General features: G+C 32.1%; 6 protein-coding genes and 1 long non-coding RNA gene across 9 annotated transcripts; all 7 read right to left on the bottom strand.

Annotated features, from left to right (window-relative positions):
- Positions 1-3,642: 3,642 nt before the first annotated feature.
- Positions 3,643-7,776, bottom strand: LOC143045336 (uncharacterized). The gene is made up of 3 exons (XM_076217776.1): positions 7,677-7,776; positions 5,911-6,157; positions 3,643-4,005 (listed from the first exon to the last, which is right to left on the bottom strand). Exons 2-3 carry the CDS (start codon positions 6,152-6,154, stop codon positions 3,818-3,820), a joined length of 432 nt encoding a protein of 143 aa, XP_076073891.1. The 5' UTR covers positions 6,155-6,157; positions 7,677-7,776; the 3' UTR covers positions 3,643-3,817.
- Positions 7,777-12,691: 4,915 nt separating this feature from the next.
- Positions 12,692-45,833, bottom strand: LOC143045335 (3'-5' exoribonuclease HELZ2-like). Of its 2 annotated transcripts, XM_076217774.1 has the most exons (29): positions 45,714-45,833; positions 44,082-44,210; positions 43,283-43,310; positions 42,729-42,929; positions 42,129-42,287; positions 41,476-41,631; positions 40,866-40,905; positions 40,020-40,231; positions 39,513-39,561; positions 38,117-38,617; positions 37,032-37,559; positions 34,746-36,074; positions 33,532-33,847; positions 32,795-33,005; positions 32,020-32,127; positions 30,486-31,009; positions 29,484-29,957; positions 28,751-28,942; positions 26,043-26,841; positions 25,575-25,656; positions 21,382-25,000; positions 20,683-20,768; positions 19,634-19,891; positions 18,768-19,138; positions 18,046-18,258; positions 17,270-17,476; positions 16,719-16,875; positions 15,680-15,847; positions 12,692-14,922 (listed from the first exon to the last, which is right to left on the bottom strand). In XM_076217774.1, exons 2-29 carry the CDS (start codon positions 44,195-44,197, stop codon positions 14,816-14,818), a joined length of 11,211 nt encoding a protein of 3,736 aa, XP_076073889.1. In that variant the 5' UTR covers positions 44,198-44,210; positions 45,714-45,833; the 3' UTR covers positions 12,692-14,815. The 2 variants fall into 2 exon arrangements, with proteins under 2 accessions (XP_076073889.1, XP_076073890.1); XM_076217775.1 differs by lacking the exon at positions 43,283-43,310.
- Positions 45,834-55,129: 9,296 nt separating this feature from the next.
- LOC143045334 (uncharacterized) lies at positions 55,130-60,556 on the bottom strand. Its single transcript, XM_076217772.1, has 5 exons — positions 60,391-60,556; positions 59,227-59,496; positions 57,356-57,415; positions 56,942-57,011; positions 55,130-55,744 (listed from the first exon to the last, which is right to left on the bottom strand). The coding sequence occupies exons 2-5, from the start codon at positions 59,456-59,458 to the stop codon at positions 55,201-55,203; spliced, it is 906 nt and encodes a 301-aa protein (XP_076073887.1). The 5' UTR covers positions 59,459-59,496; positions 60,391-60,556; the 3' UTR covers positions 55,130-55,200.
- Positions 60,557-70,471: 9,915 nt separating this feature from the next.
- Positions 70,472-81,526, bottom strand: LOC143045333 (uncharacterized). Of its 2 annotated transcripts, none has more exons than XM_076217770.1 (8): positions 81,409-81,526; positions 78,720-78,986; positions 77,768-77,913; positions 76,604-76,757; positions 75,440-75,697; positions 74,750-74,794; positions 73,957-74,032; positions 70,472-71,826 (listed from the first exon to the last, which is right to left on the bottom strand). In XM_076217770.1, exons 1-8 carry the CDS (start codon positions 81,512-81,514, stop codon positions 70,827-70,829), a joined length of 2,052 nt encoding a protein of 683 aa, XP_076073885.1. In that variant the 5' UTR covers positions 81,515-81,526; the 3' UTR covers positions 70,472-70,826. The 2 variants fall into 2 exon arrangements, with proteins under 2 accessions (XP_076073885.1, XP_076073886.1); XM_076217771.1 differs by having other exon boundaries at positions 70,472-71,817.
- A 6,295-nt stretch (positions 81,527-87,821) lies between these two features.
- LOC143046984 (uncharacterized) lies at positions 87,822-98,967 on the bottom strand. The gene is made up of 5 exons (XR_012969343.1): positions 98,853-98,967; positions 96,559-96,824; positions 94,152-94,297; positions 90,101-90,248; positions 87,822-88,065 (listed from the first exon to the last, which is right to left on the bottom strand). It is a non-coding gene; the product is annotated as an uncharacterized LOC143046984 (long non-coding RNA).
- Positions 98,968-105,879: 6,912 nt separating this feature from the next.
- On the bottom strand, positions 105,880-118,053 carry LOC143045331 (uncharacterized). Its single transcript, XM_076217769.1, has 8 exons — positions 117,934-118,053; positions 115,241-115,504; positions 114,555-114,700; positions 111,465-111,618; positions 110,658-110,867; positions 110,016-110,129; positions 109,509-109,575; positions 105,880-107,065 (listed from the first exon to the last, which is right to left on the bottom strand). Exons 1-8 carry the CDS (start codon positions 118,001-118,003, stop codon positions 106,144-106,146), a joined length of 1,947 nt encoding a protein of 648 aa, XP_076073884.1. The 5' UTR covers positions 118,004-118,053; the 3' UTR covers positions 105,880-106,143.
- Positions 118,054-121,085: 3,032 nt separating this feature from the next.
- Positions 121,086-131,981, bottom strand: LOC143045330 (uncharacterized). The gene is made up of 6 exons (XM_076217768.1): positions 131,538-131,981; positions 128,046-128,516; positions 126,570-126,608; positions 126,027-126,065; positions 123,586-123,655; positions 121,086-121,476 (listed from the first exon to the last, which is right to left on the bottom strand). Exons 1-6 carry the CDS (start codon positions 131,914-131,916, stop codon positions 121,140-121,142), a joined length of 1,335 nt encoding a protein of 444 aa, XP_076073883.1. The 5' UTR covers positions 131,917-131,981; the 3' UTR covers positions 121,086-121,139.
- Between the last annotated feature and the right edge of the window lie 12,198 nt (positions 131,982-144,179).

Below are 144,179 nucleotides of genomic sequence, written 5' to 3'. Positions count from 1 at the left end.
GAATAGACTTATTAAGAAGGGATATAATTACGATACTGTTGTCAAGTCATTAAAGATTGCATATTTTGGCGTTAATATTGAGTCATTGATAAGGTCTTTGCATCGGAACTAAACACATTTATTCTAAAAACAGTTGTTGGCATGACACGGGTTATGTTCTTCTCATATATGTTATGATGGTATGATACTAAACCCCTAACGGGAAGGATTGTGCCTGATGTTCATATGATGAAATCATAATCTTTCAGTCAGTTTAGTTGAAGTCTGGAGCTGGCATGTCAGTTAACTGCTAGTAGTCTGTTGTTATTTATGTATTATTGTCATTTTGTTTATTTTCTTTGGTTACATCTTCTGACATCAGACTCGGATTTCTCTTGAACTGAATTTTAATGTGCGTATTGTTATGCGTTTACTTTACTACATTGGTTAGAGGTATAGGGGGAGGGTTGAGATCTCACAAACATGTTTAACCCCGCCGCATTTTTGCGCCTGTCCCAAGTCAGGAGCCTCTGGCCTTTGTTAGTCTTGTATTATTTTAATTTTAGTTTCTTGTGTACAATTTGGAAATTAGTATGGCGTTCATTATCACTGGACTAGTACATATTTGTTTAGGGGCCAGCTGAAGGACGCCTCCGGGTGCGGGAATTTCTCGCTACATTGAAGACCTGTTGGTGACCCTCTGCTGTTGTTTTTTATTTGGGCGGGTTGTTGTCTCTTTGACACATTCCCCATTTCCATTCTCAATTTTATTAGTATAAGTAAATAGAAATCTATGAAATTTAAACACAAGGTTTATGAACACAAAAGGAAGGTTTGGATTGATTTTGGGAGTTTTGGTCTCAACAGTTCAGGAATTAGGGGCCAAAAAGGGGCCCAAATAAGCATTTACTTGGTTTTCACACCCTAACTTTAGTATAAGTAAATAGAAATCTATAGGATTAAGGGCCCAAAGGGTCCAAAATTAAACTTTCTTTGAATTCATCAAAAATTGAATAATTGGGGTTCTTTGATATGCCAATTCTAACTGTGTATGTAGATTCTTAATTTTTGGTCCCGTTTTCAAATTGGTCTGTATTAAGGTCCAAAGGGTCCAAAATTAAACTTAGTTTGATTTTAACAAAAATTGAATTCTTGGGGTTATTTGATATGCTGAATCTAAACATGTACTTAGATTTTTGATTATGGGCCCAGTTTTCAAGTTGGTCCAAATCGGGGTCCAAATTTAACTTTGTTTGATTTCAACAAAAATTGAATTCTTGGGGTTCTTTGATATGCTGAATCTAAACATGTACTAAGATTTTTTATTATGGGCCCAGTTTTCAAGTTGGTCCAAATCGGGGTCCAAATTTAACTTTGTTTGATTTCAACAAAAATTGAATTCTTGGGGTTCTTTGATATGCTGAATCTAAACATATACTAAATTTTTTTATTATGGGCCCAGTTTTTAAGTTGGTCCAAAATTAACTTTTGTTTGACTCAACAAAAATTGAATCCTTAGGGTTCTTTGATATGCTGAATCTAACCATGTATTAAGATTTTTGCTTATGGGACCAGTTTTCAAGTTGGTCCAAATCATGGTCCGAAATTAAACTTTGTTTGAAATCAACAAAAATTGAATCCTTGGGGTTCTTTGATATGCCGAATCTAAACATGTATTTAGATTTTTGATTATAGGCCCAGTTTTCAAGTTGGTTCAAATCGGGGTCCAAAATCAAACTTTGTTTGATACCAACAAAAATTGAATATATAGGGTTCTTTGATATATGCTGAATCTAACCATGTATTCAGATTTTTTATATTTGGGCCCGTTTATCAAATTGACCCACATTGAGGTCTAAAGGGTCCAAAATTGAACTTTTATTTGATTTCATCAAAAATTGAATTCTTGGGGTTCTTTGATATGCTGAATCTAACCATGTATTCAGATTTTTGATATTTGGGTCCGTTTATCAAATTGACCCACATTGAGGTCTAAAGGGTCCAAAATTGAACTTTTATTTGATTTCATCAAAAATTGAATTCTTGGGGTTCTTTGATATGCTGAATCTAACCATGTATTCAGATTTCTGATATTGGACCATAATAGGTAAATGTCCAATTTTAAAGTTTTTAAGTTTAAGTTCTTAGACCACATTCATTCTGTGTCAGAAACCTATGGTGTGTCAACTATTTAATCACAATCCAAATTCAGAGCTGTATCAAGCTTGAATGTTGTGTCCATACTTTCCCCAACTGTTCAGGGTTTGACTTCTGCGGTCGAAAAAGCTGTGCCCTGTGGAGCATCTGGTTGTGTTTTGGTCCGTTTTCCTAATACTGTATGCAATGGGTCTACTATATTTGGTGTATTGAATGATTGTAAGGTATACATGTCACCTGTGCTTGACACCATTTTCATAGTTCAGTGATTAAAGTTAAGTTTTTGTGTTTTGGTCAGTTAATCCCATACTGTACGCAATAGGTCAACTGTATTTTGTGTATGGAAATATTTTACTGGCATCTTTTATTTGACCTTGACCTCATTAAAATGTTCATTGCTCAATGTAAAATATGTCTTTTGGTCTGTTTTTCGTATACCACTGATATTATCAATAGGTCAACTATATTTGGTGTATGGAATGCTTGTAAGGTGTATATGATCGTATATGTCTGTCTGACAATTATCATCTGACCATGACCTCATTTTCATAGTTCATTGGTCAATCTTAAGTTTTCCTGGTTTATTTTGATTCTTCGATGCTATTTGCAAATGATCAACTATATTTGAAGCATGTAATGATTGTAAGGTGTACATGTCTGTTGAGCAGGGTTCATTTGACCTTGGCCTCATTTTCATGGTCATTGATCAATTTTAAGTTTCCCTGGTTAAGTTTGTTTGGTTGATGTACAATATGACAAATATATTTAAAGCATATGTTTGGTGTATGGAATGATTGTAAGGTGTACATGTATTTCAAGTTTTGGTTTAGCTGACCTTGACTTCATTTTCTTGGATCATGTTAAATTGATGTATAAGTAAAGCTTTATATTTAAGACTATCAACATATCAATAGTTTGTAAAGAAGGCGAGACATATCAGCATGTGCACTCTTGTATATATATTGCTTATTTCTTGACAAATTTCAATGAGATTTTATTCAGTCTTGAATTTTTTGGATTCTTTTATATGCTGAATCAAACCATGTCTATAAATTTTGGGTTTTGAACCTTGTTTTTAAATTGGTCCACATTGTAGTCTTAAGTGTCCAAAATTAACCTTTGTTCGATTTCAACAAAATATGAATTAAACATTGAAATTTAGAGTTTTTGATTTTCAGCCCGGTATCAAATTGGTCAACAATAAGATCCAAAGGGTCCAAAATTAAATTCAGTTTTTTTTTTTATAAATCTGAATTCATAGGGTTCTTTGATATGCTGTATATAATCATGTATTCAGATTTTGGATATAGAAATCATAACTGGTAAATGTTTAATTTCAAATTGTTCAGTTCTTAGACGTCATTCATTCTGTGCCAGTAACCTATATTGTGTCAAATATTTATTTACAATCCAAACTCTGAGGTGTAGTAGTGTCCATACCTACCCCATCTGATCAGGGTTCAACCTCTTTGGTTGTATCAAGCTGCACCAGCAGAGTAATAAATCTTTAAAAGTCAATTTTATTTAGAAAACTTATACATAACATAAAAAAATATAATTATTAACCAATTTAAAAAAAAAATGTTTACAGATCAATTGTGATTACAACACTTTGATGTGGTACAATTATTATGCATTGCAAATTTAAGAAAACTTCATCATTATATTTGTACATTATATTCTACTTCTTTGTTGAATCTGGACCTTCTTCAGTTTCAAAAACTGACGGAAATGTTTTCTTCAACAATCTGTATGAATACTGTAGTCCATAGTATGAAACGACAGCAAATCCACTTAAACTACAGGCCAGCACGGTTGTAACACACAATACTCCTCCAAGTACTACAGTGCTGATCACCAAAACTGTCCCTGAAACATACAAGTTAAGTTAAAAAAAGTTAACATAAACAACAACAATATTAACATAATGTTACACAATTTTATATATATATATACAGAAAGAGTGTTCCAGTATTTTACTACAAATTCATCTCCCTTGTATCTTTTTTAAATAAAAACTCGCTTGGTGAATTTTATTATTTTTTCTCTGATGAAAAAGGCCATTTGGAAAACTATTGAGCAAGAATCAGCCAATTGTCAGAGTCAATTTTCTATATAATAAGATAAAAAGTGTGCCAAACAAAACAAAATTTTAATATATTTTATAGTAATAACAAGATAACATAAGTTTAGTATGACATCCATTATCACTGAACTAGTTCACATTTTTATTTAAGGGCAAGCTGAAGCACACCTCTGGGTGCATGATTTTGTCTCTGTGTTGACATCAAGGCCGTAACTAGGCATCTTATTTTAGTGAGGCAAAATAATTGAGCCGAGCGAAGCGAGGCTAATTTATTTTTTTGGAGAGTATGAAATGAATGGTGCAAAATCCTGCATTCTAGGCATTTTTAGAGAGTTTGATAATGTTTTGAATTTGGACACTTTTTATATAAATTTTTCATATTTTAAGACTTTTACTAACACCAAATTTTTAACAACTTTATTTAAATTTATATGTAAGATAATCATCCAAATATCACTGATTTGAGTCTGCTGTCAGAATATAGAACATACATCGATTCAGTAGAGTTTTCAAAATTTTTCTATGGACGGTTTAATCAAATCGTTTCAGAATCATAATTTGGTCTGCTGATATCCTTATCGCGATGAACATGGAGCATGAAAAGACCGCACAATCTCTCGCCACTCATGCCTGCTATTTTCCAAGTTTTCAGTTGTTCCAGCACATCATCATCAACACAATGATCAATGTCTTCTTCCAATTCCTTCTCCATCAGCAATTCGGTAGTAGCATCGGTAGTAACAGTTTTGTTTGCAAAAGGGAATTAAGCTTTCCTGTAAGCACCATCATACGTGGTATTTTAGTTCCAGAATCTATAAATTTAGGGCTTTGGGTTTGGGGGTGTCCGATTCCGAAACCCCGAATATAAAGAAATGAAATTCCATAGTCCCGAATAAGTAAAGACTCCTGTGTTAAAGGTTCTTTGATTCCTCAATAATATCAAATTGGAATATGGGATATTCTTTCAACTTTTAAGGTTAAAGAAACATGGATAAAAACTAATCCATGCATTCATGTTTCATATTATTTATATTTCATTTATCTGTAAAGAGAAAGTTTAAAGTTCGTGAAATGAATACGCAGACAGGATTTGCCCCCTTGCGATGCCCAGTACTTGATTTGTCAAAAGTTGGTGAAACGGAGAAATGAATACGCAGACAGGACTGCCCCCTTCCGAAGACCAGTACTTTATTTGTCAGTCTACTTATCGTTTTTTGATTGTTCTAATGAAGTTATATGCAATACTCATACTCTGTTCACAAAAAAAACTAGTTTACTAGAATTATACCTTCTTTACCTTCCCTTTTCTGCAAAAGCCTGTTTTTAACTAAAGATCCATGATGATTATCGTTACTAGGTTAATGTAATCGAGAAACATCACCCGTTGAGATGCTGAATTATATACAGGAAGAATAGGTTAAAAGGAATGATGACAAGTTATAGAAATTAAGGTTGAGACAGAACAACAAATGACTATTATATTTATATATATGTATATGTATTTAAAAAAATAATCATTGTCGAAATTTTAGTGAGGCAATTGCCTCACTTGCCTCAAGGGTAGTTACGGCCTTGGACATGTTGAAGACCCATTGGTGGCCTTCTGCTGTTGTCTGCTCTTTTGAAAATTAGACCATTCTGCATCCAAACAATCTATAAATTCATATACATGTGAAAATGTTTCTCACCTTCAAAAAATACAAAGCTTATAACACCAAAGATAATGGTACCAAGCAAGAAGGTCAGAAAACAGATGACTGGGATACAGCATGTTGCTATGGTCAATGCTATGAACAAAGTATAAACTGGATGTTCTGTAGCAAATTCCTTAGCACGTCCATAGTTTTCTTCAACATCCAGTTTATCATTGATAACTTTAAGTTGTGTCATAATCCACCCATCTTCTTTTTCTAATGTTGATTCACCTCCCATTTCCTACAAATTATGTAAAATATGATTGGTGTATTCATTTCTATTTTCAAAATATATATGAAAACAGTGGGGTACTGAAAGTCTCAGCTGCTCATCTCCTCAACAAAAGTACCCACCAGTGAGTGACCCAACAGGTACTTCTACATTCATTTAAAATCAATGGAATTCTTTTTAAACAGGTACGTAATGTACAATTTTACTCACAACATAAGAAACTATTCCTTTACTGCTTACCTATCCCTTAATTGAGTTTGTTAAATTTGATAGTGATAAAAATGATAAAATATTATGCAACTAGCTACTTTTTGCAAAAAATGGCACATTTTTTCTAAAAGAAGCAGTAGTATTGTTTTTTATAAGTTAGAAGCCTTGAAAATTGTCAATTTTTTTTCTAAGGCTTAATTGTATTCTCAATTTATGACTAATCATCTTTTGGAAAAAGTAATATTTCATTTACATGAACATGCATATATATATGTGCCATTTTAAAAAGTGTGCATAGGCAGATCCATGGGGCCCTGCCCCACCCTTTTGTGGGAAAAAATTGGTTGATGATAAAGGGAATCATTGAAGTATGAATGGAGAGTGCAACCCCCCCTTTTTTTAGGTCAGTCAGTGGGCCCCCTTATGAAAAGTGGATATTAGAAAAATATTGTTTTTTTTTACATTAGATATATATCACTCAGCAATTGTGGATCCTAAGAGGCCCCCCCCCTTTTTTTTTACCATCAATGCATTTGAATGGAGACATTTGTGGTTGAAAGTTGGAACCCACCCCTTTTATCCTGGGTTGGGAACCCTCCTTTTGAAAATGGTTGGATTCACCCCTGCTCAGTCATTTCATGGATATTTACTCCTTTGAGGAACTGTTTCCCTTTAATTGGATTATTTCCAACCTGTTTATTACAAACCCCAAAATATGTGCTGGACCTAGGTATAAAAGTTAATAAGGCAGCAACCATTTGGCAAAAAACAATCTATTTTTTTGGCGACAAGTCAAAAACAATTTTTTTGTTTCAATTTTAGTATTACATATAATGGCATTCATTGCATTTGAGGGTGAAACAAACATTTTTTTTCTCAGGGTCAAAAACAAATTATTTTTTTCTCCAAAAACTGGAAACAAACTTTTTTTTCCAAAAAAATCCATAGCCCACCAAAAAAAGGTGTACTTGAATATGTCCATGTTCATGATGTTGTACATTTTGTTGTCCTTGATTTGTGACAGTGTCAAGTTGTGTACTGTTACTAAAAACCACAGGCACTTGTTTCTATTCATGGGAAGGTCGAATATCCATATAAATGGATAGTCGACCTTCCCATGGATAGAAAAGTGCCTGTGAAAAAAAAGTGCAACCCACAGACGGGATAGTTACTGATTGTTACTAATCTATTGACAAGTTGAAGACAATGTCAACCCATGATATTTAGTGAAATTTAACAGTGAAGCTTTTACTATTAAGGACATAAAGCACAGTGTACTGTATACATATGTCTCTGAGTAGACCGATATTCTACTTACGATTTCGTTTCACATCTTTCTTATTTCTTCCTGCTTGAGATAGCTTGGGTTATCGCCCGTTAAGTTGGTGACTATTGAAGTAAGGTACTTGAAGGGTTATAAATTAATTTTATTTTGTTACAAGTCGGTAAATATTTAAAAAAAAATGTTTAAACACATCAATATTTACAGTGTCAATAATATTATGTCATCCTGTATCAATATTCTAACGCGCACTTGTCCTATTCGAAAAGGGTGAAAAAAGGGGTGCCCGTGGATAACACCTTACATGATCTTTTAGGGATCACAGCATGACTTTAAAGCCAGTTAGTTATTCTACCATTTGATTTTTAGGGGAGTGGGGTGGGGAATGGGCTAGGATAAGAATTTCTTACCTGCATATATTTTAAGCTTTAAATTCTTTCCTGTCTTTTTTATTTTTCACTCTTTTCAGTTATGACTGTTTTTTATTTGTTTATCCTGCCTTTTATTTAAAAAGTGTCTCGATCAGTCTGTTTTTTTTTAACTCAAAACTCCTGTACGTACGTCCTTTTTTTTTTTTTTTTTTTTTCCCTAGCTCCCAAATAAAAATCAAATGATAGATCCCTTAATTAAATATCTGATGATTTTTTCCCCAATAGATATATAGTCCAAAATTAAATTATGTTGTTGTCTTGAAAGATCTTGAAAGGCAATTTTATTTTTTGCTTTGACGCCACTGCCGGACTCACTCACTCTGCGACGCAAGCCCTCATAATTATTTTGACTACAATAGATACATGCGGCAGTGGTATAGGTATCAAATCATATAGTCTGGATCTACTTACAGACTAAAGAAACATATGGGAAGGGGTTGAAAACTATGAAAACAAAATATAGACTATTAGAATAGAGTCTATAATGTCATTAATAGGCTGACCTTCTATCAAAAAAAAAAATAATTAAGGATTTATCAAGTTTGCAAAAAATAAGAAAACTGTGGTAAATTAGAGCAGAATGACATATAAAACATTTAAAGAATACATAAATGTCCATTGTGAAAACCTCGTCCCCGAGGCATAGACCCTCATACCCAAACGAAAAGCAAATAAACAACACACAACTTTTTGCGAATATTTCGATTATTCAACATTCTTTTTCGTGTGCTATAGTTGAAGTGAAAGTTGTAGACAAATTCATAATTAAAAAAATGTTATTGCAGTGGCGGATCCAGGGGGGGGGGGGGGGGGGGGTTCTCGTGTCTCCATGAATGGGATCTAATAATAGTTCTGATGGTACTGTTTGTAGTTTTCAACCATTGAATGATTGGTATGTGTTGTGTACAAGTTATCATTTTGTACAAAAAAATTGTACAAATTATAATTTGTATTTTGACTTTGTACAAATTGTAATTTGTACAAAAAGTGCCTGTACACATTATAATTTGTACAAAATAAGGCTAAATTTCACTTATAACTTGTACAATTTTTTAGATAGAATAAGTTTCAAATTAATTGATAAAAAATCATTTCCATTTTAATTACGAATCAATATGAGACACACTGATAACTCTATTTACAATACTATACAAAAATATGCAATGCTCTTATTTGTTGGAGCAGGTGAGCGAACCATGACACCTTGAATTACACAATACATTCTGCTTTTTGCATTTATAATTCGAATTGTTACAACCGCCTTTACATTTGCAAGAGAGATTACCCTGTCCACCAGTTTTTAAACAAAAATTCATAGCTTCCCTTAGGGAAAGTTTAAATCTGGAATTTGTGTAACGGACAAAGTAGAGTCACTGATTGATTCTAGTTAGTTTCTGCTTGAGACTCCTGATAAATTACCAGCTATTGTCCTTACACCATAGCCTAAATTTCCTACTTCCACACCAAAGAGAAGAAAAATGTCAAGTAATTTATAAGCAACTTTAGCAGCTCTCTTAGATTTCAGAGCTCTAAGCATGCTTTTGGTAAGATGATCTTGATAGTGCATTATCCAATTAAATTCATGATCGGGGGCAGATTGCAGGTGACAAAGTCAACATTTACAGTTGAAGTCAGCAGAAATTATAGGTTTAACAACAAGTTTTGATATGTCAGTACGTTTTCGTTTCAAGATACATTGTTCACAGTTGGTGGTAAATATGCGTATTGCTCCCCGGCTAATGATCTGTGAAACAGTTAAGTTTATATGGTCTTCTGTTTTGTGACCTTATGTTCTTTAAATAATACTTGTACACCCTTATTAACTATGATCATATAGTTACGATTTTAGGTTGATGTGCGGCCATATTGACATATTGGCAAAAAAAACACATGATAAAAAGATTGTGTTTGATTTGAATGGTATTTCTATATCATGTGAGGATGAGGTTAAACTACTTGGAGTTACGATTGATTTTAAATTAAACTTTAATTTACACATTTCAAATATTTGTAAAAAGACTGCAAGGCAATTTAAAAATGTTTTGAAAAGAATTGGGAAACATCTAAACAAACTGAGTAAGCTTACAATTTACTACTCTTTTATTATGTCAAACTTTAGTTATTGCCCTTTGACTTGGCATTTCTGTGGGGAACAAAATACCAGGAAAATAGAAAAAATACAAGAAAGAGCGCTTCGATTTATTTATGAAGACCATCAGAGCTCATACGAAACACTCCTGCAGATTTCGAACCTTCCATCATTAAAAACTCGTAGAATGCGCTCAATTGCCTTGGAGACCTTTAAAATAATTAATAAAAAATGCCCTTTATTTATTCAAGATTTAGTTGTAATAAAAAATAGTTCATATAATTTCAGGTATGTAAACACTGCTGAGGTACCTAGACCTAGAACCTCCAGTTATGGTAAAAGATCCTTTAGATTTGAGGCAGCACAAGTATGGAACTCACTTCCTAATGAGGCTGGACTCATGACTTCTTTTGACCAGTTTAGGAATTATATAAATTCCTGGTGTGGGGGTCAAAAATGTTACTGCAGTTCATGTCGTTTCCACCCAGTGCTGTCTCAAAGCTGAAATTTCTTTCTTTCTTTTTATAATGGCCTTTTGCTCTGCTTTTTATGCATTTCTTTTTTTAATATATCTGCCATTAAATGCTAGTGCTTATATTTATTTATTTATTGTTTTTATGCTTTTAGTCTGTTATATTTTATGATCCCAAGTGATTTGCTGATTCCCCCGTTTCAATGCACATAGAGGTGCTTGCCACATGAACTTTGACTCTGGAGACTCACAAAGTTGCTTTCATTATATTGCATGTTTTTTTAGTTTTATTTGGTAGTATTTGCATGATGCTGCATGTTTTTTATGTGATAGTCGGTTAAAGAGCTCACCAGAGCTCATGTTTTCTCTGTTATTGTGTAGATATATGCCGACTCTAAATAAAATTTACTTACTTACTTACTTGACAGTAATCTTCTGTATGTAATACTGCATAGTATAATTTGATACATCGTCATGAACATGCACGAAAGATTTGATACTGGAAGTTAATCAACCAACAATCAATCAATTAAAATTCCAGGATTTGGTATACATGTAAATTTTTATTTTTTATTATTATTGTACAAGTTATAAGTGAAATTAAGCCTTATTTTGTACAAATTGTAATTTGTACAAGCACTTTTTGTACAAATTATAATTTGTACAAAGTCAAAATACAAATTATAATTTGTACAAAATGATAACTTGTACACAACATATGCATACTTATTCTAAATCTGGCGTCAAAAACCTTGATGTTGTTACACATTATTTTACCTCCATGACAAAGCAATTTGCTCAATTCTGGGCAACGATGGCGGTGTTAGCTAACCTCTTAAAAGCTTAATACTTCAGAAGGTAGAAGACTTGATCCTTCACACTTTGTATATAGATTCCTCATGAAGTTTTTCGTCTGTCATATGTTCATTGTCTTTGACCTCACTTTCACGGTTCAGTGACTGCTTGAAAAAAAGTTAAGATTTTTAGTATTCTTAATTTCTCTTCTTGAGAGTAATAGGATAACTATATTTGGTATGTGCATGCCTTGCAAGGTCCTCATGCCCGTCAGACAGATTTCACTCGACCTCGACCTTATTTCATGGATCAGTAAACAAGGTTAAGTTCGATTTTATAAGCAAAAGGTGTACTATATTTGGTGTATGGAATTATTTTAAGGTGTACAGGTCTAACTGGCAGGTGTCATCTGACCTTGACCTCATTTTCATGGTTCAGTGGTTAGTCAGTTTGTGTTTTGGTCTGTTTTTCTAACACTGTAAGCAAAAGGTCAACTATATTTGGTGTTCATGGAAATATTAAACGATGTACATGTCAGTCAAGCATGTTTAATTTGACCTCTGACCTCATTTTTACGGTTCATTGCTCAATGTTAAATTTTTGTTTTTTGGTCTGTTTTTCTAATACTTATAGCAATAGGTCAATTATATTTTGTGTATGGAATGGTTTTAAGGTATAAATGTCTGTCTGACAATTATCATCTGACCATGACCTCATCTTCATGGTTCATTGGTCAATCTTAAGTTTTCCTGGTTTGTTTCTTAGATACTATATGCAAAAGGTCACCGGTATTAAAAGTATGTATTGATTTTAAGGTGTACATGTCTGTCTGGCAGGCTTCATCTGACCTTGGCCTAATTATTATGGTTCATTTATCAGTTTTAAGTTTTTCTGTTTAGATTTGTTTCTAAGGTGTGGTATTTTTCATTCACATGTAGATGTTAAAGGACCTAACCAGCAATAACACATTCTCTTCTTTACAGGATTAACTCAAGGTACTGTGTCATTAACAAGCTAGTTCGCCATAAATCGTTTCATAACAACCTATCTGCTCTTTATATTTCTCCCATCAAATTTTTCAGTCTTGTTGGCAAGGGATATAAAATATCAATCTTTTCTTAAACAGTTTGCCAACAATGATTTTTATTGTAATTTAGGCAATATCCACAATGCAAATATAGAATACCTACCAAGGTTAAAGACTTATAAGGCATGTATATGATCTAAATATATCTTTATCTAAAAACAACTAGAACAATTTAAAAGCAGATATATGATTTAATAAAGAAATATATAATATATATATATATATCATAAAAGTGACAATTAATTGAATGTATATCTGAATTTAGTTTCCGTTATAAATTTCAACAGTAATTAATCATGATTTTCATATTTCATCGAGTGAAAACAAAATGTATAGAAACGTAATCATTAATATTCTTTTCAAGACAGAAATAATTTTGGTTTATTAATGTGTAATTATACCTTTAGCTGATATAAGAAAGCATAACCATGTCAAATCATAAAATAAAAAGCGTTTACAATAACAATATTTCTATTTTGAATATATAAACACATATTAAAACCAAAGTATTAAAGACACAATGTAATATTCATACAGATATCAATTTTTTTTTATTTCAAGACACTTCTTAATACATGATTAATGTGTTAATTATTTGTTTAAAGCAAGTAGTTTCATTGCCTGAATTGGTTTTAATAATGAATGAAATATTGGTCATAAGCTTGGTCTGTCGTTGATCATAAGATTAGAACATGTTATATTACATGACGGCATGTGATAGCCAATTTTACAAGCTTATGGAAATAATAACTTTAAACAAAGCTAACATGTTCTTTTCAAAAAGATGTTTTGAACCACTGATATTAGGATTAAACAAATCAATGTAACAGTGAAGGCCTTTACATACAAAAGTTGGGTATCAGAAGAAATCAAAATCAAACATAATAATCAAAAACAATAAAACAACATATCAAGTTATAAATCAAGCATATTTTTATATAAGGAAGAAGCATGAATAAACTTTATAATCAATTTTGTTGTGGGTAAAATGTTCAAAGGAGTAGGTTCAGTAAGACCCCTTTTTGGCCCCAAAATATAGCAGTTTTACAAAATTGTTGAAATGTAAACCTTTAGTTATTTATTGGACAGTAGAATGCTTCTGCTACATAAATATGGGCTGTTTTTGACAATACAATGCACATATATCCGGTACTAGCACCATTAAGTCATGCTAAATTACTGAAATCCTCATAATTCTGGCATTTTAGTTAAATTTTAGACGGTTTTCGTGTAAAACGAAAGAGGCCGCATTCGTGTTCATCCTTAATATTGAAATGTAAGTTGTATTTTATGATAATACATAACATATATAAAGGTTGAGGATGAACACGGATGCGGCCACTTTTATTTTTACCAAAAACCATCTGAAAAGTGACATTTTTCGGCATATTAGGTAGATTTTTCATATTTGAGCTTGAATCGGATCGTTTTTAATGACTAAATCTGTTAAAATCTTTCACATAAACTAATTAATTCAAATAAAATAGACACTTAACTGTTTAAAAAGTGGTCAAAATCTTTCGTCAGATGAACCTGAAATTTGAGGCCAAAATCGGTCCTTACCGGACCTACTCCTTTATGCACTATAAATATGAATAATCAGTCTAAACGACTGATTATTCATATTAGCAAGCCTGTATCCATGGCAGGTAGCTTTATTCGTCATGTGCATTTTTCTATAAAATCATGTTATCTCAACAGGTAAAGTAGTTCAGTATATATATGTTAATAACAAAAGTATCATAAAAATAATAAACTAAATATACATATATATACATAAATCAAAAGACGAAAGTTTGGTCAAGTCAATTTTGGTTGACATCAATTCATATCACTTTCCAATAGCATAAAATTCAAAAAATATAATTTTTTATTACATGTATCAAGAAAGGAAAATAGAAACAACAATTATACACTGCAAGCAATATAATATAATATAAAACATAATTATGGCAAAAATTTAATTACTTACATGGCAAGATAAACAGAGTTAAAATATTTCCATAATATTCTAATGCTATAAAACAAGGAAAGCAATTTTCTATTTGAAAAAAAAAACCCAACACATTTTATTGATTGCTATGGGAAGTAACCATCAATACGTCAATATTGTAGATTTAAACAATAAGTAATCCTGAAGCAAAATATCAAAGCAACATAAAATGTAAAACATAAATATTTAATCAAATGAAGCAAAATTAACTTATTCACAAACAACACAGTATTTCTTATAATTGGTCTATGCTTTAATCAGTTAAATTTATTGATACACTTTTATAGATTTTAGATGTTGTCCACTGTTTACATTAACTTTTGGAAATCAACAGCTTCCATAACCTGTCCTTGATTCTGTAATCTATTAATGATTATCTTCCACAGAGAACTAACACGTAACAGTTCTGTATTTCCTGTCAAAATATATATATATGTGAATTAAAATGGAACAGGAATGTGTCCATAGTGCACAGATGTCCCACACACACTATCATAAAAAGAGGTTATAGTATGGAAATACGAAATGGCATAATGTTTTGTTGTTTGCTATTATCTTCTTCGGTAAAAGATTCCAAAAGTGAACCAAAATAAAACTAATTCAGTTACATTTAGTAAGAAAGGCTCCATATTTGCTAAGTAAAAGATCAATGTAATATTTCTTCCATGTATTTTTTTTTAATTATTCAACTCAAGGATATTAGTGAGCAAGATCATCTGACATTATTTTCAAGGTTGACTAAATTGATTTTAAATTAGTTTTGACCAAAATCTCTCAATTTTGTAACTCCTACATTCTTTAGAAGGAAGAATCATTGTTAAACTTTCAGCATTGTTGACGAGCACAGTCACCATCAACAGAAAAACCATTGTGGGTATAGATTGACAAGAATAAAGAAAGCAATTAAGCTTGCATACAACTGATTTTTTATTTTCACAAGTGAAGAGCAGAAAATAATGTGAATTCAAATTGTATTTAATATGTGAAACTTTGATTTCAATTGGATTTCCCATCATATTTATATATCAAGAAATTGAGGAAGATCATGAAAAAAAACTGAGCTTAACACGAAATAAAGTATACACAAAAATAAATTGGCTTACAAATAACATGATCTAAATATTAAGGTATGCATACATATGAAGAAATCAGACAATAAAGTTGATATATACCTATCATAATGAGTCCACATCTGGCTCTAGTTAACATTACATTAATTTGATTACTATCAGATAGATCACCAATAAATCGCTGTATCCAGTCAGGGTCCGGATTCTTCTCGATTTTATCACTGGGCGTAGATCTAACCAATGATATCAGTACATAATCCCATTGTCGTCCTGAAATGTTACAGAAAAGTTGTAGTATAACTCAATCATAACCTAAATAAGATGATAGATCAACAACTCCCTACCGCCCCCATTTGCAGGACAAGTTATTGTGTAATGAACTGAAACAAATAATTACTAAATATGCAACCAAAGCGGTATACAAGAAATCATTTAAGAATAGCACATTATACCTTTGTATCAATATTCAGTGAAATCCCTGCAAAAATTCGATTTTCCCCATTTAAATGGTTTTACACTAGTAATTTTTGGGGCCCTTTATAGCTTGCTGTTCAGTGTGAGCCAAAGCTCTGTGTTGAAGGCCATACCTTGACCTATTATGGTTCACTTTTATAAATTGTTACTTGGACGGAGAGTTGTCTCATTGGCACTTATACCACATCTTCCTAAATCTATTATAAATGTGACATTAGGAATCAATTTAAATGCACAGTATACCTGTACATGTATAAAATTTTTATTGAAATCACCACACATAAAAGACTTTTCTAAAAAAAATTTTTTACATAAAATAATTTTCTACTCAACATTTTACACCAGGAATCAAATTTGGAAGAGTTAATTACTTATACATTTTAAAAAAAATCATAACATTGAAAATTGAAAGCATTGTAGAGAAATTCAAATAATTAATCTTGCATTCTTGTCTTCTGAACAACAACGACATCAATAAATGCATGCAATAATTTCAATTTACTGTATTCACTCAAACCAATCAATCTCTTTTATTCCCCCATTTCCATTATTCAGTTAAGCATGATTAAGTCTTTTTTTATCTGTCTGATAAATAAAGGAGTTTTGTTCTGCAACAGAGGTATGCTTAAAATTTTTACGATCTATGACATAACTTATCTTTCCTTACCTTGAGCTTGTAATACAGTGGTGACCTCTATACCAGACAATCCTTGCTGTAGAAAACCTTTAGTAATGAGTTGACACTGAGCCTGGTAAGGTGACAGGACTACAACATTAGATTCTTGTACTTTATGCTGTCTAATTAAACTTGCTACAGCATTAACCTACAATACAGGTATTTTATATAATATCTTCCAAGTTTTTTAATTATATTTTCCATGACAGATGTTTTTTATGGCCATTTCCTTATATTCAATTCAAATATTTTTCTTTGCACAAAAAAAGCAAATCATAACAATTTGATGCTTTAACATCTATCTGATTACCAATATTTTAGCAGATCAAAAGTATATTTTTATGGTTAAATCAATAATCATTTTATGTAGCAACTCAGGTACCTATCGATATTGATAATACAAATTTAAATTATTTCAACATGATATAACACCTCGTCATCTTCTTCCAGTATAATTTATTATTTATTTTAATACCAGTATATTAAATCTACAAAAACAGATTCAGCACTTTTATTTTCTAATGTAATTTTACTTAACTTACCGTGCAGTTAGCATCATTTCTGTTACACAAGCTTTTGTACATAGAATCAGAATCTTTGATACATTCCTCATGACCTATGACCTGACAGAATATTACTGGTTTATTAGGCCACAAAGACAAAGATGGACTATCCTTCTGATGAGCTGTACCACTTTGTAGCTGGTTGTTATAAAATATCTCTGAAGAAAGCTCAGCAATACCATCATGCTGTAAATGATATAATTTATAAATATAGCAAGTAAATACAGAGTTCTAGAATTGCTTAAAATAATCAAGAAAAATCTATTGAATTTGCATGCTTTGATAAATTTCCATTAAAATATACCATGTGGGGTCAAAAGGTTTAAATATAATTGTTTATTTTTCACAAGTACAATATTTCTAAGTATTAACAAATCACCTGGTGTACAAATACCCAACATGGTTTGTATGCAGAGCAATACTACACATCATTCATCATATTGTGATAAATGATAATAATCTTATTATTAAAAATTGTCGATAAACAATTTTTAAGAAGTTAGGGATTGCTACATATATCAGATGAAAATTATAACTTCATGGCTGGTGTCATTGATATGGTCATCTCTAGAAAAAGAATAGGTGATCTATTACTTCCATCTGTTTTAAAGATAAAGCTAAATTTCATAACTTGCTAATCTTAACACCATGAACACTGAAAGATATCACCTGTATCCTACATATGGACACCATGAACACTGAAAGGTATCAACTGTATCCTACATATGGGGTCATTAATTTAAAGAATAACTTACCATTCTATACTGAACTTTTAAATCTACAGTTTTATCAACATAAGGTTCCATAAGAGATTTTTGTAGTCCTAGAAGTCTAGCTGCTTTATTGTGGACTGTAGGTTTTAGACCCTGACTGTCACCCAGTAATGTCACCTGTTGTATATTCCTGTTCAATATTATTGGTGTCATACTCTCTGGCTCAGTACACATTCCACAATCATCGATTATTACCTAAATATAAATCATATATTTCACAAAATTTGATAAAGATATTGGCAGTTTAACATATGTTGTATCATCAAAATTGTCTGTGATATAATTTCATAGGAGCAAGATAACAATTTCGTTTGCCTAGGTCTGTTCATAAGATCAAAGGAACTTAACTATGAAGTCATTAAGCTGTGTCTTAAATTTTGTTTTTTTGCTAATTGGCAGAGCTGGAAGACTTGATTCCTGGATGGTTTATTAAGGAATCTCATCATATATACCTGGTCATTTATTGCGATATAATGCAAGAGTTAATATTTACAGAAACACAGCGACAAATGTTTTGAATATGATCTAACCAAACTCCCTGTTATTTAATGATCTGTAAAAAATGTTTCCCCAAAACATACATTATTGATGCAGAGAAATAAGTAAATAGATTTCCCCCTATCTGCCCATTAGTTATTCCTCCACTGTTATCTACCCTCAGACTAATAACAGGACAGATAAGTGTTCACTATCATACAAATTACCTGACAGATGTTAGTGTTTTGACGAAGTTTAGAGCGAGCACTGGTTACACAGGAGCACATTATTATATCTGCCTCTCTCAGTTCTGCTACCTCGGCTTTCATTATTGTAGCTATATATTCATCTATCTGATCTTGACCAATATCATCGGGATATAATTGTAGGAGCATATCCTGTTCCTGTATACTCTCAGAAAACTGACTGGATGCTCCACGGATCTTATGATGGAGAGCAATATTTTCCATAACAGCAGACAACACTTTCTTTCCTGTCACATGACTTCTGTAGGATGTTGGGAAATCCTTTTGCTCAACATCTTCACAGTAAACCCTCACAATTTTAGGATATGCTGATCCATGTATAAGCAAATAATCTGAAGTAAAAAGTCACATTTTTAGGATTACACATATTATAGACAGACATGTCAGATAAAGTCATAATAACAGTTAATTAATAACTAAATGTATCAAGTTTCTTGACGTAAACAAATGTTACTTAAAATATTATCAATCTTCTACAATTATTTAACTGGCTATCCCTTTCAAAGTTTAACTAAAAACAATTAGGAAAAAACAAAACAAAATTGTTAAATTATATGAAATGGCAAACCACCACTTTGTGTCATTTCAGGGGAACATCAGGTGACTAAAATTTGCAGTTATGACTTATAAATCTGAGCATATAGATCAAATTCAAAATAACAACAATTTTCCAGTTTTTCCTATTCATATATTTTAACTTTTAGTAATATTTCCATTATAATATACCCTGCCATTTGATACTAAATGTTTTGAATGTACAAAATGATTAAGCTATGAAACATTTGCCAACGGGTTCATATATCATATTCTACATGTTAATAACTCACTAGCAACAGAATTCAAAGACTCTTCATTAGGTCCACAAACTAAAACTTGTGGTTTTAGATCTGTTCTTGGAGTCCTTTTATTTTTTTCTACAAAAGTTAGAACGAGGCGAGCTGCAAGCATAGATTTTCCAGTGCCAGCAGGACCACCAATGACTGTAAATGGTTTAGTGACGGCCATATTGAATGCTTCTTCTTGACAAAGATCTAGTTTTGGTAGAGTTGATATATTAGTGGTAACTACTGGTACTTTACTGCCATCTGAAAAAAAGAATTAAAGATGTCAATTTCATGCAGAATATTTTGACAATAATTATCCAGAGCTGTTGGAATGGCACAAATCTCATCTTTCCAAAAACTCCATAGTGGGAGATGTAGATCTTCAATAGTGGTACTATAATCTTAATTGACTAGGATTATCAGTTTTCCTGCCAAATATCAGTGGTTCTCTTGGGGAACATCTATTAACAAAGTATAGAGCATCCAGGTCTTCAACCTTCTAAAATATAAAGCTTTTAAGAAGTTAGCTAACGCCACTGCCGTAGCCGCCAAATCACTATCCATACGCATAAAATGTGCTCACAAGAAAATCAAATCTGGTAAATGAAGTATATGTTTAGCAATTGCATAGTAGTATACATGGTAGAAGCACATCTTCATCTTTTATACAATCTTTCTGTAACTTTTCAGGGACTGTAGTTTATTACCAAACACAAAATCAGCACCAACTTTTTCCTGTCTTGACACACGCTTATAGCCAGCCAGTTTTCCATTTGTGCCTTTGAAAAAAAAATCCCATTTGAAGAGATTCATAATGGGATGAAACGAAGATGTGCAATTTAAATGAGTGTATGTACAAACCTTGCTTTTCAGAATAACATCCTGTTTTGCCATGTCTTCTGTGGAATTTTTGCATATTGAGAATTGCAAAAGGTGTCAGGTGTAAAAATACCTTATATAACAAACCATACCCATGGCAACATGGTTTTAATGTGAAATCATGTCTTGTGAGCTAATAACAGGGGGTCTTTCCACTATTTTCAAAATCTTACCTAGAGGAACTGGAGTTCTATGTTTAGCAATGTCTCGTGCCAATTGTGAACTTTCTGTTAACAGTAAAAGAGCTTCTTCGATAAACCTGTAATTAAAAAGATAATCATGTCAATTAATGATAAACTAGATCTACACACATAGAGTAAATTTTGAATTCTATTTCTAATTATGTATTGTTTTCAGCCTCCACAGTATATGGGTGTATATTTTAAAAGTAACTATATAACATCCATGCATTATGAATTTGGAATTTGAATAGATATACCATGGTTAGAAGAAATAACTCATATTTTTGGCTATTTGAATATTTTTCTTGGTTATTTGGGGTGGAATTTATTTTTTCAAATGTGTTCCTTTGTGAAAAAACTTATAGAAAATGACTTAAAAGTGCAGCTCATTATAGAAATGGGCTATTGCTGACTTGCAGTAGTCTTATCATGTTGAGCTTGTATGTTTTCTTTTTATTGTCCTCATAAATGAGCTAGTCTGTACTTTAAGTTTACTTGAAAGTCTTTTTTCTTCAAAATGATAAATATACAGAATTTCATTTTCCTCAACGAATGTGGAGCCGTAAATATAACAGGAGAATTCCCATTTCATAATTTCAAGTTTGACAAATTAACTGCTTCTGGTTTCTGTACCTCATAATGCTTCTTAGTTCTAGTAAATATCTGTTACACTAAGCAAAATAAACTTACATATCGGGGTTACATTTAGGTATCCATTCTACTGTACAAGGAATTTCCTTAGCCGCATGTGTCATCAACTGTATTGGGAATTTGACAGAACTTTGGGTTAACTGCATCTGAACTCTAATTGTGTCTAGTTGCTGGTCTACACGTAATAATACACAATGTCCAACCCATGTTACGGGTACTCCATTATTTAGAAGCAAAGCTGTTTTCTCATTTACAGTTGGATCCAACGGTATATCTAAACCCTTATATCTAACACAAAAGTAACCATGGCAACTAAAACTTAACTGTCTCTGTCTACAAAATTCCAATGGAAGTGAGAATGAGGCTAAGAAGTAATCAGCATTCTCCTGCCAGGTCATCATTATGTTATGAATAATCACCGTTTCTCCTGCAGTTACAGCTCTTTCTGAAGCTTCTAAATTAAGAACAGATAGCCATGCCTTTTTATAACTTTCTTCATCACTATATTTAGAAATAGGCTCAATGTCTTTAGATACAGAGAAGCATGATACTGGATCAGATCGATGTTCTAGGCATATGTCCAATAATGGCGTTAGGTTGATAAGTTGAATAATAGGAGCAGGAATTCCCAGAGACTTATTACTAGTAATTTGTACTTGGAGAACATTACCAACGGCAAATTTCCTCTCAAAGGACACTGCCTGTCTTGCTTTATTATCTGCTACAAGATGTTCTGATGACACTTCTGTAGCGTACACACTTTTACTGTTATTAATGGCAGAAGATTTTAAAGAAGCAGCAGCTGTCTGAAGCTTCTCAGCATTTTCTTCTCTCACGGCTATAATTAGCTTCTGCCAATGAAATGATGGTACTTTACAAACAAACTGTTCAGGATTCAGAGTTATTATGGAAATACCACCCATGGTCGCTATTTTACCGGTATTGTCATAGATACGACCATGCAGTGTTATGTTAAGAACATCTTGTTTTTCTGTTGTTATATCTTCTGCCTTCAGAAGCTCTAACGATAATTTATGCAGGCTTTCAGACATACCACATTCTAATGGGAAGCATAACTTTATTTCCGCTTCATTAACAGATTCTACCACTGGGTACAAGGCAAGGGGACGATAATGGAGTGCTGTACATAGATGCACTTCATTGACAGATTGTTCATACATCCTTTTATTCATCAAGGAACTATTCACCACATCGCAGAGAATACGTATTTCATCAACTTTGTACGGTGTTGACTGTTGATATATAAGAGACTTTATTAATCGATGTACTACAATATCCATGTAATTATCAGCTGGACTTGTCATGTGAACGAAATTTACTAGGTTTAAAGAGTAATTACAACGATCTGACAGACTGACAGAACCAGAACACTGATAATTAAAAGAATCAAGTAACCCTTTCAGTTTCTTGAAGGCAACGGCAAGCTGAGGATGAGACTCAACGGATACAACTATTTTCTGGATTGTGTGGATGGCATTCGAATCTGCAGCTTCACAAATAGCCCCAAACAAATCTTGGTACATGTTGAAAGAGTCATTAATTCTAATGCTATTTTGTCTCAGGAAACTTACAATGCATGTACACGCTACTTTACATTTGCAAACATTACCGATTTCCAGAAAGGGTTGTGTTAATGCTATACTATTTAAAGCATCGGCAGCATACTGCTTCTTCCAAAGTTGTAATACAGATTCCCTTGGAGGGAGCTGACAAATGAGGGGAATTACATCTGGTAGCTTATTCAGAAGGTACTGAGCAACATGATAGTTCACTGTTATTAATAATTCTTGTACCAGTACACAAGCTTCTGGAGTTGTCTTCTCCTGAATGTCTAAGTTGAAATATAATCCAGCATTACCAAGCCTTTTCTGACGCCACATACCACATATGTAATATAGTACCAGAACGCAACTCTTCAAATAATCACTAGATGATGCTGGTTCACTTAAAATTTCTTCCACTTCTTGATAGCTGAAGCTCTGTTTTGAATTAACAATTGAAGTTTTTGTGTCTACTCCAATGATGTCCCCTGTTTTCTTCACCGTTAAAAAGATAGAAAGAGCTAGACAATCAATTCCTGTCCTAAAACTGCACACATTTTCCAATAATTTCGATGGTATAATTGGTACTGAAGATCTACCAGGTTCTAAGTGCGATATCTTATGCTGCTTAGCAACTAAATCTATAGGACTATCCTTGGTGATATAGTTTGAAATGTCCGATGTGTGAATTCCAATGACATAATTTCCATCACCAGTCTCTTCAATGTTAAAGGCATTGACGATAGCCTCTGTTGGTGAGGATATTGAGAAAGTCCATTTTTCTGTCATATCTGTATGAGTCGACGAAACATCTGAGGGCAGAGTATAATCTGTAGGATAGAGTTGATCAATGTCAATATTTTCTATTGATGATGGAATGTTAAAATCAATGTTCAATACTTCTAACACAGAATTCATTGTGTTAATTGGACACACACCAACTACAATACCGAAGGCAACGTCCAAATCAATATCCCACTTCAGGAATTTAACAATAAATAATTTCTCTCCAGGATCAAGGATAGATACTTTCTCATAATTATTAAAATTGATTTTTCCATTCTTACTTAGAGAATATACACAAACATGTCCTTTATTAACTCGGTTTACGTGAGGCAATGTTACGACATTATACATCTTACAGATACCCTGGTCTACAGGAATTAATAAACCAGTATTCTCTGGGTCAACTCGACAAACAAAGGCCTTTTCTGACCAATCCAATCCTTGTTGAAGTACGCCCATAACTGATCCATGTTCTCCATCATCTGACATCTCCATGACAACAGTGTCACCTGGTAAGGCACCATGGCATTTACTCTGAGTGATTAGATTTACGTTTGGTAATTTTACATCTATAGTTTGTCCAAAAAGTTCATTATCAAGACATTTCAAAACGCACTGTCTATACTTAAATGGGTTAGATGCCACCAATGAATTAAGATATTCAGCAGATGGAGTACTAGTATTAGTAGGCTTGCTTTTCCCATTACAAATAACAGCTAAATTGTCAATCAACTGAATAATGATGTCATTTCCGATTAAAGAGGTATCCATTCCAGCTAATTGTTTGAGTGCACCCTCTGGTGATATACTATAATTATAGACATTATTATTAGACTCTGATGAAGTGTGATTCACATCACCATTCATACCATTAGACACTCCGGCAGCTTTTTTCCAGGGTGGGAGTTTTTCTGGCCTTGACAATGGAGGGGGTTGTGGCTGGTTAACTGGCTTGCGACTTTCTGTTATCTTTGTCATTTTATCTTTAGCAGAAGCTGAATTCATCATATTAGAGACCTGCTGTTTAATAGATTCCAAGGTCATTGATGAAGGTCGAATACTTTTCATGTTTTTACAGTGTTGTAGATAAGTTCTCCACACATTGGTACATTCACCAATAGCACACAGAGCAACAGGATCTCCTACAACAGCTACAAACGACTGAGCTCGAGTTAAAGCTGTGTTTAACAACTTTGGATCAGACAAAAAGCCAAAATCACCAATATCTACCTCTGATCCATTAGTCTGCACAGTGTCAATTAAACTTCGTGTTCTTACTGTTGATATAAATAAAGCACGGAATTCTTTACCTGTAAAAAGAAATATATATCAATTTGTTTATCATAGTTGTATCTAAAAAACCATTCATAAGATTTTTTGATTGAATTTATTATAAAATTGTTCTATCCCTAAATTTCCCTTTACAAGGTTCTGTGGAAGGTCAAGCACTGTATAGTCATATTCTATATTTGTTTATCCCAATCCAGAAACCTTTTTTTTCATTTCATTAGTCATTTTCATGCATAGAATCATTAGATTTTTCTATTTTTTAAGTTCTATCATGAAATTGAACATGATAAATCACTTTCCTAATCCTCCTTTTGCTATTGAAAAAAATAAAATTATTTAAGGGTCAAGTTTTATTTCAGACCTTAAACCTTTTTTAGTGGGTTGAGTTTGAAGTTTATACTTTGTTCATGACAAGTTTTGATATTAAGACTATACAAAACCTTTTCTTGGGTGAAGTTTGAATTTCATGGTCATAGTTTGAAGTTCACACCCTACAATTTTTTTCTTGGGTCCAGTTTGAGAATAATACCTTGCAAAACGTTTTCTTTTGATTAGTTTTTTAAGTACACATTAAAACTGTTTCAAATTTCATACCTTGAACATTATTAACTCTTTCTACAGTGACTGTCCCTAAGTCAGGATGTCTTTTCCTCAATGATTTACGTATCAATTGAACCTGAAATATGAACATATTTAAATAAATCATTGAAGGAAAGGTAAAAATATATGTTTATATATATACACATCAAAATGACAATACAATTTTCAAGAAGTATAACAAAAATTGCAGTCAAAGAAAATACATGTACTTTTCAAACACATTATGAGACAGTCTTTATGGTGTCACATAGATACCTGTAGGCACAAATGCAAGACTGGGAATAAGCCTTCAATAAAGGGATATAACCCTTTGAAATAGTATGTTATGATACTTGATTTATGACTGCTATGCCAAGACACTAAAGGTTATATACTGAATTTGAAAACTTTCCATATGCATGTGGCAGGTAACTGAGTTCCTTTTGAACCAACGTAAATGTTAAACAAATAAATATGATTTACCTGATCATAATAAGGTGTAACAACTCCTATTTTCTTTGCTTGTCTTGGTCCCCATTGTGATGGCCATGTATCATACAATTCCTTCACCCTCTCTACAATTTCCTGTACTTCAGAGGTGTTATAGAATGAAACACTGTCCATGTCCTGTATTTCTACACCCTGCACCCCGTAAAACATCAATGGTGTTATCTCTAACACAGATTGAAGGTTAGACTGTGATATCAGCCGATCTGGTCCTCCGTAGAATACAGAAGATATGAAACGTAGAATTTCCATTTTTGTACGATAGTTTATACTTAGCAAAAGGTTTAAGGAATTTGACTTGTCCATTCTATTTGAGTAAGAGTCATAGTACAGATGAAGTCGTTCTAACAGGGACATATTAAATTTCTGCTGCATAGCTTCTGGACTGTAGACCTTTGGACTGATTTGTTGGTGATCTCCAGCTAAAATTATACATGTTGTTTCAGATGCAAGTGTTAATGGCATGACAGTCTCTGCCTCTAATGCCTGTGCTGCTTCATCAACGAATATATGTGTAAAATAATCTTTAATTCCAAGATTGGTCAATGCTAAGGATGTTGCCAAGGTTACGATTACAATTCTACGCTTCTGGATATCTTCTCTTGATGGAATAACAAACATTGTTTTATCCTTAGAAATGAGGCAATATTTCTGAACAGTTGGTGTAACAGTGTTTACTCGACGCTCAGTGAAGTATACACGACGTAAAAGCTGTGTCTGTTTAGTTTTCTGTAAATATGGATCCAAGTGTTTAGTGATGTACAAGTCTGCAGCACTGGAAAAAAACAAACATTTCAGAGGTTAATTACGAAGATCTATCAGCAACAGATATTTTCAATTTTTATGCACAATTAATTTGACACTAGAACACACCTGCGAAATCGAGAGCATTGAGAGCTTGGTTGAAAGTATGTAAACTGTTTCTGGAGAATTTTTGTAAGATATTTTGTTTCTGGAGAATTTCAGTAAAAGATTTCATGTCTGGAGAATTTCAGAAAAGGTATAAAAATTTATAGGTACTTGGAAACAGTTTAACCCCGCTCCCTTTTTTTCAAAGTCTGTTATTATTCTGTTTCTGTTAAATTACAGTATTTTCGCGTAACTGTATACTATGAACATACGCATATTATAAATACAGTGTATTTGCTTTTAACTATATATTTCTAGTTTCTTCTCCTAGGCGATCACTGCTATATTATATAGAGAGTCTCTATCAACGCGATAATTATTGTCCTGTCCCTAAGTACTCTTATGAAATTTATATTAAGTTTAAAACCGGAAGTCCTGTTTGACTTAAAAGCAAAATCGCAGGCATTTTAAGCTTGGTTGAAAGTATGTTAACTATTTTAGGATGAAATTTTGAAAAAGATTTGATGTCTGGAGAATTTAAGATATCAAAAGTCATATATGTACATGGAGGCAGGACAATATTTTTAAGCCCTCTCTTTTTTTCAAAGTCTGTTATTCATTGTTATTTATTTTGTTTTCTGTTCATCCATTACTTTCGCGTATCTGTATACTATGAAAAAAACGTGTCTATATTATAAATATTAAAGTGATTTAATTTTCTATTAAATATATATTTATTCTAAGTTTCTTCTCCATGGCGATCACTGCTATATTATATAGAGGGTCTCTATATATTATAGTACATGTATGTATACATGCAGATAAAACGGGAAAATGATTGTCCTGTCCCCGTCCGAGTACTTATGAAAATAATGTGCAAGTTAAAACCTAGGTATAATAGTAGTCGTTCTTACAATTTAAAAACCACAATATGGACAATGCTCTGATTGGCTTATTTATTTTTTTCTTTTTTGTTATCTATCGTACGATTGGATCTCAATGTTAAAACCGGTAGTCATGTCTGACTTAAAAGTCGGTCTGATGACGGAACAATATCTGGACACCTTTATTTTCGTTATTCTCCCAAAATAACCCAAACTGAATATAGTTATAAGAATGGATGACAAATGCGACTATGCACAGTACCTATAGGACACAGAGATGGGATGATTAATTTATTGTGGGAGGAAGAGAAGCGACACACAAAATGAGGTGTTCTCGTTTTTATAGTATAGATATGTGACATGTTTGTATTCTGTTGATTCATTTATTTTTGTGGATACCAATTTCGTGGTTTGGGAAGAACTTGCATTTTCATGGATATTTGATTTTGTGGTTTTGCCAAGGTCTACATACATTCTAATAGAAAATTTGTAATTCTTTATACATTGGAATTAGTGGTTCCTTAGTAACCACAAAATTAATAAAAATTGCTTTCCAAAGAATAATAATGAATCCACAGTAATACAAATAAAGTTAGATTCTGGTGGCAAAGGTTTATTTTTGTGTAACATGTTTGTGTTGTTTATGTCAGGTGTGTTTATGCTTGCAGCTCATTATTCGCTGTGTGAATTGTTAAAATGGCAACATTAAAAATCTTTTCTTGCATCATTATTTCCTGTTTGTTCCTGCTCATAACCCCTCTTCACTTTTATTACGCATTTATACAAGAGCTTTCTGTGAGAAACAATGAAATAATACAGGTTCTTCAAACAGTTCAAACAGTATTTTTGTGGGATGCGTTCCAATAATGTATTCAGTTCATGTTATATATCCCTAATTTTCAAGTGTAACCAGAAACATGAGTGCATGTATTTACCAAGCCTTCTACCTACCTGTTAGATTGGGCACATATCAGTATTTTAGAAGTGGGTCTTTCTTTCAGCAGTACCATTGCTGCCTGGCCAATAGTTTCAGTTTTACCAGTACCAAAGGCACCATAGATAACAAATGGTGGAGTATAGCCTGTTCTTTCTGCAACAATATGCTGTACAGCTTGTACCTGGTCTCCATTCAGAATATTAGAGCTAAAGTAGAAACACATCAAAATTTAAATATATTTGCTTAATTTTCCAAGATATAAACACATCTAGAACACTTAAAAATTTTATAATGATTTTAATGATAATTTTCTAAAATATTTACAATGTACTTACCCTTTGACATTTTGATAGGTATAAAATGCCATTGTTATTTCAAATTCAAATTCAATAACATGTGAATATTAATAATTATTTTTACTAGTTTAGAGAAGATAAGTAATGGTTTAATCATAAAAAAGATCGAGGAATCTGATGTTCAGTAGTTGTCGTTTATTGATGGGGTTCATACCTGTTTCTCCTTTTTTATATAGATTAGACCGTTAGGTTTCCCGTTTAAATAGTTTTACACTAGTAATTTTTGGGGGCTCTTTATAGCTTTGCAGTTAGGTGTGAGCCAAGGCTCCGTGTTGAAGACGTTCTTTAACCTATAATGGTTTACTTTTACAAATTTTGACTTGGATTGAGAGTTGTCTCATTGGCACTCATACCACATCTTCTTATAACCAATAAATCAACAATTAATTACCTAACTTTGATGACCTGTTTCTCATTCCACTGTGGATTAATTCTAGAGATATCTGGGAATACTATGTCAGAAGAATTAAGACAGTCAATAGCATGATGCATCATACAGAACAATCCTCTATCCATCTGGAACTGGATCTCTACTTCAACTTCTGATCCAGTCTTATATCCTAATTTATTCATAGCTGTTACACATGGAGGTGATAAAGCAATATAAATATGTTCCTTTCCTCGACCATCTAAATCATAATTCTCTTTCCCGATGAGAACAGCTTCGTACACAATATTATCATGCTGATCACTAGGAGCTAAGAGTACAGTTCTTACACTTGTCAGAATCAGTTTACCAGCATCTGTATCCTCTGTTAGATAGTCTATCAATGGAACCTTAGCAAACAATTCACCACTTTGAGCATACAAATAAGTTGTTCCCTGTATAGCATTCTGTAATTCTATCTGGGTACAGAGGTTATAACTAAAATAAACATTTTGAAATTAGTTTGAGATCTTCTTATGACTAAAAATATAGTATACATAATTTACTTTTTCTAGAAGACATATTATCTTTTAAACAAATGATATATTTGTAAGTGTATCTTTAAATAAACTTTCCCCAGGACATCATGGGATGGTAATATATAATGATACAAATTTGATATCACTCTATATTAATATTCTAATTCATAATATATGGAAATTAGCATTTAAGTATTGGTATCAATTTTCATAAAGTGAGGAAAAATTGATTTCACAATTTAATATAGATTTTTCGAACAAGGCTATAGTAAGTGGGTTTTTTTTTTAACTCGTAAATTTGTGACTCAATTATACCCTCATGTTGGTAAGCACTCAACTCTCTCCCTTAACTAAGAAAGTGGTGTAACAGTGCAACAATGCAAAAATATACACCAAACTTATAAAGACCTTATTTCTAAAACTGGCATTTATGAGAACAACGGTAAGCGTTAATCTGTTAAAAGCAATTTGAGGAAGTAATACATACCTAGAAATAATTTGATGTCTGGTAATCTCTTCTAACTCTAGAAGTTTATGCATCTTATGATGATAATTATTACGATTAAGTTCTGTAGCCACTGTGTGCTGTGTAATAACATTCTCTGAGGATAATGGAGCTTTATACTGACGTTTTAACTTTTCTCCAAGTTCATCTACAAACTTGGTTTCAAATCTCACAATTTCTCTGTTTTCACTTGTCCATCTATCAAACTGAAGTTTCTGTCGCAAAGATTTAACTTTCTCATGTATGGACTTAGCTCCTACCTCTACTGCTAATTTACGTACGAGAACTGGCTGAGTGCCAAAATCAAAAACAACCCATTGGCTAAATGATCCAAACATAGTTCCATTAAAGTTAACAGTCACAATAAAACATGGGTTACCAGAATTGTCCACATCTTCAAATGAGGTTCCTGGTGCAATCTGACAACCTCTGTCTAAATTACTTCCTTGTATGTTGAAATGGAGACGGTCTCTGTTATATAATAGCGCTACTCTTTCTAGTGGCATCTACAAATAAAACAGGATTAAAATTATAGATAGTGCAGTATCAACAAACAAATGGGTCAATATCCCTACTGCGCCTCGAATTGAGGAACACAAAAGTTGTGTGTAAACAAAAAATCTCTGTGTAGTGAAGTTGGACATGTTTATATCTTAAACAAGTGACTGAGCTTAACTGTTTGTGTTGATTTTGAAAGTAGAGGACCATTGAGTAACTATGTAAAAACTGTGCAGTTTTCAAATGTATTTAAAAAACTTAATGTGTGATAAAAGGGATTTTTTAACATGAAGAGCTGCATCACAAAAGGATTTTCGGTGTATGCTAATTTACGGGGAAAATTAATCACACTTTGTACCCCGAAAATTTAACCACATATGTGAAAATGTCTCAGTTTCGAAACGAAACATCATACATATCAAAGTTTACGATATGGACTGAGCTACAGAAAAAAACGTTACCATAACCGCCTATGGAGAAACAACTTCGCATATTTTCGCAAATGAAAGTAGATTTTTAAAAATGTGTGATAAAAAAATTAGCCTCCACAATTTTTCATAAAATTAAAAGGAATTATTTAAACTAAACTAGTCTATCAAAATAAATGAAATGGGAGTTTTAGAATGTAGGAAAGAGTAGTGGTCATAAAGTGTATGAAAATATTCTTTGAAATTTCAAAATGTTTAACTTAACTTCATAAGGTGGTGTCTTTTTCATAATATTGTATTGGTTGCCAATCCATCATTTATAATATCTTTAATGTAATACACATTCCTCTTATTGCATAAATTGCTGAAATCATTTTACTGAGTAGTTATTGTTCCTTTTTATCATGTGTAAAAGAGCTTATAAATTTAAATAATTAAAGGATTGAATCACTGACAAAAAAATAATTTTAATATTCCAAAATCTAAGCTGTCTAAAGAGCAAAAATTCCATATCAAAAGTATAGGTTTAAAGAGGATTATCTATACATATTAGCCATAGAACACATATCAATCTTTTGCCCATTACTTACCCTAGATTTTACAATAAAGGTCCAAGTAAAATTAGCATTCTTTTCTTCTTCATATATACTTAAACTTTCTGCACAAGTTACATTAACTCCTAATAGGTTCTCTGTTATCTGAAAAGTACAAATCTGCTGTAAATCCATTCTATTCTCATGACATGATGTTAATACCAGTTAATTAAAATAAATTTCAAATATGTATTCAAAACAGGATTTACAAGTATTGAACAGCATTGAGCAGAAAATATGCTATTTGGTTTTTTTTTTCTCTATTATCATTCAATTTTACTGCCAATAATGATTTACAGCTGTTATCCTAATGCTAGGAAGTTAAAGGTTTAGTTTGCTTGCTTGCTTTACTTGTATTCAAGTTTGCTCAAGCATTGTAATTAAGATTGATATCTGCAAACAATATAAGAAGCGAAGTGAAACCTGTATAAAGGTAATTTTGTCATTATTTGATAACTGTAAATTCAGAAATTATTGCATGCATTTATTATTGCGATTTTGTCATTTTAGACTAAAATGCGATTTTAATTTTTGCAATTTTGAGGAAAATCCTGTTTAATTCATATTAAAAATGTGACTTTAAATTATTGCAATTATAACCCTGTCGCATTTTTCCTAATAAGATAAACATCGCAATTATTTCTGAATTTACAGTATTTGATAATGTTTAATCAAATTTAATAATGTATACAGTTTAACTCCACCTTTTTATATTGTTTTCAGATGTCAATCTTACTCTAAGAATTCTGGCTTGTTCCTGGCCAGTACTTACTACTTTCACACTGGAATCTTCACTTTCATACTGTTCTACTAACTGATCCATAAAGGAGAACACCTGTTCTTGTCTGGCCATGTCACGCTTCATTTGTCTCCATTCATACCGTTCCCTCCACTCGTCTAGTTCCTCCTGGCTATGGGCTGATTGACATAAGTTGTACATGTCAGGTACATTAGAGTATTGACATTTGTTGCCATTATCATGTCTGAAAAGAATTGATATTTTTGTGATTGAAAATCAATGTTTTTTTCAAGACTCTTAAGCAATCAAACAAATGTAATTCTGAGAAAAATAATAATGTCTATCCTTAAAATTCTGGTAAATCAATTTAATCTGTAGTAGCTAAATACTTAAATTTATAAGTAACAGGAACTATATCCTTTGACCTTTGCTTTTGACTGTCAGACATAAAAAAAAAAACACATTTTAAATACAATAGATTCATTTATTTTCTATGAACCAATTCTCTAGATTGAGTAAATTTTCTTGAACATTAGCTTTTGTGATTTTTTTACAAAGTCTGCAAACAACTTTATAGAAATTTTTAAAATTACATAGAACTTTGAATCTGTGCTTCTCCTGTACCCTCAAAATCCAGAAAATTGGTATCCCACAATTATTATTCCACCTACAATACCAACCTTAAAAATAAATAATGTCTCCACTTATAACTTTTTATAAGACATTTTGTACTTGATTTCTTACAACTAGATAATTTAAAAAAGACTTACTGTGGACATAATGTATAATTAATAGCAGCAAGTCCCCATGGAGGTTGTCTGTAATTCCACTGATGCTCCTTATCAGAGTTAACATTAAAGTTATGTTTGTCAGAGGCACAGTGTTCATCCCATTGTTTCTGACTGTTACACTGTACACCGCAGTATGGACAGTAATGTGTACTAGCTTTAATATGTGTGGGTAAAATAACTTTATTCTGTTGTACATTAACTACAGATTCACCGCTGGCAATTCTACTCTTCTCTGATGATGCCCTCTTCTCCTGGGCCTCTTTACTTAACTCAAATAAATCATCTGGAGTCTTAGCTAAAATAAATGATAATTCAATATAAGATTCATTTTGTAGCTTTAGTCAATTAACAATATTTTTTTCTAAAGTACATGTATGTAATCTGTGGTACACATAAAATTTTATAATACATTTTTTTTCTTTTTTCTGGTGGATACCGTATTCGGTCGTGTATAGTCCGCAGTTTTCCCCCTTAAATATGAAGTTTTTACAAGGGGTGCGGACTATACACAACTATAGATGGTTTTCAAAATTAATAAAAAAAAAAATCTTCTTTCTCTTTCTTCATTAATGTATATTGGAGATGTTTATTATATTTATAAAGAATATATAAGATTAAATAGTTTTTTAAATTTTGATTACTGCTAATTAATTTAGATAAATGTTTGATCCCTTTTTTCTTTTGTTCCATAATATTCAAATTATTTCTGTTATATTAGATATCAGCTTGGACATACTTAGACAAATATTGACTTTAAAATTAAAAACTGTACTTTTATAAAATTATAAAATATTAATTACCTGATAAAAAAAAGCTCTACCATTTCATTATTTTTCATGAAATAAATAAAACAAAATTATATATATATTAAATATATGGATAATAGGTTCCTTTCAATGGATTTTTACAGTGAATTTTTTATAAAATAATAAAATAAAAAATAAAAATAAAAAAATAAATTTCAAAACTTTTTTTCCTGATTTTAAGGGAATGAACAGGGGTGCGGACTATACACGGCCGAAAATACGGTAGTTGTCTCATTGCAATTGCCACATTTTCTTATTTCTATAAAGAATGCAAGTTTCGTCAAGCATATCTAAATATTCTCATTCATGCTGATGCTTTCTAAGAGGAGTGATTGTATACCCCTTTTAAAGCATCTCTGAACTCTCATTAAAAAATAAAATATTTACCATCATGAGCACACATCCACTGCCAGATTTTAAGTTCTTCCTCACTGTGAGCAAAGGTACAATGTCCAGCTCCATTATATGCACATTTATTTCTTTCTTTAACACCTTTACATAACAAGAAACGGAATCCTGCAGGGATTTTCTTAGGTAGTGGTCTTATTTCTTTATTTGTGGTAGCTAGTAATACCATTTTATTGGCCGACCAATTAGAATGTCCTTTAGCACAACGATCTTTATCACCATCCTGAATACTTTTCTGTCCTTTCTTCCAGCATGTTGAGCAGATTTGCAAAATAACCCATGGGCAAGATTCCTCGTCAAATTCCATCTCCGACCTTTTCTGTTCTTTTGCCTGTATTGGCTGATTAGCTGTTGACTTTAACGTAGATGCCAATGTTGGTGTAGATGGAACTATTGAAACAGGTTGTGTCCTATTCTGTTGCTGCTGTTCTTGTCCCGATAAGACTTTATTGACCTCATTGACAATTTCTTCCTGCGATAATCCAGAATCTCTCTCCAACATCCAAATATCTCTTTCTACAAAACTGTGTGCAAATCTACAATCCCCAGTTCTACTGTTTCTACAATATTTCAACCATTTACATAATTTGAAGAAGGCTGTCTTATGTAGAAATCCCCTGCTGTTTATCATAGTAATGGTTCCGTCAATACCAAAGTGAGCCAAAATTTTAGACGATAGCCAAGGATGTAATTCTACACTACAAACAGTATTGTTAGACTCGGACATAAAACTTATCAACATGGGAACATGGTTGAAGCAAGCACGGCAAATGAAACTGAAATTTCCATCGTGTTTCCTTAGAATGTCCATCATGGTGTATCGCTGACTTCGATTCTGAAGTATAAATTCTGTGATACTGAACTGTTCATCTTTTTCCATTGTCCACAAATTCTGTTCAATTTCAGAGTGGGCAAAGCTGCATACTTCAGGACCATATAAGCAGTAAGATGGATTTCTGTATACATAACTATTACATAACTTATATCTACCAAGAAAGTCTCGATGATTCTTCCTTTCACGTACATGTAAATAGATCTGTGAATTCCTGGATCTGACAACAAATATATCTTCCTCACACTTATGTGTGACGTCATGTAAAAATATCTGTCCAAAATCTCCAGGCATACAACAGTTTTTACACAAAAGTCTAAATTCATGTGTATCCTTGTACGGAAATATAATTTTAGTAGGCTTCGTTTCATCTCCTTGTTTAATTATTACAGGATTATAATCTAGTTTTGGTGCTTCAGATTGTATATTAGGTGTTGGCATTCTTACAGGTGGTGCATGTTGCTGTCTTGGAAGACCTGAAAGATAAATAGTACATTATACTCTAATTTTAAGATATAAAATTAAGCTCTAAGAGAGAAAAAATATTAAGTACAGGTTTATTTTAAAAGTGTTAAAATTCTTTTCTCGATTGTTGTATGTTAAGTGTACCATAACAACAATTTTACCTTTCTTTGATACCTACTGAGAGAGAAATCCTTCTGAAATAATATCTTTGCAGAACCTACCTTAAAGATTAATGTTCAATTTGTACTCGTCTTGAATATGCATGTAATATTTGATAGTGGACAACAAGAATATGCTAATCAACGTAAAGTTGTGGTGATTTACGACCATAAAGTAATTGTATAATTTCAAGTAATGTACAATAATTTTTTCGTTTATATTAATACCTGGATTAAATTCAAAGTAATAACATCAGAACAGAAAACTTGAATATGAATAAATAATGAAGTTGAAAATACAAAACAAAAAAGTAGAAAGTAACCTCTCTTTACTGCAGATACATTGGTAAACCATAATACATTGACTAAAATCTAATTTCTATAATTTTATGATTTATCAGTGCTTTAAATATATACTTGAATATAGTTGTTTTTAACTTTGGAGAGATAAAAAAGAAGAAGAAGTTTAGTATAATATAAAAGAACAAAAATGTGTCCCCAGTACACGAATGCCCCACTCGCACTATCATTTTCTATGTTTAGTGGACCGTGAAATTGGGGTAAACCCTCTAATTTGGCATTAAAATTAAAAAGATCATATTATAAGGAACATGTTTACTAAGTTTGAAGTCGATTGGACTTCAACTTCATCAAAAACTACCTTGACCAAAAACTTTAACCTAAAGCGGGACAGACAGACGAACGAACGGTCGGACGAACAAACGGACGCACTGACCAGAAAACATAATGCCCCTCTACTATCGTAGGTGGGGCATAAAAAAAGATTCTTTTAACCTTTTTAAGACCTACCATTGAACATTGGAGGTCTGTTAAGAGGAGGTGGTGGGAATGCATATCTTGACGGGTGTGATAGGGGCATCATCGGTTGCATCAATGGTGGTGGAGGTTGTGACAAGTTTGGCATAGGATGGTGGAACATAGAAGGTGGCCCTGTGGTGTTGATTATAGGTCCTGACAGTAATGGCTGACCCGTATACATGGCTGACTGTTGGTTAGTAGACATTGGTGGTCTTGGAGGATTCTGTAACAGTGGTGGCCTTCTCTGAAGTGGTGGCTGTGGTGGTGGTATTTCACCAACAGGTTGATGTCTAGTTGTTTCCTTAGTCTCAAATCTTGGTGCTCTAACAGGTTCTGGAGGTGTTTCTGTTCTAGATCTACTGGTCTCCTTTACTTGTTCTTTTTGTACAACAAGTGGAGTATCAGGAACAGTCTGTTTTATTTCTACTGGTTTCTTGTTTTTATAACTCATACCAGGTATCTCCTGCTTCTGAAGCTGCTTCAGCTTGCTTTCTATGGAATTCAGTTGATCACTGGACACTGAAATATTTGAAGTTCGGTTGAGTAAAAATTAACTGTTCTAAAAAATATCCTATATGATATCATATATCTTATAAATAGTGCTTAATATTCATTGGAAAAAATGAAACGTTGATGACTTTGGCACAGACATATCATAGATAAGATCACTCTATCAGCAAATTGATTTCATTGTAAATTTTATGATTTAATGTAGACTTCAAATTTAGACAAAAAGTAGACACTTTAAAAAGGTTTGCATTTCATATATTGTGTGTATAGCTTGACAACTTTAGTGTAGATTTCAGAACTTTGATGTAGATTTGACTTGTTATATATAATAATCATATCAGATTTTTTTTCTTATACAGCTGTTTCCTGTGACATATAGTTTTATGAGTATTTAAAAAAAAATATCTGTTTTTTTTATTAAATATATTATATCATTTTCATTTTCAGTTGACTTAGAGTCATTTAAAATTTCTACCCAATCATTTCTCTCTTGTGGCAGACACATACCAAATATAATAAGAGATACATGTACAGTACATAGTAAGGATGAATAATTTTGAACTCACTGATTCCCATTGACTTTAATTTGTTGATATATTCTGTAATTTGTATATCTCCCTGCTTATCTAAGGTCCATAACTCCATTTCAGCTTTGTTATGGGCAAAAGTGCAGAGTTCTTCTTTAACTTTACATGGCCTCCCTCCTTGAAAGTGTGTACATAACTTGTATCCACCATACTGTTGAAACTTAGGTTCTATCCTTGGTCGTACTTTTAACCAGTTTACTGAATTCTTTTGTCTTAGTTTAACAACAAGAATGTCATGTGTACATGTGTGTTGTGTTTCTACGTAACGAGTGCCTTGTATACCATCTCCTGTCTTTTTAAAACATATCTGACATGCTAGTTTAAAGTCATACAATGGTAAAGGAAACCTAACATCTGTGATATCATCCAGAGTTAATGTTACTGTCTTTTCTCCTTTCTTCTCTGAAGGTCTAGTAGACTTTTGGGTTTCTGACTGCTGTTGTGTAGCTTTTGACACAGCTGTTGTTGAAGAAATTTTCCCTGAAATGAATCCCAACTCACTACATAAGTCCTATAAACATTTTACAAAAGCAATATAGATTTAGTAAAATTTTAACAAAATGTTAATCTTAAAATAGCTAGCTATATATATAGCAAATCAGAACTATAATTTTGTTTAAGATTTTGATCTGAAACCTTGTTGTTATCAACAGCTTAGATAGCTGTTTCAAATAAAGATTCTCTTAACTTTTGTCTCACTGACCAACCAATGACTAGAAAATAAGTATGTCCAGTGAATTTCATAAATCTTCACTCTAAATTTCTATTTTTGGCCATGTAGTTTCAGTGAAAATCAAATAAAACTGATTTATCAGACTCTGAATATAACTTTTACTATCATTTGAAAATGTGATCAGTACAAATTTTGTGAACTTATCCCTACAAGATACAATAAAAGCAGTGATAAAAAAAAACCTCAGAGCAGTTGCAGTTTCAGAGTGTATTTCTACAACTTTTCAGGTACACAAGGTATTCTAGCATTCTAAATAGTCAAGAACATATTTCATTAGATATGGATCAAGCTCTAGTTTTTACAAGTTATTAACCTCTTCCACAATTTTACCTTTTTGGTGTTGATTTTGATGACAGAACAATTTCCCTTTTGTGTGTGGAGACCGTATATGATTCTTATTTACATATCTTTGAATTGCATCTCTATGGTTTTGAATTTTATTCTCATGATTTATTAAAACTCTCTTCTCTATATAGAAATGTTAGGTTATATAGCTACTTATTTACTTATACAAATAAGGATTTTGTCTATTAGAAATTAACAAAAAAGATGACATACATGTATATTTTCATCTGAGAGTACTGAAGCACTTTACTTTAAGATGAATTAAAATCAATTAAAATCTTAATTTTAAGTACAAACCGGGTGAAGAAAAACTATCCAAATCACTGACAGAAGTTGACTGCTTAGGCTAAAAATAAAAAGAACAGATTTTGATGAAATTAAGGATGAAAATACAGCTAAAATCATTGATAGATAACTACTACTTCTGCTTTATAAAGAAAAAAATATTGAAAAATTTATTCTTGAAAAAAACAGTACAAATTACTCATACATGTAATATCTAATTTACTGAATTCTTTCAAATATCCTAATCCACTTAATCTATTGACAATCAATTTTATACCTTGTAAATAACTTTCTCAGAGAATTTTACATATATGTTTAAATATGTGACAATTTCAATGCAAAATAAGTACCATTACACTCCTCTGTCTACACTTGTATTTTTTTCACATAGAATTTCACATGTATGTCTATGTAACAGATATTCATATTGCATTTTTTCAATTGGTTTTTGCATTTGCTTTTCATTATGGTATCCCACAAATAATAATGAATCCTAAATTTATAAATTCATGAAAATACCTTTTGAACATCAAACTTTAAACTTGCTGCAGAAATTTTCTTTGTTAGTGGTATTTTAGGATTTTTGACATTAATGAAAGTACTGGCAAAAGTTTCATCTTCACTAAGTCTATCATCACTGTATTCACTATCGGATTCTGTTGATGTGTCTCCATTCATAGATATTGGAGTCAACACATTTCTGGATGGTGTTACATTCAGATTATTATTTACTGCAATAAAAATGCAGAACCGTCATTAATATTGTTCAAGGTAAAATAGTTTAAACATATTTATTTATAGTGGATTGGGAAACAAGTTTTGCAACTTATATTAATCCCTTTCCACTTTACGGGTGCAAGTGCTGCCTTGTAGCGGCATTAGCCTTCTCTGTACCCATTTAGAACCCTTTACATGGTCAAAACTTTTTAGACACAAGAATAGATAGTTTGAAAAAATACTACAACAGATACAAGATGACAGACAGTAAATGTTTTTAATTTTGGTTATTTGAAAAAAATTCTTATAGTCAAATCACATTGTTGCATTAAAGTTTTAACTATACTGCTGAAGTGCCTAGTCTTTTCAATTCAAATAAAAGAAAACTCACAAGTCACAAAAGGCTGTCAAAATGAGTAAATCCAGGTTTTTCTTACATTTTTTAGTGTTACTTTAAAAGTAAGCAAGGGCAATAACTCCTGTATGTCAAAAGCAAAAATCACCATTTTATCAAAAGAAACAATGTAACTCATCAGTTTCAAAAGTAAATTACAAACACACATATCATTGGAAACCATTTTAATTATATCTTATATCATATTAAAGTTCGTTATTTGATTTACCATTTATACTGATCTATTGTCTTACCTTTTTCTTGTTTATTACTTTTATTCTTTGATGCTTCTTTCTGTTAAAAGAAAATGAAATTTGTATGATGAGTGAAGGTGTTGTTCATATTCGTTACATAAGTGATGTACTCCTTCTGTAAAACATACATATACATAATAGCGAGCATTGTGCAGTTGGGTATTTTTGGAAAATTCAAGTTAAAAGCTACGAGTTATGAGTCTTCATTACTTATTCAGAAAATTTTAGAATATCTTCTTCAAGGTAAAAATTAAGCAAGTGACTCCAAACATCATACATATCAATTTTTTTAATAATGTCAATATGCTACATTTGAAAATAAGACCTATATCTGAATATTTTTCTTAAAGAAGAAAAATACTAAATTAAAACCCTTATTGCTTGATTTTAATTGTTCCCACCGTCTAATATTTATTTCCAAATGCTTTGTATTTTAAAAACAAATTGCAAATTAACCTATCTTTATTTTAGTCCGTACATACGATGAATAGCACACAATTTATTTTTAGATAAGGAATTGTCAAGGTCATAAATTGAACTAATGTTATTTCAATTTACAGTAGGAAACATCTATAAGAATCATGAAAGGATAAATTGTTGATTTACAAACCTTTCCGACCTTTACATTAGTTCCTTTCAACCATTCAGGATCAGGTTCATCTCTCTCTGTTATTGTAGCACTCTTTTCAATGGAAACTTGTGTTTTATATGTTTTTGCATGATGTTCAACAATTTCTCTCAACTCTTCAACTGTTTCTTTGAATACCTGTGTAACAGATACAAAACAATAACGTTTCAAATTTTATCTCTTTTCCCATGATTTATCATTTCTATATATTACAAGTAGCAAAAAGTTTTATTCTAATTCCAATCTACCTACCTTACATGTACCAGACACAAGACAATCATTTATTAAATGGGAGATATATAACTGACATAAAAAAAAATGTAGACAACATAATTGGTAAACCCTTCCTACAGAATAAAATGCCATTCCCAGACCTATTTGCACAAATGATTCAACGATTCTGAAAAAATCTTTGCCTATGTAAAAATATTCTAAAAATCGCTGGATAAACATTTCATACATATGAAACAGATTAAAAGAACATTCCCAAAATTTTATTAAGCACTGATCACACCCAACCATTCATTCAAACTTCTGAAGATTAGGATATTTTGGCACTGGTTATATCTATGACAAAAACATGATCAGAGCCATGATAACTCAAACTTCAGACCAGTTAGTGACTTAAATCTTACACTGGGCTGTTTAAGATAACCCATCTCCGCTACTTTAAGAGCTTCTGCATGTTTTTTCTGTGCCTTTAATCCTAACACTTGTCTGTAGTATGCTTTAATGTTGTTTTCATTTATACGAATGGCTGATTCACAATCCTGTATAGCTTCTGTGTACATATCCTATGACAAAAGAAAGAAATTTTCAGTATTTTACCAGATCTATCTATACAAATGAAACTTTTGTCCGTAGTTGAAATACATGTATGTACACCCTATAAAATTTAAAATGTTGAACTGGTTACGTAGTGCCTTCAACTGATTACATATGATTTTAACAGAAGTAATAGTTTAAATTAAAAGTCAAATAACAGTAAACATGAACTAAAAGTAAAAATCAGAAATGATTTCACTTGGCTCCAATGTAGCATTTGTTTTATTATCAATGTTTGGAAATTCATTTCTTTTACTCAACCAGTGCTAGTACAAAAAAAAGGTATTCTGTATTAAACATTTTAAAATTCTAAAATATATTCTTCAGGTAAGATGCAACACAATACTATGTACTAAATTGTTAAACATAAATAGACTTTTTTCTGAATAGTACATTACATATTAACAAACCTTTTTAAGACAGCAGAAGGCTCTATTTGAGAAAAGAGTAGATAGAAATTCCTTGTCAACTTCATGGTAAAATCTGGTGCTAAGTATACGAGCTATAAACAATGCATTTCTATAGTGCATCCAGGCAATATCAAAGTGGCCTTCTTTAAACAGTATGTTCCCTTCATCTTTTAGATCTTGCATTAAATGGAGTAATGTTCCCTGTAAAAATAAATACAACAAAGATGCACACCTATGATTATAGATAATAATAGCAATATGAGAACATACTGCAGAATTAAACTATTTCTTACAGAACCCTGAATTTGATACATATATCTTAGGGACATACATGTATATATTATATATCACATGTTTAAAAGTTCAGTTTTCTTCTATGTGATGATAATACTATCCCAAAAATCTCTTTGGATATGCCTCCATTTTCACCCTTCCCTAAAAAAAAAGGATAAAGAAGAAATATCCGGCAAAATGTTGTGAACCACTTTCAAAATATACTTTATGTACATCACTTTTACTGAGATTTTACATTTTCTCATTTACCATGTGCTTACCTTAGTAACTCTTGGTTCTTGGTCCACCCTGAAACACAAATTCAATGTGGCATTTTTAAACATAAACATGAACTTAATAGGCAACTTGTAATATTTGTGCACAATTTTTGTAGTGTACATTCAGTTGATAAAATGTAACTGCCAATCAACTTGAAACTTAGTACACTTGTTACTTCAGCTGGTTTATCATGTTTATCATGTTTGTATTTCTTAAATGAACATATATCATCATGATCACAATTGCTGAATGTATATTATATTTCTATAATCAATCAAAATGTGGTTCGTGGCGTTTTAATAAATATAACAAAAAACATGCAATATACACACAACTTCTAATATGATGTGTACAATTTTTGTAGTATACAAGAACATTGTGTGGCAAATATAGGTTAAGAAAATGTATGTAACTGCTACTTTAATTCTTCTACAGTTTACACTTTCTTGAATGAACAGATGATTATATTTTTAAAATCAATCAATCATGTCAATGTGTGCACATAGTTAACTTCAAACTCATTGAATAGGTTGAAGTTTAATTTTGTCATCAAATTTTCTAGTCTTTCTGTATTTGTATTATTTTGATAACAATAATATTTTTCTATTTTTCAATTCAAAACAAAACATTGCCAAATGATGTTGTAAAATATTAAGTAACATGAAAAGCAAGCACCCTTTTATTAAGTTCTTCAAAACCACAATTTTTTTATCAGTATTCACATCAAAATTTCAATTTGAAGTTTGGTACCAGTTAACACATACTACTTTTTTCACCAATTATATTTCATTATTCACTTACACTAACAAATCCCAATACTGGCTTATCCTTTCTCGCCGATCTTCTCTTTTCCGGACCTCATCAAAATCTGTTGGAACATCTCCAGCATAAACACCATTAGACCAAGAAGGATCCATTGCCCTTACAGGTCTGAAAATCAGAAAAAAACCAAATACATGCATCACATAATATAAATATATAACTTATAGACAGGCTTCTGTTACAATATAACAAACATCAATCTGGTTGGTCTTTTCACCAACGAACAGTACCGCACAACCCAAAAGACCACTAACCCTTAAGAAAAACAGTAATGTTAAACAATAAAATTGATTAAATTACGTTAAATTTAATCCTATTCCCATGTTTTTCACATTTCAGTGATGTTAAAATATAGAGAATCAAAATTTAAAAAACAACGCTTCAGGATAAAGTTATCTTTTTTTTTTTTATTTACCTCGCCTGTATGAGGATAGTAATGGGGTTACCTTCATGAAGAATAGTGGTAAATTTCTTGCCAAATGACATTAATGGTAATTTTTAGTGCATAACGATAAATGCACACTTTCTTTTAGACGATGAAAATTAGTTGAATTTGACGAATCATGCCATTAAAAAAAGAATGGTATCGATAATTATTTGAGACATCTGACACCATTAGACCAAGAAGGATCCATTGGCATTGCCCTTTACAGGTTTGAAAAAAAATACACACATGTACAATGTACATGTACATGTATCACATGATATTTTAACCAATTGACGCCCGACGGTAAAGGCCATTACCACCCTCCTGTATTATGATCTTTACTTTGCGATTGTTTGAAATAACTTGTTCAAATAAGTCAAAACATTATATTTAATGTGAAATTGTCACAAAAAAAAAATTTCAAAAAATGTTAAAGACTTGAAAGTGTACTGTTCTGGCAACGGCCCTGCAAAACTGTTTTTTTGTTGTCTTTTTATCATTTCTTATAAATTACTGTATTACATTTATAACTATAAGCATAGTTATTCTAGTTAAGAAGGTAAGTTAAATATATGAATAAAGATGAAAACAATATATTTAGGTCTGTTAGATGGTATTTTTATGTGTGTGTTGGTGTTAGGTGGTGTTTGTCGGTGAAAAGACCTACTGACATCAATCAAACTAGCACAAGAAGCATATGTATTGGTGACCTATACTTTAAATTATCATGTTTATTAAAATGTTACATTTTGGCAATCATACAGATATGACAGATGTTCTCTTTCTAAACAGGATATTTATAATGAAATATTTTACAATATGTACTCTCCAAGAGTTGTTTCCCTTTCAAAACGGATAAATTGTAATGAAGAAAAAATTAATAAATTGGCACAAGCTCAGACAGGAAGTAAATAAATGTATGAATGAACCAATTCTTTGCTTTACAAGCTGATAACATTAATTAAAATGAACGAAATGCCGCAGATTAAGAATGTATAACATAAGATAAATGATGTGTGTTTATGAATTTCCGAGTCGGTATAGAGGGAAGACATGTTTGTTTTTATTTTGAAACCGAAAATAACGCGCCAGAAGAATAAATTTTGTATAGGTTGTCAGCAACACTAGGGTGTAACATAATTAAAACGGTGTTCAAATGAACTCTATCTTGCAAATATATGGACCTTTCTTTATCTACTAATAGTCCTCATTTTACAAAACTGATACGGTTGTCAGTTCTGTCAAAATTTTCCAACTTCGAAATAGTGGAATTCCTCGTGTTTTGGAATGTGATTTTTTACAAAGCGAAGCTAAAACTTTATTGTCAAATTTGAATCCATCTTTCAAAACCAAAGAATAATATAATAAATTGATTGAACAGAACACTTAATATATCATGATAATTTTAGGTTTATATTATATTTATTAAAGCAGTATGAAATTCGTTTTATATGTTTTTGTGATCCGAACCATGATCCGTGTTATCGATTTGCTATCATATCTAAAGCCCACAAAGTTATCGAAAATAAAACAAAACAAAACGTTCCTTTGCACAATGATATGGACTTTAATCTATTCCACAATATCAAGGATTTGTATAGTAATATAGTAATACTATACAAATCCTTGACCATATAAACTAACGTCAATATATTATGCCACAGGTTCTACCAAACATTAATAATTCAGAAATGGGAGATAATTTGAAAGATCACTTTAAACTAAAACTTTAAATACTGAATTAATAAGTTAGTAACGAGTTATAAACAAAATATTTGTTGTTGTTAATATTTTTGTACTCAGTATAGTTGTTAATTTTCTCATACCACTTCTTCTTTTTATAATTATAGATATCACCTGCATGAATAACTGGGAGTTATGCACAGACACTTGCCGTCTAAGAAAAATAAAATCCTATATATTAAGGTATAAAGGATTTTTTGTCTGAGATAAGTGCCTGTGAAATTAAAATTATAGTGGAGAAAAAACACGGTATCAAATATTCAAAATGGGACACATAATGAGTTTTGCTACTACTACTACAATAAGAATAGTCTCTTGGAATACAAACCGTACAATTTTTGAAAATCGTCCAACAATATCCACATTTGAGGATCTCTTGGTGAACTGATTGTTGTATTCACGAAGGTGTTTAGATGCCGCGTGTGGATCCTTTGATTATGTAATCTTTATTTTTATGCTTTTTTTTTCTCTATTCTTTATTTTTGAATTCCATTATTCTCTTTTCATTTATTATTTGACCTATTCAGGTTTCTCTATTCTTAATATCTTTGTACTTTATTCCGCACGTTTTGTCCATTATTCTTTATTATAGAAACTCCATACAGACCCTTATACATGTGTTTTATATAATTTGTTTTTTTTGTCACAATCTGTATAAAAGTGCTTTTCTAAAAAAAAATCATGAAACTGATTAAAACGTAATAAAACACAAAATACCGAACTCCTAGGAAAATTCAAAACGGGAAGTCCGTATTCAAATGGCAAAATCAAAAGCTCAAAAAGTGCAATAACAATATTGTAGAAGATGAATACCATGTTGTTCTAGAATGTAATAGATATAGTGATGTAAGAAAACTATACATTAAGAAATATTATTGGCAATATCCATCCACTTTTAAACTTATACAGTTGTTATCAGTTCACAATGTGAAAGAACTTAATAATTTAGGTAAATTTTTGTTTAATATTGAAAAAATTCGTAATATGTAGTTGTATTAATTATTTATCATATGAATTTATTTTCATTCTCCGCCATACATGTATTGTGTATAATTATTGTATTTATATTTCACTGATACAAAATATTGTAAAATTGTATATTCTATAAGCTGTATTGCTTCTGAATAAAGTATTATTATTCTTATTACATTAAACAATTGGATAACAATTGTTATATTCTTGACTTGGTAAGTGAATACAACCGCTTGTGTTATTGCTTTTCAAACCTCTCACTTGTATGACATCATACGATGATAAGATTATAATAAATAGTATAACTTTACGTACTTGGTCCAACTTATGGTTCCAGAAGTAAGATACAAAATGAATACAGGAATTTAGATTTCTCACAAACAAAACAAAAGTAGAAGTGATCGAAGGTTAGACATCTAACACAGTGAAAGAAGAATATAGTGTACCACAAGGATAATTTTTGATTCTAAATCTACTTCTTTCTTTTTAAATTGACGAACTACCACTACGCATCAACTGATTCATCAGCGAGATTGTTTGTGAAAGATACTGAAGTCTATTTTGATTTCGCAATTTGATCAGTGACCTTCCGTTTTAAATTTCCCTTGGAGTTTAGTGTGTTTGTGATTTTAATGTTTACCATTTCCGCAGAAAAAAACGAATGCGTATAAAAAACACAAATAGATAAAATCAAACAAGTACAGGACATGTATATAACCACTGAGTAGACATGAAAAAGATCAAGTGTTCGCAAGATGTCAAAGAAAATAGGAGCCAACTACAATAGAATTCAGGAAATGGTCCTTCTTTGAAAACATCGTCAAGAGTTCGATTTAACAGCAACCAGATATTGCTTCATCAAAGTCTAGTCTCTAACTAATTATTTCATTATACTATTTAATCTTATAGCTCTTGAATTGTTGATATTTTTTTGCTATTTACAGTTTCTATCTATTTATATCTCAAGGCAACATTTGGCTTGTTTTTAGACCTAGTCTTGCTGGTCATTTTTGCTACATAAATTGTCTATGTATTTTTTTTTTTAGGTTTTAAGATATTAGCAGTTTTACATCAAAGGACAATAACTCCAATAAGAAGACGTCGTCATATTGTCTTGCTTAAATAATTGTTTTGCTACTAAAAATTTCTCTCTGCATTATGACATGAATTAATAAATTTTCAAAGAATGACTCTTAATTTAACCATTAGGAACCAAGGCTCGATAGTTTCCTTGAAGGCAGCAACCCTATTCCAAGGAATAAGTTGCTTTATAACTGTAAAATTCGTTATGTACTGTAAGAAGCTGTCTGACAGTTTTAATGTTGATGTAAATCAACAGACGGTATAGATCTGAACATTCTAAACATTGCTGCTCTATCGGATTTTCTCTCTTTATATGAGGGGGGCAGGACCTCTTTAGGGAAGTCGGGATCGGGTGTTTTTAAGGATCCGGGAATTCTTTTTTCGAATTTCGGGATGTCAGGATTTATATTTCTTTAAATTCGGGACCTCGGTATCTCATGTTTTTAAGCCTGGGACATACTTTTGAAGCAAGATACATCAGTGATTATAGTGGTTTACTTTAATTTGGCAAAGTAGCTTTAGAGGAGATTTTGTTAAAGTTATAAAAAAAAGGGGGGGGGTCGACGACAGACGACGTGTGCCCAGTGATGAGAAAACGTTATTTAGCCATTTGAACCAACCAGGTGAGCAAAATACAAAACAAAATCGACAACCAAAATAAAAACGACGAACAGATTAACAGTAAAACATTGCACGAAAAACCAAAGGTTGACCAACACGTATGTACCCTACAAAAACACTTGGGCTGAACTCTTGTGCTCCTGAAGGACAAGCAGTTTATGCTCTACTAGTGGCAAGGAAAACAATGCTAACTCGAATTATGTGTTGCCGTCACAATCGAGGAATAGGGAATGAGGCTGTAACTACAAAATGTGGACATCTTTCAAATTTATTCGTTCATAGTGTGTTAATTTACGTTTTTTGATTGAGTTAAGCCTTCCAATTGATATTTTATCGTGTGGTTTTCTATGTTGTCATGTTATGAAAAAGGGAATCTGATGTACAGTAGTTGTTGTTTGTTTATGTTATTTATACGTGTTTCTCGTTTCTCGTTTTTTATATAGATTAGACCGTTGGTTCTCCCGTTTGAATGGTTTTACACTAGTAATTTTGGGGCCCTTTATAGCTTTTTGTTCGGTGTGAGCCAAGGCTCCGTGTTTAAGGCCGTACATTGACCTATAATGGCTTACTTTTATAAATTGTTATTTGGATGGAGAGTTGTCTCATTGACACTCACACCACATCTTCCTATATCTATCTTTGATACAGAATTTCAGTAACTATCAAATACCAAACCATGATGGTGTTAGCGCATCTTTTAAAGAATGACTCTTAATTTAACCATTAGGAACCAAGGCTCGATAGTTTCCTTGAAGGCAGCAACCCTATTCCAAGGAATAAGTTGCTTTATAACTGTAAAATAAATTAATTTTTTAAATGTAAATCTGAAATGAAAAGTCACAACTTTATTCTAAGGTCACGGTATTTTATATAAACGTCGAGTTAAAGATGGTTTTGTGACTTTCATTTAAGCATTTGGAGCTGGAATAAAAGCACAAGATGCATTTGCTTCAGGTACTACATGTATACAGCAGCATAACATATAACCAAAGTGTGAAAGCTCACCAAACAAACCTGTATCATTACAGCAAAAAAGGACTTCATGTATTCGAATAATATTTGGCTATCAAACAGTTAAAAAAAACGACGATTCAGGAAGAAATGTCTCTTTTAAAATTAACATTATATTTAATACATAACGTCAATTTATTTTTTACAGTATTTCTTAAAAGACAATCCGCTTAATTTGAAGATAGATATTTTTATGAAAGCATCCATCTATGTCACCATAGCTCGGACAGAGGGTTTAATACTATACACCCAGTCATTAGGTGTTTTATTATACTGAACAACACAGTCATTAACCCTCTTACTGCGGGAAGGACATATGTGTCCTCCCCTGGCTTACTGCGGGAAGGACATATATGTCCTTTGTGTATTAAAATTCGACTGTTTTTCAAAGAATGTGCTAAACTATATAACCCTTCCCTCATTTATTGTATAGATTAAAAATATTAGAATAATTAAAATATTTGTTTTTGTTTACTCTTCTTTTTCGTAAAACGTCATGATTACGTCATAACTTATATGACGTCATAAGACGTAGCATTCGAGTTGACCATTTTGACGGTAAAATAGAGCTAACAAAAATAGCAATGAGCGATTTTGAATCCATGGAATACGATTCAGAAATGTCAGAAATGAATATGGATACAGCGTCCGATTTAGAAGATGAAACGTTGAATCCTGGTCCATGGTTCCCCGTATTTGACACTGAAGAGTTTTACATGCCAGAAATGCAGGAATTTAGGGGAAATCGTCTGGGACCAGTTGATGTTCGGCCGGATGATAAGCCTCATGAATTGTTCCTATCAATGGTGACGGACCCAGAAAATGTGGACAACAATGTGGTGGACCTTCTAGTAAAAGAAACCAACAGATACGCAGAAGATAGGAAAGCAGTGGGAAATTTGAAACCACGATCAAGGCTCCATATGTGGCGTCCAGTCAATAATGAAGAGATGAAAGCTTTTCTGGGACTCCTGCTGCTAATGGGGATAATACAGAAGCCAACATTAGCTTCGTATTGGGAAACACAAGACAAACTGTGGTTGAGACGAACGCCTTCTTTCCGTTCCGTGATGACAAGGGACCGATTTTTAGCCATTTTGTCTAATCTACACATCAATAATAACCAGACAGCACTGCCAAGGAATCATCCACAGTATGATCCAATGCATAAAGTGAGACCAGCTATCGATGTATGCAACACGGCATTTAGGAAGAATTACAGGTACAGCATTAATGATTCTTTAATATGATCTCATTTTCATCCAATGTAAAAAATATGTCACAAGTTATAAATTTCCAGTGGCAAATATTACATACAAACTCGGACAGAAGTCAATTGCCAGTAAAGAATTACATAAACAAAAAAGTAAATAGATCGGTTAAATTACTACACGAACAAATAAAAAAAAAACAGTAGATACACAAGTAAATTGATTACTAATTGACATTACCCCGTGTCACCAACATACATGTAGATGTTTTTCCATGCAGAAGCGTTAAATTTTAAGAATACAAGAGGATAGTTTTATCCGATGTGTATTTTACTAAATGACAATTTTGCCATGGAATTAGGTTGATTCGGTCAATAAATATATTTTTGTCAAATACGCGTGTATATCATGTATATTAAAATACTATCCTCTTTTCGAATTCTTTGTTGTTTTATAAAGATTTTAATTAGACCACGACAACATATTTCAAAAAAAAAACTCGATTGAAAAATAAAGTGATTTTCATTAAAAATCTTTTCTCCCTCAGGTTAGGAAGAGACATTTGTGTAGATGAAAGAATGGTCGGATTTAAAGGTAGACATAATATCGTCCAATACATTTCAAAGAAAAAGTCCCATCAGTGGGGGGCCAAGGTATGGGTTCTAAGTGAATCTGATACAGGTTATACTGAGCAATTACAGTTGTACTTTGGAAGACGTAACCGTCAGCAGCCATATCCTCATGGAGTTGGCTATTCAGTTGTTACAGAGTTAGTGGAGCCACATTATAACAAATTTCACCATGTCACAACAGACAGCCTCTTTACCAGTCCTAAACTTACACATGACTTGCTGGGTAATGGCACTTACTCCACTGGAACAGTCTTAGCAGGCAGAAAGGGAATGCCATTAAGTTTTAAAACGTTAAAAACCCCTAAAGGAACCGTTAATGCTAAGAAGCAGGGAAATATACAAGCAATTCATTGGTCTGATCGTCGACAGGTGCGATTTCTTACATCATCTGATCATTGCAGGTTTGTTATGTTCATTTAAGCTATATACAATGTATAATAGATAAGCTGCCTAAGAACCTTCATATTTTCATAATAATGAAGTTTAAATAATTTTGTAATTCAATGTTTAGAGTGTTCCGAAAATAGTAATATTAATTTTAATAAGAATAATATTTGTAATAACAGTAATAGTTATAGAAATAAAAATAATAGTAAACAACAACAACAACAACAACAACAACAACAACAACAACAACTATGATAATTGGCGATGATAACAATAGATAAAAATGGTGATGGATGATAATTTTCTGCTGAAGCAAATATAGGAAAATCTATAATATAAAAGTAGAGTTATATTCTATTAGAAATCTGATTTGATAGTTATTTTTATTGCAAGGTTGGAAACTGCATCAAATTCTAAGGGAAAGGAAAAGGTCGCTCCGGGAGTTGTCCATACTTACAATGAAAACATGGGAGGAGTAGATTTAGGAGATCAACTTTTATCAGTGTATGATCCAGACATACGTTCAGTGAAACTGTGGAAAAAGATTCTTGTTAATCTTTTATTGACTGCTTGTGGTTAGTATTAAAGTAATTTTTAATACAATAATAAAATCATTTATTGTTCATATATATATGTATATATATATTTACAACTCGTCTAAACCTAACATCAACCCAACAATGTTAGATCTGTTAATTTGCTTTCGCAAATGTTTTGTTCTTCCCTCGCCGGGATTATATACGTATATAAATTGATTCAAATGATATAAAGATTACCAACGTCCGTCTTATTAGCAAACAATTCAACATGCATATGCTATTAAATTCGTTATCCTTATCATATTAAAGTAGTATCTTAATTAGCTGAGTTCAGGATGTCAAAAATATAGCGTAGCTGTATAATAAAAAAAAATAAGGAGATATGGTATGATTACCTAAGAGACAACTAACCACAAAAGTTTAAATGAAGTGGATGTACTAAGCAATTATAAACCATCGTAATTCCTTCAACTATAAAGAAAAAAAAACCTACCGTAAAATCGGCTATAAAAGACCTCGACATGAATATATGAAACAATTCAATTGAGAAAAATATCGGCATAATTTATAACAAAACAGTTTACTAAAAACAAATTTGAAAAACATTGAACCAACGACAACCACTGAACTACCGGCACTGGTTTGGGACAGGCACAGGAAGAATATGGCGGGGTTAAACAAGTTTTAGGGCGCGTTTTATGATATAAAAAAAATGACAACTGAGATACATTTCATGCACAAAAGTACAATGTTGTTCTGGCTCATAAAGTCCAATTGTCACTGTACAATAGCAACACGATGACGTAATCGCTGAAACGATCTTTAGACGTTTTTTCACAGTTAAAACTTAATTATGTAAAATATTTCCAAAGAATAAACTACTATGTATGTTACTATATATATATATATTACTATTCCTGCTTACAGTGAATGCATATATTTGCCACAAGAGATCATTCCTCTTGGGTAGAAAGTTAACCCATCTTCAGTTTCAACAGGAAATTGTGACTGGCTTAGTTGGGGACCATACAATTCAGCGTAGAGTTTTGGGTAGGAATGGAGAAGGTGCGACTAGTAGAGCAACCTCAGAGCATTTCCTCTTTGAAATCCCTGGAAGAAAGAGAAGGAATTGTGTTTCCTGTCATAACCGGAAGGTTAGAACTTGGTGCCAACAGTGCAGAGAAGGTCTCTGTCTAGGAAAATGTTTCAAGGACTTCCACAAACAAAAGCAACGTCAAGACGTGCACGAAGAGTAAATTAACTTATAAAATTCATTACCACTGTGTACGTCGCTGTATTACTAGATGTATATATACGATTTGTAATGATTTGTGAGGTGAACTGTTTTTGAACAAAATTAAACATTTGGAAAGGAAATATGTATGTTTTATTTCTGTTTACCAAATAAAGATACAATTTAATGCCTCAAACTTAATGACATAAGAAAGACCAATTGTATAGGGTTCAAATAGTTCTTTTAACGATTTCGTTAGTTTTTTGTGGTTGTATTATGCTTCGGTGAAAAAAAAAAACTTTTCCAGTTTAGCATTGCAAAGTGCTTGACGTTATTTAATTGAAAAGCGCCAAACTTGCTGAAGACGTGACGTTCTAACCTTATGACGTTATGCAATGACATGAAAGTAACGTTATTTTTTGAAAAAAATAAACATGTTGACTTTATATCCTAGTAATTCCTCAATTATTTAAGTTAACATGCTTTTATTCAAGACTAAATAACAATTTAATATTTTTGGTATTTTTTACTGAAATTGTCCCGTTTCTGGACAATGTTTTAAAATTTAGCTACCAAATAACTAATTGTCTAAAAGTGTATATATATCATCTGAAAGAAAACAAAAATGTCACATAACTTTATATGCACACGATGAACTATACTTGTTTTTATAATTCGTTTTGTATTAATAAATATTTCATTAATTTCAATCATGACTGGAAATACTTGTGTTAAACTTTCTGTGCTTATAAAAAAATCTAGCTAAAATACACCAATCGCAAATTCACTTTTAATATACGGAGAGCGAACCCATATTAAGAATAAGGTACTATATTTTAGATCTTAAAAAAATTCCCCGTGAAGATTTTTTTTTCTTTTTTATAATTGCTTCTTATGTGTGAAATTACAATCAACACAAACAGATTCCACTGTTTACAATATTAGCGGGAGTTTGACGTTGCAAAGCATACGTAACCAAGCAGAGTAGTCAATGACATCATTATCGTCCAATGAAAAATAAGCATGAAAAAGTACGGGAAAGATGATTATGAAACTATTCACCGGGGCAATAGTCTTTGAAACTATTGACTTGCAAATGGTTCTGTGGAATGAAATAGCACAACTATTTCATTACTTTTTATATAGAAAAAACACTCTGAAGTATAATAATTCGTTATTATTGTCTCCTATATAGCATTGCATTCACAAAGGTTGTCAGAATAAATAGTCTAGTATCATTACATCTTTTTAATACGGGAAATATCATAATCATCCTCCGTAGTATCTCCGAAAAAATGATCATACGTATCTTCATTCTTTGTTTCTGATCTGATATGACTACCTACATCATATACACCATCTTTTGTCTCATTATACACATTGCCATTCTTCCGCATCACTCTGTCTGTATATTCATACTCAACCTCTGAATCATTTTTAGTTATTTTCCCGCCTGATGTGTGGTCGATTCCAGTTATATTCGAAGTGTAGTTGCAATAAACACTTGTATCACGATTAACCGGTTTAATGTTATCTGGCTGATTTTTAATTCCTTTTAGATTTGTATTACATGTTTCGTTATTTGGTCTACTAAATACTACAGAATTTTCATCATAATTCAAATATATTACGTTTTGTGCAGTAGACCCGCCCGTATTTTGTTGGGTGGATTTCTCATTTGCATAAACATGATAGTCATCATTTCGTTCAGAAAATGACCTTCCTGAATTAGATAGCTTTTCATGAGGAGTTTGTTCCGCAGCTTTGCGTTGTATCTTCTTCCTGTAACAGATGTGCATTACTACATTTTATCATAACTTAAAAAAATAAATTGAAATACACTTATAGAATAAATGTTATAATCAAACATACATTTCCTTGAAAAAAGTACCATTAAAAGACATTAAAAAATGTCATGAGAGTGACAGACAGGTATCATAATCGACCCTTGGTACGAGAGACTGCAAAATTCATTGCTAGACATTAAACTCAGAAATATTCAACGAAAAACATTTCGAATTTTGTAAACTATTCATATACTGACATCACCTCTAGCATGGGACAAATGGCATATACGACGTTATAACATATTATTGCGCATTTTTCGACAATCCTACAAGGGATTAAGACAAAGGTTACGACCCTCCCTCAAACCTCCCCTGTTAAATCCCTGCTTGGCATGCATGCATTGTTGAAATGAGCAATCCCTTAAATTGGATTGGTGCTTATAGGATGATTAGTATATCAGAGACTAAGCTTAGGTAAAGGAACTGCAGCATAACTTTATCAACTCAAATAAAGGCAACTGTTACTACAGTAGTTTACCGATGTTCAAAATCATAAATCGATTGAGAGAAAACAAATCCGGTTTATAATCTAATACCAAGCGAAACACATCAACTCAACACAGATCATTTATGTCTTTTTTTAAAAAGTAACAATTAACTGATTTACTGAACATTTCAAAATAAAATTTGAAATCAATCAACAAAACCGAAGGAAAAAACAGCTGCGCCAGATAACTGTCTAAAAGTATACGCTACGTTGAAGGCCGCAAGGTGATCTATAGTTGTTAATGTCTACGTAATTCTCTCTCTTGTGAAGAGTTGTCTCATATCACATCTAGTAATTTCGCAATGTATGAACGGACCGGTAGACGATCAAAGGGATACCATGATAATTCCCGTCTATGAAAGACTTACAAAAAACAAAAATGGCAAATTCTACTCAGATATCTTTTGAATTATAACCTTACAATGTTTATTCAATTGATTTGGAATGTAAAAAGTAAAAAAGAAGTAAAAAAATATCATGATTTTTATAAGACATAATTGAAAACAGTTATTCAAATTATTGACGAAGCGACGAGCACCACACCGCTTTTTATTTACAAGCTAATATTTTGAGCGTGTAGACTTTTATAGCATAAAACGTATACATTGTGGATATTGAAAGATTACATCTGTATTGCGTAGTTACCTTAGTGCCAACAATAGTAAAGCTACTATTACGATGGTTGATACTCCTCCTATTGCGCCAATAATTAGGCCTATAATATATTATTAAACATTTAAAGGTAAAGTTTAAAATTATAAACGAATAGATTTACTTTTTTTACGTAATTGTCTGAAAAAGACATATATCCATTTTTATTTTTATTGTTTTCAACTAATTTATAAGTCTTAACAAAAGTTTCAATCTGAGAAAAATGTATCAAATGAAGGCAACACTATTATACCTCTGTTCAAAAATCGTAAATCGATTGAGAAAAACATGAAAAACGGCGAATCTTGTGGCATAACGTCTTTTACCTGGGATTTGTATTTATAAAAAAACAAAATGTTTTTTTACTATAACATTAAATAATTTATAAAACACTTCCCTTATACTTGCCTGTTCCATTTTGCTCGTCCTTATTCGTTGTGTCATCTCTGATCGCAGTTGCAAGGTTTTCTACAATGTATATTTATTTTTATCTATTTTAAGCAGACATTTAGAAAAAATGACTAAGACGATTTTCGTGTGCACCAATTTAGATTTTGAACTTTTATTGGCATTAGCTAACATTTCATACAATAAGCGAATGATATATATTCTCTCCGAGGCAAGCAAACTCCAATTTAATAAATAAACGAGAAAAGACTAACATTTGACAACCAACCATTTGACGGTGTAAAATATCAATTGTGACCAAACAAAGTCTTTTATCCTGCAATTGGGTGGTCTACAGATACAGCCCTACAGATATCGCTATGCTGTATCTGTATACTATACAGATATCGCTTAAAAGCTCCGCTCACTGCCGGACTGAGTATTGTATGAACCTGTGTGACATTAGAATATGTATTGCAGTCGCATTCCAATGACGTATCAATTGCGAATTAACGATTACTTTTATACGTTCTGTTTGTTTTCAAACATTTCTTTAGAGCAATACGAATCACATCAATTTTCTGATAACATACACACATGAACAACGGTATATTCTACGATGACAACTATCGATTTCAAAACTTGAATGTGTATGATTATGTCACAAAAACAACCATGTCAATTTCGGCATGCATGTTTAGTGAATGTCGAGTCTGAAGCGTAGGACAACTCGCGCACTTCTGTTTCAAATTAGACAATGTTTTGTTATTTGTTTATACTGTTGAATTAGTTGTTATATCAAAATAGATAATTATTCACCTTGAGCGATGTATTATTGTTGACCATTCAAGATTCCTTTTTTGCGAACCCGTCTTCAGCTGAATGTGATTACTGTATCGTATTACTACACGGGCCTCAAGGGATTTCAAATCGAAAATAAATGCAAAACATGTGTTTTTGTGTCTTTCAAAACAGAATTAATTGCAGGATAAAAACAATAACTGTTTAGTATCTTTAAATATCAGCTGTATTTGTACGCGGCTCGAAACAGGTGTAATAGCTCGCCAAAAGCTCGCATACACCTTGTTTCCTAGCCTCGTACAAATACAGCTGATATTTAAAAGACACTAAACAGTTATGGTCTATGTAGTATAAAAGTGCAATTCTGTTGACCCAAATGGTGAAAGCGTGTTGCATACTATGAAGTAAAAGAAAAGGGAAAAAGGATGAATTAAAAAATGAGACGACGGAACAAACCTGTTGTAAAGCTGAACAACGCCAAATTTGTCGCGCTGCCTACTACCAAAGTCAGAATTACACAGGTCTCGAGGGATTATGACACATAGAGGAGTAAGTCTTGTATGCCCATTATTTTACATCAATGGTGATCTTACCGAAAAAAATATGGATACACAATAATCCTTCATAACGTATTAATGCGTGACTAGTGTGTTTTTTATTTAGTGTAAAACTCATTTCAAACTGAAGGTTTTCAATGAAAGAATTCGGCTGTCAAAGACGAAAAAAGAAGCAAGTATTGACTTAAAAGATAGGCGAAAGATACATAATTTAGTTGTCATTATCAAATGTTTGTGAATATATTTGTATTTGGCGAGGATGCTGTTTAGTTTTATCAAACTTTGTATCAAATAAATGGATTTTATACCAAGCCATCATTACACCTACTACACATATTAATTAACATGAAAAATAACCTGAATAAAAAAAAAACCCAATTAAACATAAAATAAAACATAAAGATTTTTATGATTTATATTTTAACTATTCCTTTATATTAACAAACCTAAACTTAAGTTTCAGGTATTTATGACGAGTTTATACTCTTCTTACATGAAAATGTAAATCTGTACATATAATCAAAATTTACATACCAACACAAGAATAATTTAAAATTGCATGTCTTGACTCGTAGCAAGACTTGTCATCCCGGAATTCAACACTCTCAAGCAGAGAACAATATGCTCTACCAACGTTAGGTTTGTCAGTACGTAACGAGAGCACTTTGTTCTTCGTAGTTGCATTAGCTTTGCAGGTTCCAGATGAATGTTGAAACTTTACATTTATATCTTTTACACCAGCATTATGCCTGCAGTTAATGGCCATCTTGGTATTTGTAAGCACGCTATTGACTGTTTTTGTAACTTTAGAATGAAAAGAAAACTATAAATTAAACTTCAATTTTCCTCATTCAGTACATCTTTTAAATATCCTACTGATTCATAATATCTGATGAATAATGCAGACACATTTTTAGTAGCATTATTATTCAAATGTGTGTTTTTATCAAATTCACTGAAGACAAATCACCAAAAGTCAAACTATGATTTTCTTTTATGTTCGCCTTATGTTTTCTAACTTGTAATAAATACAAACAGGTTTAAATCAAAATGGTTACTTGTCTATGTGTGTGATATGTAATTCTATAGGTAAATAATTATCCAAACCAAAGATTTTACTTAAACAATAAAATATCAAAAATACCGAACTCAAAGAAAAATTCAAATCGGAAAGTCCCTTATCAAATTGCAAAATGAAAAGCTCAAACACATCAAACGAGTGGATAATATTGTCATATACCTGACTTGGTACAGATATTCCCTTTGATAGAAAATGGTGGATTAGACCTGATTGTATAAAATTGAGAATGGAAATGGGGAATGTGTCAAAGAGACAACAACCGAAATCGATTGTACCGGCCTTATTTTTACCCCGAATATAGATATATTTTTCTAAATTAATAAATTCATTGCATGTGTGTTTCATCATATTACGCTATTTTGATTGGCTAACAGCTATTCATACAAAATGAACTTCGGTCAACGCTTTTACACCCCAATGAATTTACAAAAAGAAGCATTAAATTCTTAATTGAAAATGGTTACCACAGGCGTAACCTATCTCCAGCTAAGGGTAACATTGAAGGTCGCATGAATAGACAATAGCTTTTTTGTCCTGTTTAACAATAATAAGTGTATTGAAATGTGCACAAACATGGAGATATATGACAGTATACATCGAAATTCTTCAGTTCGTACCTGTTTGAATATAATAAACTGACAATCTCCAACTACCACCACATTTTTCGCCTTGATTACCTCTGCAGATCTTATTACACCCAGTTGAAACATTATATGGACCTTTATTTAAGTCTTCTCCATCACCACAAAAACATTCCCTGCCGTTCTGAAACACATTTATATAAAGTGTAACAATCTACTCCAAAGCACAGATAACATTTGTCAGATTTGGCACCCATTTGTAGAAGTTTTGGTGTTCAAAGCTCTTCAATTTTCGTATCTATCTTTTTGGCTATCCAAAATCATTTCATTCGAGCATCACTGATGAGTCTTATTTTCTAAACGAATCACGCATCCAGCGTATTCAATCATAAACGTAATATATTTGGTGAGTTGTGTTTAATATATTAGTTGTATGCGAATAGAACAGAATAAAGAATTACTTTTTGTTCTTCCTCAAATCTTGTCTCAGCTATTCATATTGTTTAAAGTTTCATTGTGACGTCCCAAAGCAGAAACAAAAAGACAAGGAATTCAGTAAAATTGTCCACAACAAGCTTGTCAACATTTAAAACAAATAAAGTATCTGAGACATATATCATTTAAACATTTGTATACATTTCTCGGAACTTCTATATCGTAATTCTGCTTACTCATGTTCATATTTTTGCCTATCAATATATGTACCTCTATTCCAAAATACTTAAACAATTGATTTTGTTTTGAGCAATGTTGGTAGCAAATCTGTGTTGACATCTCATAATGTGGATTTCCTCGATCAAAGTCCAAGGCTCTATCCCAATCGTCTTTATAGCAGCCAACATACTCGTATTCTATGGAGAAATGTCATTAAGTATTACTGACTTGGACTAAGATTTAACTTTAAAATCGATTCAATATCCAATGCATGCACTGGTACAGTTCATGTTAGTATACTATTTATTACTCGCTCCAAGTAAACTTTTAACTGCAAATATTTCTCCTTTACTGTCTAGTACTGTTGCAACCATATAGAAACTCAAATGGCTTGGTCAAAGTTAACTTAAAAAAAGAACTATTCAAAATTTCTGTAAATATATCAAAAAGCTAAATGTTTTGGATAATCTACGTTCTTTTTGTGTAACAGTTTACCTTTGGAAGTTAATATGTATCTACCCTACAAAAGACACTCAAAAATCCTATTTTCAAGAAATTGTCTTTTTTTCTTCATTTTATAAAGCAAGCAAGATACGACATTGTCCATCACACCGCCCCTCCTTTTTAACCGACTTAGATTACACTCATGTGTATTGTGCTGTTGGTTTTATTCCATGTTAGAGTGTATGAATATCTACAACAGAAGTTTAAATACTTGAGCATTCTTTGTGATGGTTTTGTGTTTACTTAAATCTGTATTTTTGTTGTTCACAATGATACAATTAAAGTCAAGTGCTTTTACTCAGCTAGGTTTTGTTGCTGTAAATCATTTTCTTTACCTTGTGATAAATATACTTATTTAGTTTTCGGTGAAAATAAATTTAAGTGAATTACCTCCTTGATTCCAACACAATAATTGACGATGATATCATTAAAATGCCTGAATTTATGATCGACAACATATTTTTTTCTAGTTTGCAATGGGAAGTAATAGTGCATACCTACGACTTGATTTGTATTAACGTGTTAATATGTTTAGCTGAAGCTATACAAAATCATCTAGGAAAACAATAGGTGTGATACCACCAATGATTTCCCCCTATTAGTCTTCGTTAAATTTGCACTTTTAAAACAATTGTGCAGAATTTATCTATGTTTCATATAAAGAAATACTTGACATGAGTAAAGTTTTATCCTGTCCAGTACTATAGAAAAAAATTCACATAACATTTTATTGCATATAAGAAAATAACAATCACTGGAAGATAACCAATCAACCCCCCCCCCCCCCCCCTTATTTACAAGCTTTAGTAACCATGTAAGCTCAAGTTTCCAAAATATTCTATAGAAACCTCAGATGAAAAAAAAATGGTGCTCTGAAATACCCAAGACATATGTTTTTGACACAGAAAATGTTTTACTGCAATACAATGTAGGATTAATTGCCTACAACTGTCAAATTCATGAAACTATTTTTTCGACCTATTTTCGTATACAACCGGATGTGACGTACCATGATTTGGTGGTATTACACCAATATTTGCATTCTCTTTCGTTTAAAAAAAAAATATATCAGATACATTAATGATGTCCTGTCACTAAATGATTAACACGAAGGTGAAAATGATGAAACTGAACTGCTTGATTACTCTTTCATAGCACATCCGTGTTGCTTAAGCTTTAGTTTTGTATGTGGTGTTTATTTGTTTTTTTGTCGTTTTTCATTAATTAAGAAATAATTGATGCAAGCTATACTTTATTGTAGTTGTAACATGGGTAGGCATTTTATTCGTGATTATTATTGCCCGAGCGATAGTGAGGGCTAACATAACACGAATGTAATGCCTACCCATGTTAAAACTACTATAAAGTATAGCTTGCATCAATTATTTCGATTCTGATTAGGACAATTAACGAAATTTCTATGTCCGATGTGTATAAGGGTAAAGCAATTTTGTAGGCTCTTCCAACAACCTCCCTTTTTTGTTTGTAAAGAAGCAAACAGCTGGCACTGCAATTTTTCAGAGGGAGGAGTTTTGAAACAGCCAGCACGAACAGTTGTCGTATCTAGGTCAAATATGTCAATTTCGGAATGCAGAACATTACTTTCATAATAAATGAATTAGTAAAAACATGTGCATCATTTAAGAGTTTGAAAGTGTTTTAAGTTAATGAAATATATTAAATGCATGCCAATTTGATAACATTCATTATTCTGCAGTAGTCAATATACGCATGTTCCAAAACTTTGTATTGGATTTAGAGCATGGGTTTATTCATAAAGCGAAAGAAGCACGTCATATTAGAATTGCCATTAATCTTCGAAGTATGCATTTTGAATGTCCCTTTGATATATCCCGCCCCTTTTTTGTGTATGCTTGTATCGCATATATTGCTGTGAATATAACATTACTAATTCTGAAATATATGGACCTATTTCTTGAAATTTACCAAGGACCACTTTTAACTATAAGATATTTGACAAATTGACGATTTCGAATCCCATTGTCAATTTTGCATTACTGAGTAGAAACGTACCATCTGCCCCTGATGGCATGTCCCATTTTATTTCATTTTTTTCGTACGTGCATCCGCAAATTAACACAATAAACATCGCTAAGTATAATGTCAATAGCATTCATAATCGGCACTGTAGAGTTTTACGTTCATCATCAAACATTCGTTGGCCAATACGACGTGTCTGTATTATCAATTCACCACATCATAGCAGAAGACTATAGATTTCTGATCTGTAAATTACCAATTATGTCCTATCATGACGTTTTTGACTTAAACTTGATTCGCATGGCTTACCCTGTCAAAAATCGAGATCGCACCGTTTTGAGTACATGCGATTTCTTCAACTTTGTTGTCTTGTTCGGTATATTTCAAATGCTAAAAGACTTTTAAGAATCGTACACTATCCTAGCCTTGTATTGGCTGAAGTATGTTTATCCTGATTTAGAGTAATTTCTCGCAATTTGATTGGCTATTATTGTCGTAATAAATTTCATTCAGTACAATTTTTCAATTACGTTATCTTCCTTATTTATTACGTCAATTGGAAATCTCTCCCTTATACCATTGACCTAATAAAAAAAAAGAGTTGTTTTATAATATTTTAAAATTTTCACAGTTTTAGATTAAATATCTAAAATTTATTTGGTTGATATTGTACTAATATGGAATTTAAATATAATAATATGTAATATATCAAAATCAGGATAAATTTGCAATTGTCCTAATACGGAATTTATCGGGCCAATAAAATTCATATCGGGTTTGGCTACGCCTCACCCGATATGAATTTTATTGACCCGATAAATTCTCGTATTAGGACAATTGCACACTGTGCAACTGATATTATCTTTTATTTTTTTAAATTTATTAATCTTACCACATCTGTAAGTAACATCAATTGTCCTTGGTATTTGGTATCGTGTAAAATTGAAATAAGTTTCATTCACTAGACATGACTGTTTTTCATTGCATACTGCTTCTAACTGTTGTTGTGTTTGTGTAGCATTATCATCAACGAGACTGAGAAGATAATTATTACCAGTTTCAATACGGTACGGTTCTTTTAGTGGTCCGACTTGAACACTGGTAATTTTAATATTCGTATTATTGATGCACGAGAGCTCGGCTGGTTCGTTTTCACATATGGTAATGGTTCCTGAAAAAAATAGTAAAGGAATATCAACACAATTATTTTTTAAATACAATTCATTTGCCATCTAATTTGTTTTGAACATTTCTACATCAGAAAATACCTGTACTAAGTCAGAAATAGGATTGTTATTATCCATTCGTTTGATGAGTTTTTTTATATATCCATTTGATTACGGACTTTCCGCTTTGAATTTTCCTGATTTTCTTATTTAAGTTATTCTAACTTTAAAAATATCAACTTTTTTATGCATTTTGAGTGTAGCAAGGGCACATATATAAAGCCTGAGATTGATTCGACGTCACACTAACTATCATATGACTTTAAATCCCGTCATACATCAGTACAATCTTAGAGTAACTTACGGCTGTGTTATAATAGGCTTATTTTTTCTTTTTTATATTAACTTAATGTCACCAGTATGCGTTTATTTTCTGAAGATCTTATTTCTTAATGAACCTTTTTCAGTTTTATGTACTGAGCAATTACGGAGTGGACTTATAAGTGATTTATAGTACAGGGTGGAAGAAAATGAGTGTCATACACCCAACAAGAATATTTCCACACCCCTGCATTGTCAATCCCTTACAGCTCCTAAAATAGTAAAGTATTTTTTTGTGTCATACACATTCATAGAGAATTCCCTGAGGTCCGTGCAGAAAAGGCTTCGTTCTCTTCTTTACCGAACGATCTGTGTAGACTTGTATTTAAAAAGTAAATTCACAAAAATACCCTTCAAAATTGATATCCGAGGGAGATCTGTTGGGTTTGATGTATGAGGTGGATTGAGCCATTTGAATTGACTTGAAATATGATAATAGTTTATTCTAAACTCCGTATACTCTCTTAGGTAGCAATACACAGTTAGAAGTTAAGTTTCGTATTATGGCCATGTCGAATTTTTTAAATATGAAAGTTTTTGTACAATAAAATTGATTTTTAGATAGTTGATTGTTTCCAGCCTGGTTTATAGGCTATTTTTCTTTTTGACAGTCCGTTTTTTCCTATCCATACCGCCCATAGGTCCAGAAATTATTGTAGTGTTTATCAACAAAGATTTGACGCTTGATCTTTTCAATTCAATTTTATGGGACCTTTTGATAGATAAATATCTAAGGTTCGAGATAGGTATCACTCTAATTGATTGCAGACTTTTGTGACATTTTCACCCACATTTTTGCAATATTTTGTATCAAATAAATGCAGATTGTTGTCATGGTTACACCAAAAAGAGATTATATTTCACCAGTATAACTATTGGAAATCAAATCTATGGAAGATTTTCTTTCCATAAATATACACGTGCATAACACAAATAAAATATTAAGCCTTATTTGTTAGTAACATGAGTAAGGAAAGGTGAGAGGATGTTTAAACATTATGAGTGTCAATTTTAATTTTTTTCTTAACTGTGTATTGCAACCTTGGAATTTTGGTTGACGACGTCTTTAATGCTTCTTTTGAATATAGTACATAAAATACTTGCCACTAGTTTCAACAGCAATTGTAAACAAAAATTGAAAATTTGATGTTATGCGGAAATGGACATATGGGAAATTTAGCTAATTTCTAAAACAAAATTCCTCTCAATGTCAACGACTTACTGGATTTAATCCAAAGACTTATAAGAACGAAATCAGAAGAAAAAAAGTAATGTTCCTTCGAATAAAAAAACCCAACAAACTATAGTAAAATAACTAGAAGTCATGATAAAAATCAAATTAAAAAAAGGGTGATCATTCATATGCAACTCGGCAGAAAGCGGACGGGATATCGTTCGTCACTAGCTGTTTCTCATGAACAGTTCAAGAAACGTCCAAACAAAGATTTTTTAATTTCAAGACTGAACAAATGACTTGCCGAGATCAAACTTGATTTTGACAGTTTATCAGGGTTTTCTGTAGTTAGAAAACTGTTTTGAAAAAATGTAAAATAAATCATATAGTCAAAGGGGAGCACTTTTGGGAAAAATATTAATTCCACACACAATTGATGTCAATGTATGATGATATGATGTCACTGTACAGACTGACTCCTCCCCTTTAACATCTATACGTTATTATAAGCCCTATCCATGAAATAAAAATGTGACATTATGATAAAATAATTTGAAAACCTATAAATAATATAATACAACTTACTATATAGCTCATTAGGAAATACTTCTCTTGCAAAGAAAATGAGGTAGTACACTTGCAAAATCATTTTTATATTTTTTTACTAACAAGTTGTTGTTTCCGCTAAATATAAATTGACTTCCTTAATATGATTAGATCGTCATAAATTTATGATACTGTGTAAATACATTCATAGGGATTGATCGGATTTACAGTGATAAAATCTAAGATACATAAACTACCCACAAGTATCCTTCACATCACCACAGGGGTATTTGTTATACAATGTAGTAATAATACATTATATATATATTAATAAAACGTAAACCAAAAAGTTGTGCATCAATCGATTTATGACCCTTGAACAGCGGTATACTACTTTATTTGGCAGTGTGAAATGAAGTTTGAATCGTGTATTATTTTGCGATGTTATTGACTTTCTATGACGATTTATTTGAGGAAAAAGAGTTAATTCAAAATATAAAATATCTTTTTAACTATAAATAATGTATCAATATAGGGTTAAGCGATCCGTAAACACAAAAAAATACTGTAATACCCCTTTGAGAGTCCTTTGACTATAATTCATTTATTAATATCTGTTAAATTACGTTAACAAAAACTCACAAAATACTCCATATATATAATTTAGGAAGAAAGTAAATTTTCAGAGAATCAGATTGAAACTTTTGTTTAGGTTTATGACTCTCATTTCTTAAATTCTAAAATAAAGAATGGCCAAGAAACGAGGTTTTTAATGCCCTCGGGTAAAGATGATCTGAGAGAGATTTTGCTATATTTTTTATAGATATAGGAAGATGTGGTGTGAGTGCCAATGAGACAACTCTCCATACAAATAACAATTTAAAAAGTAAACCATTATAGGTTAAAGTACGGCCTTCAACACGGAGCCTTGGCTCACACCGAACAACAAGCTATAAAGGGTCCCAAAATTACTAGTGTAAAACCATTCAAACGGGAAAACCAACGGTTTTATATGTTCCCTTTGATGACATATCTCCTAACGTATTTACGTATTGATATATCACTGGCTTTTAAATGTTTAGGTTTGAACGATCTTGAAAGTAAATATAAAAAAAAGAGCACTATGGATGGACACAATGTATGAGATGTTTTTATTGTTTGCTTGCACTGGACCGAAACCTCTGCTTTTGCACTGTTAGTCCCCGAGAGTATCATCAGCTCGGTAGTCAGTGATTAGGTGATTAGGCACGTACACGATTTATAACGTAAGCTTCCAAACTTCCTTCTGTTAATCTTCTTCTCCTTCTTCTTATCACAAGTTTCTCAACAAGCGACTTAAAAGTTTCTGTATTCATTAAACTCATATGAGAGTTTAAGAATGCATTTTATATGTTGATCTTTCATAAGAAACACATGAAATACATTGGACACAATTAGTGCATGTACAAGTGAAAGAAGTGCAAGTGAATCAGGCATAGTCTAATTGAAATAGAGAATTTAGTTCTCTTAGAAAGAATAATCGTTTATTATTATACTGATAATTCCACCACATAACATATATAGGGTAGATGGGGTTATGAGTGTTTACTAAAAACTATATACTAGTATGCCAAGATATGTCTATCAGACCAAATGAAAAAGATATTTTTTATAGTTTTTTTTCAAAAAACTTCTATTGTAGTTAAGTAGCCCATTTTAATTGCATCGACAAACCTCGGACGACAGATCATTGTATATATACTTCCATTCTCAATTTTATTCAATGCACATATAAGCAATCTCTGTTGAAAATTTTGAGATTCTAAAAAAAACTCCTTCAGACTCCTTCAGACAAAGTTGACCTTACTGTGACCTATAGTTGTCAATTTCTGTGTCATTTTGGTCTCTTGTGGAGAGTTGTCTCATTGGAAATCATACCACATCTTCTTTTTTTATATGGTTTGACTATTATTTCAGGCTCCTTTTATCGTATAGCTCTACATGTGCTTATTTACTTATACTTCTTTGGCTATCTAATTGGAGGGTTTGTGTTTTTATGATATAGGTAAGTCGGAAGAAGCAAATTTATACAATGTTATTGTCATCTTCCAGCACTGTCACCAAAGGTATCATCAGCTCATTTTTCAATGCATCGATACTGACATGATGTATAGCAAACCTTAATTTTTATTCTCCGCCCATTTGAATACAGAAATCATAAAAAAAAAAACTAAGGTTCCAACTCCTGCATACAAACTTGACCTTCGAGTGTTTAATCGTTTATTTGTTTTTGGTTTGCTTTAATAATACAGCTCCTCACGTGTACTGGAAATTGGACACCCTTCACTTTCAACTGAGTGTTCTTTATGAAGGTATACATAGAACAGTGCGTCAAATAGACCAAATGTATATCGAGTTATTCTCTATTTTTAAAAGCATTTTGTTTATTTAAGTTTAGTTTTGATTTGAACATATAGTTGCAGTTAAAAAATTGAAAACTTTAATTCTCGTAGTCTCTATTCTCTATTTTTTTCCATATCTAATATTTTATTGCTTTATTCGGTAACTTTGTCCCTCAGAGGTAACGAAATGAACACACTAAAGTTGAAGAAGACAATATTTGTCACAAAAGCCAATATGATTCGTGAAAATATACAAACTCGGGTTATCTACTTTTTATTGTTAACAATTAACTCTAAAGCCTTATGGCCTCGATCTTTTTCTAGATTACATCAACCTGTATAAAGCAAGTGTTATACTTATAGATAAGTCAGTTCAATTGTATACTGGCAAATGAAAATTATCAGCAGTATTAATAGTCTATTGAACAATTTCAAACGAGTGCAGTTAAATAAACTCAGAACTTTTAGGAACTTTGTGTTTTAAATGCTGATTTTTGTGTTTTATTTGGCATTTTAACTGTAATAATTTAATCTTCACTGCTGAGTCTGATGCAAACGAACCGCGTATACGGTGTGTCAAAATATAAGTCTAGTAAACGTATCTCTTCTGGGTTGTCATAACACACTAAGCTAAAGTTCAACGACGTTTTGAAAAAAAAGATATTCATATTTCAATTGGTGAAGCAACCAGAAACAAAGTGATATTGATTACGCGTTATACCAACTCAGCATTGGGTATCATCAAACCTGTGTCAGCGCTCCTATATAGAAATGATATACCATTCATCATGTGATCCCTTTCTGGAAATTAACAGTTCATATAAAAAAAAAAGCTCCGTTTGTCTGATCATTAGTCTTAACCAGATTTGACACAGCTTTTTGGAGTTGTTGGTTTTTGATATATTGCTTTTCAATTTCGTAATTGCTATCGCCACTGACGAATCCTATAATAAAACGATTCGCGTGTCGTCTTTCTTACTAAATCTTACGCCTGGTTTCGTTCATAAACTTTCACAGGGTACTTCTCAACTTAATATAGTTTCAGACAAAACGCAAATTGTTTTAATACAGCTAACGCAACAATCCAAGCTAGATAGGTCTAATATAAATTAAAATTTTCGCTTAATAATTTTGATCTTCATGGTACAACTCAAGATTATTGACTTCCTAGCAAAGTATCAAAGTAAAAGCATATAAAACAGAAGTTGGTAATTATAATAAAAACGTGTTCAGTGGATGTAATGAAATAAAAAATTCATCTCCTTTAGTGCGAAAATTACTTCTTCAATATCATATTAATTATGTAAGTATTCAAATATTGTTTTTTTTTCAAATCGTTAACCAGGCAGAAATTTTTTATGTTTTTTTCCCGCACTGGTATGAAGTTGTAAGTTTAGATTTGGAAAAACTTATTCTATACGATTTCGTCAGCAGCCGTACAGTATAAGTATCTGTTATAAATTGCTCATTCTACAAGGTATGTCTAACTGTATAAATCATGTTAATTATTTGTTTGAAAAGTTTCATTCATTTGACCAGCAACCTGTTCTTTAACATAAATTACGTATCTCCAATCCGGAATCAAGAACTGAATATACATTTAGTGTATAATCCGCTACTGTGTTGTTGTTAAAGAATAAACTTGGAGGATCCATTATAGTGATTTCACTCAAGGGCTTTGCTTCTACTGTACCCAGTTTCTTTTGGATTAAGTACGACATATGGATTGACTGTACTATGATCCTTGTGGTTGAGATCATCACTGGAAATTACTTTCTCCAATGCATTATCTAAAGAATTGCCTCTGTTAAATCCAGTTACGTTTGGATCAAGCACGGCATATGCATTACCTGTACTCCCCCTTTGAGTTGGATCTCCTCCATTGATATTTTTATCTAATTGACTGTTGTTGGTTTCAGACTTTCTTCTATAAAATCCAGTTTCTTTAGGATCAAGTACTGCATATGCATTACCTGTACTTTCCATTTGAGTTTGATATTGACCATGGGAAATTTGATCTAATTGACTGTTACTGTTGTTAGAATTACTTCTGTAAAGTTCAGTTTCTTTAGAATGAATCATTGTATATATGTTGCCTTTACTATCCCTTTGAGTTGGGTTTTCACTATAGACAGTTTTATCTATTTTGATGTTAATACTGTTGTCTGATTTACTCCTGGTGAATCCGGTTTCTTCTGGATCAATTGTGTCATATGGATTATCTATCGTGGACTCAGGAGGAATATCTTTACCAGGCATTAATTCTTCAATCTTATTGCTACTGTTAAATCGACTTTTGTAAAATACTGATTCAGATGAATTAACAGACTGAAAATTTCGTTGATCATGAGGACTTGCGATATCATATTGAGAATAATTTGCTACTTCTACGGACTCGTAATGGTTCACTTCATTATAAGCATTCGCTATCTGCTTTGAGCAATGATCATTTATTATCTCGTCGTCGGTTAAATCTTGTTCCTCTGTAACCATTGTTTGTGCATATTCGAAGAACTCCGTATGATTTAACTGAAGACTCTCGTATCCGGGTGATGATGAATTATTAGATGATAACATGACCAATAAAGCTTTATCTTGGATCTCCGAGCCATTTCTAGCAGTTGTATACGGTCTCCTTTTCTTCTTTCTGTTTTTACTACAGGACCTCAAAAGATAGAAGGTAAATACATTAGTCCGGCCGATTGGTGAAAAAATTGCTCAAATGATGAGGAAAGCACCAAATTTTGCATGATGGTACATTTTTATGTACTGAGCAATATTAGCTATGGACCCACTCTCAAAATTCAACATGGCGGCTTTTTTCAAGATGGCCGACATACGTCCTAAAAAAAAATCCAGTATTGCACAAACCACAATGTATTTGATGCTGGAAGCACAAAATTCAACATATTTGAACGACTTGGTGTACTTAGCAAAAGTTTGTATTGATCTTTCATTGAAATTCAAAATGGCCGCCTTGAAAAATAGGCAAATATTCATTTTTGAGAAATGACCTGAATTTTTGCTTTCCTTGTAGATAAAAAGGCATTACATTAGTTTTAAATCATTTAAGTTATAGTTAGATTGTATCAAAAGACTTATTTTTTCTAATTTTAGACCTGTCGTGACCTATTGTTGCTGGTAGTATAAGCCTAATAGAGGTTTTAAAATTTCCAAAAGAGTAAAATTTCGAAATCCAGATGCACAATCGTCTTCGTCTGAAGCAACTTAATTGGGAAGAATGTATTTTTTGCCAGGAAAAGACTTCTGAATCTTTACAATGTCCAGCAAACATCAGGAGATCTGATATCGAAGTTGGAGCTGGATATAGGACACTGGAGTCTATGTTAAATCGATGTCAAAGTATCAACTGGTTTCTAACACAAATCATGTTTAATCAATTCATTCATGAAAAAGGTATAGCATTTAAGTTACAGCAAATGGAAGCCAAGTGGCACAAGACATGTAGAAACAAGTATACAGAAATGAAAATAGAAAGGCATGAGAATATAAAGAGAAAACTTGAATCTGGCAGTGAAGAAACTTCAGGAAAGATAACTCGTCAAAGTATTGGTTGCTCAACTGTGACAATTACACATGATTGTTTTTTCTGTGGAGAATCCTCAGGAGAACTTCACAAAGTTGCAACATTTGGTATTGACAGCAACGTTAGGAAATATGCTCTTGAAGTGCAATAAAATCATACAATACCGGATAAGCCCTTGTATAATTAAAAACTCTGAAAGCAATATGTATGTAATCATGAAACTAATGTTCTAGTCTTAGATGCATGATTTTATTCCATTAGTTTGCGAATCCTCTCAGAACTGTACGTATTGTCCTATTGTTTTGTTAATGTACATTTACCCGTCCACGTCCACTCTGAGTTTTTGTTGGAAGTATTGCTAATTATATTCATCAGATGAGTTAAACCTTTTTCAACTATTTTTACAGTTTTTACTGTTACAATGATAACCCAACATATACGAGAAGTATTTCGGTAATATTTTTCAGGGAAAGTTATTTATTCTTTCTTGATACATGCATTTCCATTCTCAATTTTATAAAATCAGTTTCTTATACATTTGCATATTGCAGTTAAATGATCTTCTGCGATTCCCTTGAGTCTAAGTCCTATATCACCTAAAATTTCTGCGTTTTTACCAAAGGTTGGATTTTTGTGTTTCTCTTATAAAAATGAAATCGGAGGCACGAATTCTATAAAGTATATAACATTATTGATGTTGACATATTTGCATCACATTGATATCTACTGTAACTCACTTACTCGTCGGTCATAGCGAAATCACATATCTATATATCGATTGATGAATATCCGTTTCGTCATCAAAACAACCTTCTTCATAAAGCTACTGATATAAATGTGGAGGGACAGGGATTTGTTACAAGATGGGTAAATGAACACTCTTATTTTGTGTGTCGTTTCATTTTCATATTCCAAACCTCCCTTTTTTTTTTTTTATCATAAAAGACTTTGAGAATATTGTTATATGATGTTTTATTTTTTTCAATTATTTTGGTAACAATAGTTTAAAGACATTGTTGTGATAATTAACCGATACCATATAAGTGCATATGCAATCGTCTCATAAAAGTAATAGTCAACCGAAGAGTATTTATAAAAGGATTATACATCAATTATAAAACATAGCAAATACCGGTATGTTACAACTTTTCCAGTTTTTGAAAGGTGGAGATCGTTTTATCAGTTCAATCTCTAGTTTTAGTTTGTATTGCTATTATAATTTTACTGTAAATAGAACAACAATCTCACCTTTTAACCAGACATAAGGTCAGAAATACAATGCAAACAGTAAGGATAATAGCTCCGAGCACTCCACCAACAATATCTGAAAAAATATATCACTTCTTTCTAAGTCTGTAAGATAAACGATTTACAGACACCATACATTTTCATTAAGACAACTATTCTATATCGATGACAGTAAACATACGAATCTAAGCTTAAGACAAGTCATAAAGCTTAGTTTCTTTCTTTAAAGTTTGAAATTATACCCCATCAAGGTTTATTATTAATGATAAACCTTTTAGCAAAGGAACAAAAAGCTTTGTGTGTGGAAAACATTTATTCCAATCTTTACAATGATCAATCCAATCAGCAGAGTTTGAATTGTAGAAATATCTATAAATGAACTGAGAGTTCGTGTACTAAAACAAAATTATACAAAAAGATTTTCTGAAATGAGAATGATAGAAATAAGAAAAGCAGATTTAATACAAAAAATAAATTGGATCAGGTTCCGTATTTATACATTATCCGTATTTCTCGCCTTATCGTTTGCAAAAAATCGGAGTATATTCTGACCCATTATACTAAAAAAAATACGATATTTTTATTTAAAGTAATATTAACTACACAAATGAAATGTAAGAATTTAACCATACGTCAATGTCAACTTTGATAATTATTAACCAAATTTTGAAGTGAATGCATATGTTTTGAACTAGTTGATTACGCATAACTGATTATATTTCCAAACAACTTTGAAAAAGTTAAATCTTTATAAATACATTACTTGACATTTGGTTTGTATTTGAATACGTACTTGCATTTATTGAGTGTACTGATCCTACAGAGGCATTGGGATCTCCTGGACAAAAATAAATGGAAGAATGATTCATAGGTCTTGTATAAAATGCTTTATGCAACTGTCATACAAGGTTAAGTTAGCTATGAAACCAGGTTTAGTTCACCAGTTTCTAAGTAAACAAGTACAAAGTCAGGAATATGACAGTTGTTATCCATTCGTTTGATGTGTTTGAGCTTTTGATTTTGCTTTATGCTTAGGGACTTTCCGTTGTGCATTTTCCATGGAGTTCGGTATTTTTGTGATTTTACTTTTTTTTTTAAGGTTTAACAAAATGTGTATAGTCATTCTCATTCGCAGCCATGAAATGTATACAAAATAGGTAACAAAGAACAAATGGATTTAAAAATAAAAAATTGAAACACAATTAAATAAATACTAGTATCCAGTAAACTTCATTGTCGGCGTCATTTATCGTAAAGAACAGTGAATCTCTAATTCGAATTGAATCGTCAAAGTGTTATCACTTGTTTGTTTTTAAATAGATTATACCCATTGCCCCTTTTTTCAAGTATGTAAGCGGATGGTATCATAGAGAAAAGGAAATATAAATGCACTAAACCCGTGGGTATGTTTTGAATTAAGTGACTACTTTTTATGTAGACGAGAGAGTTTTATTCAGTTCGACTCCTACACACTAAAACTCACCTAAGCAAGAATAAGAAATCTTCATATACTTTCTTAATGAACGGAAATCCTCTGTAATATTACGGAACTCTTTTGACGAATTAAAACAGTAAAATTCTCCATTGCAATGTTGAGTATATGACAGGGTAGCATCAGCCAGATCATCACAATATTCGGATCTCTCGAGTGATTTGACGTAGATGTCTTTCATTCCTGAACCGTAGTGGCAACTATGCAAATTTATTTGCGTTGTATATGCTGAATCAATTTGTTGTTTATCTAAAAAGAGAATGCATCTTGCGATATTACAGAGTGATGGTACATGTATGAAATTGACTTAATTAAACTTACTGATATTCCATGACATCTTTGATAATTGTAAGTCCTTTAAGGTAATACTTATCAAAATATTTATGACGTCTTGAAAGGCTATTTTAATTTTTTTTTCTGTGATGCATTCTTACGACGTCATAACGCTGAAGCAATGTTTTCCAAGTGGATTTTGAAATAGAGTTTTGGAAGGAACTTTCAGACCTTATTTTGGCATTAAATCTTCCTTAACGGTTGGAAATCGAGAATATAAAATATCAAATTTGGACCCAACTAGTACATTCGATTTTCATTATGCAGAATAAATAACCCTTAAGACGTCATAATTATTTGGAACAGGTCATGTAGGTTTGAGCGATCCTCATGAAGGTAAACATAGAAAAGCACTTTGGACGCATGAAATATAAAGTAACGTTTTGAACAGACAAATTTAAAAATCGTAATGTATCATTACTTTTCCCCTAAGAGGTGAATATTGAAGTCCTATCCAATCTATAAAAGATATTAATGAATACTATTTATTTTGTAAAGTGTTATAAAATGTTACCTTAAAGTTAAAAGCATTGTACTTTTATGCTATCTCAACTTCTTCTAAACCATGTAGTACACTTTTAACGAATATTACAAAGAAGACTAGAATTTACTAGTATCCCATGATAAATTTCCTATTATGATAAGTTGTTCAATTAGAGACCTTTAACGATACGAAAATTGTATTTCAGTATTTTTGCATATTTTACTTTCAACGTCATATATAACCAGCTTATATCCACTTCATTTCAACTTTGGTAGATATTTGTCTCATTGGCAATCATAAAACATGTCTTTATTTTCATATTATAGAAAAAAAAACACCTGTTTCAAACACGTAAACTGACGCTTTGTTTATGGATCCACACATTTCATTTTCGTTTGACACGCATGGAGTATCACATTTGTTTTCTTTCTGTTTCCCTTTCTCTAGCTTTCTCAGACCGATGGTACTACCACAAAAACATTGATCGCCATTCTACAACAGTTGAAACGAATCTGACATTTTAATCCCTTTCCCAAAATAAACAACCAACAACATATAATACAGTATCTTTTCTACTCAATTTTGTTTGTTTGATGTATTTGTTTACCTCGGTCCTCGCGGCTTTATCTGTTCCATATTTTGAAATAATAGAATTGAAAATAAAAAACTCAGTTTAAAAGTAGTCCGAATCCGATGCAAGAAAAGGTACTAAAAGAAAATAACCAAAATGACAATGATTCATAAATTTACAAACCAAATACAAGATATTGAAGAGACAATGTACAGAAAAAGTTTTATTTTACTCTTTAAGATCAACATAAATAAACATGCAGATGGCGTTTCTTTTTTTGTGATTTTACATTTTTCTACAAAGGGAAATACTGAAAAAAGATGAAAGTGATTTGCAAAAAAAACTACTCCCAATATTTTCTCACGGCCGTTACCTATAAATAACATTTAAGTTACAGATATGCAAAGTTCAAACAGTCCAATATGCACGATAAACGTTTATGCATACTTATCTAGATTTTGTATTAAGATAATATCTCTAAATATGACGGCAGCACACTGTATTGATACTATTTGTCTCATTTTGAAATGTGTGCTCTAGTAAATAATAAGTCGATAAAAGAAATAAAATGTTATATTTGGCGGTGTCAGACCTCTTCAAACAAAACTGAAGTTCGGTCCTTTCAAGGTCTTTGTTTGAACTGTAGATTTATTTTTGGTAAATTGCTTAAACATTACACAAAATGACAAACTTATATCCCTCGTTTGACGTCAATTACCGGTTAAGGTCATTTTAGTTTTTAATTGTACACCTGTTTTGTATCTAGCTTAATTTACTTGATCTCGAGGGTACTTGATGTAGATAATTCCAGATAGACGTGTTTCGTGAACGTCACTCGGAACTAATGAAATTAAGCGGATGGCAAATGATATGGATACAAAAACTAAGGTATCAAAAATTATTAGTAATACATTAACATAAATAACGATACCTCTGTAGCAAAGAAATTATGAATGACGTGTCCTGTGTTACACATAATATAGCAAATTTTTGCAGACATGTTTTCGGCTAAGAAAAATCCACGACTATGCAGACCATATTCCTCCTCGTCTGTGAAACAACCACGATATTCAAATTCTGAAATGTATTTATTTTTTTTCAAATATAATGAACAGTTATAATATTGAGTACAATACATAAAAATGTCGAAGACTACTGCAGAGTCATGATGTTGATGGTAACACATGACATTTTATTTTGCATAAGGAATGAAATATTTTTTTAATACACATTATTACATAGTTGTGGTTACACATATGTTCTAACAGATACGAATTAATGTTTAATTATCATTATCCTGAAAACGATTTTAATCAGTTCGTAAACAAACTGGTATGTACACATTGTATGTCTTTGAAGATTGTATGTTGACATAAAGGTATCTTTATGTGTTTTAAAGTTTTTGATTTTATTTTGGAGAATTAAAAATTAAAATAACAAATGAAAACTCAAAGGTTACTGAAAACGGAAAGTCCGTAATCAAATGGCAAAACCAAAAGCTCAAACACCTCAAACGAATGATAACAATTGTCATATTCCTTACTTAGTGCAGACATTGTCCTATGTCAAAAATGGTAGACTAAACGTGGTTTTATATCTAGGGTCAATTGAATCACAAATTATCTTATCATTGTGATATAAAACCAGACAAAATTCTTTTAATAAACGAAAAAAAAACAACACCCATTATTTCAAATATGTAATTGAAATTGTCATCAAAGAAGTTTAAGGTATACGGTATGTTGACCTGCTTAATTTTGTGTTATTAGTTTGAATCATTCCACTGTTTATTCATTTTGACGAATTATAGTCCTATAAAAACCAAAATTCAACTTTCCCTTTTAAACAGATTAAAATTTGTATTCAAAATTGTCAACACTCACCACATCTATACGTGAAACTTATTTTTCTTGGTATCGTTGGCAGAAAACCAGTAAAATTGTTAAGACTGTTATTAAGGTGACAGGTGTTGTGTTGATTGCATAATAATGCAACAATTCTACTAGTTTTATTTTCATCTCTAGTCAGGGTTGTATTGTCGAGAGTTAAGACGTCTTCCTTTCGTCCAAAATGTACCTCATTTATATGAATCCTAGTTCCTTCATCACATGTTAATGACACTGTTTGTCGTTCACATAGAATTGCTGTCACTACAAGGTGACAAGATAGGTTTAAACCAACAAATACATTTAAATTAAGGTAGATGGGGTGTCTAAATTATAATCCATCGAATTTTTTAATAATTTGCCAAAATGTAGTCTATATCATGCTTTTTTGAAAAAACTAATAAAAAGAATGGGTCATCGGGCTTATTTTCACGCTACACGGTGTTCAAAATTGACAAATTTTGTATAGATTATGCATGGAAAACTCAATTTTCTGCAACAAAGCGTAATCTACACCATAGAATTTTGAGATAACATATGAGAAGATGGCTTTAATAGTATGCTTTCAGTTAAGAAAAAGAAACAATGGGGTCACCGGACCCGTTTTCTTGCTACATTATAAAATAGGTAAATTCCTAACACATTCTATAGTAAAAGTACCTTAATCTGAATTATCTGCCCTTGTATTTGAGGGTCCTCCCCTTATGTTGCAAAGTTGGAAAAAAATTGATTAAACAAATTTTTTCAGTTTTTTGTAAAATACAACCATAAATATGATAAAACATGTCATTTTCTATATCGAAGTGGAAGTTCTTACACATGAATTACCTACTAGTCTAAAAATTTGCACATTCTATTAAAGATTTAGACCTTGTTTTCTGGTATTTTTAAATCCAAGATTGAGGAAGACACCCTATCTACCTTAAACTCATTTCTAATGTCAATTAAACTAGTAGTTGTTGACTTTTATTTATTAAAAATCCTATGAACATTAATTAAAAAAACCCTCTAAAAGCTCAATAAATCGATTGCAGATAAAACTTTTTTCTAAAATGAGAATTATGTATATAATTCAGGTTTATACAAAAGACGATTTGCCCCTTACCGTTCCTCATTGCATTATCTACATTCAATTATTTTTAGCGCGTGAAAACTATTTATAAATTTTCTTTGTTTACGTTGAAGGCATCGCCATTCTTTTTGTTAACCACCTTCCTCCCCTCCACCACCGATAGATTTTACTGTTACACATTATTAGCATGTCATATGGTTTATCTAGTGTATTTTTATATATAGATATCTATATATTATTATTATCATTTTTTTTTCTCATTGTTATAATTGTTGTCTCAGTTGAATGCTAATGTTTTCATACTGTTAGATCATGTGGGTCATTTCGAGTTTTCACTCAAATCACAAATTTACGGGGTATTCAGTGATCACTTACATCCTAACTTTAGCATAAGTCTTGCCAATATTTTCTGGCTAGAAAGCTCAGACAAAGGCTTATGCTAATTGTTTCGCAGATCGGCTCTCTCTGGCTTTCTACTATATCTTTGGCTACTTATCTGAATCACAGTTCAGATGCTTATCAATCACATGCTTTGGAACCAGGAGAGCGGATTGTGCATAATATAGTGTTTCTGTAGTAGCTTTAAACTAGATTAGACACTGGGCACTAACCAGCCGATCTGACTACTTTAAAGTTATGTTTGCAAGCAAACCGCAGTTTGCCTACAACTACACTATTTCTATTTGTTTTTCAAAAAAATTCGGATAAAGTGACCATGCACGCTAAATTTCTGAGACCGCCGTACGCCAAAAAAGCTAAATACTTATTAATGTTTGTTGTAGATGTATGTTTGATTAATGCATTAGCTAACAATTTGACGTCGTATATAAAGGCAACAGTAGTATACCGCTGTTCGAAAGTCATAAATCGTATGAGAGAAAACAAATCTGGATAATAAACTAAAACTGAGGTAAACCACATATAACATGTTATTACGTATCTAAGTAAACTTGGTGGTGTAATTTCTTGCATTTAAAATTCATAAGTTATAAAATATGTGAATTTTGTTATTCAAATTTAAAAAAAACTCTCCTTGTTAAGCGGAGTTTTATATAATACACTACAACTATTCCCCATTATAATATCCTGGTATCTGTGATGAGTATATTTTATACTTTTTATTATAAGGAACAACAACTATATACTAGTATTTAATCAAACCACATGTACACACAACCGAAAAGCATTCTAATAAAAAACAATTATCTAAATAAATTAAACCAAGTTTCATTATTTTGATAGCTTTTTATGATTTGTGTTGACAAAAGTGTCATATATATGTTAGACTCAGATCAACGTCCGGCCTCTAATCGACGTCCATACCTGAAATCGACGGCCGTTCCTAAATTCGACGTCAAAATCTGACGTCACATTCTCAAATCGACGTCCAATATTTTGATACTCTATAAATCGACGTCCAATGTGACGTAATGTATTGCAAAAATAAACATAGTTCGATTGAATGTAGTCTTCTCTATTCGATGTCCAATATCAATTTATAACTCGACTAACACTCATACATGTACATGTTTTGTAGGGTTTTTATGGAAACGTAATTTTCGAAACATTTATACTAAGAAAAAGGAAGAAAAATTCAAAATAATTTAAACTTACGGTTTCTATCCAAGTATACAAATTTTATCAGTATAAAACCGATCCAAATATGAAACCAAACACAGTCCATGGGTATGCTCCTTGAGTCGATAGAGACATAACACATTTTTCACATGTACATAACTACATAAGGTTAACAATATGTACATGATAGGATATGATCAAATCATACACTTCCCTTTCCCCTTATATTTTTTTTACGTTAACAATATAAATAAAAATATTAACCTTTACATTAATGTATGCATATAGAAAATAAGTTGTGGTATGATTTCCAATGAGACAACTACCTTTTATCTAACAGGACATCAATTTCTGAAATCTTCTTGCATGATGAAATCCAAAATACATAATTTTTCGTTGACATTTTTAGCAAATATTTCACATTAAAAGTATCAAACACGTTTAAATATACGTAGGGAACTTTATAAACAGTAGCAAATAACCGTTCATAGGACCTTTGCATTACTGACCAATCACCACTTAGGAAAAGAAAATTGTTAGAATCACATATGACCATTCATACTTTTGCGTTTCTTCATTTTTAATCATAATGAAATTGACCCGCTGTTGAATTTGTGCTGTTCGATTTTTTATTTGGGGTTAACTGCGCGATTGTTTAGATTTGAAAGATGGAAGTAAAAGTATTTGTTTCGGCGCACGTAAAGCTGTTGTGCAAAAAGACTATTAAAACTCTGAAAAAATTGTATTTTAGATTTGTAAAAAAATATAAAAGACATCTAATGCAGATGTGTCAAAATGTTTTGTTATGATTTTTACTTTTTTGTATTACAAAGAAAAAACAAATAAATGTTATATTTCAGTTTTAAATTTTGTTGATTTCTTTATCCCAGGACAGTTGAAAGTGTTAGCTGTATTGATATTTGGTCAATTGGAAATGAGGAGTTCTGTATTTTTCACCAATTTTTATATAACATAATTCAAATTTTATAGTTTGCCGACGCAGTAAGTGGTGGCTACCTATCTATCAAGGAAATTCAAACTTATTGAGCAAAATTTCAATGAAACATTGCCACAAATTTCAGCTGAAAATGCACCGGGACCTATATAACGTGCTTGTAAATTTGCTTTTCAAATGAGGAATAATATCTGCTAGTTTCAATCAGTCTTAAAGCTTGCTGGCTTTTTAACAAAATTTCATTGTACCGGTAGAATAATGGAGGAGTTAGGATGAGAATAATTAAATGGAACCCAAAAAATCATTTGTGATGCCACTGTAACATCGATTCATGTCCAAAGCATATTTTACCAATGATGTTGATTCTATTCATACGTTGTGAAAAAATAAGATAGTAGCAAAGAACTTCTCATCTTGCTTTAAGACACCTTCTCCCAAAATATATTCTATTGTAAGACTTTGGCTCCGATTAAAATGACAGGATCTCAAAATTGGGCTTTGTCGTAGTTTTTACAGTATGATAGTGCAGTTTAAAGTCCAGATTCAAATATTTAAGAAACAATTGAACACAAATTCACTAGGTTTTTCTTTTTGATTGCTTTAGATATTACCATCCTGCTGCATTACTGCATATTATCATACAATTTTCTGTGATTTTTCTACTGTAATGAAAATTATCAAAAGGGAAAATATATATAGATGTTTTTTAGGACAATAAGAAGCTATCTGTAAAAGTTTTATAAAATCTTTGTTATTTTTTAATTGTTCTTGAAAACATAAATTTGTCAATAATAAAGCTAAGAAAAATCAAGAGAGAACATTTTCCCGCCAAAATTTCAATGACTAATATCTCGAAAACAAGCACATTGACCTTTTTTTTGCATTTTTGGTTCCTTTATTAATCCCCTATCAATATATACTAGCGTTATGAAAAGCTTGTCATTTTGAAACTGAGAAGCAAACCTTCTTAAGATGTTATTTTGTTGTTTTGTCGTTATTTTTGGTGTCTCATTGACGTTTACAACAAAACCCTTTTTTTAAATGTATTTATATATATAATAGATCATAGTTTCCTCTTTAGTTAATAATATAGGAGTACACTCACTGTCATTTGTATCGACTGCGAAGCTATTAGAATGAAAAAATTGAAAGACAATAATACTTTTCTAAAGTTACTTTATTTCATATCCTGTACCCTTCAAAGGTTAAATGGTTTCCTTTGTATCGTATAAATCTGAATATTCATGGTCCGATTCTGTACGATGCAATTGATGAGTGTTTTCATAGTGTTCATTTTTAGATTGATGCTGGATATCTTCGTAATTGTTGGAAGTTGATGACCCATATGATGTTTCCCTAACGTTCGGCCTGTTTATATCTGATTGTTGAGTACGTGTATTCAGTATAGCATATGGACGTATTCCCGTTTGCAATTGCAAGTCTGTGTAGCTTGCCAGTTCGTCACTGGAAGGCATAACTGGTGCAAATATTGTGTTGTGCACAGTCCTTGAAGAATTTGTTTTATTTTTTCTATTTCCATACTATCATTCCAATGTTATCTGAAGAAAAAAAACTTAACACGTAGTTGATGACGTAATATTTATATTAATTTGAGAGATAGCAGGTGGGATGTTAGGAGAATGTTGCTTGAGGTCAATGCTTTGTAGAAGTAGAAACCCTGAGGGTTGACTGAGTTGATTTGTGTCTGTTTATTTAACGCATCAATGTAAATATATCGGAAATTGATGAGACTGTCATACAAGTGAGAGGGTTAGCGCTATAGAACCAGGTTTAATCCACCATTTTCTACATTTGAAAATGCCTGTACCAAGTCAGGAATATGACAGTTCTTGTCCAGTCGTTTTTGATGCGTTTTGTTATTTGATTTTGCCATGTGATTATGGACTTTCCAAATTGATTTTCCTGTAAGTTCAGTATTTTTGTGATTTTGCTTCATACATGATATAGGCATATGTTAATCCCTGGACATCTCCTGTTCCGCCAGTTAAACCCTTTTTAAAATTGGCGAGCGATTTCCTTAAGCTGGATACCTATTTGAATAATTGTTATTTGTTCTCGTCCTGAATATGCATGAAATAATTGCGACTGGATGTAAAGCAAGTAAAACTAAAGAATCAACGAAAGTTGTTAATCATAACAATAAATATACTAAAATTGGCGTTAGAAAAATATCTGAGACAGTATTCAATCATCTTAGATAATAGAAATAGCAGAAAGAAAATCGACCTTAATGAAGTTTGAAAAAGAGGTTTGCAATTTTTTTTTTAATGTAACATGTTGATTCAATTTTATAAACACTTAGTTTAGTTTAAACATATTTCATTGTTCAAAATGACAAAAGGATCAGACACAAGTTTTACAACTTAGCAACGTCTTCTCCAACGTCTTCTCCAAGAAACACCTCCATACAAGGAGATAGATAGTAACCTTTATTTGGGAATGTGTAGTGACTTTCCTATTTTGTTTTGTAACATTTAAAATAGCTCCATAAACCCATTTTTCTTTTTATTTTGTGAATGAACATTACAAGTGTAATCTTTGCTTATTTTATCTTAAAACTAAAGTATTTCTTTTTTTCTATTTTGATCACACATAATTTAACTTTTCATGTAAAATCTATACAAAATCTAACAATTTTGCATAATCGATAGTTTAAAATAACCCTGATAACTAATGTATACTTGTATCATATTTTTGAAAAAGAAAATATTATCAAAGATATTTTTGCAACAAAATCAACCTCTATTGTTTTTGATTAAATGTACTGTATACAATTTGAAAGCAAAAGTCCTTATATCATGATCAGCATGTTAAAAGTCTTTGATTAAAAGTTAAGAAACTTTAAATAAACTAAGCCTTGATACTGAGATATAGAATAATACGAGTTTAACCAGAAAAAAACCCATACCGTAATATGTATGTAAATACAAATAAAATGCAAATTAAAGCTAGCCCTCCGATAACACCAATGGCAATTGCTGGAATATAAGTTATCATAATTTTATCATTTTATACGATTTACAAAATAATTCATAATTTTCAATCAATTTTGTGACCACAAAAAATATTTGCTAAATTAACTATTTATAAAACTTTAACCCGCTTACTAAGAAAGTTATGTTAAGCCAGAACTAGCTACTGACGATATGACCTATCGACATGCACAACATGAAAAATGCTGACATTTAATGCAATGTAAACTTTAAAAAAAAGATAACTTCTGTGTGATTATGTTTGCCAGTCTGGCTTTAAAAAATCACAGTTTTCAACAAATGTGTTTTCACCAGTTTTCTGATGTATTGAATTGATTCTTGTATCATGGATTCGAATTCATGTGTTAAAAATAATAATTTATTCAACTGTCTTTTTCTTCTTTGATAGAATGGCAAACAATTAGGATTCAGTTGAAATAATTTGTGCACACGTAGATAAAAATATATTTACATAAATCGAATATTTATTGTGTTAGCCTTATTTTCAACTCTATTTAAACAATCGCCATAAATATTCCAGATGTTAACTCTTGTTTGTCAACTCTTACATAATTGACTTGATAGGTGACAAAGATTCAACTTTCAAAACATACTTTGATTATTTGGAATATATTCTAAGTTTTACTTCTTCTTACTACATTTGTATAAACTTAAAGATTTACCTGTATCTTTTTAAAACCATTTTTTTTTCTAAACTGAATATTTTCGAAGGGTTAAATATTTCGCAGTGGTGACTTGCCATGGCTGTGTTTGAACTTGTTTGTTTACTTTTTGGCCTTGCATGTTTTTCCCTAATATTTTATTAACTGTGCATTTGCATTCAGATATCGCAGATCAAATTTATTCGTTTATAGTGTATCAATGTACGTTTTTTGATTGAGTTAAGCCTGCCAATTGATATTTATCGTGTGTTTTTCTATGTTGTGATGTTATGCTATTGTTTCAGAAAAAGGGAGAAGGTTTGGATCCATTAAACGTTTAATCCCGCTGCAAATGTTTGCACCTGTCCTAAGTCAGGAATCTGATGTACAGTAGTTGTCGTTTGTTTATGTAATTTATACGTGTTTCTCGTTTCTCGTTTTTTAATTTTATATAGATTAGACCGTTGGTTTTCCCGTTTGAATGGTTTCACACTAGTAATTTTGGGGCCCTTTATAGCTTGTTGTTCGGTGTGAGCCAAGGCTCCATGTTGAAGGCCGTACATTGACCTATAATGGTTTACTTTTTTAAATTGTTATTTGGATGGAGAGTTGTCTCATTAACACTCACACCACATCTTCCTATATCTATTAAGCTTTAAAAAAAGAACAGAACACATTTCTCTTATTACTTGCCTGTTCGATTTAGCTCGTCGGTGTTTCTTGAGTCAACTCTGAGGTATCGCCCTAAAATGTAAATATAATATATTGTGAGTAGACATTTATAAAGAATAGCTTAGCCGCGGTTTCCATGTTTATGGGCTTTATAAAACATTTAACACAGGTACTCTAACAAGCGCGTAAGCGATGCGAGAATGTAAATTGTGCGGCGAAAAACAGAACTGATGATAAAATGAATACACTTTAAAAGACTAATTTTTCGACAACAAACTATTTGATGATGTGAACATCAATATTGATAAAGCAAAGTCTTGTAATATATTATTGAAAATTATATTGACGCAAATTGCGAAAGCGTGTAGAAAAACGGTACACTGCATTTGAACTTGTAACTGTTGAGGGGGAAAGATTGTATAAAAGGAGACGACGAGAAAAAGCTGTTTTAGATCGGAACTGCATCGACATTATAGCACTGTTGAGTCTGGTAAGAAATGTACTGAACTTTGGTAGTTTGGACACAGCTGTTTGCATGGAATTGTATGCCATTGTCATACAAGTGATATGTTTAGCTAGTTTGAAAACTAGGTTCAATCCACCATACTTAGAAAACGCCTGTACCAAGTCAGGAATATGACTGATGTTGTCCATTCGTTTGATGTGTTTGAGCTTTTGATTTTGCCATTTGATTATGGACTTTCTGTTATGATTTTTCGTCGGAGATCAGTATTTTTGTAATTTTACTTTGAAGATCTGTCCGTTATTTTACATTAACGATTGTCTAACCGAACACACATATATGTATAAAAGTACAGTCATCCATCATACCAAAAGATGGTTTTATAGTGTCTACAGAATGATGAGTTGATCTGTCTGAAACTAGAAGTTTTCAGTAAATAAAAAAAATTGAGAATGGAAATGGGGAATGTGTCAAAGAGACAATAACCCAACCATAGAACAGACAAAACCGAATCATGTTTCAAAGATGGAGATAAAAAAAAATAATAATAAATCATTGGTGCATTGCATATACATTGTACATGGTACAGATAAAAAAAAAGACACTGCGACTTGTATTGTTTTTTTTGTGGCCATTGTTATTGAAGTAACCTCATGTATTCTCTTTATATCTTCATCTGCAAGAATAAAATTTACTCACCAACACAAGAAAAATTCAGGATCGCATACAATGGCTTGTAGCAAGAAAATCTATCCTCAAGTAGAGAACAATAGTCTTTCCCGATGTACATTTTGTCTGTACTTAACGAGTGCACTTTGATCTTCGTACTTTCATTCGATTCGCAGGCTGAATTCTGAAACATTACGCTAATTCTTTTGGCACCAGCATTATGACTGCAGTTAACGTCTATCCTGTTATTTGTAAACACGTTATTGACTGTTTGTTGACCTAAACAATGAAAAATTTACATTGATAACTTCTGCAATTTACTTCATTTAGTACATGTTTTAAATATTCTTCCGATTAGATGTAATAATATTTGAGCAGCTTCTTAAGTGACACATCAAATCAAACATTTGACAAAACATTTTTTTTTTAATGTTGATGACACAGATTTTGAGAAAAGTTTGCATATAACTTATGCACTAAAAATAATGTGTTTCAGTTTTATTATTTGAAATTTCACTGATTAGATTCTTTCAAAATAAATAAACATGTATATAGAAAGTACAGAAAAAAACTCGAAAAATGTATCATCACATCTATTATTTTAAGTACTTCAATTTTCTTTAGAAAATTGTCTGTTGATACATACACCATCGTTTTAAATTTTGGTGAATTAACCAATACGTTTATACCTACATGAACATGCAAAACTTTTAGAAATGTTTGGTCCTCAATGTTCTTCAACTTCGTGCTTTATTTGGCCTTTGAAACTTTTTTATCCGAGTGTCATGGATGAGTCTTTTTTTTGACGAAACGCGCATCTGGCACTAATACAAAATTTGAAGCCTTGTATCTATGATGAGTTTGTTTGGTAGGGAAAAACGTAAAATTCGATGTATCACGACCAACAACGCGACGACACTAATAAACTTCTTTTGACAGTTTGTGGTATTTTTGTTTTCTTCTAGAGACACACAACTTTGAATGATGCAAACCATTAAAATAATTTGGTGATCGAAACATTATTTTACTCCATTTGAACGAAATTTATGAAATTTTTAAAAACATTCTTCGGACTTGAAGTAAAGAAAATTTATGAACATTTTCGACGATTTGATGTGCATTCTATACAAATTATAACATATTTCAAAAGAATTTAGTCGGTGAAGTTTCAGAAAATAAAAGAGATATGTGCATTATTTTTTTTTAGATTTTCAGTTAAATTCGAAAGAGTCAAAGATAAAAGTATTTTACTTAAATCTGTCACATATAAAAATGAAGATGTGACATGATTTACACAAGAGACCAAATGACACAGAAATTAGCAAACTAAAGGTCACTGTATTGCATTCATCAATGAGCAAGGACTATCCCGCTTAGTCATCTATAAAAGGCATCGAAATGTCAATTTTAAAACAATTCAAACAAGGATAGTACAAAAAAATAAACGAAAAACAAATATGTAACACATCAACAACCGATAAACACTTGATTACAGGCTCCTGACTTGGGAGAGGCACATACAGGATGTGGCGATGTTTAACCTGTTAGCGGGATCTTAAACCACCCCTAACCTGGAACAGTTGTGTAATAGTAAAACATGAGAACAAACAATAAAAAATCAGTTGAAAAAAGGCGTAACTCATCAGGTGGATACATATAGAAATAGAGTAGACATTGACGTGTTCATGGACATCCCAACAATAAAAAGACACTAAGTGCAGTTCTGAGAGTAGTTGGAATTACTGATATTATAAGTTATATACTTTCATATCGGTAGATATTGGCATTTAAAAGCCCTAAAGTATCCATAGTGTACAGGTATTGTAGTAATAGTCTTTAAATATCCGTATTCTCTTGTTTAAATGTATATCTACATTTCTTTGTTTTCATGGGTTGGAAATGAAAGACACGAGTTGAAATATCTTTTTCAGTGTTTTATTTTAACTATTCAGTTAAGGGAATGATTGATAAGGCCAGGTTCAAAAGGTAATACATTTTGTACTTATACTTTAAGGAATGTCTACCGGTATCGATATGTAAATTATCAAATTTTCTTTGATTGATTGGTTAATTGTTGGTGAATAGCGCCAAATTTAGCACTCTTGGCTCTATTGTTGCCATAGTTTTTATTGTTGTAGAAAGCCATACGAAAAGAACCACCGAGCTACGGCTGGAAAACTAGCAAACCTAGTCAATTAAAGTCGGACCACCTACCAGGACCAAGGTTAGACTTTATAAGGCTAGTTACAACTGCAGATGAACTATTTAGACCAATGTGTTTATTGCTGTATAATCAAATTGTTTTAGTCCGTACCTGTTTTCATATTATAAACTGACACTCTCCAAGCACCACCACATATCTCATCTCGGTTAGTTTTGCAGGCCTTATAACACCCAGAGGAAGATGTATACGGACCTTTGCCTAACTCCTCTCCGTTACCACAATAACATTCGTCTCCATGCTGAAACACAGTTATACTTCTAAAATATTACTTAGAATTTTCCAATGTTATCAATGAACCCGGTAGATATAAAAAAGAAGATGTGATATGATTGCCAATGAGACAACTGTCCACAGGAGATCAAAATGAAACAGACATTAACAACTATAGGTCACTGTACGGCCTTCACCAATGAGTAAAGCCCACACCGCATAGTCAGCTATAAAAGGCCCCGATATGACAATGTAAAACAATTCAAACGAGAAAACTAACGGCCTTATTTGTATAAAAAAATGAACGAAAAAAAATATGTAACAAATAAACAAACGACTACCACTGAATTACAGGCTCTTGACTTGGAACAGGTACATACATACATAATGTGGCGGGGTTAAACACGTTAGCGGGATCCCAACCCTCTCTTAACCTGGGACAGTGGTATAACAGTACAACATAAGAACGAACTATAAAAATCAGTTGAAAAAGGCTTAACTCATCAGAGGGACAAAAATACAAGTGGACGTGGTCGGGAACTTGTACATCCCGACAACAATAAGACACTAGGAACACGTCTGAGAGTACTCGCAGTTATCTGACAGCTAGTTCAAAGCCACTAACAACTAATAAAAAAACTCATGCATCTAAAACTAAACAATCAATCCGTACACATGCAGAATCTGTTTTACTAGTACAATCAAACTATGAGAGTATTGAAGGAATATATATATATATATATATATATATATATACTTAACTAAAGATCCAAATATAGAAATGAAAGAAAAAAAACAATTTCAAAATCCATTATTAAAATTATTTTGAGAATCACCAAGGGCAAAAGTAGATTTTCTTTCATAGTCAAGACACAGTATTTCGTGCCATGGAAATTTTTGACATCGCACTTTCTTAATGTTATATGTGATGCGCACGCACGTTTTTTTCTTTTCTTTTCTAGATACTACTTATATCTGATTTAATAAAAGTAGTAAGTAGTTTTTGATTTTTCTTACGTTTATAAAGGAAAAAGAAAACCATTTACGAAAAAAAGCTCACACAAATATGACCACAGACGCAGCTATGATGAAAATAAATCATTAAATATACATGTTTGGCTATACTCTTAGTACATATAATATACATATATAAAATATTGAAATAATAATTATAATAAATTTATTTCTCTGATTCCTATACCATTTTTGAAACTGCACACTTATCTGTTAGTACTTTCAAAGAATATAGTTTGTTATTTTGCATCATTACAGCTCTTTATTGGTCTACACATATTTTTTATATAAAATACTTGACGTTCTATTTTTATGCCACTTGTAAACCTGCATGATAACGTTCCACACAGTAAATACATACCGGGTATTTTGCGAATAATTTAGAAGTTTTAAAAATGAGAAAATACAATCTTAAATCGAAAAGAGAAATTCAACATCATAAATGACAGTTCTCAAAACAGAAATAAGAAAGAAATCATTATGTTACAAATCCTACTCTTTACAGTTAAAAGACAACTTTTTTTTAAATGAAAGTGACCGCATTCGTGTTCATCCTTAACATTTACATATATTGTGTTATAACAATAAATACAACATATATCTAAATATTATGGCTGAACACAAGTGCGGCCACATTAAAAACCATTCTTAGAATTCAAACAAATGTTTAAATTGTGAAGATATCAATTATGTTTGCATGGAATAATGATGCTAGTACATGATGTATGTTCATTGTACTATCAAAAACAACCCAATGTATGTAACAAAAGTATTTTACTTAAGATTTGAATGCTTCTTTTTGCAACTTCATTGGGATGTAAAAGCGTTGACCGAAGTACATTTACTAAAAATGTGCGCACGGTCAACGCTTTTACAACCCTATGAAGTTACAAAAAGAAGCATTCAATACTTATAATTACATTTTTTTAGCAATGATCATGAAAAGACGAATTTTATTATTGTTTTATTTAATTCACCTGTGCACTTTATTGTGGGACCACGTGTTATCATGAATGAAAAGTTTTATTGAGCAATGCAATTGCTTACGGAATAACACGTGATGTGCAGTTAGCCAATCAGAATAAAGTATCATAATGAAACATACATCTAATGTAATTATTTTCAAATAAATAAGTAATATTTTACAATTTAGCAACTTTATAAAGACGTTATATTTTGGGACAAAAAAAGGTTCTTTTATATTTTTTTAATGGCTAAGATTTGCAATGTAACAAGTTATCAAAGGTACCAGGATTATAATTTAGTACGCCAGACGCGCGTTTCGTCTACATAAGACTCATCAGTGACGCTCATATCAAAATATTTATAAAGCCAAACAAGTACAAAGTTGAAGAGCATTGAGGATCCAAAATTTCAAAAAGTTGTGCCAAATACGGCTAAGGTAATCTATGCCTGGGATAAGAAAATCCTTAGTTTTTCGAAAAATTCAAACTTTTGTAAACAGGTAATTTATAAAAATGACCAAATTATTGATATTCATGCCAACACCGAAGTGTTGACTACTGGGCTGGTGATACCCTCGGGGACGAAACGTCCACCAGCAGTGGCATCGACCCAGTGGTGTAAATAGTTATCAAAGGTACCAGGATTATAATTTAGCAAGTGTACATGAATTTGTAATGAAAATCCTTTATATTATGAAAATCAAAATGTACTGCTATTGATATATTTAACCGTAATATGCCGATATTTTCCCGTATGCAGTGGCAATAATTACGAGAACTCTCATTAGAACATTGGCTAACGCCCAGCACAAGTGCAAGGGGAAAGGGAGTTATAGAATGTAAACAGAGTAGAAATGGAATGTAAAAAGTAATAAATGAACCAAAAAGAACAATTTAAATATAAAAAAATAATAATTTAGGAAATGTTAAGGTAATGTTTAATTAAAAAGATGGGAACGCAGTGAGAATATAAAAACCACTATCAAGGCTATATCGAATCACTTAAATGTCACATGCTCCACGTGCTCATGTTCATTGTTGATCAAGGTTTCGATCCGGTTTACTTCGGCAACAACCTCGAAAGTTGATATGCTTTCAATCACTGAATGCAATATTATTTGTCAATAACATGTTGAAGATTAGTAATAGATATGCACAAACGTGCATAAATTAATTAATTTAGTGTTTATGCATATATTATTGCAGTGCAATAATTTCAAGAACAATAAAATTATAAGAAACTCGATTCAGAGGACTTTAAATCGAAAATGGTCCGTTATAAAATTTGCTAATTTTGGCAATACCAGAAATAAGACGTTTTGTTTAAAAACTAACGACTTTTATTCTGTATTGTTTTTATTCCTTTTACTTTTTTTATAATAACATTACACATGTAGCATGTATGTTTCATAAGAACTTATAATTTTGCCTGTCGAAAGCCTTCACGAGTCACACCGAGATCAAGTTGTATTTCTTTTAAATTAAATTCAACATTCATGAGATTAAGTTCTTCTCATGACAACTTCATAACATTTCACTATGAAAAAAAGAAAAGAACAAGAATATGTTCTAAGTACACGGATGCCTCATCCGCGCTATCATTTTCTATGTTCAGTGGACCGTGAAAATGGGATGAATCTCTAATTTGGCATTAAAATGAGAAAGATTATATCCTAAGGAACATGTTTACTAAGTTCCAAGTTGATTGGACTTCAACTCCATCAAAAACTACCTCGACCGAAAACTTTAACCTGAAGCGGGACAGACGGAAGAACGAACGAACGGACAGACGGACGAACGAACGGACGCACAGACCAGAAAACATAATGCCCATAAATGGGGCATAAAAATAGCTACAGATTGTAATTTCATGGAAGATGTGCTTCGGTTAATGCTTATAGATCAAAATAAAATTAAAAGAAGGAGAATTCAACTATTAAATAAATATATACCGATGTTGCAAAATATTTAAACAATTGATTTTGTGTTGAGCAAAATTGGTAGCAAATCTGTGTCGACATCATATGATGTAGATTTCCACGTTGAAAGTCAAAAACTCGGTTCCAGTTGTCTTGATAGCATTTAACATACTCATATTCTGAAAAGAAATTTCAAATACCTTTTACTACATTTGAACTCAGATTCAATTTAAAACGGAATTTCAATAAACTGTATACGATACGACACTACTAAAATCTAACAATTGCACCCATTGAATATCAAAGATTTAACTATTTATAAAATATGATATCAACAGAACTTCTAAATATTTAATATAAAGTACTCAAAGTTTTCGATAAGCTAGGTTCTTCAGAGACCAGTTTGTCACATCGTTGAAAATACATGGTTTTGTTAATAATATTAATCAATGAAAAGCACTACCACATGACTTCCTATTATAAAAATATTATGTTTTTATGACTCTTAGTCTTGCAGTAGTTACATTTTTTTTTTATTTATAAAGAATACAAAAATAACCCTGAGAAACGTTTTGAAAAAGGAAAGAAAAGCTCTATACCTCAAATTATAAACATCAGGTTAAATGATTGCCAATTTTTCATCTAAGTTCAAATGGCGTGGATATATGCAACAATACATGGAGGTCACAGTTCTTATTTTTAATTTGGTAATATACAAATTCGTTTTCTAGATAAATTATTAAGTTGTATGACCGATAATCCAATGGGAACAACATTTCTATTATAAAAATTAAATGCTTCATTGTGTTATGTTGTATGGTTGTAAATAAACTGATCATAGATACCAGGATTAAAATTTTATTTTTATGCCAGACGCTCGAATCAAAAACTGTAAAAAATACCAAATAAAGTACGCGGTTGAAGAGCATTGAGGACCAAAAATTTCAAAAAGTTGGCAAATACAGCTCCGGTAATCTTTTCCTGAGATAAAAAAGCCTTAGTATTTCAAAAATTCAAAGTTTCGTGAACTGTCAATTTATAATAATAAGAACATATCAATGATAACCCAAGTCAACACAGAAGTGCTGACTACTGGGCTGGTGATACCCTTGGGGAATTAAAACTCCACCAACAGTGGCATCGACCCAGTGGTTGTTGATAAACTCATCCTATATACCAGGATTGAAATTTTATATTTACGCCAGACGCGCGTTTCGTCTACAAAAACCTCATCAGTGACACCCGAATAAAAAAATGTAAAAAAAGTCAAATGAAGTACGAAGTTGAATAGACAATAAAATTAAGTATCGGTCCAAAACAGCTTAGTTCACCGAATGTTTTGTGTTTTGTTTTTCATCTTTATCTTTGTGTGTGATTTTTAGGACATTTTTCTATTAAAAGTTTGTTAATATCCCCTTCAATCTGCTCCCCTTTTTCTAACTTTAAGAAATTGTTTGTTTAAAGAATAGGTGTTATAGTCTTACTAAAATATATTCACATCTGGTTTAGATTTTGGACGATATAGAGTTGTATATTGTATAGACGATTATCTACTGCTTTCGATCGTATGTCCTTTTCATTGTTGCTTATTCAATAGAGAGCATATCATTTCATTTATTTTTACCACTTACACTTTTGATTTAAAAGTCAACTATAATTATCTTAGTTAAAAGAAAGCGATAGAGAGAAGCCAGCCTGTTGGATGCAGGGAAATAAATATCATATCTCTTAAAAATAGGCAGATATGTGACAATGTTGCAAGTTAATTTTTATTTAGATTTTTGGGACGAAACAGCATTCACAATAAGATCGATTCGAACAATAAACATTCGTTAAAACCAGGTAGCATTCACAATAAAAAAAAACATAATGTTAATATATTCTAGCTGATATCTCTATATTTCAATCAATGTAAATCGAGTGTCATCGAATTTAATCATTCCCGTGAAGACAGACACATTGTATTACTTTGAACAAATACAACAATTGCTTTTAGTGCAACATATCAGTGTATTGTGATTTCATTATGGTTCTATATGATGTCTAATTTCTGTTGAATATGTTTTAATTATGCAAGCAAAACTGTGTTTTAAAATCAATATAAACATTTTCATTTGAATACATCTATGTGTCATTTTATTCACCTGTATATACTAGTAATATTGGCGCAAATGAATTGTTTTATTTGTGGCGTAAATGAAATATGTTTGGTGGTGCAAATGAAAGATTGTTTTGGCACATATGAAATGCCAATAGGCGCAAAAGCAAAGCGCTGATAAAGACATGTCGTAATCGATCCCAATTATATCGGGAAAAGGTGTAAGCTTTAAGCAGCTTTTAAATAATAATAATAATAATATCCTCTAAACGGAGACATTTCCTCTATATAATATAATTTACCGAGCAAAACAAATTGCTCTAATTTTTCATAAAAACATACCACATCTGTAAAATACATCAATTGTCCTTGGTATTTGGTATCGTGTCAAATTGAAATAAGTTTCATTAACTTGACATGACTGTCTCTCATTGCATACTCCTTCAATATGTTGCTGTGTTGGTTATTATTATTGACAGGATAATCACTTCCAGTTTCAATATTGTAAGGGTTTTTCATTGGCCTAATTTGAACACTTGTTATTTTAATATTCGAATTATTGATGCACAAGAGCTTAACTGGTTCATGTTCACACATCGTAATAGTACCTGAAAAAAATTAAAAGGTCAGAAAATATAAACGGAATAATAGTAATCTTTTTTCAAACTATGCATTGATTCCTGTTTTTTTTATATCTTGAACATGTTGAATATGTCTGCCTTTTCCCCAATTAAAACTAGAACAACTATATAAAGAAAATGTAAATATAAGGTTTGGTATTCTTTTGATAATTTCCGCAGTTGCTTTGAAGTCGTACTAAAATTTTTAAGATCTGCAGGGCCCATTAAAGAGGTGGGATGCAGGGCCCATTAAGGAAGATAGAATGCAGGGCCCATTAAGGAAGATGGGGTATCTGAATTATAATCCATAGAATTGTTTAATAATTTGCTAAAACGTAGTGTATATCATGCTTTAAAAAATAATTATAAAAAATGGTTCACGGAGCTTATTCTGACGCAAAAAGATGTGCAAAATTGACAGATTTGTATAGATTATGCATGGAAAATTCAATTTTCTGCCATCAAACAAAAACAACATCATAGAAATTTGAGATGAAATATGAAAAGATAGCTCTAATATTATGCTTTCAGATAAGAAAAAGACGGGACCCGTTTTCATGCTACATCATAAAACAGGTAGATTCCTAACACATTCTATTGTAGAAGTTTCTTTATCTAATTATCTGCCCTTACATTTGAGTTGCATCCCTTTAAGTGGCAAAGTTAGAAAAAATTTAATCAAACAAAAGTCTTCTTTTTTTTGTGAAATACAACCATAAATAAGATAAAAATGTCATTTTCTATAATTAAATGAAAATTCTTACACATGAATACCTAATAATTCCAAAATTTGCACATTTTATTAAAGATCTAGACCGATTGTTTTCTGGTATTTCAAAGATGGAGAAAGACACCTTATCTACATTAAGTCCTTTAAAGACGTCAGACATCAGGTAAATCTCAGTCTACATTTTGACAGTGTTGAACTAGTCTTAATTTAATTTCCTTAGTATGCATTTGATTTTATGTATATCTTATTCCTCAATTAACACATTTAAGTTGTATAAACAGTACAATTTAGGATTTGATATACACTACAAGGTCGTAAAAATGTTCGTGTCGCGCATCGACCAATTTCAATCTTCAATACAAATTAAACTTAACATGTTCATTTTTTGTTTTTTTTTCCATCCCAAATTAGTCTACCTGTCGTTACTGTCAATAATTGAGAGGACTGTTTTACTGTCATTTTGTTTTGGATGTATAAGTTTCATTCCACGTCCACTTTTTGTAAACTGTTTTGGTAAAACTCGGGATGTTAGTTTTCTCAATTGAATTGTTTCATATTTTTTTTTATGTCGGTGCTTTTTTCTAACTTGACTACTTGGAACTCTTGGTTCAATTGCTTCCATGTGAGTGAGCAGCAGCCCTATAAAAGAATGATAGAAACCACAAGCCCGGGAGTACTGTATTAACTTGGAGATATATATCCCTTATACAGCCGCTACTGGAATATTGCTGCATACAACGGAAAATATTTTTTTTGTCGATAATTTTGTTTTCAACCGACCCTCATTGTCAATTCGTAGATGCAAGTCATGATATGAGGCAGCCCTGTACTTGCTCAATCCTTTATCTCAATAAAAACGACAAGTTGGCTGGGATAGATGCGTTCAATATAGTCCTATTAAGTGATCTTTCTAATTTTCGTGAATTCCAAAAGATTAGAAAGCAAAAATGTTTTCAAACATAAGTATATACGATTAATAATGTTTAATTTTTAATTTTCAAAAGCTTTTGAAAGTGACTGTTTTAACGACAAAGTGTAAATTGAATAATTGTGTACATGTACCAAATTTCTTCGTCTTATTGTCAATGAAAACACATTAAGAGAAATGATAATTCCGAGCACATTTGAAGTTATTGAGCGGTATTATGTCACAGACTGGTAGTTGTAGTATAGTCTGGATACTGCCTTTTAACATCTGTACGGTTAAAGAGCATTTTTCCCTATCTATGACACAACAAACGTAATATTAAAACAAATTGTAAACTCATAAATATTATGTTACTTACTATTTAGCTCAATAGAAAATACTTCTCTTGCAAAAACAAAGAGGTAGTACACTTGCAAAATCATCTTTACCATTTTTTTATTAACAAGTTGTTGTTTCCGCTGATACTATAAATTGACTTCCTTAATATGACAAGATCGTAATAAATTATTGATATTGTGTAAATACATGTACCTATTTACAGGGATTGATCAGATGTTCATTCATAAAATCTTAGATACACGAAGTATCCACAATAATGCCTCACATCACCACAGGTGTACCTGTTATACAATGTTACTACTGTTCCTTTATTAGGCAGCGTGGAATGCAGTTTGAATCGTGTTATATTTTGCAATGAAATCGACTTTGTATGACATATTTTTGAGGAAAAAGAAATATAAAATCCCTTTTCACCTATAACTAATTTATCAATATATGTTGAAACGAAGCGTTAACAAATAGAAATACTTAAATTCCCCTTTCACTATGATTCATATATTGATATTTGATCAAACATAACGAAAACATACAAACATACTTAATATATCTATATAAGGAAAAGAGTTAAGTGTTGGAAAATCAGATGGAACTATTGTTGAGGTTTCTGACTCTCATTTTCAAAATTCTTAAAAAGTATATTATCAAGAAACTAAGGTTCAAACGCCCTCAGGTTACGATGACCGGAGACAGCTTTTGGGATTTTTGAGAACATGAAAACAATTTTTTGATATGGAGACCTTTTCTAAGAACCAAATCAAATATTAGGGACACAGCCAGTGCAAGTGAAATTTCAGGTGAATCCGAACTAGTCTGATTAAAGAAGTGTATGTAGTCCCCTCAGAGATTATCATAATATTGACCACATAACAAAAACAGGACAGAGGGGGTCATGGAGTGTGAACTGAATACCATATAAACTAGTATAAACAAGATAGGTCAGTCTGACAAAACGAAAATGATATTCTTTATAGTGTTTTTCAAAAAACTTGTATTGCAGTAACGAACTCGATTTTAATTGCATAAAAAAAAACCACGGACGACTAATTGTCGCATATATACGTCAACGAGCAAATAAGCATTATCGGTGTTTCTATACTTTTTTAATTTTGATAACGACAGGAAAGGTGATAGACACATTACAGGATACATAATACACTCAAAATTACTGGTACCTAGTGTGGATTAAACTATAAATATCATTTTGCCTCCGTGAGGTCCTATTGAACCTTAAAACATAAAATACCTTTTAGTCAAAGGGATTTTTTTTAACAAAGTTTATCGACAGGTTGTAGGTATTCCAATAAGCATTTATTTCCCACCTTTAAAAACAGACTTGTGTGTGTGCTGTTATGAATCACAGTTTATGACCAAACGCTGTGAACCCCTCTCTAAATTGCATTTAATTGATATATTCAACATTTACTGTTATCTTGATATTTTTTCGTCAATTAATCAAGTTTTTTCTAATTATAATGCCGAAATTTACTCAAAGGATTACTAAAAAAAAACAAATTTAAACAGTAATAACCGTCCTTTCCTAGATTAAGATGTTTCGGTTTTACACGGGAAACTCAACACTAAAATTTACAACTAAAGGGACGATTTTTATGTTCCCTATTGTTAATTTCCCCTCTTTGGATGGTGATTTTCCTTCGGCTCCATCTGACGCTGTTTATATTTATCAACTAGTTAGCTTTGCCGTGTCTTATGTGACATTTTTGATTGAACGAACGTAATCTATGTATTACTTGTAAAATATTATGCCAGGGCTTTCGTTACCCCAAATTATTTAAAACCTTTACTAAATTCTTCCATATATATAAAGATTTGGTTTTGAAGTTTTGTTGTACCTGTATAAAACTTATTTCATACGGGATAGCAAATTTTTACGGAATTATTGTTTACCTTGCCCGGAAATTTAGAAACGATCCTCGTAAACTTATCGATCCTAAAATAAACGTATTCCAAAAGGTTACCAATTCAACACTAATTAGACCATTGAATATTGTTTTTATTGTTATTATTATTGATTTGGTCTTCAGTAGATTAAAAGCAAACTAAATAGTACTGTTATATACATGTACAGATTCATGGATCTACAGTATCTTGGCATTGCACAAGGTCATGTTTTTCTCTGACTGTTTATGACGTCTTTAAACTAAATCCATGGGATGTTGAATGTGTGCTGATTGATAATTTAGTCTTAGATGCATGCATTTTGTTATTAGTTGTTAGTGGCTTTGAACTAGCTGTAAGTAACTGCGAGTACTCTAATATCAGTACTTGGTGTCATTTTGTATACAATTACCTAGCCAAGTCCACTCTGTGTTTTTGATAGATTATTTCTATTATCCACCTGATGAGGTAAAATTGAGAATGGAAATGGGGAATGTGCCAAAGAGACAACAACCCGACCATAGAAAAAAACAACAGCAGAAGGTCACCAACAGGTCTTCAATGTAGCGAGAAATTCCCGCACCCCGAGGCGTCCTTTAGCTGACCCCTAAACAAATATATACTAGTTCAGTGATAATGAACGCCATACTAATTTCCAAAAACTAAAATTAAAGTGATACAAGACTAACAAAGGCCAGAGGCTCCTGACTTGGGACAGGCGCAAAAATGCGGCCGGTTAAACATGTTTGTGAGATCTCAACCCTCCCAAATACGCACATTAAAATTCAGTTCAAGAGAAGTCCGAGTCTGATGTCAGAAGATGTAACCAAAGAAAATAAACAAAATGACAATAATACATAAATAACAACAGACTACCAGCAGTTAACTGACATGCCAGCTCCAGACTTCAATTAAACTGACTGAAAGATTATGATTTCATCATATGAACATCAGGCACAATCCTTCCCGTTAGGGGTTTAGTATCATACCATCATAACATATATGAGAACATAACCCGTGTCATGCCAATAACTGGTTTTTGAATAAATGTGTTTAGTTCCGATGAAAAGACCCTATAAGTGAATCAATATTAACGCCAAAATATGCAATTTTTAATGACCTGACAACAGTATCGTAACTATATCCCTTCTTAATAAGTCTATTCAAAGGTTTTGTTAGTTTTTGAGGTGAATACTGACACCTTTGTGCTTTATAAAGAATATTTCCATAAAAAATTGGATGTGAAATACCTGAACGTATAAGAGTGTGCATGTTGAGCTATATTTACGAATTATGTCCTTATACCGATGATAAAATTTAGGAAATGTTTTAATGAGTTTTAACCTGATGAGTTAAGCTTTTTTCAACTGATTATTATCTATCGTTCTTATGTTGTACTGTTACACCACTATCCCATGTTAGGGGGAGGGTTGGAATCCCGATAATATGTTGAACCACGCCACATTCTGTATGTGTGTGCCTGTCCCAAGTCCGGAACCTGTAATTCAGTGGTTGTCGTTTGTTGATGGGTTACATATTAGTTTTTTCGTTCATTTTTTCGTACAAAAATTAGGCCGTAAGTTTTCTCGTTTGAAGTGTTTTATATTTGTCATTTTGGGACCTTTTATAGCTGACTATGCGGTATAGGGCCGTACGGTTACCTTTATTTTTTTGTCATTTGTCTCTTGTGGAGAGTATTTTCATTGACAATCATACCACATCTTTTTTTTTATATTCACAGTCGATCTTAGATGAATTTAGTTCTTCTTTGAAGTCCCGAATCATGTGTTTATGTCATATAGTTCCTTGGCTTTACATGTTCACACTGAACTGTAAGCTGATCAGAAATAAGAAGCGAACTAACAGGTGACTTTCGATGAATTTAGCTATTCTTTTATGTCCTGGATCATGTGTTTATGTACTTCAATATCATTGGCAATACATTTTTTGTTTGTTTGAGCAGTCCAGATGAAAGTAAAACTAGAGAAGAGTTACGGAGGCACTTAATTTATACAGCGTTTCCTTTCTACCAAAGTAAATACTGTTGCTGGTGTACTGTTAGTATCCCAGGTTATCATTAGTTTAGTGCTGAGTAGTATTGTTCTTATATAGTAAGTATATAACGTACCTCTTCATGTCTCCGTTGAAAAATTTATGATTATAAAATTTTTTTAACTCCTTTCCGTCAAAGTTTGCCTGAAGTATATAGTTCGGCTATTTTTTTTTGACTACCTTTTTCATATAGCTTTTCACGTGTTTATTTACTTATACTTCCTCATCGCACAATTGATAAAAAATGACATTGTGACGTAGTGACCCCCTAATGGTCAGGCTATCAAATATAAAATGGGGTTCATGATATGTGACGTCAACAGTTAATGGTGATGTCATCTATCGATGTTTCATGTATTTCATTTTTCATTGTTCTACAAAAAAGAAATAAAATAATGAAACGTTACAGGAAAAGTTCAGTATGCGATAAACTCTTTATACGGTTTACTGCTGACCCCCACTCAATCATAAATGGTGAGTTATATCCTGAGAAGAAGCGGCCTGCGGCCTAAATACTTATGCATTTTACTAAAAGTGAGGGGCGATAGATACCAGAAGGACATTCAAACTCAAAAAATTAATTGACAACACTATGTCTTAAAAAGACAGAAGACAAATATCCCTCTTTGGATCCGATATGGACAGTAGCGAACCATAACACTGATATTGGCTTTTAGAATGTAGGGTTTTGGTGTTCATGATGTAGATAAATCAGAAAATGCTTCGGATGAAACAAACTTATATAATGTTTTTCAAAGATTGTGTCCGTAGTTCTGCTGGTGAACTGTGAGTAACCAAGGTATTATCAGCTCATTTTTCAGTTGAACGATACTGACATGATTTAAAACATATATTTTCTTAAATTTACCGTTTATTTGAAAAGAGAAATCATAAAGAAACTGAATTCCCACTCCTGCAGTCAAACCTGACCTTCGATGGATTACTCTATTATTTTTGTAGTTAGCCTTGGTCATATAGCTCTTCACTTGTTTAGATAACTTCAACATCATTGGCTTTAAACTGGTGGGGTTTAAGTGTTCTTAATATATCCAGAATAAAGGGCTGCGCTTTAGCGCATGATACGCCCGTTGCTCTTTTAACTTGTCTTTTATGCTTTAAATGAATTTATATGATCAACTAGAAATATATATACAAATCAAAAGGGATGTTACATTAATATATTCACCAAAATTTCATAAAATCCCCCTTTTTTAAGTATAAAAATTCATTACTTAAGAAAACGTAAAATCTAAAATTTATAAAAATGGAATCCCCCTTTTTTAAGCATAAAAATTCATAACACGGAAATGTAAAATCTGAAATTAATAAAAATTGAAAGGGAGCTTACATCAATAGATATAAACAATTCACCAAAGTTTCATGGACATTGGTGAAAGCCTTTTTGAGTTATTGTCCACTGTGTTGAAAATCCCCCCTTTTTTTTTATGAATAAAGCCCCATAAATCCAAAACTTAGAATCTGAAATTTATAAAAATTGAAATGGAGCTTACATCAATACGTATAAACAATTCACCAAAGTTTCATGGACATTGGTGAAAGCCTTTTTGAGTTATTGTCCGAAGTGTTGAAAACCCCCCTTTTTTATGAATAAAGCCCCATAAATACAAAACTTTAAATCTGAAATTTATAAAAATTGAAAGGGAGCTTTCATCAATAGATATAAACAATTCACCAAAGTTTCATTGACATTGGTGAAAGCCTTTTTGAGTTATTGTCCGAAGTGTTGAAAATCCCCCCTTTTTTTATGAATAAATCCAAAACTTAAAATCTGAAATTTAAAAAAGACGAAAGGAAGGCTTCGTCAATAGATATAAACAATTCAGTTGTGTTTCATGGAAATTGGTGAAAGTGTTTTTGAGTTATTGTCCGAAGTGTGGACGACGGACGGACGGACGGACAGACGGACAGACGGACGTACGGACGGACAGACGGACGGACAGACGGACGGACAGACGGACGGACAGACGGACGGACGGACAGACGGACGGACAACAGTATATTATAATAAGTCCCGTCTAAAAGACGGGCGTATACAAATGGCATGGGACAGACCAAATATATTATAGAGTTATTTTAATTATTAAATGTATAATTGTTTTTTTTAGTTCAGTTTTGGATTGTTCAAATAGTTGCAGTAAAAAGATGAAACTTAAAAAAAAAACCAAAGTCCTATTTCCTTTTTACTGGAATAATAAATCAAAGGTGCGTATTCAAAGAATCCGTTATATTATAACGCTTTGATATAATATTTTCCATTGAAATCGGATCATGTGAAGGGCACGGTGTCTTAAGGCCACACATTATTGATACAAAGATTGTAATTAATGCACGTACATGAAATAGTATATGTTTCTTCGCTATTTATAACTATTATTTCGGTCGCGCGCACGCCTCGACAGTAACCACTAGGTGTGATCGGGGAAATAGAAATATGGTTACTATTGGTCTTGTTCTGATCGCCAGTTAAAAACAAAATAAAATCACAAAAATACTGACATCTGAAGAAAAATCACAACTGAAAGACTCTAATCAAATGGCAAAATCAAAAACTCAAACACATCAAACACATCAAACGAGTGGACAACAACTGTCATATTCTTGACTCGGTATATGAATTTTCTTAAGTAGAAAATGGTGGATTGAACCTGATTTTATAGCTAGATAATCCTCTTATCTATTTAACAATAGCTAAACATTCTATTATATTGACAACGATGTATGAACAAAACAAACAGATATGATAGATAAAATGTCAACAAATAGATAAATAGCAGTCAACATGGTGTTATTATCTTAATCATTATAAAAACAAACAAATATGTAAACAATTTACCATGTCACTATAACGGGATGTATAGATACAGGGCCACGTCATATGTAACAAGGAAACACAAAAAGGCTTATAGACATAGCATATTAGTAAAAAATTGATGATAAGAATACAAAAATAATCATGGAATAATAACAAAATGACGGGATTTATAAAAAAAAAAGGCCACGTCAAATGTAACATAGAAACACAAAAAGTCCTATAGAGACAGAGCATATTAGCAAAAATGAAAGACAAAAATACAAAAGATATTCTAATTTTAATCCTATATTTTGTTGTTGTGAAAAGATAAATTTGGGGGATATATTTTTGTTGTTTTACTGCATGCGCGTTTGCATATCTCTTCTTCGTTTCCATGGTACCCAGTTTCTTCTGGATTTAGTATGGCATATGTATCAAATGTACTGTGATACTTGTGGTTGAGATCATCACCGGGAAAGTCTTTCTCCAGTTCATTGCCTAAAGAATAACTTTTGTAAAATCCAGTTTCTTTTGGATCAAGTTCAGCATATTAATTAGCGATACCACCCCGATGAGTTAGATCTTCACCTTGTGACTTTTTTTCTAATTTACTCTTACCGTTGTAAGAATTACTTCTATAAAATCCAGTTTCTTTTGGATCAAGCACGGCATATGCATCACCTGTACTTTCTCTTTGATTTAAATCTTCACCATGGCAAATTTGATCTAATTTACTGTTACTGTTGTAAGAATTATTTCTGTAAAATCCAGTTTCTTTTGGATCAAGTACATCATATGCATTACATGTACTTTCCCTTTGAGTGGGAGCTTCTCCGCGGACATTTTTCTCTAATTGACTGTCTCTTTTATAATAATTAATTCTATAAAATCCAGTTTCTTTAGGATCAAGAATTGCATATGCATTACCTGTACATTCCATTTGAGTAAGATATTCGCAATTTATAGTTTTATCTAATTTACTGGTACTAGCATTAGATTTACTTCTTCTGAATCCAGTTTCGTCTGGATCAATTGTGTCATATGGATTATCTATTGTGGCCTCACAGATGATATTTGCACCAGGCAATAATCCCTCGATTTTATTGCTACTGTTAAATCGACTTTTGTTGGAAACAGATTCAAATGTATTACTAAACTGATTACTAGGACTGTTCTTATCATATTGAGAATAATTTGCTGCTTCTACGGACTCGTAATGGTTAACTTCATTATTAGCATTCGCTGACTGCTTTGAACAATGATAATTTATTATCTCATCGTCGGTTAAATCTTGTTCTTCTGTAACCATGGTGTGTGCATATTCGAAGAACTCAGTTTGATTTAACGGAAGACTCTCGTATCCGGGTGATGATGGATTATTAGATGATAACATAACCAGTAAAGCTTTATCTGGTATCTCCGAAACGTTTCTAGCAGTTGTATACGGTCTCCCATTCTTCTTTCTGTTTTTACTACAGGACACAAAGAGATAAAGTAAATACATGGGATTAAATATTCAAAATTGTAAATTGAGAAATTATTACGTGTGTGTATTATTGCAATTTGTACAGAATTGGCATAAATGTGTCACAATTAATTATTGTGATTATGTGAAAATCTGGTACACGTATATGTATCTGTAATGATGTAATATATGTTTTTTGTCAATTAAAGATGAGAAATAGTATAACTGCGTCTTGTTTAGTTTGAACCAACACCAATACTCCTTTTAATAATTAGTTACCTTTAAAATAAATTTTAGTTTATTAATTCAATTTCAACAGTATATCCTTTGAATGCATAATAACAATTTCTTATATATTTTGACATTGCAGTTGAATGATCTTTCTCGAGTGTTATATGGCTCATAAACTCTCCACGTATTTACACATGATTGAATCTAAGCATTCCCCCTTCTAAAATTAAATCGCAAAAACAACAAAGTTTTTCGGACGCACGAAATTTAAAAAATGTTATCGTCATCTATTTTTGAAATTCTTAGAAGAAATATGCATCAGATTCAGAGCTATTATAACTCGATTACTCGTCGAACATAGCGAATTTTACACATCTATATATTAAGTATAATCACGAAAACCCAATTAATACAAAACAACATGTTGCAATCCAAACACCTAATGCTAAGCGTGTCAATAAATTATTATGACAATTAACCGATAAGCGCATATGCAATCGATTAAGAAAAATGAATTTCGAACTAAAAAGTGAATGATTTAAGAATATTCTTCTATAACCTTCATTGAAATGGGAAATGCGAGTGCTTATAAAAACTGTACGCAAAATATCATGGACTTATCATATGGCTGTTCTATATTCCTCCAACTACTATATTGGATACATAAGTAACACATATAACGAACAACAAAAATGCTAGGTTTTGCAAATGCTTTACGAAACCTTTTTCTAAATTATAAACGTCAGTTTTGTCCATAATCGAATCCGGGCTTCAGACTTATTGTAATACAACTACTCAAAAAGACGGTAGAAATCAGATGTGGATTCTAAAATATTCCAAAGATCTTTCACACAATGTACAATCTAAGTCTATTTCCTATTCCAGCATCATTCAAACATTTGATTTTCTAACATTTACACAATTATTCCATAACGCAATCTAAAAGAAAAAGTAAAATAACGAACTCAGAGAAAAGTCAAAACGGAAAGTCCATAATCAAATGGCAAAATGAATCGCTCAAAAACATAAAACGAATGTATAGCAACTGTCATAATCCTGACTTGGTACACAGCACATAATTTAAATGGTAGTGCTTTTTTCCATAAAAAAAATCAACAGCGTCCAAACCGATATCTTGATTAAGGACTGGATATATTTTAATTGTAAAACCAACTAATAAAATAAATTCTCTGAAACTCAAAATATACCATGTTCTTTATTCATATGAGGAAGAAAGAAAAACAAGCATAGTCTTTAACTTCAAATTTTACTATATATGCTTTGATAACTTTGCTGAAAGCGTCTATACTATGCAACTTGAGACAAAGGAAACAATACAGTTAAAAATTAATCGTATCATGAACCGCATCTATATATTAAAAAATGAAGGTAGGTTTACCAAAAAAGAAAAGATCCAGCTTCCACATTGTGAACTGTCTATTTCTATGTAATATAACATACCAAGGGAGCCTGCATATAGGGAACTATATCTCCTTGGTTATACAAAATTACCGACCTTGCAATACCCACCACAGTTTCTTTAATATATGATATCTTCTTTAAAGGAAGATGTTAAATCTAGAGTCTCAAGTGGTGAAGTAGAAGTAACCCCTTCGATAATTTTAAGGACGCCATTACAATTTGGTCGACTGTTATCGAATATCTGTTTTATAGCAGAGGATGACGTGATGTTTAGTCTTTCGTTTTTTATGTTCTTTGTCGAGTGTTTTCTGTCTTAAAGTCGTCTAATTTTATAATGGTATTGCCAGATCGTTTTCGAATGTTATTTACCACTAGTATTCAAAGTTAATAGACCTTGACTAGGGGGTTGATAAAACAAAATCTGCATGGAAATAAGACTGATGTAATCACGCACGTCACCATGTACATTATGCTAATAATTTTAAGTTAATAGACCATGACTGATTGGCGGTCTTTATTTTAATGGAAATAGGATGCAACAATGCTTATACATCTGCATACCAAATATCTTTGAACTAATTCAAGTGGTCACACATAGACTGACCTTACCACACAATAATACATTTTTGACGCTGATAAAAGAAACAGCACACATGAGTCTGTTCTTTTCGACTTTGTCGAGGCGAGACAAAATCTCCGAATTTTCAAACCTAAGTTTACCTTCTTATTGTAAATATATGTACATTTATGTATAATAAAGTAGTGACTAATTACTGATTGTACAACAATCAGCTTACTTTTTAAACAAACACAAGGTCAGAAATACAATGAGGATAACAGCTCCAATCACTCCACCAATAATTCCTGAAAAAAATATCCTTTCTTCCTAAAACTGTTAGATATATGATTTACATACTCCACACGTTATTGTTATATTTATATCGAAGACATTAACTATATAAATTTTTAAGTATGCCATAATTCTTATATAACTGATAGAATTTTAATATAATTCTTTATCAATTGTTATATCTATGTATTACTTTTTGAGCGAAGCCTTTTTTTGCCGAGATGTGAAATATTTATCTTGGATCTTGGATTTCATTTACTATTGTACTGGAAAAAATAGACTTTTTTAAAAAATGGTATAGTAAATACACTAATGAAATGTCAGAAAGTGTCTTTAATCATGAAAGTTACTTTAAAATTAATTGTACAATTCATTTCATGGAACTAAATATATGCAAACGTCTTCAAAACAATAAAAACTACTACAACAATTTATTCTTTATATGAACACGTACTTGCGTTTACTGAGTAAAATGGTCCCACAGAAACACTTTTTATTGTATTGCTGTTATATGAACTCGTAATTCCGTTTATTGAGTGTACTGATCCTTTTTGGCGATTAAATTCTTCTACAAAATAGCAAGTAAGGGAATACGTGTTGAATCAATGGTTAGTTTTACTAGTAAGATATGTTTATAAATGTTTTACAAAATTTGTATGATAAAAGGATTGTCGTTCTTAGCAAAAACATTTGTATCAAAAGCCAGGAAAGTTATGACAAAGTAAATTATTTGCAGAACATGAGAAACAAATGGGGTAAGAAAGAAAAGAAATTGCAATTACACATTTATCAAGTAAACTTTATTCTATTGACTCATTTATTGAAAAATTCAATTTGTACATAGAACAGACATTGAATCTTAAGTTACTTCGTTCTTTATCGCTTGTTTTTAAATTGTAATGCATGCTCGTTACCTATCTTTTTTAAGTATGTAAGTGTATTGTGTCATTGAGACAAGGGAAATATAAATGAACTTATCCTGAAGATATTGTTTTAGATACACTTGATCCATTTAGGGGTGGGGAAGGGGGTAGGGGTGGGGTTTGGAGAGAAGGGGTGGTCTTATTCAGTTCAATCACGAAAACCTGTAACTTACCTAAACAAGTATAAGAAATCGTCATATACTTTTTCAAGTAACGAGAATCGTCAGTTATATCTCGAGTATATGAAAAAGCAGCATCAGTAAGATCATTACAATATTCGGACTTCTCTAGTGATTTTATGCTGATGTCTTTCATTTCTGAACCGTAGTGACAACTATGCAAATTCATCTGCGTTATGTAAGTTGAATCTATTTGTTGTTTATCTAGAAAGAAAGGGCTGAGTAAAAAGCCGTTTGTAATGTTGCAACGTACAATGTTACATGTATGATATACATTTTACATCAAATTATAGTATTTCATTTATTCAAATAAAATTATAGATCTGAAAAGAATGTCAATTTCAAAAAGAGCGTTTTTCATAAAAATAACATATCAGAAATGCACTTTGGAAGCTTTCATGTATTATTTCATTTTGGCAAACACAAAATTCTACTTTCCCTCTTTTCTTAAAACGTTCAGTGTAATTAATTTTCCTTCAAGATGTGTTTGTTTAAGTTTTGTATATCTATAACCAACAAAAAAACGAACTTGTAGGAAAATTCAAAACGGAAAGAACCTTAACAAAAGGCAAATGCTATAGCTTAAACAAATTAAAAAAATGAAAAACTACTGTCATACTCCTGACTTGGTAAAGGCATTTCCTTGATAAAAAGCTAGTTAAACCGCTCATTTGTATGACAGTCTATTAACGAATACAAGAAATATACTGAAAATCCAATGATATATTTCCAATTAAAATATATGATAATTTATTCAATCTTGGCAAAAAAGGCGAAATAACAAACTTATAGAAAAAATACCTGTTTTAAACACGTAAACTGATGCTCTGTTTTTGGATCCACACATTTCATTTTCATTTGACATGCATGGAGTTTCACATTTGTTTTCTTTCTGTTTCATTTGTTTTAGCGTACTCAGACCTATGATACCACCGCAAACACAATGAGAGCCATCCTACAACAGATATGCACAGAACGTAATAATAATAACAACAACAATAATAAAACAGAAAACAATACAGTTAATCCAAACCATGGCCTTCTATATCTATATGATTTATTTACATACATACACAAAGATAAACAAAGCCTATTGCAATACATGTGTACAAAATTACCTAATTAGTATAAAGTACAGATAGACCAATACCACTGACATAAAAGTATAACTACAGTAAAGTTATAGCATTTTAACTACAAACGTCTCTTCTTGTATCTTTAAGAGATGAGATTGACAGTTTGCTTAAAATATTATTTAAACTTTTACCTTCTTTCAAATTTAAAGGCAAATAATTCCACAATAAGGTTCCAGTTTTCTTAAAAGTTCTTTTATCATAATTAGTTCCATATCGTTGAACAAAATATTATTTTGGGTAGATGATCTTAATGCATATTTGTTTACAGTTGAACAGCTTGAAAATAGTTCAGATAAAAATTCAGATTATTTATACATTTATATATCACCACTGCCATAAAATTTTTAATTCTATTATAAAGGGTAAATAGAGGCAACAGTAGTATACCGCTGTTCTAAAGTCATAAATCACAAATCTGGATTACAAACTAAAACCAGGTGAAACACATCAACTATAAGAGGGAAAAAAAGAAACAACAAAAGCACTAAAGTGCAACAAAAACAAATGACAGTGTAACACGCACAGAAACGAAGTACATGATATCAACTACCGTTTCCCTGACTTGGTACAGGACTTTTAAAGACAAATGGTGGGTTGAACATGGTTTTGTGGCTTGACAAACCTCGCACTTTTATGGAAATGTTAAATATAACACTAAAAGGACAACATTACATGTCAGGACTGCAGTTCAAATAAATGCAAGAACATTCAGGACAGAGAAATATACTAATAAACAATACAATAATAGATTTCGACATGCTAATAGTTATCAAAGGTACCAGGCCTATAATTTAATACGCCACTCATCAGTGACGCTCAGATCAAAATGTCAGAAAGCTAAACAAGTATAAAGTTAAAGAGCATTGATGACCTAAAATATCAAAAAGTTGTGCCAAATACGGCTAATGATATCTATACCTGGGATAAGAAAATCCTTAGTATTTAGATCTATTCAGTCTTCTGCAAACAGTAAATTTATAAAAAAAAAAGACCATATAATTGATATTCATGTCAACACCAAAGTGCTGACTAACAATAGAATGAAAACGAACACGTAAAATAACCTATGGCAGCACATACAAACAGCACAACTGAACCACGCATTGGGTATCACACGACCAGATCGACGCAACAAAAGTAACGTCACAGATAAATTTCTAAAAATTTGATATTCAAGACTAGGTTTGAAATTATCGTATTTGTTGTATTTTATAACAATTACAAGATTAAATATTGAATTGTGTCAGTAATTAGATAATTAATTGTATTATCTAGCTATGACGGAATTTCTTCCCAATCAAACTGTAAATCAAATAAATTCTAAACGTTTAGCTGCTTTGAATTAAAATCTTACAAATGATCTGGGTGATTAATTATCTAAACTTTTACGTACGAATAAAAACAGAACTAGATTTGTAATTGCTAGCAATAACTGATGACACCCTCGTCTCCCCATTGCCAGTAAAACAGCAGCGATTATTAACATTTAAAAGTGGAAAGTCGCAATTAGACATGTTAGTTATCATTTCTGTGAATTTTCAGACAGTTTGGAGCATTTTGGAAAAAATTACATTTTTGCCGTTTCCATGGTTACGACAGCAATTTTGAAAATTCAAAAATCAGGCATCAACTCTGCGTATGCTACTTATCATTTTTATTAAGTTTCATGAAGTTTAGTGTATTTTGCATTTTTTTTTTAGTTTCCATAGTAACGGTTTCTATTTTCAAAATTTCAAAGACAGGTACCACTTCAACTAATTACATGTTATAGACCAATTTTAAAAGTTCCATTGGTTTTAATCTTATATTTTTCAAGAAAATGCAGCTTTTGTATGTTTTCCCATCGGGCCAATGTTAAACTTTCGCCCGGTTTCCATGACAATGGCGGCCATTTTGGAATTTCTGAATACTAAATTTCTATCTAGGCATACTAGGTAACATTTCCATAAAGTTTCATCCAGTTGAATCTTATAATGAAAGATTTGGATTTTGGATTTTTTTTTACATTTGTGACGTTTCCATGGAAACGGTGGCCATCTTGGAAAATTACATACTCAGATGCACAACTTCAGATGGTGATTTACATTATAGCAAAGTTTCATCAACATTGGTCCATGCAATTCCGATAACTGGCGCGGAGAAAAAGTGTGGAAAAAAAGAAACGTAGAATAACAATATGTCACCCCAACTCCGTTGAGGGTGCCATAATTACAACTACAAACGATACACCTTTAACAATAGCCGATCAGAATTACACATACAACATTATTACCAAATACAATGTTGGATAGATAAAGGCAACAGAAGAATACCGCTGTTCATAAATACCGTGACACGTCTTATAGAATTACGAATTGTCACTTAGCAAAACAGTCATATTCGGTAAGCTATCCTAACTCTTTACACATGTTTCGATATTGATTACGAATCATAGGAAAATTGAAGTAATGAATAATTTTGTAATTCTTGTTAAAATAATCGTCTTAAACTAAACTATGGTTGCAACACCTTTTGGTTTCAAGTGCTCTTTAAGACCTTTTAGGTTTCGATGATTACAAATATTGTGTATTTGTCTTTTCTAACTTGGTCTTGGGCTGGGATCCCCGATGAATATTATTCCAGATAATCGCTCTGTGAGTTTTCAATCCGGTAAGATATCTTCATATGAAGCTGAACAGTATGCGATTAATATGGAAACAAAAGATAATGTGAAAAATTAAAAGTTGAGAGTTAACATAAACATTGTCAAAGTTACCTCTGTAGCAAAATACTGACGAGTGACGTTTTCTTTGCTGCATTCATGATAGCAAATTTTCGCAGACATATTTGCCCGATGTAAAAATCCATGATCGTGTAGATCAAAATTACTCTTGTCTGCGAAACAACCATAATATTCAAATTCTGAAATGAGCATATAATGATTCAAATAAAAACTTCCATGATATCGTGTTCAATATCTTAAATATCGGCGAAGACAGAAGCGTTACTTTGATGTTTTATTTAGTGCACCTGACTATTGGGTAAGGTATTTTCATTTGCATTAGGAATTAAATGAGTAAAGTAAGCATTACATGAATCAATCTAATTGTTGTGTAAAATTGCCCATAACGATAATATAAAATAACTTATATTAAACCCCAATCCAAAAATTGTGTGATTCTCTCTTTAAAAAAATGCAATTTTTATTTAGATCAGTATAAGAGTATACAAATATCTTTTATTTTTATTTTTGAAGAAAACATAATGGTTGACTGATATTGAAGTATCGTCATTTCGATCAAGAGTAAAACCCTGTATCTAGCCTTCGTGTAGCATCTGTATGTCTGTTTCTTTTTCAGCCATGACGTTGTCAATTTATTTTCGATTGTTTGACTCTCCCTCTGGTATCTTTCGCCCCTCTTTTACATTAGTATATGAAAAATGTTTAAAAGTATCACTCACCACATCTGTATGTGAAACCAACTTTTCTTGGTACAGGTGACAGAAAACCAGTAAAACTGTTTAGACTGTTATCAATGTGACAGGTATTGTGAGAATTACATAACAATCTAACAATCTCCCTCATGTTATTTGCATTTCTGCTCAGGGTAGTATCAAGAGATAAGTCATCTTCTTTTTTTCCAAAATTTACCTCACTGATATGTATTCTAGTGCCTTCATCACATGTTAAATCCACTACTTGTTGTTCACACAGAATTTCTGTCACTACAATTGTCACAAGATCGATATGAACACATCCACTGTGTGTTTTTTGTTAGATGAATTCTATTTGTATCCATTTTATGAGTTAAGCCTTTTTTAACTGAATTTTTTTAGTTCGTTCTTATGTTGTATTGTAACACAACTTTCCCAAAATTAAGATTTTGAATGGTTAAAATGATTTGTGTTGCGCTTTTCAGCTCATTTTTATACGCTCGTCAAAATTTTTACGGGACGTATTATGATATACCAATGTCGTATGTCCGGCTGTCTGTCCAGTGTTAACATGTTGCACCGTAACTTGAGAACCACTTATCAAAATTTCTTGAAACTTGACATAGTTGTTTCTTATGGTAGTCAAATTATCTGTATACTCTTTGGTGAAAATAACGTTTTGAAATACGGCACTTTATAACTAAAACAGGGGTGTGGTTTTTTTATCACCTGTCGCGCCGTATCTCAAAATTTTTAATGATTATTGCTTAAAACTTTACTTCGTAGATCTGTAAACTGTTTGGTGGTGATTCAAAATTTTATTTAAGAGTTATTCAGGTTTTTGTAAAAAAAAAACGGGGTGGGGGTCACATGTCGCGCCGTATCACAAAAACGATTTATTATTATTGCTTAAATCTTTACACACTTTTTAGTTATATTAAGGACATACCCAACATGGTATTTCTGACGGTGATAATTTTTCCCTTTAACATTTATAGTCTATTGTTTACCTGCTTAAATGAAATATGTTATAAAAAATATACCTTCATGTGCCACTTTTTGAGTAAAATGAGGTAGAAATTTCAGATATTTTCTCAAAATTCGGATTTGTGGACATATTTTCCTCCCGATAGAAATGCTTAACTTTTTTGTTTTAAAAGATAAACACCAGCTGTTTTTTGTTAAATTATTTATAAGTTCTCTTTTTTTTATAAATTTTCTATAAATTTATGAAATATTTTTTATTGATAAATAACTAAAATTTATCAAATGTTAATGAGTGTAGAAACAAAACGTAATTCTTTGGTGTATATTTATCAAATTTCAAAAAAAATGCATCTTTAAAATTTGGTACAAATCATCTTCATACGTAATCAAACCGAAAGTAATTTTAAAAAAGAGGGATCCATGAACTCGTTTAAAAGTTAAATCAGTCTGAATGATAAAGGACAGTCGAAAAATACATCTTTTCCCGATATGTCATCACAGTTTGACGACGTCGCGAAATAACATTTTACGTTATCAACTGTAACAGTAACGTATGCCCTTTATCTAAAGATCTGTATATCTTTTGGTGATGATTCAATTTTTGTTTAGAGTTATTGGGTTTTTGTAAAAAAAAAAAGGGGGGGGGGAAGGGGGTCACATGTCACGCCGTATCTCAAAAATCACAAATGATTATTGCTTAAAACTTAACACACTTCATAGTTATAATATTTATCTAAAGATCTGTACACTTTTTTGTGATGATTCAAAATTTTAGTTTACTTATTGAGTTTTTTTTATATAAAAAAGGGGGGTTTTCACATGTCGCACCGTATCTCAGAAACTATTTAGGACTATTGCATAAAACTTCACACACAAGACTACAGGCGTATCATGCGATCATGGCGCAGCTGTTAATTTGTCTCTTGTCTCAAGTCTAAGATATCAACGCAAATTTGTTCCGCCAAACCGAAATTCTTTTAGAAAATTTATTATTAACAATGCTACAATGTCTGATCCTGTTAGAAAAAAAATAACCTATACCCTTTATTCCGTCATAAGAATTTCTATATCTAGCTAATATTCATTTTATCATAATAATTTTAATCCTTCTTAAAGGAATCCTAGTTTTTAAATAACTGTTTTGCCAATTTTTGCAATTTTTCTAATATCTTGAAAAATATGATAAAAAGAAAGCGTGTGATAACAATTATTCACAGGACAAGATTTAAAAAAAAATGTCTAGTAAACGTAACCTTGAGTCGAACCCTTATACGAGGAATTACTTTTGCATATCAAGACATTTTTACAGTTTTGCAATTGTTTGCTATTATCTTGAAAACTATAACTGATAGCATTGGAAAGTAATTGTTAAACGATTAATAAAAGTATAAAAATGACATAAACTCATCAGTCGGCTCCAAAAAGGATATATTGCCCTTGAATGGGGATGTTCATCCATTTTTGTGGTTTGGTGTATTCCATGATATATTGAGCAGGATACGATCAAGGTTGAAATCATTTTTTGACTACTGATTGGTATATGTTTTTACAAAGTTACAAGTACCTTAAAATGCCAGATAAGTTAAAGTACTTTCGTCATTATTCGTCCAATTCATGTGTCAGTTAAAGGAATTATTGCGTTGATTAAACTTTTTATAGACAGATAAACGGACTGACAAAGAGTTTGGGAAAACGGGAAATTAAAAAAACAAATAATCTAATTATAAACTTACGGTTTGTTTCCATATATACAGATTTTGTAAGTATAAAACTGATCCAAATCTGACACCAAAAACAGTCCATGGGTATCCTCTTTTAGTCTATCGAGAGTCAACACATTTATCACATTTACAAAATATTACTAGACGAGGCTTACAATATATGTACAGGATAGGATATGACCACATCTTACATTTCCCTTTTCCTTGTTATTGTTTTTTTAAGTAAACAAAATCAAGATACATTTTACTTGTTCTTTATAATATTGAACACCTGTAATGGTTGGGTTTGTGTTGCTCGGTCTTTATGTCTGCTGGTATTTTTTTTAAATTTTGTTTTAGCTAAATCGTTGTCAGTCTTTTGTTTACTTGTGAGTTTGAATATGGGCATCTTTCGCCTTCTTTCACAGAATATAATGCATATCTGAATTATACTTTCACAAAGAAATTTTTTAAAAACTGTTAGGATTCGTTGTTAATATTTGCATGGTTTACATTATATCAAACATGTTTATATATACGTAGGGCGATGTATCAAACAGCTGTTTATATGAATGTTGACTTAGTAATTACGTCTTTTGAAAATTACAATTGATTTTGAATAAAAATTGTTCTAACTGTTTGAACTACAACTTGACCACTTATACTTTGGGAGTACTTACTCTCCACCAACAATGCAATAGTATGAATGGCCGTTTATGTCATTTGCGCGATAATATACGCGTATATTACCAACATATACGCGTAATTTGCTCTTATATTCGCATTATTTTGAAGCATTTATGTCAATTCAACATAAGTGTCGTAAATGTTTTGTAGTCAATATACTTTTCAGGGTCAGTTGCTGTGAACAGTATAAGAGTTCAGACAAAGAATGATTGTATGTGGCTCACAGGATTTAGTATAATCCCAGCACTTTTACACATACCTACGTATGTGTTTGGGAGAAAAGATAGAAGCCGAGGACTTTCACAAACAATATTTGACCCACACTAGTATCTTTTGTATCTTGGTAAAAGACATCATGTAGCCAATTATATTATATGGCTAGGATATGAAATACAATTGACTATATATCAAATTGAGGCCTTTTGGTAGTCTTTATAGACCATATAGAAATGTCATTTTTAAAGCCTGACTCAAATATTGTCAGAAACTATTACACAAAAATACTAACATTTGACAGGACGTTATTTGATAGATTTGTAATATTCATTGATTTGAAAATTCAATATGCTAAAAGTTAACATAGCATTCTGTATACCAAGGTCAGGGCATTATTTCCGGAAGAATTATTTAATGCTACATATACCAAGGTTCTTTAGACTATCTGTTGTAAAACTGTGAGGGTATTTACACAAAGACAACTTTAAAGGGTAAGATAATTGAATGCCAACTACTTCAAGAATTGATTACCTGAGCTGTAATTTGCCAAGTTTTTTGTAATTTTTGGTTCTCAATGCTCTTAAACTTCGTACTCTATTTGGCCTTTCTAACCTTTTTTTATTCAAGCGTTACTGCCGAGTCCTTTGTAGACGAAACGTGCGTCTGGCCCAAATCGAATATTACAATCCTTGTATATATGATGAGTGTAGACATTCATGTATGCCTAACACGTTATACATATGTCAATTTCAGTAGAAAGAGTGAAAGCCATTTACCAAAACATTCAACACTGATGTCAGACGGACGATAAATCGCATTCTAACCTTAGCCAGAGATACAATGACTACATTAAGAACAGAAAATCAAGAAAAATCATTTATTAATTTATAATTCCTATTTGTAGTGGTGATTATATAAAAGCGGGGTAATACCTTGAAAATGAACTAATTTAAATTAGGAAGTAAGGGTACCACCACTTTATTTTAAATTAAGACCAACAGAAAACGAACAGACTTTCAGTAAAACAAGGTTTCATGACTCCACATATATTACAAGTTTTGAAAACTTATAAAGACTCAGCGGATAAGAACTTCCGACACGAAACAATATAAATATAATGTAGCAGTTTTCCGTCAGTACTATCGGTGTCGCATTTTATTTTAATGTTTTTTCCATGTATTTAATGTTTTTTAATTGTTTATCTTTTCGCCTTTTTTTTGAATTTTCAGTCATTGTGTATGTTGTTTCTATCTAACTTTTGATTTCCGTTTGGTTCTTCTTGGTCTTTTCATTTGCATTATTACTGATTGATCTATTAATTGAAATGCCTTTTGGGTGCTCTAGTGTAACATCGCAACATAGAACGACTTTCTAAAAAATATCAATTGAAACTCCATCAAAAGACAATTTCTAATTTTCTTTTGTTGCTTTGTGTTATACCGGCGTCCCACATCAGCGTATAGCTCCGACGTACACCAGGCGTGGTAAAAAAAATCATGTACGCTGCCAATACGCTAGTAATTTTGGTTGCATCCAACTTGTCTATCATATCTGTCTCGTGTGCACAACGAGCTTTAAGTGTGTGTCGGGCGTTAAAGTAACATGTTGGCGTATGTCTGGAGTTTGTCTAACTTAGATGGAATGCACGCCACGAAGGAAAAAGGTCTTTGAGACGCGTCCCCGTCGTACCTGGGATCATAATCCGTGCTTTTGGCGTATTGGGGACCTTTTAGTATGGGATGTTTATTACAAACACATCCGACATACGTTCTAGTTAAAGTCGAACGATCTTAAAGCGTATACAACGTGTCCAAAACGTGTCTCAAACTTACCGTTTTCAACGCGCGTGAAACGTATACATTACGTGTATGTAGCGTACAGGTATAGGTACGCTTGAGCTGGATTAAAAATTTTATGCTGCATAAAAATTTCCTGGACTTGAAGCGGTTACCATGCGTATACCTTTGCATTTCGACTTTAAACTTATGCATCGCGCATTTAACGATTGCTTAAGCGTTCCTCTGGCGTGCAACTAAAGTATTCCGACTTTGTCAATTTTCTCTGTACGTCTGGTGCACGCCGGTTTATACTCAAATGTGTGACGCCGGCATTAAGGGCGCTGTCTCATTTTCGTTTGCAACAAAACTCCCTTTAATTATATCTATGATAATTCATTATTTCCTCTAGTAAACGATGTAAGAGAACATTCACTGCCTTTGGTATTGACTGCGAGGCCTTTAGGTTGAAAAATTGGAAAACATTTGTTTTTTTCAAACTTATCCCATTTATTATACAATACTCTTTACATATTAAATGCCATTTGTTTCGTATAGATCTTAATACTTAGGAAGTGATTCTGTACATTGCATTTTATTAGTGTTTTCATAACCTTCCTTGACATGTGTATCATGAATATCTTCGTAATCTTTGTAAGTTGACGTCCTTTTGGATGTATTACTGTTTTTAGAATTATCATTCTGTATGTTTCTGCTTGTTTGTAGAGTACTAGTATTTAGTATGGAATATGGACAAAAGACCGTTTGTGATTGCAAGTCTGTGTAGCTTGCCAGTCCTTCACTGGAAGGCCTTTTTGATGAAGATTTTTTGGTCCACACAGTCCTTAAAGAATTTGTTTGCTTTTCTCCATTTTCCATACTAGCTTCCAAATGTAATCTAAAAAAATACCCGTATATAATAACAATATACATGTAGTTAATGGAATAATAGTTGTTCTAATATTTATAATAAACTGAAAGAAAGCGAGTATGTACTATGCAAATATTTCTTATCAAATTTATGTAGAAACAGATTCTGTAAGAGCATGTGTATAGAAATATGGTAATCCCTGAATTACTCTCCTTCCCCAAGTAAAACCCTTTATAAAGTAGGGCGACCGTTGAACTTAGCTGAATGCATAAATTGACAGTCATGTCCGGTCAGAAGGGGACGTTTAAATTCGGTTGATCCTGAAGTACCACGCTCTCCGCATGTTGAAGAACCGAAGCAACCACTTTGCAAGACAAACGTTATATCATATTTAACATAACTCATTTTTCATTGCCAGTCTAAATTTCTCGCCTTTCATGATGATTGTCCGATCATACAAAAATGAATTGATTTGTTCTCGTGCTAAATATGCATTAAATAATTGGCACTACAGGTTAAGCAAGCAATAAGAATCCAATTAGTACAAGACGTTGATAGAGTCTACAACAACAAATGTACTGAAAATAGCGTTACACTAGATATATCGAATGTCTTCCGCCATCTTAAAATTGTAAAAAAGCTGAGAGCAAAAGCTCGATCTAGATCTTTCATGAAACATGCAAAATTCGATAAAGTTCTGCAACTTTTTTAAAATCTTTTCATGCATTAAAAATTCGATTTTACATAAATTCACTGTAGTTTTTTGTCAGCGCTTTCATTTCAATTGCAATTCTCAAGTTGTCTCAAGAGTTAGGATTTTTTCAACAGACTATTGGCATTCCAATGGGAACGAATTGTGCACCTCTTCTTGCCGACTTGTCTCTTTATTACTATGAGGCTGACTTCATACAGGTACTTCTTAGGAAGAAAGATAAGAAGTTAGCAATATCTTCTATAACTCTACTTTCCGCTATATAAATGATGTTCTTTCACTAAATAATTCAAAATTTGGTGACTATGTTGAAAGCATCTATCCCATTGAACTAGAATTAAAGGATACAACAGATACAGGTAAGTCGGCCTCATATCTTAACTAACATCTAGAAATTGACAAAGAGAGTCGATTGAAAACAAAACTTCACGACAAAAGAGATGATTTCAGCTTTTCAGGTGTGAACTTTCCATTTCTAAGTAGCAACATTCCAGCAGCACCTGCATACGGTGTATATATCTCCTAATTGATAAGATATGCCCGTGCTTGCATTTCCTATCATGCTTTTCTTGATAGAGGGTTGTTGCTCACAGGGAAACTATTAAATCAAGAGTTCCAAATGGTGAAGTTGAAATCATCACTTCGTACATTTTACGGACGCCATCACGACTTGGTTGACCGTTACCGTTTCACAAATGATATCGGATATGTACCTTACGTCGTTATCCCCGTCTCTTTCATGAATGTGACCTACCGAATTAGACTATTTACCGGATTTGTTATCTCATAAGCAACACAACGTGTGCCACATGTTGAGCAGGATCTGCTTACCCTCCCGGAGCACCTGAGATCACCCCTAGTTTTTGGTGGGGTTCGTGTTGTTTCTTCTTTAGTTTTCTATGTTGTGTCATGTCTACTATTGTTTGTCTGTTTGTCCTTTTCATTTTTAGCCATGGCGTTGTCATTATTTTCGATTTATGAGTTTGACTCTCACTCTGGTATCTTTCGTCCCTCTTTTAGATATTAGAGCCAAACTAGCATAGAAAAAGCCATACATTCTATAATAGTAAGAGAACTTTTTTTTATCATAACGAATGCTATATGTGAAGCACGATATTGTCCTACAAATATGTTGAAATAATGTAAAGAGAAGGACTAATTTCAATATGAAATGTTGTCGTTGTACGTACCATAACTCGTGGATGAATAATGTGAAATGTTGAATGTCTGGTTAAAGCTTGGGGATAACCAATGTTATATTGTGGCATTTATCATAGTTCAACCAACATTTATTTCCTAAACTGAATTGGTTGTGCAATCAAAAAGCGATTCTCATGATACAACCATAATTGTCATAATAATCATTAAAAAAAGATAAACTTATACATTATAAATTATTTGTTTGAACAAATACAAAAACAAACCGTAATCTGTATTCACACGAGACTAAAATACAAATCAAAGCAGCTCCTCCGATGACACCAATAATAATTTCTGGATTATCAAATATATATTATGATATTATTAAAGACTTTTACTATGTAAACGTACTCTGTAATAATGAACCTCCTCTTTTTAGCTCACCCGAGCCATGTATAAAGTAAAATAACATAAAATATCGAACTCGGAAGAAAATTCAAAACAGTAAGTCCCTAATTAAGTTGCAAAATTTTAAAGTTCATACACACCAAACGAACGGATAACAACTGTCACATTCATGACTTGATACAGGCCATTTTCTTCATCTGAAGAAAATGGCGGATTAAACCTGATTTTATAGCATTCCAAGCTTAACCTCTCACCTGTATGACAGTCGCATCTAATTGTGAGTTATCGCCATTACTTTGCGGCCGTCGTCGTTGGCATAAACTTTTTCAAAAATCTTCTCTGAAACTACTCATCCAATTTCAACATAAATTGGGGTGAAAGTTTCTAATTTTATGGTATCTAGCTATATATAGTATGCATGTTTTTTTCTATATTCCTGTGATTCAACAAACGTGATGGCCTTTGCTAAATACAGAACATAGGGATACATTTTTAGCCAAGTAAGATCTACAAAAAAGTCGACATGACCAAAATCATCCAGGGATTCATTAAATGAGTTAACGCCATTGGAAGATGATTTTAACCGATTTCTTTACAGAAATTATGATAGATAGAAACGTATAAAAGCACGTTACAAAATGGAGTATTTTTACAATTACAGCAAAGTAATCACTGATGCAGATCAATCAAAAGAAATTAACGATGAGCGATTCAAGCTATTAAAAGGCTCTTGTTTGGAAGACCCATTATCAAAGCATATATCCCTACCATACACAGAGATGGCTTTAATTATATTGCTGGGTTTTTGTTACTCTACGACTAATGTCAAGTTTGATATTTTTATGGAAAAACATCTTTTTAAATTTGAAGGAAGACTAAAATGTTTCCTTTGTATTCCTTTTGTTCAATGCTTAAGATCGTGTATTTTATTACTATTTGTAACGGTGCAGTATTTTTTACATTGTGCAAACAAAATATAATTGTAAGGACGGTATGATTATTTCATGCGTTGTTAGAATATGTGACCTTTTAAAGCCGACTATCAGGTATGGTGTTTTGGCATTGGTGAAGGTCGTTGGTGGCCTTTGCTTGCTTACATTTATTCTGCTTGATCTTTTGGTGAACAGATGTTTCATTAGAAAACATACCACATCTCCTTAGAAGTATATGTAAGCTTTCTACATTCTTTGAAATGGTATACTATTCAAAAACTGATTACTAGTTTAAAGCTTTTCAAAAGAAAGAATTATGTACATTTTGTTTGGTATATATAAAAAAGAAGATGTGGTTCAAATTCAATACAGTTATCTCTTAATTCTAATGCAATTATTTTGTATCAATGGTTCTAATTGGATGACAGTTAACGTAAAATTCTCTATCTCCTTGTATGTAACTAAGGAAGCCGACATTTTGAATTGCTGAATGTATTGACATGAAATTTCTACAATAATAAGCCAAAACACTCACATGTTGCACCTAAAAATCTTCTTTTTATCAAATCTTATTACATTCTGAAGCAGCACATAAGCCAGAAACCGCCCGGTGTTTATGATAAATACTATGAAATGTTAAAGGGAAGTTATCCAATGTTATATCTTGTGTATATTGAGACAATTTCACGGATTTCAATTTGTCATTAAAAGAGGGACGAAAGATACCAGAGGGACAGCCAAACTCATAAATAGAAAAAAAAACAGATAACGCCGGGCTAAAGATGAAAAAGACAAACAAACAATAGAACACATGACACAACATAGAAAACTAGAGAATAACCATCAAAAACTAGGGATGATCTCAGGTGCCCCGGAAGGGTAAGCAGATCCTGCTCCACATGTGGCACCCGTCGTGTTGCTTATGTTATAACAAGTCCGATAAACAGTCGGTAGGTCACATTCATGGAAGGGAAGGGGATTGTAATTACGACGTAAGGAACATATCCGATATCATTTGTGAAACGGTTATTCCATAACGGTCAACACACTCATTAAATGTTGTCTCACGAAGCTAACGTGTTTCACTTGATTGACATTAACAAACATACCTGTATAATTAATGTTTGCAGCAATTTATGATTATACACATAGTTAGATGAAAAATGAAATGGATACGGTATAGTGGCATATCAAAGAGGAAATCTAGTCAGGTGACCGGTTACTACATGTATATAAAAAGTTACTCGGCAAACTTTCAGATGTCACTACTAACACATTTACCCTACGATACCTTTATCTCATTATTAAATTATAGAATTTCCAATTCCAATGATCATAAAGTGTAATTTCTAGTGTACCGTTTATTCGTTGTATTATTATCTTACCATCTATTGATCCGTCTCTGTCAGCACTTTTGTTAAAATCTGCAAGTAAAACTATACGTAAATATGTTAACATGTAGTAAAATGTGTAACATGTTCAATTTCTATATTTACTGTTTTTTGTATATTTAATGTCCATGACGTCTGGACGTGGCAGAATACTTATAAACCTCCAATAAAAAAGCACTAGGTACAGTTCTGCCTTACCTTGACAGGCATTATATAATGACTAAAAATACTTGGTCCTTTTGTAAAATAATTGAAATTTTTAATCAAAATTTAACAAATTGCCTGTTCTGTTTCAGGCAACTTGTAGAAAGGGGTATCATTGAGATGCATATGACAAAAAGTTAACAAAAACACAACATCTTGCAAAGAAAATAACATATGATTCGGTAGAATTAATTGATTCTTCAGAAAGGTTTGTATATCATATGGTATTTTTTTTCCTAACGTTGAGTATGTACTTACTCTGTATTTCAGATGCTAGTAGTGATTTAGAAAATGCATATACAAACAATTGTTACCATACGTATAACGACTTACCATCTATTAATCCATCTTTGTCAGTACTATTCTTAAAATCTGCAAGTAAAATTAAACACAAATATATAAACATGTAGTAAAAGATTTTGTTTGAGTTACGTCATACGTGGTCAATATCAATGCTTTTTTGTTGATTGTTTACTATAAGGTGACAATCGGAAAACTTCTGCTTCAGAATGCGACAATTAATGAGCTGTCATATTTTCACTTCATAACAGATAGAAAGGGGAAAAAATGACGATTATACGATATTTTTGCGTAAAAAAATTATGAAATCGTGCACAGAAGACTAAGTTTATGATACATACATGCATTGGTTTAAGAATTGAATAAACCTTATGTTTCACCGGTCACTCGTTTTATATTACTTTAAATGGATGTTATGTTTTTTCTCTCCCGAAGATGACACTAAATTGAGGACCAAATTGAGGTCAATTTATGTTCTAAAGTAAGATATTGTATGTACTCTCCTTACGGTACATTTTGAATTTTTAGATTTATAATACAGTTTCTTCGTTATCGGTTCTCTCTTAATAACCATCCATATAGAAAATATTCTAGGAATAATTGGTTGAATGTAAAAGAACATTTTGTGTTTGAGTCAAACGAAACGAGTTAGTACTTGTGTCCCCCCCCCCCTCGGTTACTAATTGAAACGACTGTTTTGTTGAATAGCATTAACTTGTTATAACGAATAAGCTTACTTGTTATAACGTTTAAAGTAACTCGTCATAACGATTTTATTGGCGACTCTAACATGTGTTAGGATTAACAAGTTTAATTATAGGAACTCAGCATTTTTCCTTTTTATCTCGATAGGAGGACCATCAAAATACATTTCATGTACTTTTCTGTTGATTACGTTTTCTGACAACTTTAAAATGGAGTTTATCGTGCTCTTCCATTGACTACCTGTGATATTTTTAACTGTGAATACGTGTGGACAACAAAAACATGTAGTGCTTTACGTACAGTGTTCTTATATTTGGGTTTGAACACTTGGATATGTAGTCATTATATTAAAGGTACCAATTTTATTGCACCGTATGCGTATTTCAACAATATCTAATGTCTCTGCAATGATGTTAGAGGTCCAAACCTATTTGCAAATGTTGATAAACGGATCAATATAAAACTACAAAGAACCAAAAGTAAAACCAAACCCTGACATGGAATCAGGCATACAGTCCTTAATCTGATTCCGGAATTTTATAAAAACAAATTTAAACAAAATAATATCCGTATTTTCATGCAAGTACCGAATGACTGGCTACTCGTCTGGTTTTAAACTCGTGAACAAACAGTTGTATAATTGGTAATCATATCACATGTTCTCAGTTTTACTGACAGAAACTAAATTTTATGTTTCGGTTTCTTTGGCTATTTTTTCCTTGTATCATAAATCATGTAGCGTCATGTAGACTAAGTATTGATCACTGCACTTTTCTGCAAACCTTTAAAATCTTATTTGTTTACCGTTTGCACAGAAGGTCCATGATCCTGTTGCACCAAAACCTGTAGTTATTGCCGCATCAATAATCATCAGAGGTGCTGGGTCCAACCATGCCATGATAGTTTCAACAGTACTGTTCTTCATAATGTATCTTACAGAAATATTTCCATTTGACCAATCTATATTAAACTGCCTTACTTCTGTGCAATTGAGATATCCTATTCGTTCTCGTTCAACCATTGATTGCCCTTGTTTTCTTTTGCGAATAATTGACCTTGTGTTTCTATACGCTCCGATAACAATTTCATAGAGTGCACTTTCGTCAGTAATGTTACCATAGTCTTTAGGCAGTAAGGCAACATGTACGTCATTACATGCTTGCACGTGAAAGGAAAACGATTCTTTATCAGAAATAAACAAACCATGATTTGACAAGATAAATGGTCGATATGCATATTTGTTAGGCGTGTGTAGAATCATTTTGTTTTCACAATCTAAAATGTAAAAAAAAAACATGTCGTTAAAAGGAGAAGGTTCAGTAAGACTCTTTTTGGCCCCAAAATATATCAGTTTTACAAAATTGTTATAATGTAAACTTTTAGCTATTTATTGGAAAGTAGAATACTTCTGCTACATACATATGGATTGTTTTTTGTACTAGCATCATTAATAAAATTGAGAATGGAAATGGGGAATGTGCCAAAGAGACAACAACCCGACCATAGAGCAGACAACAGCAGAAGGTCACCAACAGGTCTTCAATGCAACGAGAAATTCTCGCATCCGGAGGCGTCTTTCAGCTGGCCCCTAGACAAATATATACCAGTTCAGTGATAATGAACACTATACTAAACTCCAGATTGTATACAAGAAACTAAAAGTTAAAATAATACAAGACTAACAAAGGCCAAAGGCTCCTGACTTTGGACAGGCGCAAAATTGCGGCGGGGTTAAACATGTTTGTGAGATCTCTAAACATGTTTGTAAGATTAAGTCATGCTAAATTATTTTAGCATTTGAGTAAAATTTTATACGGGTTTCGTCTTCAATGGAAGTGGCCGCATTCGTGTTCATTTTCAATATTTAAATGTAAATTGTATTTGATGATAATGCATAACATGTATAAAGGTTGAGGATAAACATGGTAGCGGCCACTTTCATTTTTGACAAAAAATATCTGAAATAATTGATAGATTTTTCATATTTAAGCTTGAATATGAGCGTCTGAAATGACTAAATCAGTTCAAATATTTCACACAAACTAATTGAATCGACTGAAGTAGACACTTAAGTGGTTTTTTTTTTAAAGTGTACACAATCTTTCTTTAGATGAACCTACTCCTTTGAACGAACAATCAATGCTACACATATAAATTTAAGAATTTAAAATAGATGTTTAAAAAAAAATGGATGCTATGTTTTTTCTCACTAAATTGAGGACCAAATTGATGTAATTTTATGTCCTAAAGTAAGATATTGTATGTACTCTCCTTGTGGACATATATGTGCATGTATTTAAATCAAATATGTATTTCACATATTATTGTTTTAATCTATCAAAGTATAACATCGTCCTGACTATGATTGAAATAGTTGTCATGGGACTTTAAGCTAGTAATAAACAAGAAATCAAATTTAATAGATCATTCAAATATGTTTGGCTGTCCGGAGAGTAGGTTGAGTGCGTGCAGGATGATAATTGTCCCGGAGACGAATGTATTGTGTGCGAAATTGTTTTCTCCTCAAACAATGCAAGTTTAAACCGCGGACACATGAGTTTGTTTAATGCTTGACCTAATAAGCTATCGAATTTATAGATACAACTGCAAACCCTATCCACATCCTCATGGCTTTCGTTGCCATCACTTGGCCTCATACGCCCGCCCGTTAACGCCATAGTTTGATAATCAAATTATCTCTTTAATAAGCACGGAACACAATACAACATTACTATGCATAAATATTTCCTAGAAAGTCCATTTTCAATGTTTTTACTTTAATTTTTGCTAATTTGTCAACAAACAAGGTCACTGGCTTTTCTGATTATCAATTTGCTGAACGCAGGATCATTCATAAACAACGGTAGATCAAATTTAACACATACTTGACGAATGGAGGTTTTTATTCAACAGCTATTAGAAAATTCGTATTTGATATTTGATATTTCATATTTTAAATTGAAACCCTACTAAAACAAATGGCGTATGCTTTGGTTTTTGAATGTGTCCAATATAGTTGCTATGGACCAAAACGGTACAATTCTTTTTGATTTTCAAAGATCTTCTTCACAAGATCTACCGATACTTTTGCAACCAAGGTTGTTCCTTACGTCATTAATATGGTTCTAATGAAAAGTTTTGTTTTCGCTCATTGGGCGTCTTAAATATAGGTGATCGATTCAATCTCTCCAGAGCCTCTATTCAGTCGGAAAGCTGACCCCGGTTTGACCCCATTTCTCAACAATGGAAGTCATGTGTCTTCCATATATGGGCATGTTTTTACCCAAAAAAATGAAGCCCTTTTTTTGAATTTGTAGTTTTTCGCATGAGATTAAATTAATTTGCTTTTAAGTGAACATTCTTGAGTATATAAGAAATATATTGATCAACTCGGTTATGGATTAAACTCATTTTTTCTTTCAAAAATGTGTCTTCAAAGTCTAGGTGTTGCCCAAACAAATTTACTTTTCTTTATGAACTAAGATTAGTGTTAAATGTCATGATTTTTTATACCATTTAAAAAAAATTAAAAACAAATACACAGGAAGTATTGTAAGAACATTATATATAGTAGTCAATGTTAAATATATAATTTTTGTCCCCTGTCCCGATATCGATAAATAGAGAATAATACATGGCAAAATCTGTATCACATACCGTATCATCCCGAGATACCAATACAGCCTGGCGGCTTTTAGGCCCGAGGGATGATACTGGTCGAGGGTGATACGGCATGTGATACAGATTTTGCAATGTTTTATACGCTTTATCATATATTTCAACAGGAGAGTATATATAAAATGCTTTCTGGTTCCTAGCACCTGGGTTACCCTCACTTCTACTTTTGTCTTGTTTTAAAAGCTTTAAAAGAACTGCTCAATTACTAATATGAAGCACCTGGGTTACCTTACAATTTGCGTGTTGTTGTTTTAAAAATATTTTGTTTATTGTATAATTGTTTGTGTGTGTTTTGTATGGTATTTCATTGCGTTCTTTTTTATAGTTGCATTTCGTGCTACTGTATTTACTACTAAATATATCATAAATATAAATATAAATATGACTTGTGTACACGTGCAAAAGAATAATAAGAATTGTCCTATTTTTGTTTGATTTCAGATCATTCATAGAAAAGAGAATGATAAGGTTCATCATCATAGCTCCCAATACATTCTTTTAAAACTTTGCCCCTAATCTTCGTGTTAATAGTTGATTAATAAACAATTACGATATTTACAGTGTTTGGTAAGAGAAATATGTGCATCGTATGCAGTTTTTAGTCAAAGATTTACATACCATTAGGAAAATAGCCTCCATTTTTATTTCCATTTGTTTCTTTAGACACAGTCTGAGTCTGTTCACTGTTTACATTGGTCGTGTGTATAAAGATGATAACACATGCAAGAAAACAGACGACACTTAAAAAAAGGAAAACTGTTATTGCTATTTTCCTTGATTTAAAATGACGTAGACATTTCCATTTTGTTGTTTTAAACTTTTTGGTTTGTAAGCTGTCATACACTACTGCAGAATCATGTTGATGAGTTAAAGATTCGTATGTTAGTAGATTAGAACTTGTCGAGGTTTTAGATTCATCTTGGTGGTGGATAGTGTTTTCATATAATTCCTCGTAAATGCTATTATCCATTTCACTTACACTATTTTTTAATTCCATACAACTTTATAAATTAAGTATAAATGGGTATACTAAACTTATTAAATAACAAATCGAACAAAATGCGGATAATATACAATCATATCAGTTACGTATGTGGTTATCATTTGTCCTTAACGCATGACTTATTACAGGATATATAAATGAAATAATGTCCTAAGAAAACCATGATATATCAAGAAAAATCCAGTGTATATAATGAGATATGTGTTTGTAAGTGATAAATTTGTCCTGGTAAAATATGTCTGGGCGGACAAATATTACTGAGGGGGGACAAGGGGTTTAACTGTTATGCTGTTATGGGGCAATTTAATTTTTTGTTATCTGTTATTCTGAAAATTTATTTGCTGTTAGCTGTTATTGTCTTATTCTTTGTTAGCTGTTATTGGGCTTTTAGTTTTTTTGTTATCTGATATTGTGATAATGTATTTGCTGTTAACTGTTATTGAAAATTGAAATGTTAGACTTTTTTTAGAGCAAATTTTCGGTAGAAATTGAAGATCATTGGACATTGGGGTCTACCACTACTAATATGTTGGTCCCTTATTCGGAGAAGGATTCCATTAACATATACCCATCACAGAAGTGAGGTCCAGGACAATTCCAGTATACGTATATTTTGATTATCCTTTGTAATAAATTCCATTTTTTTGGAACATGTATTTAGAATTATCTTATTAAAGGAAAACATATGGCCAAGAATATCTGACAAGAATCTCAATTAAGGACCAGTTAGCCTTTTATATAATATGGTATATAGACTCAGCTATGTGGTTCTTTTCAAAGCAGAATCAAACACATTGTACAATGAAAGTTCCAACCATTTACTGGGTTCCGAAGCTGCACATAGCTCATTACAAACAAACATTTATTTCTTCTTCAATCCATTGTTCTTCTACTAAATTATGTATTCTACTTACTAGTACACTTGGTGCAATCAAAAGCCTGATAAAAAATTGTTCAAATTAAGCCTTTGAAAATAGTGGAATAAATTAATTTTGGAGTGTGAAAATTGGTTCGAGGTACTTGATAAATTGCATGCTTATAATTGGTGCTTTTGATTTTTCTACCCTATATACCACTTGCCTCATAGTCTTATTAAGAAAAATTCACACACCTCATTAACTGGGCATTTAAAAAAGTCAGAATGCGAATATATATATTCAAACTCTTTTATGTCATTTTTTAGTATCAACAAACACAAGAACTATGGCAATTGGACCTGCGTTGATACCAATACTGCCCTTGAAATTTTACTAGATATCTTTTTTTGTCTCTTTGACATATTCCTCATTTCAATTCTTAATTTTATTACAGTAACACTATTTAAATTACAAGCATGTGTGAGTTTCTATAACTGTATAAAAATAAAATGCTGAAAAAAAGTATTCTATAACAAATAAACAGCTACGACATGAGCGCATGATATGCCAGTCGCCCTTTTTGAAATATTCGATAACTTCTTTATGTCATATCAGATATGTATAAAAATCGAAAGGGAGCTTCAATCAATATATATATAAACAATGCACCAGAATTTCATGAGAACTGCTGAAAACATTTTTGATCTCTTGTCCGAAAACTAGAAAATACCACCTTTTTTAATGAATAAGTAACCCCTTAACTCAATAACATAAAATCTAAAATTAATGAAAATAGAAAGGGCGCTTACAACAATAGCTATAAACAATTCAGCAAAGTTTCATGAAAACTGCTGAAAACGTTTTTGTGTTAATGTCCGAAAACTGGAAAATCCCCCCTTTTTAATTAATAAAACAAACCCCTTAACTTGGAAACTTAAAATCTAAAATTGAAAGGGAGCTTATGTTAATAGATATAATCAATTAACTAAAATTCCTTGCAAATTTGTGAAAGGATTTTTGAGATATTATCAGAAAACTGAAAAAAAACAACCAACCATTTTTATTAAATATAACCCAATTACTCAGAAAATTAAAATCTGAAATTTATATAAAAAAAAAAAAAACGAAGGGGAGCTCAAGTCAATAGATATAGACAATTTCCCAAAGTTTTATGCAACTAATAGGTTAAAGAGTGTTGGAGTTAATGTTCGACATGTTGACGACAGACGGACAACAGTATTCCATAATACGTCTCGTAAACGAGCGTATAAAAATATATTGAGTAGTAAACACATTCTAGATACATAATTTTAAAAACATGTTCATAGAAAATGGAATTCATTACAAAGGATTAAACCCGTAATTAGAAATACTGGATAGGTCAAGGACCCGACTTATTTTAACATTTCATTTCCTGTTATCTGTTTTTGTCCATTTTAATTCCTTGTTATCTGTTATAAGCCAAATCAATTTGCTGTTTTGCTGTTATTGGGACCCCTTGCCCCCCCTCATTACTAGTATGATATACGACAAATACTGTTGAGATGTTCAATAGATATATTATAGATTGTACTTGTAACCGAGTTTGTACATTTTTAATTTAAAACAAGAAAGCCTGAGGACTAAAACATCTAGTTTTGAATCTTTTCTTAAAAATATATTTACTTAGGTGTGTTTTTTACCATAAATTTGCACCCATTTATCGTCACAGTTAGACGGAAATCGTATTTGCTTTTATATTCTGTCATTCAATAAAAGTATAAATACTTGGCGCCCGTCAACTATTCCCTAGCTACATTTGTATCTCGTCAGTTAGATCATGACAAGACAAATTTGACTGGATTTGAATAAATAAAAGAAAAATATTACGTGAAAGGCAAATATAAAGCCGGGAAAATGTAATATTACCCTTTTACCTACACAATATGTCTTTTAACGGACCTGTTTGTATCAATTATTTTAAAAGTAAAAATGTTTTTCCCATTTTTTTTATTGAATTTTTTTATTACACGAAAATGTAATAGTAATTCGCCTGTAATGTATACATTAACTTTAATCTTCAGCATCTCATTGAATGAATAGTTTAACAATGATCTAATAAGATAACCGATATACGAAATAAAAAAAAAATTGTGAAAAACACATAAAAATAAAAGGAGATGGATGTGGTGTGTGTGAGTGTGTTTTAGGGGGAACGAGACAGCAACCCAACCATAAAATTAACAAAATGAATAGATAGATACGTCCTGAGTTTATAAAAATTGTAAATTAATTGAACAGCAACAAACTGAAATGTTTAAGATAGATCATGCTTATTTTGATTTTTCATTCATTTGGCATAAACAGCTGATCCGTTTTTGTTGTTTTTTTTTCAGTTTGTTATCACATTTGATATACGCTGAACTGATTACTTTATCTTTCAAAACTATGTGATTCAAATTTTATACTAATGTCAGGTACGAAGGGGATAATAAAAACAACAAGATTAAGTTGAAGAAAGTAATACAAAAACATGGCCAAAGATAAAAAATACGAATAAAAGTTGAATAACGGAAAACTGAAATCTAAATTGAGCAACACGAATTTGACACGAAATAATCACATAGAAATACCATACGTTTCGCAGTATATATGATATTTAATTTTAACTTCACCAATTTGCACGTTTTCACATTCTTCTTTATTCCGTGCGTCGGTATAAGCTGGGGTCATACATTCACGATTTTTACTGCCGTCCTTGACAGGACCATTCCCGATTAAAATTTGTCAAAAGTCTGATCAAGATCGTGTGAATCGTGGATGGAAATTCGATTTGTATCTTTCGCCAGGTAAAATTCGACCGAGTCTGTCACGACTGCGTCCCGATTCTACCGAATGTAATCCGACAGAGATCAGATAGTGACAAGACAGTGAACCGACGCTGACGGAAGTTATCCGTTCGAAAACTGTCGGCATAATCGGGATGATCGGGTACTGTCGGAACGTAATCCTATCACGGTCCGCTCTATCGCATTGCAAACGGCTTTGTCTGGTCTCAGTCGTATTGTATTCTGTTATTGTCGGGACTTCTCCAGATCATTCCCGTTCCACAGGACACCGTCCCGAATACACAGAACATTGTTAAGAATTCGATCCGATACAGCAGAATCTGTCACGACATAGGCACGATTGTAATCCGACTAGAAAAAATCGGCTGAGTTTCCCCGAATGTTACGGGACGCACCTAACTGTCGGGGTGCTTTGCCGAACTATTCGGACCCTTCCCGACCAGTAGGAATCTGTTACGAACTAAAACGACTGCGTTCAGACAATAATAGGACATTCCAGATAATTGAGGATACTAATCCGACTTTTTCACTTTTCGTGTCGTATCGCTGTGTGATCTCAAACGGGAGCAATAATCGGCAATGTGTGAACCCCGCATTATATAAGCTTGGCGAATACTTCTTTGGTCAAGTTTTTTTTTATCATGACGAAATTTGTTTGAAGTTATATGTTTTAATAATAAATTTTTATCTACAACATATGTCTTTAAAAAAACTGTAACATAAAGAACATGCTAGGGTAAGTAAAGATGATGATAAACATGGTTGGCTGCTTAACGTCCAGCGGCAAATCAATATACATATTAAAGACGAGAACTTGTTAATATAATATGAATATTTAACCTGATTGCAACTAGACCATTGTAGACCGACACACTGAGCTGAATATTTAACGTGCTAGCTCACAAGATAATAGTCCACAAGAAGACGTGTCACCTTATCCGGACACATCATTCTGACTCGAACTCACGACCTTCAGCACTCGATGAGCAAACGCTACCACGAGACCACCAAGGCGGTGAGTAATGGTGATGTCACATATAAAAAAGATGTGGTGCGATTGCCAATCCGACAACTCTCCACAAGAAACCAAATGGCACATAAATCAAATTAACAATATATGGCACCGTATGGCCTTCAACAATGAACAAAGCCCATACAACATAGTCAGCCTTGTTGAGCAAAGTGAACGTTAGCAATATTGATATTCCTCAATCTCAATTTTCTCAAAATACCGAATGACAGCCGTTTACTGGTACCTGTTACAAATCTCACCAGTTTAACTTTATCCAATTTATTACCATACTTAGTGAAAGTGGGGCTTTAAAAAATTATCTGTTTCATTTACTTTTCCTTTTGCTTGACTAATCAAAAATACTGATTTTTTCGTTTTTGTTCTTTAAACTAAGTTTGCCTTAAACTTCTAACAAATACTTATTACCACAATGCTTTGATCAAATACAAATTTGGGTAGCGTTACTTTTATCATTTTCAGTATTGTCTCTTTATATAACTTTAAATAACAATTGATGTCAAGTTGGTTACTTATTCCCTATTCCCTATTCATTAACTATTCCCTATTCCCTATTCGTTACCTGTTCGTTACCTATTCCCTATTCCCTATTCGTTACCTATTCGTTACCTATTCACTATTCCTTATTCGTTACCTATTCCCTATTCCCTATTCCCTATTCGTTACCTATTCCCTATTCCCTATTCGTTCCCTATTCGTTACCTATTCTCTATTCCCTATTCGTTACCTATTCGTTACCTATTCCCTATTCCCTATTCGTTACTTATTCGTTACTTATTCCCTATTCCCTATTCGTTACCTATTCGTTACTTATTCCCTATTCCCTATTCGTTACTTATTCCCTATTCCCTATTCGTTACATATTCCCTATTCCCTATTCGTTACCTATTCCCTATTCGTTACCTATTCCATATTCCCTATTCGTTACCTATTCGTTACCTATTTGTTACTTATTTCCTATTCCCTATTCGTTACCTATTCGTTACTTAGTTCCCATTCCCTATTCGTTACCTATTCGTTACTTATTCCCTATTCCCTAGTCATTACTTATTCCCTATTCCCTATACGTTACCTATTCGTTACCTACTCTCTATTCCCTATTCGTTACCTATTCCGTATTCCCTATTCGTTTCCTATTCCATATTCCCTATTCGTTACCTATTCGTTACTTATTTCCTATTCCCTATTCGTTACCTATTCGTTACTTAGTTCCCATTCCCTATTCGTTACCTATTAGTTACTTATTCCCTATTCCCTAGTCATTACTTATTCCCTATTCCCTATACGTTACCTATTCGTTACCTACTCTCTATTCCCTATTCGTTACCTATTCGTTACTTATTTCCTATTCCCTATTAGTTACCTATTCGTTACTTATTCCCTATTCCCTAATCGTTACCTATTCCCTATTCATTACCTATTCGTTACTTATTACCTATTCCTTATTCGTTACCTATTCGTTACTTCTTTGATTTTTGATATCCTTCCCCCTTTTTAATTGTTTATATTCTTATCTCTGGTTATAGTTCTAAATTTGTTGAGGTAAAATGACCTTTTTATGACCTATTTATATGTGTTTGTGCTCAACCGATCTTGTTGCTTTATATTCGATACTTATTTGTTTCTTATTTGATTTTTATACGTTTTACATTTTAAATGTTTTATATTCGTATGTTTGAAGATCTGGTTCTTGGTTCGAAGAGGTGAAATCACCTTTTAGCGCTTGTATAAAAATGAAGATGTGGTATGATCGCCAATGAGAAAACTCCCCACAATAGACCAAAATGACACAGACATTAACAACTATAGGTCAAGATACGGCCTTCAACAATAAGCAAAGCCCATACCGCATGGTCAGCAATAAAACATGTTTGCGGGGTGTTCATCGTTTCGGAGCTTGACTAATACCTTGTTTATAACACGCGTATTATACGTTGCATCTTTTAGAAAATGATTTTCAATTGTGTTCTTGTCACTGGTAGTAAATTTGGGTTCTAAGGGGTGATTTAACCCTATAAGCGCGTATGTACCTGTTTTAGCGCTCGACTCTTACCCTGTTACTTATTCCGGCGTTTCTTATTCGCGTCTTATACGTTTGTTATACGTTGCACCTTTTAGAAAATGATTTTCAATGGTTTTCTTGTCTCTGGTGGTACCTATGTGTTCTAAGAGGGCAAAATACCCTATTAGCGTCTATGTACCCTTTTCAGCGCTACACTGTTATCCTGTTATTTATTCGTTCCTTATTCGCTTATAAAACGTGTGTTATACGTTCCAATTTAACAAAAAAATATTTTCGTGTCTCTGGTGGTTACTGCCGGTTCTTAGAGGTGAAATAATCCTAACAGAACATATTTACCCGTTCCAGCGCTCGACTGATACCCTGTTACTTATTCGCTTTTAATACGCGTGGTATACGTTGCACCTTGAAATAAATTGATTATCGATTGCTTTCATGTCTCTGGTGGTAATTATGTGTTCTCTGAGGTGAAAAAACCCTATTAACGCATATGTACCCGTTTCAACGCTACACTGATACCCCGTTACTTATTCCTTCCTTATTCGTTTATAAAACGTGTGTTATGCGCTGCACTTTAAAAAAGAAATATTTTTTTGTCTCTGGTAGTAACCGTCGGTTCTTAGAGGTGAAATAGCCCTAATCGAACATATGTACCCGTTTCAGGGCTCGACTGATACCCTGTTACTTATTCGTTCCTTATTCGCTTTTAATACGCATGGTATACATTGCAGCTTGAAAAAATTGATTATCGATTGCTTTCATGTCTCTGGTGGTAATTATGTGTTCTCTGAGGTGAAAAAAATCCTATTATAGTGGGAGATATTATGGACATAATTGTGCAAATCGTGATACAAGCATGAAATTTGGTATAAAGGTTGACTAAATGATACTTAAAAAAAATCCGCTGCTGGCCAGAAAAAAAAATCATTTTTTCAAAATGGCCACCACACATTTCGGAAATGGCGTCATTATAAATTGGCAATAATTCGTTTATCCTTTGAAAGGTGTGTTATATGTAAAATCCAATGCTAGATTTGTTAAAAAAGTAAATGACAGTTCCTAAATTACGACTAGACAACACATTAATAAAACTAAAGGTGACTTCCGGTTTCAAAATGCCGGCAAAAAAGTCAAACATTTCAATTTTTATACTTTCAAGCAACTCCACAAGTGATGTAAATCCTTGAAAGATGTGTTATAGGTATATTCCAATGTTAGTTATGATAAAACGTTAAAAGTCGTTCCTAAGTACGACAAAACAACACATAAATGAAAACAAATAGTGACTTCCGGTTAAAAAATGGCGACAAATACGTACAAATATTTTTTAAATTTCCATCAACTTAACACGTGATAACACTCTATGTTAAGTTTAAATGCCTAGTTTGGTTAGAAAGACAGGTTGCTTATCTTATAATTATCTGATAGTTGCCTATACAACAACCCGTACAAGGAAGGCCAGAACGGTAGCATCTACAGTTACCAACACAGCTGGATTTTCGCCTCTGCATTTCAAAATCTCCTTACACGAAGATGCAACAGCAGTCAAAGAAGTCCATTTTGGTTTCCAAATGTCATTCATTCTTTCTTTCATCGAATCCCAATGTTTATGAATTGGTACATGCACCTGTCGAATACATGAATCCAGCTGAGCCCAAACAACTCCTCCTTGATATACTTCTCTTTTGATGTGCTCTGGAAAAGAACCTCTTGTAGGCGGAATTGCATCACAATGCCGCTGCCTCCTGGCAAATAATTCACATCGTGCCTCGCTTCAAACTTAAGCCAAAACAACGTCCTTTACATCTGGAAAAATTTCCATTGTTAGCCAAGCTGACCTCCACCCTTTGTCACGACAACTCGAACAGTGCCACATCCAGTGAATGCATGTACGAAAGTAAGAGCAGCTACACAAGGACCAAACGCATAAATATGTCACGTACAGAAAGCCTCAAAAGTCGTTATTCCTTCCATAACCTATCCACAATTTGTTCTACCTAATTTTCCGATTGCTGCAATTATTTGTACTATTACATCTGTGTCAGTACTACCTAAAATTACATTTTACAACACTTTTCATAATCATGACGAACATTGACAACCATTCGTGTATCTGATTCTTCATGATTACAAGGGGTATCTTAAATGAAATTGCAAAGAGTATTTTCACATTTGTACTAGTCTCTCAAGAAGCTATTTTGTCAGCAAGAAACTTGAACAATTTCGTTTCGTTGTTATCTTCACAGAGAAAACTACTACAAACCCTTGGTGTTCTACCAGAACCAACATCTTTCCATCTGCCACAAAAACCTTTAGTAAACATCAAAGACAATGTCTACTTTTGAATATTTATCGATGCAAGATTTTATATAATGCGGGGTTCACACATTGCCGATTATGACTCCCGTTTGAGATCAGACAACGATACGACACGAAAAGTGAAAAAGTCGGATTAGTATCCTCAATTATCTGGAATGTCCTATTATTGTCTGAACGCAGTCGTTTTAGTTCGTAGCAGATTCCTACTGGTCGGGAAGGGTCCGAATAGTTCGGCAAAGCACCCCGACAGTTAGGTGCGTCCCGTAACATTCGGGGAAACTCAGCCGATTTTGTCAAGTCGTATTACAATCGTGCCTATGTCGTGACAGATTCTGCTGTATCGGATCGAATTCCTAACAATGTTCTGTGTATTCGGGACGGTGTCCTGTGGAACGGGAATGATCTGGAGACATTTTTTCGAACGGATAACTTCCGTCAGCGTCGGTTCACTGTCTTGTCACTATCTGATCTCTGTCGGATTACATTCGGTAGAATCGGGACGCAGTCGTGACAGACTCGGTCGAATTTTACCTGGCGAAAGATACAAATCGGATTAGAATCGGATTTAGAACGGGATTATCGGGATAAATTCGCTTGGAAACGGTTGAATATCGACGCTTCCTGAACAGTATCGGATTGTTGTCGTGATTAAATTTTTAAAGTTTGAATTTACATCCACGATTCATAGGATCTTGATCAGACTTTTGATAAATTTTAATCGGGAATGGTCCTGTCAAGGACGGCAGTAAAAATCGTGAATGTGTGACCCCAGCTTAAGGTAGTATGACATCATTAGTATAATCATCAAATACTTTGTAACCTGGAATTAACCATTGCTACCCCACCAACGATAAATGCGTCCGAATTTGGATCAGCAAATCGCAGAATGTTTCAAGTAAACCCATTTGCAGCGATTTAATACCACTTTTGTGACATCCTGAGACAAAAACGGAGGAGCAGTTTATTTTTTATGGATAAAGAAATATTCATAGTAAAACTGTCTACTGTGACAAGAAATGAAAGTCTAGAAAAGATATCGCAATTACTTTAAAGGTTCTCTAGCTTTGTTTTTGACAAATACTTTTGCATTTAATTCAAAAGATCTTTGTATTGTTTTGACCAATATCTTGGAGTTTATTTACATATCTTACCTGTTTCCGAATCAACAATTTACTAAGTGGAGTATTTTTTTTACAGATCTGACAATTTTTCTAGAAATGAATTTCCAGACTTGTTAATCTCTTAACAAATCCTTTAAAGCTGTTCAAAGAAATCTTTCTGTGTTTTCGTAGAGTCTTCATTATGTTGTTCGTCTGTTGTAGAATGACCCAAACCACTAGATCTTTCTAATTCATATTCTAGTATCCTGACTCCTGGTCCAGCTACCATTCATTTGTCTAAAAGTGATCTTTGGTAAATCCTATGGCACCAATATCGCCCTTCACAATTACATTATTCTGTTTTTGTGCCTGATCAATTGTGTAATAAGAAAGAAATTTCTGGTCTTACGTACAGTGAAATTATCATTTTCAAATTCCATCGCCACCTGTGGGTGATGTTCGGGAATGGAAGTCATATCTCGGAGACGGGTCGGTGACGATCGAGCATAATTCACATGATCAAGACCTAAAACAATATGCTATCATCCTTTATATGGACTGTTTGAAAAGTACGAAATCTCACTCATGAAATGAGCATGATACCAAAATCAAAAGAAGTTCTTAATTTATAATTGAACCCCAGGAATTAAACTGTTGTCGAGATGACTCTATTTCCTTACACCAGTCTTTTAAATTACTGAACGCTACAGAGTCATGACATAATTATATTTTCTGAGTTTAGAATAATCTGAAATTAACAATTCAAGCAAACTACATGCGGTTGTCTGATAGGCCTGTCTAGTTCTAGATACATTTGAACATACATGAAAAGAATCTGCCGTTCTTGGTGTTGCAATATTGGCTTCAGTAAGACAACATGTCCATCCCCTTTCACGAAATATATCACTCATAGTTTTATAACAAGTCATTTCAATGTGCAGTTCACCAAACATGACGATACACTTATCTTTTCCGTACAAATCAGGCCATTCCCACTAAATTTCAAAAAGTGGCTTTTTTTCGCCTTAACCATCGAATACCTGAGAATTGCCTGGTAGTGCATACAAATCGCTCTCGATATCTATTAATAGTTTGCACATGCGCAAAAGTGTTAAACATATGTGTATCATAACATTGAAAAATATTATTAAACCAATTCATAATATTATTAGAAATCCAAAAACACTAAATATATGGTATAATAGCTCAAATGTTTTTGAAAGAATTTTGTTACATTTTAGCGCATGCGCAGATACTGGATATGTCAAATATTCATTTTTAATAAATATGTGATGTAAGGAATGTATCCACCAAACCTGGTAATTGGTTTTTTTCTAAAAAGAAGTTCAAAGAAAAGTTTTCCAAAAAAATCAGTATTTTCAAACTAAAGAAAACAGCCATTTTAGAAAATGGCTGTGGCCATCTTGAAAAAATCATTTTTTTCTAATGGCCAGCAGTTAATTCTTAAAAAGTATATAATAATGATGCTTTGTGGTAATTTTCATGCTTGTATCATCATTTGCACAATTCCCTCGATTTTGCTTGGTAATATCTCTCACTATTAGCGCATATGTACCCGTTTCAGCGCTACACTGCATGATACCCTGTTACTTATTCGCTTATAAAACGTGTGTTATGCGTTGCACTTTAAAAAAGAAATATTTTTGTGTCTCCTGTGGTAACTGTCGGTTCTTAGAGGTGAAATAACCTTAATAGAACATATGTACCCGTTTCAGCGCTCGACTGATACCCTGTTACTTATTCGTTCCTTATTCGCTTTTAATACGCATGATATACGTTGCACCTTGAAATAAATCGATTATCAATTGCTTTCATGTCTCTCGCGGTAATTTATATCTCTGTGGTTAAATAACCATATTAGCGCATATGTACCCGTTCCAGTGTCGGTAAATACCCTGTTACTTATTCGTTACTTTTATGCTTATAATACGTTTGTTATACGTAGCACCTTTTAGAAAAGGATTTTCCATTGTGTTCATATCTCTGGTAGTAATAATCTGTTCTTAGAGATGAAATGACCCTATTTGTGTGTATGTATCTGTTCCAGCGCTCGGATAGTACCCTGTTACTTATTCGTTACTT

This window comes from Mytilus galloprovincialis, chromosome 9, assembly GCF_965363235.1.
Source record: "Mytilus galloprovincialis chromosome 9, xbMytGall1.hap1.1, whole genome shotgun sequence".
Classification (NCBI taxonomy): Eukaryota; Metazoa; Mollusca; class Bivalvia; order Mytilida; family Mytilidae; genus Mytilus; species Mytilus galloprovincialis.
This window is presented reverse-complemented; position numbering and strand designations above follow the sequence as displayed.

What these genes read in the sequence shown, in the direction of transcription:
- LOC143045336 (XM_076217776.1), bottom strand. Translation starts at nt 6,154, where the DNA reads ATGGGAGGTGAATCAACATTAGAAAAAGAAGATGGGTGGATTATGACA. An exon ending in AAGCTTTGTATTTTTTGAAG is followed by an intron (nt 4,006 to 5,910) that starts GTGAGAAACATT and finishes TGTATGTTTCAG; the next exon opens with GGACAGTTTTGGTGATCAGC.
- LOC143045335 (XM_076217774.1), bottom strand. Translation starts at nt 44,197, where the DNA reads ATGGATCCTTCTTGGTCTAATGGTGTTTATGCTGGAGATGTTCCAACA. An exon ending in ATATGTGCCCAATCTAACAG is followed by an intron (nt 26,842 to 28,750) that starts GTAGGTAGAAGG and finishes GTTTTTTTCCAG; the next exon opens with TGCTGCAGACTTGTACATCA. An exon ending in TTACACCTTATTATGATCAG is followed by an intron (nt 25,657 to 26,042) that starts GTAAATCATATT and finishes TTCATATTTCAG; the next exon opens with GTTCAATTGATACGTAAATC.
- LOC143045334 (XM_076217772.1), bottom strand. Translation starts at nt 59,458, where the DNA reads ATGGCCATTAACTGCAGGCATAATGCTGGTGTAAAAGATATAAATGTA. An exon ending in TTTAAATTATTCTTGTGTTG is followed by an intron (nt 57,416 to 59,226) that starts GTATGTAAATTT and finishes TATACATTGTAG; the next exon opens with AAAACCTTGCAACTGCGATC. An exon ending in GGACGAGCAAAATGGAACAG is followed by an intron (nt 57,012 to 57,355) that starts GCAAGTATAAGG and finishes AATATATTATAG; the next exon opens with GCCTAATTATTGGCGCAATA.
- LOC143045333 (XM_076217770.1), bottom strand. Translation starts at nt 81,514, where the DNA reads ATGTGTTATGTCTCTATCGACTCAAGGAGCATACCCATGGACTGTGTT. An exon ending in ATAATTTCTTTGCTACAGAG is followed by an intron (nt 76,758 to 77,767) that starts GTATCGTTATTT and finishes CAACTGTTGTAG; the next exon opens with AATGGCGATCAATGTTTTTG. An exon ending in AGTTTACGTGTTTGAAACAG is followed by an intron (nt 75,698 to 76,603) that starts GTGTTTTTTTTT and finishes TTCTCTTTTTAG; the next exon opens with ATAAACAACAAATTGATTCA.
- LOC143045331 (XM_076217769.1), bottom strand. Translation starts at nt 118,003, where the DNA reads ATGGACTGTTTTTGGTGTCAGATTTGGATCAGTTTTATACTTACAAAA. An exon ending in ATTTTACTCAGTAAACGCAA is followed by an intron (nt 109,576 to 110,015) that starts GTACGTGTTCAT and finishes TATTTTTTTCAG; the next exon opens with GAATTATTGGTGGAGTGATT. An exon ending in ACCTTGTGTTTGTTTAAAAA is followed by an intron (nt 107,066 to 109,508) that starts GTAAGCTGATTG and finishes TGTGTCCTGTAG; the next exon opens with TAAAAACAGAAAGAAGAATG.
- LOC143045330 (XM_076217768.1), bottom strand. Translation starts at nt 131,916, where the DNA reads ATGGAATTAAAAAATAGTGTAAGTGAAATGGATAATAGCATTTACGAG. An exon ending in ATGGACCTTCTGTGCAAACG is followed by an intron (nt 126,609 to 128,045) that starts GTAAACAAATAA and finishes TTTTACTTGCAG; the next exon opens with ATTTTAAGAATAGTACTGAC. An exon ending in TCGTGTGAATACAGATTACG is followed by an intron (nt 121,477 to 123,585) that starts GTTTGTTTTTGT and finishes GTATTTTTTTAG; the next exon opens with ATTACATTTGGAAGCTAGTA.